This window comes from Ambystoma mexicanum, chromosome 4p (assembly GCF_040938575.1).
Source record: "Ambystoma mexicanum isolate Mex_15411 chromosome 4p, UKY_AmexF1_1, whole genome shotgun sequence".
Classification (NCBI taxonomy): Eukaryota; Metazoa; Chordata; class Amphibia; order Caudata; family Ambystomatidae; genus Ambystoma; species Ambystoma mexicanum.
Genome location: NC_090927.1, coordinates 321,683,534 through 321,827,712, shown reverse-complemented (window position 1 = coordinate 321,827,712; position 144,179 = coordinate 321,683,534).

Below are 144,179 nucleotides of genomic sequence, written 5' to 3'. Positions count from 1 at the left end.
TCCCCCCCACGTGACTTTTCCGTGACCTCAGCAACTCCCTATCACCCTCTAAACTCCCGTCTGTCCCTACTCATTCTGCAGGGCACACTCTTGATGCTCTGATCTCATCTGACCTTCCCCTCTCCATCCCTCTCTGCACTCCTCTCTCCTGGAGTGATCACTTTCTCCTCTCCTCCCACCTCACCCTCACCACCCCACAGGCAAAGCCACCCTCACCACTGTCACACACCTTCTTGGTATTCCAACCCATGAAGTGTGTGTCAGTCGAGGCTTATGCTGCCAAAATCTCCCCCCATCCAGCTCCCCCTTAGGCTCACTCCCATCCTGACAGGGCCCACTCCATGCTCCACTCTATGTCAGGTACACTGGATGTCTTTGCCACGGTCATGACAATCCGCCTGAAGCCCCATGCCAATGCTGACTCCTGGCATGACTCGGATCTTGTGAACCCAAAACACAGGTGCCGGGTGGCAGAGAGGAAATGGCCTGCATCATGCTCATCCTCTGGCAAACTGGCCTGCCGCCTGCTCCAAAGGCAATAGCGTCTCACCCTTCTCACCAAGATGAGAGCCCCAATCCAAGGGCACATATCTGCGGCATCTGACAACTCTGCAGGACACATTGAAATCTGCAAGGACCTTGCCGAGCCAGATGCAGTGTGTACCTCCCCTGTCCCCTCCGAGCCCACAGCACTGCATGACTGTCTCTGTACCCCTATAGGCCACCCCCCCAGCACTTGTCTGCGCCTACCACCATCTGCCCTCGACGTTAAGTCCTACTTACCTTGTACAGCACTTCCAGCCGCAACTTCCCCTTGCACTTCATTGTGCCACCCACCTCTGCACTTGCGTTACATGAATGACACCAGCACCAGTAGGATTGTTGAATGGCATCCCCTTCTGCCCCACCACCCCTCAGTGCTCCGCTGTACCTTCATACATTTCTGTACAGGTGCTTCACGAATGCTATATGAATCCATTACAGGTGATGGGGAGGTGGAATCTCATTGTTTACTGCATTTTGTTAATGTTGACAAGGCACTGTGCATCGTGGCCAATTGGGACTAGCAGATCCATGTCCAACATGTTAACTTCTTGATGTGATGAAGCAATGTCAGGACCAGAGTGGCCAAAATCCAAATTAGTTGCCCTCCTCTCCCTCTTCACTTGGTGGCTATGTCACATGCCATGTGTGTGATGGCATGTGCATTTGACATGGCAATCACCGGCCAATGTGTGATGCCAGTGCTAGGCAGCATGGGGAGCAGGCGTTGCTCTCCATTCTCTGTGTCATCATTGTGTGCCCTGAGCCTCCCCTCCAGACCCAGTGATGGTGAATGCATAGGAGGTTTCCCAGTCATGTGGGACATGTGTCATTGAACTACTGGCTCTGTTGTTCATCAGCCCTTGTTTTATGCCATGGTGCTAATGCCTGTTTCCATTTCTCTCTTTCATGTCTTTGCAGGGGACGACGCACTTGTTGATGCTGGGGATGTGGTGGTGGAGCCGTCCCAGGAGGGCAACCCGGGCCGACCTTCCACAAGTGAGGGACGTGGTGTGTTTGTGGGTGAAAACCCACAAGTGCTGCAGGTCGTGCTGTCGAGGGGTGTCTCTGGGGGTTCTTCCCCCGAGCAGTATTCAGGTGTAGACTCGGAGGATGACACCTATGTGCAGTCGCAGGTGAGTGTTCTTGGGAGAGAATCTCCTCTGTCCGACCCACCTGCAGCCGGGTTATTGCCCTCAATGGGGATGTCAGTGTCGGCAGCTCAGCCTCCGGTGGTTATGGATGCAGGGCCACACCACACAATCTCTGATCCTGTTCCTGGGGCTGCAGATCAGAGAGGGAATGCAGTCCTGCAGCCTGAGGCTTTGCCGGAACAGCAAGGCGCAGTCCGCCTTGCCCCAGGCAGGTGTGGTGCCCGCCAACGTGGTGGCCGTATGCCACCTGGCAATACCGCTTGGGAGCAATCCATCTACGGTATGGCCACCCAACAGGCAGCATCATCCGAGATGATTGCACAGGCCATGGATAGGGTGGCCACTTCCATTGTCCCCCCAGAAAGCCTGATGGAGCCACTGGAGCAGGCTACAGAGTCCATCTGCCAGGCACACAGGGAGGACATGTTGGCGTCCAACATGGACAGGCGGGCAGGACTGGCGACTCTGCGGGAATCACTTTCCATGGAGTCCCAGCGCCACAGGGAAGGCCTGAGGGAAGAATTCTATCACCTCAAGTCGACCCTGTCAGAGCTTGAGGCTTCATCCCATAGAAGGACAGAGGAGCAGCTGGAGCGTCTGACACGGACGCTCTCGGCCGAGATGCAGGCAACTCGTGCGGAGGTCAGGTCATCCCGGAAGTTACTGCATGGGGACCTCCGCATGATTATAATCCAGAACCAGACCTTCCAGACCCGCCTGCTTGCAGCCATGGAGGAGCAAATTCGGGCTTTGCGTGGGCTGCCTCCCATTGTCACACCATCTTCTGAGGCAGCTCCCCCACCTCCTGAGTCAGCTGTAGGGTCTGGCCAGAGCGATAGCGACTCATCTCCCACAACAGAGTAGCCGTGTGGGCCACGAGCCTATGGGGTGTTTTTACTTCCCATGATCCACACAGGTGGATTGTGGCGTGCATCCTGTCCTCGGACCTCATAGGTGCCCCCCCCCCCTCCCCACCGGCCCTTTCATGGCCATTTTTTCTTATCATATTTTTCTTTTTCAAGTGTGTTGCCTTGTGTGGGTACCTGGGCATACACTGTATTGTGCCTGGGCACATGCAGGCTTGTCCTGAGTTTGGTTTCGATGCTTGGGTACCTGGCATCCACACCCCTCCTGCTTCCGTTTCCATGGGCTTGCAAAGGGTGTGCCCAAGTGACAGCAAATTACACGGTGACATTGGACTCCCATGAGCTGTTGGGCAGTCCATAGTCAATACTGTGTAGACATTCATAGTGTACATTGTTGTTGCACCTAACTATGCATGATGGTTTGATATGTGCCTCAACTTACATATGTTACTCATGTTTTGCAGGTATTTCACACAGTTCTTCACACGGGCATACTCTCTGGAGTCAGACTACATGTCGGTAGATGTGCAGTGACACTTTTGCGTGGCGCCATCACTGTACATCTGGACGGTGAGGACATACCAGCACAATCAGGTATTGAGACTACCATTGATTACATGCATTGTGTCTTGTTTTGGTGGGCTTCAGGGTGGGTTGGTGTGTAATTTGATTGAAATGACTCTTACACAGGTGTGTAGTAGTGCCTCCATCACGGTTAGCTGTTCAAGTGCGGCTATGTTCCATTTGGGGCACTGCAATTTGTGACACCGGTGTCATGTTGTGAGGGTCAGTTTGTTTGCTCTCACATACCATGACATGGTGTCCTCTGTGGCGGGACTGTGAAGGGATTGGGTGACATGGCAATGTTGTCATGTAGCAATTCGCCTGTGCCAATGCATATTTGATGAATGGAGTTGTGTCTTTTCATAGTTATGCATTGCTGGTGTATGTGTAGGTAGGGGTGCACACATAGTGACACTTCCATGTTAACAATCTCAGGCTGATGTGTTTCTGACAGTTTATTGTCAAGAAATTTTGTGACATTGTCAGGTAGTGTCATCATTGATCGTCAGATGGTATGTGCCAGAGCAGTGTGCACTAGCCAGCACTGTGATTCCTAGGTGAAGAAGTTGGCCACCAGTTGCGTACGGGCTGCCTCCCCCGTGCCCTTTCCCCTCCCATGCGCAGCGGGCGTGCATGGGGTTGTGGATGTGGGGGCACCACCATGTCCACGGGCAGGCCCCGGCGTGTTGCAACGTTGTGCAGGACACATGCTGCCACTATGATCCTGCACACTAGTGGGGGAGCATATAACAGCTGCCCGCCAGAACGGTCAAGGGAGCGAAAGCGTGACTTCAGCACCCCGAATGTGCGCTCCACTATGCCCCGTGTTGCAATGTGGGCTGTGTTGTACATTACCTCGGGTGGCGTGGTGGGGTTCCGGATTGGGGTCATCATGTGGGGGCTGATAGGGTAGGCACTGTCCCCTGCGGAGGTGGTGATGGGTATCATTAGTGGTGTTGTGACATGACCCTGTATCTGACATGCATGCATGTGCAGTGGCATTCATGCTCACCAAGCAGCCATGTATCTCCATGCCGGCCAGCCTCTAGGTCCCGGCTTAGGGTAGACATTCTGTAGATGAAGCTGTCGTGGGTGGACCCGGGATAGTTGGCATATACTGATGTGATGATTCCCTTGGCATTGCATACAACTTGCACGTTGATGGAATGCCAGTGCTTGCGGTTTCTATAGATGTGCTCTGTTGCCCTGGGGGGACGTAGAGCCACATGGGTGCAGTCAATTGCACCAAGCACTTTGGGGAATTGAGCCACACCATAGAATTCCTGGATGCACGCCCGCCTTTCTGCAGGAGTCCTGGGGAGATATATGTGCCTGCGGACTGATGGCCGTGCAGTGATGATGTTCAAGACCTGGTGTAGACAGCGTGACTGCGTGGCCTGTGACACACCACCCACTATGGCACTTGTCCGCTGAAAAGATCCAGTGCCCAAGAAGTGCAGTACATTCAGGACCTTCTGCAGGGGGCTGAGTGCTTGGGAGCACAGGGTGGGTGATGTGAGGTCATCCTCCCACTCACTGACCAGGTCCAGTATGATGTGTGCTGGAAACCTGTACCTCCCATACACCTGGTCATCAGGCATCCCGAATAGGCTGGTTCTGGGTGAGAAAATTCTGGCCCTGACTCTCCTCCTCCTCCTCCTTTGGTAACCCACAGCCACTGCTGCTAGGAACGGTATGTTCATCTTTGCACTGAGCTTGTAGGATGTTTTCACGTGAATATTTAGACGTGCCGGGTCACGTACGCCTGCTTCCTGCAGGCGTACGTCTTTCCGTATTGCCTGTTGCAATTTTGCACATGTCGTGGCCGAGCGTGTGTGACTACATGCTCGAGGTTTACCAGGTTAAATGTACGTTATTAATATTGTAATTGTATCCAGATGTAAATGGTAACCGGGCGTTTTTCACGCGCGCTGTTGAATATGCGATTACTCGCTGTGTGCCTTTGGACCAATGAAATCGGGTACGCGTGCTGACGCGCTCGCGCGGCACGTGTATTTTTTTCACGTGGGTTGGGAAACACCCGTGCGTCATAGGCGCGCTTACGCGCCTGGCCCTTTGGACCAATGAAATCGGGTACGCGTGCTGACGCGCTCGCGCGGCACGTGTATTTTTTTCACGTGGGTTGGGAAACACCCGTGCGTCATAGGCGCGCTTACTCGCCTGGCCCTTTGGACGAATGAAATCGGGTACGCGTGCTGACACGCTCGCGCGGCACGTGTATTTTTTTCACGTGGGTTGGGAAACACCCGTGCGTCATAGGCGCGCTTACGCGCCTGGCCCTTTGGACCAATGAGATCGCGTACGCGTGCTGACGCGCTCGCGCGGGAGGTTTATTTTTTCACGCGGGTTGGGAAACGGCCGTGCGTTATAGACGCGCTTACGCGCCTGGCCCTTTGGACCAATCACGCGGGTTGGGAAACGTCCGTGCGTTATAGACGCGCTTACGCGCCTGGCCCTTTGGACCAATCACGCGGGTTGGGAAACGGCCGTGCGTTATAGACGCGCTTACGCGCCTGGCCCTTTGGAACAATCACGCGGGTTGGGAAACGGCTGTGCGTTATAGACGCGCTTACGCGCCTGGCCCTTTGGACCAATGAAATCGCGTACGTGTGCTGACGTGCTTACGCGGCCTTTCCTCGGATTCCACGCAGACGTGCATGATTTTCACGTGCCAATTCACTCCGTATCAAGCTGGCCACGCGTTCACACACGGAAGACCACGCTCCTGCCCCGAAGGCCGGAATCCTGCCCCCCAGAGCCCCGAGCACACTCCCACCTGCCATCTGCTGCTGCCTGACTGCCTGCTGCCCACGTGCACTGCTGTTTGCTGCCTGCACATCAGCCAGGGGTGCAGTTGCTGTGACCACCCCTGCTGGAACCAAAGACTCCCGACAGCCGTACCATCGCTCCACAGCCCAGCCCCAGGACCCAGTTGCCCACCCACTCCTGCCTCTGGGGTTGCCATGTCAGGGAGCACAACATCTGGCACGACTGGCAACCCCCGGCCAGGGAGGCAGAGGGGCACCAGCTTCAGTGCCACCGAAGTTGGTGTCCTGGTGGAGCGAGTCCTGGGGCAGTATGATGCCCTCTACGGACGGATGCGCCTCGACAAGGAAGGACGGACCAGGATCTGGACGGACATTGTGACTGCCATCAACGCAGAGGGGGTGGCAGTCCGAGAATTCCATCAAGTCAAGAAGCGCTGGGAGGACTACAGGTCCAGGACCCTGAACAAGGCCCGGCGCCTCGTGAAGGCAGTGGATGCCAAGGGGCGGCGGGGCCACTTGTCGCAAGATGAACTTCGGGTCCTGGAATGCATATCCCCAGCGCTCCATGTCCAGGTCCTTGGGAGGCAGACCCGTCTGGAGTCGAGCGGTGAGTGTACATGCATACTGATTGTAAGCTGTGTGTGTGGTGGTGTGCCAGGAGTGTGCATGTTGCACATGTCTTTGTGTGGCCATGTATAAATGTGTGTGTGCAGGGCTGTGAGACAAGCACATGTGTGCCTGTGATGTGTGAGACAAGGATGGTGCATGTGTGTGTGTGTGTGCTTGCAGTGCAAATGCTTGTGTGTGGGCACATGTGTTTGACTGTGAATGTGAGTTGGCATGCTTGTGGTGTGACACATGGATGTTGATTCCAGGTGCATTAGTCTGCAGCGTGTGCGTGTGTGTAGTTGTGAAGGGTGCAACAGTGTTGCTACATGGATGCAGGTGACACTGTCATGTTGGAGATTGAATTGCAAATGTGAAATGGATGTTCATCTCATGACTGACAGTTTGCGGAGTGGTACACATGCTTGGATGTGTGCTTTGCATGTGTGCATGTGTATTTGAGTCAGTGTGTATCATGTGATGTGTGGCTCACCTTTGTCTGCTCATGCTGCTGTATGTGAATGTATGTAGCGGGCTGTAGCAATATGGCTGTTGAATGACTCATGTGTGTGCGTTGAGGAGACAAGTGTGTTGGGGATTGTGATGCCAGGTCTGGAGTATGACAATGCCACTCTTGTACAACTGTTATGTGTGTGAGTCAATTGTACAGTGTCCTGATGCCTGTCTCCTGTCTCTCCCTGCCTGCAGCGTCATCTGATGTGGAGGGCGGAGAAGGTGCTGTGGAGCACAGCGGCAGGGATGCCACCGCCAGCCGGAGACGCAAGGCCCGGCTCCCCTCCCCTGTTGTCATCTCGTCGGGGAGTGAGGAGTCCGGTGCTGTGTCCCAGGTCGCAGCTGCCGAGGGGAGGTCCAGGAGGCGCAGGAGGAAGTTGGACTCCTCGGCAGCAGAAGGGGCAGCTGAGACCCCACAGGGTTCCGCGGCGGAAGATGGCAGGGAGTCATCCAGGTTGGTGGTGGGTTTGGTGGAGGAGGAGGCCGTGCAAGGGACTGAGATGGGGTCTGGAGGTGGGCATTCCACTGGTGCTAGTGGTGCAGCACAGGGGCAGGGACAGGAGGCAGCACAGGCCGCCGCGGAGGTGCCTGTGTGTAATCCTGTCCCCGGTCCTGTGTCTGCATCATCTTGCACCAGCAGGGTTGCCCACGTCCGGACCCATTCTCAGGGAGACCAGGCTGTGTTCCTCCATACACTGGGCCTTGTTCCGACCCCCTCCTCACCTGAACCCCCTATGCGCCAGTCGTCCTCCGTGCCATCTTCCTACCCACCTGTCACCTGGGTGCCCTGTGGAGCTGCCTCTGACGATGGGGCCAGGCTGGTGGAGGACACATCCCTGCCCCAGTCGGGAGTCGTGAGTCCAGCAGGGGTGGCCACCGCAACAACAGCACCCCAAACAATGGAGGATGTGCAGGCAGCAGGTGTCAGGGCACCGGCACCAGCACGTCAGCAGCAGGAGGAAGAAGGTGGGAGCCTTGATGGCTGGGGGCCATCACCATCAGAGGGGCAGGCATCAGCCGGAGGGCAGGAGGACCCTGGATGTCAAGTGGCTTCCGTGTGGCAGCGGTTGGGCCATGCCATAGATGCGGAGCGGCGGCGGGCGGAAGAGGCGTGGCTCGCTATGGTCAGGGCGGAGAACTCCATGCGGAGGGCCCTGAGGCGGGCCGAGTGCCTCGAGGCCATCCGCAGGGAGTTGGAGGTGGGTACATTGGCGTCCCTGCGGACCCTCGGGGCTGTGGAACGGGGCCGCCTCCGGGACATCGAGCGGGAGTTCGATGATGCCCTGGCCCGGAACAACAATCAGTGAGCCGCAGGACTTGCCCGCCGCCTTTGTATATAGTTCTGTAGTTTAGTTGTAGTTAGGTTTCCTTTGTTTTAATGTTATTATTTGGTTGCCAAAGGACAATGCACCACATTTTTGTATATAGACATTTTCTTACTTAGTGTAAATAGTTAGGTTTCATTTATTAGGGCTCATGGACCCGGATCATCATGTTGATAGTTTGAGGGATGTTAATATTTGTTTTAATTTTTCACATGAGGCAATGTGTTTCTTCTTTCATTTGTACTTGGATTTAATTTTGGACTTTGACTTTGGACCCCTATTTTACTTTATTTTTGTTAATTAGTGTTCCTGATTTTTTTGGTTGTACTTTTTTATTATTTAGTTTGCATTGCATGTTTATTGTTATTTTTTATTTTTACCATCCTTGTTTATTTTTAATACATTTTCATTTGATCCTTCAATGTGTTGTATCATCTCATTGCTTTCATGCATGACATGTGGGGTGTTTGGACATTCACTTGCAACATCTGTGTGTGACAGACATGGATGGTACATGGGTGGGGGCCTTCTGGCAGGTGCCCCTGACTGCGGGGGGGGTGGGGGTGGTGGTAGACATGGGTGGGGGCCTTCTGGCAGGTGCCCCTGACTGCTGGGGGGGTGGGGGTGGTGTTAGACATGGGTGGGGGCCTGCTGGAAGGTGCCCCTGACTGCTGGGGGGGTGGGGGTGGTGGTAGACATGGGTGGGGGCCTGCTGGAAGGTGCCCCTGACTGCTGGGGGGGTGGGGGTGGTGGTAGACATGGGTGGGGGCCTGCTGGAAGGTGCCCCTGACTGCGGGGGGGTGGGGGTGGTGGTAGACATGGGTGGGGGCCTTCTGGCAGGTGCCCCTGACTGCGGGGGGGGTGGGGGTGGTGGGAGGCATGAGCAGGTGTGCAGGGTAGTCCCCTGTGGTGTGGGTTGCATGCAGGGGACGTGGAGGGTGTGAATGGAACACCTGTGAGGACCCACCCAGCAGAGCCGCGTGTGAAACTTCCCGCGCACCCCTGTAAATGACGTACCCTAGTTTTTCGCGTGTAGGATTTCACGCGCACCCCTGGAATTCCCGTAGCCTAGCTTTTCGCGTGTGAAACTTCCCGCGCACCCCTGTAATTGACGTACCCTGGCTTTTCGCGTGTGGAACTTCACACGCACCCCTGATATCGACGTGGCCAGGGCAATCGCGCGTGGGACTTCCCCGCACCCCGGGATACACGTACCCAGGGCAATCGCGCGAGTGACTTCTCACGCAACCCGTTGTACACACACGCGCAAATTTTTGAACAGTGGGTGTCCGTGTTAATGGCATACACCTTTGCACCTCATTTGTCCTTTGGGGTCACGGTATGGCCCATTGCTGTATGTGGGTGGTATTTGTTGGCGCAGGTTTTGGCGCACTTTCGTTAAGTGCGTCGGGACGCTACGGCCTGCTTACTTGTGGCGTACGTTTTTGGGCCTGTGCGCTGGTTTGATCGAGCGCTGTTTTGCCCTGTTCGAATCCATGAATACGTGTTGCCGGAGAGCGTGTGGGCGTTCCGCGCACTTGCCTCCTGTACTTCCCCGTGCCGCCCACATTCTTCCCCATTCCGAGTGTTGTGCCCCATTTTATTCCCCATTCCGAGTGTCCCGCCCTGTGTTCCGCCTACTTTAGAGCTGTGCGCTGCGCTCGGAGTGATAGCGCAGTGGCCGTGGCGCACGCCGTTGGTTGACCTGTGCGCCGGCGTGCGCCGCGCACTTTTTCAGCGCACGTCCTATGCTTTTCTTACGCACGGACTTCCATGAATCGACGTGCGCTGGTTTCCCTGCGCTTTTCGCTATTTTTCGGCGCAGCGCACGTATAGGCCCCTCTGCGCCGGAATTTTCGGCGCACATTTATTCCATGAATCGGCCTGATAGTTACTAGTAGAACCTGCCCAACCAGAAGTAACAGCCCATTGCACAATCACACACCCCTCTGTTTATGCCTACCCTGATATTCAGACACTCATGCACAGTGTACGCAAATACATTGCCCAACCCACACTTTCCTTTTTTCTCCAACAGACAAAAAAGAATGCCTACCAAAAACAAACTCTTCAGAAAAAAATGCAAAAATAATAAAACTAAAAATATGCTAAATAGTAATCTACCGCTAGCAGAGTTTGTACGAAATGTTCATACAAAAGAGCTAATACAGTCACTGAACAAAATTGAACCAGCAATCATGAAAAAAGGGTGGCCCCTCTTCCAAAATGTAGAAATAAAAAGAAATGTATTAGGAAGAATACAATTACCAATAGTGCTAGCACTGCATCTACCAATGTTAACTTAGCCACAGGTAAGCATTACAAAAGATTTTCCACCTTAGAGTCCTTCAGAACCTTATAAAAACAGCAGAGCAGTCATGCTCAACCCGTAAAACCTACAGCAGAAAACTGATGCTGGAAGGTCACATTGACAATGCAATGTTCCCCAAAGTAAACTGTTTATATTAATTTTAAACAGAATGAAACCACTAACAAAACGAATTAGTAAACTACAAAAAGTACTTCGCAAATGCACAATATAGACTTAGATACCTTTGCAAACTTCCTTGCAGGTGTGTCAATTCACACAACCAGCACAGAGCCATATTTCAATGAAGAGGCATACGAACAAGAGCAGGAAAACCCAAGTGCCATACATATCAGTGGCCAAGGGTATGAAATGGCAGACAACACCATTATGGCAGAAGAAATTCTCATTGAAAGAATGTCCCCAACAAACTTACAATCAACTCTCCATTCCACCAAACCAATCCGTCCCATCTACAAATGGCCCTGCACCCCAATGTGTAACGTAAAAAAACAATCCTTGAAATCTTTACGGCAATTCCTCAATCACTTTTTGAAAACGAAAGAGAAAATGAGAATAAAAATGTTGCAAACCATGGACCCCTGTCCAGTGCGCAAATAAACAGGACTGTGAGGACATGCATTAGCCTGCATTTCCAGACCTGCTTGCAGAAGCACCTTCCATCACATCCAAATGTTAGCGACACACCATTCCACTATACAGAATCTTGTCCAGTGACTGTACTATGCAAAAAGTCCTGCTTTAAAGCTGTAGCATTTAAATCACATTCGCCTACATGGCACAGCCAAAGAACTTCTGGAAGAAATATACCACATCCAATGCAAATATTTTGAAAGTGAAGAGTACTTGCAAAATCCAGTAACTTTAGAGAAGAGTAGTGACAACCTCACAGATGCCAACCTTCTAATGCACACGTACAAAAAAGAAATAGCAAAGTTCAAAAGCACATCTGCTGAATGAAACCAAGTATGTGTATGTTGTTGCACAACATTTTATACAAAGAGCACCAAAACTGTAGATATAGTGTACAAAATAGAAGACAATGAGGAATCCCAATGGTATCAATTAGCTTTCTACCTTATAGCAGAAAACAATATAACATTTCTAATCCCTCAATACTTTGCACATACTGTACTACAAAGCTTGATAATAACCAAATGCCTTCACAGGCTATCACTAATAACTTGGAAATAATCCCACTTCCAAAACCACTCCAGCAGCTTAATTTGTATGAGAGCATTATAAACCAAACAGTACACCCTTTTCAAGCCATAATTCACCTTCAACCTAAAACAACCAAGTTGCCTCCTTCTGAATTACTAAAAGGCATTTGAGGCAAAGTAGTTTATTTGCCATTAGATTTTACAGAAAATGTAGACATTCCGGGAGTGCAACGGCCAATAGATCAATCTTTGACTATCCTGGTGAACGGTGTACCTAAAAAAGACAAAAATATTTGGCAACAACTAATAGACTTAAACAAAGTTAAAGAAGCCCTACAATACCTTAAAGAGAACAATGAATACTACAAAGAAATAAAATTTGAAGAAAACCTGCAGAAAAGCACCAACATAATTCAAGATTCCTCATCAACTGACCAATGTGAACCTTTAGATCCTATTACAGCATCCAATATTTTAGACCAGTATACAATTCACCCACTGCACTCCAAAGACAGCATTGACGATGCAGTAGAAACATATCAAATGCAGCAAGCCAAAGGATCTCCAATCAGCATATGGGAAAAAACTGTATAAGCACAAGCATTTCCTCTACTCTTTCGTACTGTAAAAGGTGTAAGGTACAAATAATAGCACCTGAATACTGCTCTTTACAAATGTATTCTGAAGACCCCAGATCCAGACTAAAAATTGAATACATATTCCACCTCCTGTTTGAAAGTGAACTAGCAACTCATTGTTACATAGTTGCACACTCATTGAAAACAGGTTACCATTTTTTAAACATGTCTGCTACGCAACTACTACAAAAGGTACAAGACAAAGAAGAAGTTTTGAAGTCAAATATCACCAATCTCTTGGCAAACATGCATGGTACAAAAGAATACTGGTTCAGACGTCACAATGATGTACAGTGTATGCTACACAACCTTGGACCACCCACATGGTTTGTCACTTTAAGTTTTGCAGAGTATGCATGGAAAGACTTGCACGACTTCCTACGCATAGCAAACGAAAACAAAGCAGTGATAGACATAAAAATACTAGGAGAACTCTGTTCTCTTGACCCTGTAAATGTGTCAAGGTACTTCCACCACTGCTTTATTGTCATGCTGCACTTCTTCTGCAATACAACAAATCCTCCCCTTGGAGAAGTGCAACACTTCTTTTGGAGAAAAGAATATCAATCCAGAGGAGCATCACACATCCGCATGCTATTGTGGATAAAAGATGCTCCAAAATTTGATCAGGACAGTGATGACACTGTTTTGCAGTTCATTCACAAATATGGAACTTGTGACATCACTTCGGAAAGCACACATAGTGAGCTACATGCACAACTTTTGTGGTTTCAAAGAAATAAATGTGGCAAATATTGTCGATGCAGATATAAAAACAAAGACAAATACGATACCAAATGCCGCTTTGGTTTCCCTAGATCCATTTCAGCAAAAGGACAAATAAACAGCTTCATGTCTTCTGTTAGACACAGTGTGAAAGGCAAATCACCTAAGAACACATACTGTGTTAAATGAAGCGAAGCATTCAAGTACATCAATGATTACAATGCAATTATTACCCTCTTCTGGAATGCAAACAAAGATGTGCAGTACATTGCAGAAAATTCCACTGCTGTTGCACGATATGTCACAGCCTACCTAACCAACACTGAGAAAATAGAGCTGGAAGACCTCTTGGATGACATATCATCTGAGAAAACACTGTCCCAAAAATCATACAACTTTGGCATAAAAATGCTCTCCCATAGAGAATGTGGTTGGTACAAAGCTGCAGACCATTTAACAGGCACAGCCTTATATGGGAAATCTGAAAATATAGTCTGGCTAAGCCTTGGTGCTGCTGCATCCAGAAAAAGAGTGTTCAAATTGTACCAGGACATAGAAACAATAGCCAAAAACGATCCCAACAGCCAGGCCATTTTGAGAAACATTTTAAAGGACACATAATACCCAAACAGGAGTACTGCTTTGGAAAACATGTGTATATACCACATAGCCCAACATTTCTCATACAAGAATAATATTAAACCAAATGTAAAAAAAAGGTAAATACATAGTCAAAACTTGTGATGGCAGCCTTGTTAAACTTACCAAACCCAGCCTGATTAATCATATGAAGCTATTAGTTAAAACCATGGAGAAAAGAAGATGATTTATTGGACACCCATGACTCCTATGAAGATGCTTCAATGCAAATGAAAGCAGTATAACAAATATCAATTTCTAGCAGTACAAAACATGTTGGACAATGAACGCCAACACGAGGAAGAAGTTAAAGCACAAACAAATGAAGACACTCCTGAAGGCAGTCAATCTTCTGTTACAGGAACCCAAGAACCACTTGGATAGCCACCCATAGTAAATGAAGCAGAATTAGCCATGATTGAAGTAGAAAACACCATGTGTCAATATCAAGTATCTGAAGAAAACCTTGCTCTACTGAAATCACAACTCAATGATGGACAACGTAGCATTTTCCTGGAAGTAACTAAATAAATTGAACATGGTCTGTAGCATGAAATTAAAACTTGTAGCTGTCAAAATTATAAACCTGTAGTCCTGTATGTAAGTTGTGAAGCTGGTTCAGTAAAAACATTCTTAATAAAAATCATCAGCAAGTTCCTCCAAAAAATTTGCCAACAACAAGCTTTCTGCTGTGGTAAAAGCCCCCACAGGTTTAGATGCCTACAACATAGGTGGTGTTACTTTACACTGACTGCTGCTCCTTCGAGTAGAACACCAAAACAAAGTAGAGTACTACAAACTTTCAACAGAAGCTGCTATGGACCTACGCAGAATTCTGAAACAAATGAAAATGCTCCTAATGCGTGAGGTGAGCATGGTCTCCAAACTAATGTTTGCTTTGATTCACCTCCGATTGAAAGAATTCCTTAAAACGAACTATGAATGACTCTTTGGAGGAAAACACGTTATTGTTTTCAGAGATCTTGTACAATTAAAACCAGTGAAAAGTGTACCTATTTTTAAAAACTTTAGGACACAAATGGTGCTGCAACACACTTGGGAGCATAGGAAATGTAAACCTCTGGCAAAATTTCCAATACAGAGAAATAACGCAAAACATGCATCAGTTTGCAGGCTTCACCTATGCTAACATTTTAAATAGGATTCGGATTGGTCTGCTTTCTAAGGATGCACAGTCTATCTTAAATAGTAGACTCATCCATGAGCTATAAGGGTGTAACACATTGCTGCTGATTTCATGGAACAATTAGCACACAAAAATGTGAAATGTATGTCCTTAATTCCATCTCTAGCAAGCTGTGCACAATTCAATGAAACAATGTTAAAAGAATATTCAACCAATAGTGTAAATTAACTCCACAGTCAAACTGGAAGTGCACGGTATGACACTGCCTATGTGTTAACAAGTCACAGCATGACTAAATAGCTTAGAAAACTGTATCTCCAACACAGCTGGTTTGGAGAAAATGTGTTTAAACTATAGAGTAATGCTAAAACGTGACCGTGACATGGAGCAAGGTTAAGTTAATAGAGCACTGGGTACACTAGTTGGCTTCCAGGCGTATCCACTGACAACAACATTCAGTTTGTCATCATCCACTTGGACAAACTTTCAGAAGTTAAAAGGATAGGACGCTCAGCATCCCTGATTCCTTCTTTTTAAAGATATGTATTTACACAGAGAAGAGTTCTCTCTGTCTCTTGCATATGCAGTCACTATTCATAAATCACCAGGTCGAACCCTAGATCAGGCATTGATTGACATTGGCAGCACAGTCTTTAAAGAAGGTACTAGTTACGTAGCACTGTCATGGCTATGTACACTTGAAGGACTATTTCTAGGCAATTTTGAACCAAACATAATCAAGACTTGCATTCCATGCTTGGTAGAGTACAACAGACTAAGTGCACTCTACACACCCCATCTCGATATGTACTCTGTTCCTCAAAAAGGAAAACATGTTAAAAGGAAAGTAATGCAAACAGAACTTATATGAGATCTCCCAACAGTACCACCAAAGAAAGTGAAAGCAGCTGCTACTCCATCAAGTAGCACAACCACAAAAGGATGTATTGCAAACACAAGTGCACATCCAACAGCACAAAGAAAGATAAGTATGTAAGTGGAGCTCCAGCAAATGACACAGACACAGAACTGTCAGGTCCATTAACATTTTCCAGCACACCTGGTGTGAATTGCTATGCAAATGTAGCAATCAATGTTCTGTTCCAATTGCCACCAATTGTTCAAAACATGTACTTGAACGATGCAGACCAGTTGTGTTTGAAAAATCTCCTCCTTCATAGAACTGCAACAAACAATCCTGACAACACTTAAAGAATAAGGCAGAAATTGGGCTATTGTGTGGTAATGGTGAGATTCACCATAAACACACAATTAGATCCACATGTACTTACTGCAAGTGCTTGAAAGCAAAAATATACCTATAAATGAAACCTTCCAGATTTCATATATGTGGAAGCATACTACACTCTCTGCAACCATGTTGCGCATGATCAAGTCCCTAAGGAGTGCTTTGTGTATGTATCTATACCTAATTGTGAATCCATTCCATTTCAGCAGCTTGTGCAAAATGAAAATCATGGCATATTATGTACTGTTTGCAATTCAGACAATCGTTCCACCTTACACATAAACTCACACAGCCAATACGAAATAGTAATGCTTTTATGATACAATGCAGATGGTACCAAAAACAACTGCAAGCTTACTATCTTCACACATGGGCAAGTATCACTTGGCAAGAAAACCTTCACAACAGTAGGCATAATCTACCACACAGGTGCCAAAAACAGTGCAGGTCACTATACTGCATACCTTAAAAAGGGTGGTTTGAATGCAATGATACTTCCGTTACTCTGAAACAGAGATTAATAGCACATCTAACAAATGCCTGCTTAATATTCCTGAAACCTAAATATACTCACTAACCTGTAAAAGCAGCATAGCCTACTGCCCGATAGACAGCATCAGGTATGTAAGTGCAAAAGAAAAATACCCTTCTGCCCTGTGAAACGGTAAGAACGTACCATACAACAACTGGTCCATGAAAACATCAGTTGCGCTGCAATGCTGTTTCCGAAATGGAAAATAGTTTCAATATGGGTACAGATGTGCATGTTGTGCATTTTTCATAATACTATACCGTTTTTCCTCAATGACCCAATGATTATAGACATAGAAACAACAACTCTGGAAAACACACACTAATATTGTTTCACCCATAGTACTTAAAAAGTCCTAAGTACGAGGGTCTACAAACTGCCCTCACTAACTTGTAAAACTACCAACTATTAAAATATGCCAATTGCTAACTGTGCCCCTACCAGTGCAATGAATACAGCAACTAGCATCTAACTACATCCATAATACTGCAATGTCACTTGCCAATAGTACAAAACTTGAAATCCACCAATGGTAATGAAAGTGCTTCAAAACATACCCTGCAAAGTGTGAAACTATGAACAGTTTGAATACGCCAACTGGTATCTAACTGCACTCATAATACTGCAATATTACTTTCCATTACTATAAAAGTTAAAATCCGCCAGGCAAAAATGAAAGTTCTTCTGAAGAGATCCCTTCAAAACTAGTAAACAATGAACAGTTTGAATATGCAAACTGGCATCTCAGTACACTCACAGTACTACAATATTTCTTCCAGTGGCGAAACTGCTAAAATCCACCTTTAAGAATCACACTGCATCAAAACATACCCTTGAGAACTGTGTAACTAGCAACAGTTAGAATACGCCTACAGGTATTAACTGCCCCCACAATACTGCAATATTAGTTTCAATAGTACAGTACTTGGAATACACCAACAGGAATCAAACTGCGTGAACGGATAGTCTTAAAAAGTGAAAAAGGATACAAAGTTCTAATACGCCAACTGGTATCTAACGGCAACCATACCTGCACCACTTCCAAAAAGCAAAACATATACAACATTTCAATACATCATACTGCAACAGTGCTTGTGACAGCAAAAACCATGTAGTTTGGCACCTTAAGATTCCTGTAAGTACTGCAGACTTCAATAAAACATAGTGTGACACGTAACGTCAAATAAATGTACTATTTTCTTTTTAATCCTGTATGGATTTCTTTTCCCACAGACCCAATGATTATGCAACCGAACACAGGAACTGAGCACATTGCACAGTGAACTTGTTTGAAGCATAGTACTTGTAATGTACTAATTATGAGGGTCTGCAAAGTACATGAATATGTGAAATTGTGTAGAATTAGAAATTACAAAATACCTTACCTAAAATATGCAGTTTTTTTCACAGACAAAGAAACAAATATTTCTCCTGCATTTCCACATGCAAGAAACAGAATGTTAGCCCGCCTTGGCACAATATTCAAAAGTGCTATTTCCACTTCAATGGTATTCTTTCACGGTCTTCCAAAAAGTATGCAGTTCTTGGACAGTATGTCAGTATGTATAATGAGTATACGCATATTAGTGTCATGGTTCTTTCTAATGGGCAAATTGTATTTCTATACACATATTTGGGCAATCCTTATGCCAGTGGGCACATTGTTGGGTGCATGCCCGTATTATGCTGTGGTGGTTGTGGCCAGCCCCTAGACTCTTGGGTGCATGGCCTATGGCCTATTGCCTACAGCCAAGATCCCAAGAGTCTTGGGGCTGGCCACAACCACCACTGCATAATACGGCCATGCACCCAAGAATCTGGCCAGTGGCCAAAACCCACACACAACAATTAACTCTTAACATCCCAATTTGAACACCATCTGCACAGGAAGCCCTATGCAGAAGGGCTAGCAAAAGGGCCCGTCTGTACCATGGAATCATCAGTAGCAGCCGCTTCATCGTGAGGAGAGGGCAGGAGCCCTTCTCCTTTGCCCACACCTGCATCGAGTAGGGTAAGAGGACCATCTTCATAGTGACATGAGCCATCAGTGATTTTGTTTCCAAAACTAGCACCATAATCCTGCTATTGCGCCCCATTAGCTCCCTGAACTCTGTTGGTGCAAATACTGCCCTTGAACCCTAATTCCAGATTATTCCTCCATCGGACACCATTACCAACAACGTGGTGAATGGCTGCCACGTTCCGGACACCTCTTCGACATTATCCTGCCTGATCTTGTGCCCCAGCCGTGGATTGGCTGGGCACCTCCTCTAACATTCTACACAGCGACTGATAGGCGGAATTCACATCCAGCAAGCCCTATGCAGAAGGGCTAGCAAAAGGGCCTGTGTACGTCTGTCCATGGCTGGACGTCAGCCATTCTAGCTGGCAGCCATCTCCTCTTGTCACCACTGTAAGTACATTTGTTGTCCGGAACCCCTCTTTCATTGTCCACTATTATTATGTTCAATCCCGTGCTGATAGCATAGCATCTCATGATCATAATACTCTATACCCTTATGATCACCCCACATGCTACATGCTTTCTGCCTAGTGTGCTGGTTTGCTGAAGCACAGTTGAACTTACTGTAAGATCCCCTTATGCCACAACTACCTTGTACTCGGAACGCTCCCATCACCCTTGACATTCTTGGTGCACAAAGGATGCGTGACTTATTGACATTATTAGGACAAGCTGTGCTCCCATACGGTCCTGATGATCAGCCCACCATGTTGCCCTCAACGTTGTTGCTCACTAGTCTAGGCTTTTGAATTACATCTATAGCCCTGTATGTGCTTAAATAGCTGTGTCCACATCTGAATAGGTCAATGCCTATGTCTGAATAACCTATGCCTGAATTGCCTTTGTCTGAATAGCCCATGTCTGAATAGCCCATGTCTGAATAGCCTATGGCTGAATAGCCTATGCCTGATTTGCCCATGCCTGAATAGACTATTCCTGAATAGCCTTTGTCTGAATAGCCTATGCCTGAATAGCCTATTCCTGATTTGCCCATGTCTGAATAGCCCATGTCAGAATAGCCTATGCCTGATTAGCCTATATCTGAATAGCCTATGGCTGAATAGCGTATGCCTGAACAGCCTATGCCTGAATATCCCTTGCCTATGCTGAATAGCCCATGCCTTTGCCGAAATAGCCATGACTATCCCTGAATAGTTTACATCTACGACCGACCAGCCCACCCTTCTAGTCTACACCACCCCACACCTTTGACATGTCTGACTAGCCTATGATGGAGATTCATACTTGCCAGCCTGGAACTATGTTCCTTAGCATAACTCTGAAACCATTCCTACTGCTGATCCTACCATTCATCTACGAGCTGATCACAGTCACAACAATGCCCCATATTAGGTACCTACCCTGTCCTCTACCGGACAGAAACAACAGGCTCCGATCCAGACTACCTCGTCTCTTCGAGACCAGATCTAGTACCTATCCCCACCCCTGCTACAACAAAAATACCTTGTGCTGCGAATTAGCCTTTAGACTAGACCTTGAGGCTTCGCCTAAAACCCTGAACCTTGCCTCTCACACTCCTCTTAAACCTAAAGCAACCAATCGACCTAAACTTGCCCCCACTAGACCTCATCAGACAAGAAATATGACCACTATTTCCAGAGCATTTATTAATTCTAGATCCCTAGTGGCCCATGCCATGGAAATAGCAGACCTGATATCCATGGATAACTTCGACTTTGTAGCTGTCACTGAATCATGGCTAAAAGCCGCAGCAGGCCCAGCCCCCACGCTTGCAATCCCCGACAATTGCCATATACTCAGAGCAGATAGACCCAACACCAGAAGATGTGGCCTAGCATCATAGCAAAAACTAACCTTGCTATAAGACTCTTACCTCCACCATCACTCAATTCCTGCAAATTGCTTATTGCCAAAATGCCTATCTCTAATTACCGCACCCCATTTATCTGCTTTATAGACCTCCAGGAACCATTGACACATTCGAAGGGGACCTATCTCGCCTTCTTGCCAATAATACTAAAGATACCTTGCGAATATTAATACTAGGAGATTTTAACCTTGGATTTAATGATCTTAAGGACAAACATGCGCAGGCACTAGCCACCATTCTCTCAGAACATGGACAACTCACACCAAAGGTAGGACCCTTGACTGGGTAGCCTACTTGAATTGCGAAAAAAGTACCCCCACAACTATGGACTGATCATCACCTAATTGACTTCTCGCTAGCATTAGACAGACAAACTGCCAAAGAGATAATCATTGCGCCTCCCCTTCCAACTAGGAGAAAAAAAATATCACACCAGACAAGTTACTTCCTCATATCCTCCCCTCTCTTAACTCTCCCTCTAGTAACTCTGACCCCTACTTCCTTGTTGAGTGTACAACAACATCATGTCTACAGCCCTAGATTCCATTGCACCTCTTAAACTGTGCAAAAGTAAACAATGTACACACTTCAATACTTGGTTTACACCTCACGTCAAAGACCTCAGACTACAGAAAAGAAAACTAGAATCTCTTTGGCGCCACACCCCATCAGTTGAAAACAAGTTACTACTGACCCACTTTGCTAACAATTACAAAAAGGAAATAATTCGTACTAAAAAAGACCTCTATAATGTAACAATCTCTAATTCCAGTTCCAACACTTAGGACCTCTCCTCGATTCTCTGCATCCCCAGTCCTCCACTAGACACTGCTGTAACGCTCACCTGACTCCCACGGAGGCGCCGGCCTGGTTTGCGCTGCGGTGGCCTCTTCCAGGGTGGTGCGCAGGACTCGGAAGATGGACTGGACCAGGCCCCCCAACTCTTGCTTGCCTGGCTCGCTGAAGTACCCTTCTGTAGGCGAAAATAGGGGATTAAGGGTGTGCAGGGTAAGTAATCGGTCTCCCTCTTTCCCCTCTCACTCTCCTTGACACCCCTCTGTGATTCAGCGCAACAGCTCACCTTAGGGTCTGGAAGGGCGAGCTCTCCATCCTGCCTCTGATGCAGGGGCGCGTAGATATCCAGTTGCTTCACTGGATTTTCGGATTGGTGAGAAGCAAACTTGCTTGGCTTCCAGGTAAGTTTTTTGATTAATGGTTCCCCTTGTGTCCATGCGTTAATGTTCTAACGCTAATGTCTTTTTCCCCTTAGGGGCCAGGGTACGGAATGCCGGGGAACAGGCACCGACCCGAGATGAAAGGTGAAATCCTTGTGGAAATCAGGTAAGTCTTTAATGAGCGTTTTGATAATGTCTTTTCATTTGCCCATTAACGCTGATGTCTTTTTCCCCTTAGGGGCCGGGGTCTGGAACTGCCTGGATGCGGCGCGGACCCGAAATGAAAAGGGAATGACCCAACAGGTAAGTCTTAACATGGAGTCTTAGCTTCCCTTCTCCCTTCTTTCTCTCACCTTTGTTCTTGTCTTTTTCTCCCTAGGTGCTGGGGAGCGACTGTGGATCCGGATGGTCGCTGCTGATGGAGGCGCCCTGTAAAGGTGAGTAAATGCAGCGCTGCAGCAGTCAATGCGATGAGTTTTTAAAATAAATGTCTTCCTTTTCAGGATCGTTGGCGAAATGTCTCCAGGTTGCAGATTTAACAGGTAAGGTCTTTTCCTTCTTCTGTTCTCTTGTTCTATTCCTCTGCAGGTGATCAGGATGCTGGCAGGCGTGGAAGTAGTCAAGATGCAGGAGCAGACACGGTGAGCGTCCAGCTGCTAGATGCAGAACAACGTGAAGCACGTGTTGCTGATCGGGTGTGGTTTAAATAGCCTTGGAAGAAGTTCCTGGAATGTGTCCTTCCTCCAATCAGGTATGTATCCTTCCCCGACCACACCCGGTGGTAAAAGAGTCCCACAGGAAAAGTAGTTCTGGCCTCAAGATGGCCCGGCTGTTGCAGCATGGTCTGGATCAGGTAAGTTTACACCAAGCACCTTTAAACACAAAGTCATCTTTTATGAGCCTGGCGCCAAAGGCGCCAGGACTGTTGTCCAATATGAGCCTGGCGCCAAAGGCGCCAGGACTGAGTCCACAGGGCCCCTACTTGGGGCTGCTGAGACTCCTCCCGAGGGCATGATGCCTGCTTCCGGGGGTGCTGGGCCGGTCCTGGTGCTCCGGGGGCAGGTATCATGACAGCACTCCCCCCCAAGGCCCCTCCCAAGGTTGTTCTTTCTGGAGGCTTAGGTTTATTTGGGAAATTCCGATGAAACCTTTTCACCAGCCGAGGTGCATGAACGTGGTTGCTGGGTTCCCAAGACCTTTCCTGAGGCCCATACCCTTTCCAGTCTATTAGATAGAAAAGTTTTGACTTAGAGATTTTGGAGTCCAAAATGTTCTTTATCTCGAATTCAGGCTCCCCATCTACCTGAATTGGTTCTGGTGGCTTTATTAATCTGGTTCCTGGTTGCACTGGCTTCAAAAGTGACACATGAAAAACAGGATGAATCCGCATGTTAGCTGGTAACTCGAGCTTGACTGCCACTGGATTAATGATAGCTTTGATCGAATAAGGGCCTAGGTATCTTGGATTAAAAGTTCGAGGTCCCTTTAGCGATAAATGTTTTGTGGCCAACCATACCTGATCTCCAATTTGGTATGAAGGCGCCTCTTTTCGATGCAGATCAGCATTTTTCTTGTATTTCTCTTTTGCGTGTTGCAAATGAGCAGTTGCATTCTTGAAGGCTTGAGTTATAGTAGAATGCAAGTAGTCTACTGCAGGCATTTCAAGACTCGAAGGAGAGTCCAGGTCTGAAGTACGAGGGTGGTGTCCATATAGTGTGTAAAAGGGGCTTTGCCCAGTTCCAGAGTGCACCGAGTTATTGTACGCATATTCAGCCACCCATAACAAATCCTTCCAGTTACCCTCTGATTGGTGCAACATACACTGTAGGTATTGTTCAAGGGTCTGGTTCGTTCTCTCCGTTTGACCATCGGTCTGTGGGTGGTGGCTGGTTGAGAGTCTCACGTCGATTTGTGCTAGTTGACAACACTTTTTCCAAAAATGGGAAATAAACTGGCTTCCCCGGTCGGAGACTAATATGGACGGGAATCCATGCAAACGGATAACATTTTCGAGGAATTCTTTGGCAAGGACCGCAGCTGAAGGTAACCCTCTCAACGGGATAAAATGGGCCATTTTTGAAAATAGGTCCACCACAACCAGAATGGTATTGTATCCGTTACAAGGGGGCAGGTCCGTGATAAAATCTAGTGATAAAGTGTGCCAAGGCGCTGGTGGAATGTCTAAAGGCTGAAGAAGACCGGCGGGTTTTGTCTTTTGGCCTTTGTTTTGGGCACAAACTCCACAGGACATCACAAAAGACTTAATATCCTTGCGCCAGGAAGGCCACCAAAATTGTCGTTTAATTTTTTCCTCCGTCTTGGCAATGCCAGGGTGTCCTTCCATCAGGGCATCATGGTGACGGGAAATAACGAGGTCTTGCAATTCTTTTTCTGGTAGAAATAAACGTCCTTGGAAGTAAGGTAGGCCATTGTTGACCGAAAAGTAAGACCCCTTTTGGATCCAATCCTGTACTGCGGTAGCGTCCATGAGTTCTTTTACACGTGCTTGAATGTCCTCGAAGGTTTGTAGTGAGGTTAATCCCAAAATTCTTTGCTCGGGAATGATTGGTACAGGTTCTGAAGTAGTGTCCAATTCTCCCATTCCAATTCGAGATAGAGCATCCGCTTTGCCATTCTTACTGCCGGGACGGTAAGTGATTACGAAATCAAACTCAGCAAAGAACAACGCCCATCGGAGCTGACGTGATGATTGTGCTTTGGTAGTCTTCAAGTATTGTAAGTTCCGGTGATCAGTGATCACAGTGATGGTGTGCCTGGCGCCAAGAAGATAATGCCGCCAAGCCTTAAAGGCGGACTTAATGGCCAATAATTCCTTATCGGTAATTGCATAATTTACCTCAGGCGGTGAGAACTTTCTGGACCAGAATGCTACAGGATGTAGTTGGTTGGTTTCAGGGTCTCTCTGAGACAGTACAGCTCCCATGGCTAAACTGGATGCATCAGTTTCCACTATGTATGGGAGATCGGGACGCGGGTGCTTCAAAATAGGTGCAGAGGTGAATTTTGCTTTTAATTCCTGGAAGGCCTGTTCCGCTTCCTTGGTCCATTCGAAACGTTTATTTTTCCGTAAGAGTGTTGTGATGGGTTGTACCACACGCGAAAATTCCGGGATAAATCTGCGATAAAAATTGGCAAAACCAAGCATGCTTTGGACCCCTTTCACCGAACTAGGAGATGGCCATTTAAGGATGGCCTTCAACTTTCTTGAGTCCATTTGGACCCCTTTTGGCGTCAGGATGAATCCGAGAAACTCAACCTCGGTGGCATGGAAAACACACTTTTCCAGCTTAGCAAACAGTTTATGCTGGCGTAATTTCTCAAGGACGGCCCGGACATGCTTTTTGTGATCAGATTCCGAAGAGGAGTACACCAGAATGTCATCGATATATACGACAACACAAACATCGATGAGTTCCCGGAGGACATCGTTCATGAAGAACTGGAAAGCTGCAGGCGCGTTGCACAACCCGAAAGGCATCACCTGGTATTCGAATAGTCCGTATTTTGTGCGGAAGGCGGTTTTCCATTCGTCGCCTTCCTTTACTCGTACCAGATGGTAAGCCCCCCGGAGATCTAACTTGGAGTATATGCAGGCGTCCTTCACTTGGTCAAGGAGTTCAGGGATCAGAGGCAAAGGGTAACGGTTTTTGACCGTTATCTGGTTTAATGCGCGGTAGTCGATGCAAGTTCTAAGGTCGCCTTCTTTTTTCGGCACGAAGAACAAAGACGAGGATGCCGGGGACTTTGACGGGCGAATAAAACCATTGGCTATGTATTGATCCAAATATTGTCTCAAATGCAGGTTCTCAGGTTCGGTAAGGGCATAAATCCTGCTACAAGGGGGCTGTGCACCTGGCACCAGATCGATTTGGCAATCGTACGATCGGTGAGGAGGTAAAGTATTTGCCTGTTCCTTTTGGAAGACGTCCTGAAAGTCCTGGTATTCCGGAGGTAATTGCATGGAGGCAGAGGTTATAGATGCTAAATGAATCTTCGGGTTTTCTGGGTAACAGGTTTGTGCACACTGCGGGAAAGTTATTCTCTTAGCTCGCCAATCAATTCGAGGATTATGTGTCTCTAACCAAGGGATTCCAAGAATAACCTGAAACTGTGGAGCCTTGATTACATCAAACACAACTACCTCCCGATGGCCATCAGGACCAATAAGAGTCACCTCAGTAGTGGAGTGAGTTACCGGTCCAGAGGCAATTTCAGTTCCATCGACTGTGGTGATGACATCTTTGCTGGTTTTAGGACAGAGTGGGAGGTTTATCCTAGAGACCAATTCTCGATCCACATAGTTTCCAATAGCCCCACTATCGATGTATGCCTTAATTGCATGCATGCGCTTAGGCTGTTCCGGATCTACGAGGACCATTGGCACGATGAAATGCGAGGTCTGAGAGTTAGTTTTCAAGCTCGGCAAGCAGACCCCTACGCTTGTCGGGCAGAGGCGTTTCCCGAAACAGAGTCTTCGAGGTTTTTATCAGCGGCTCCCACCGCCTTTCTGGGCGGTTTTGCCGGGCAGTCTCGTAGGAAGTGTTCTGAGTTCCCACAATAAAGACATAATTTTAACTGTCGCCTCCTTTCACGTTCCTTTTGAGTTAAAGGTCCTTTAACCCCTCCAATTTGCATAGGCTCAGAGACATCAACACCCTTGGGGTTAGCGTGGGTCTTGACCCACACCCGGTTTTCTAACCTGGACCGATCTGCTTTCCTGTTTTGAAGTCTGTGATCCAATTGGACCACTAAGTCTATATACTCTGTGCACTCTTGAGGCGGATTTACAACTTGGGCCAAGACATCTTTAAGTTCTCCACGTAGACCTCGATAAAATAACGTGACCCTTTTATCCTCAGGCCATCCCGATTCCACAATCAGTCTATTAAAGGTTGCAATATAGGATAGGAGGTCCTGATTGCCCTGTCGCAGGGAGAGAAGTTCGTCATCCAGGGCCTGCCCCTGTAAGTGTCGAGCAAATAACCTTTCCATGCTTGCTTGAAATCCCTGAAAATCACGGAGAATTGGGTCATCTCGAGTAACCAGTGGAACTGACCAGTCGGCAGCACAGCCGCTGAGATATGACAAAACAAAGGCTACCTTGGTCTGATCATTAGGGAAGGCCCCAGGTTTGCACAGGAAGTGCAAACGACACTGATTCATGAATACGGCGAATCGTTTAGGGTCCCCAGCAAAGCGTTCGGGTGGGGCCAGCGGCATGTTTCCAGGTAGACTTATCTGCACAGGGTTACTGGAAACCACAGGAGCGGGGTACCCTCCGGAACCGGGTAGAGGAGTCTGTCCAGCTTGACTCTGCAAAAGCTGTCTGGCCAGGTCATCAGTTCTTTCTTTTGATACTATTAGTTCCCTTCTGAGGGCATTAGTCTCCTGCCGAGAGGCATGTACTTCGGCCCGTAATTCCCCCAGTAATTGGGCCAACTGATCAGTCTCAGACATGTCCATAGCGCCTGGGTGGGATTTTGTAGGAAGTCTTCGCGTTCTGTAACGCTCACCTGACTCCCACGGAGGCGCCGGCCTGGTTTGCGCTGCGGTGGCCTCTTCCAGGGTGGTGCGCAGGACTCGGAAGATGGACTGGACCAGGCCCCCCAACTCTTGCTTGCCTGGCTCGCTGAAGTACCCTTCTGTAGGCGAAAATAGGGGATTAAGGGTGTGCAGGGTAAGTAATCGGTCTCCCTCTTTCCCCTCTCACTCTCCTTGACACCCCTCTGTGATTCAGCGCAACAGCTCACCTTAGGGTCTGGAAGGGCGAGCTCTCCATCCTGCCTCTGATGCAGGGGCGCGTAGATATCCAGTTGCTTCACTGGATTTTCGGATTGGTGAGAAGCAAACTTGCTTGGCTTCCAGGTAAGTTTTTTGATTAATGGTTCCCCTTGTGTCCATGCGTTAATGTTCTAACGCTAATGTCTTTTTCCCCATAGGGGCCAGGGTACGGAATGCCGGGGAACAGGCACCGACCCGAGATGAAAGGTGAAATCCTTGTGGAAATCAGGTAAGTCTTTAATGAGCGTTTTGATAATGTCTTTTCATTTGCCCATTAACGCTGATGTCTTTTTCCCCTTAGGGGCCGGGGTCTGGAACTGCCTGGATGCGGCGCGGACCCGAAATGAAAAGGGAATGACCCAACAGGTAAGTCTTAACATGGAGTCTTAGCTTCCCTTCTCCCTTCTTTCTCTCACCTTTGTTCTTGTCTTTTTCTCCCTAGGTGCTGGGGAGCGACTGTGGATCCGGATGGTCGCTGCTGATGGAGGCGCCCTGTAAAGGTGAGTAAATGCAGCGCTGCAGCAGTCAATGCGATGAGTTTTTAAAATAAATGTCTTCCTTTTCAGGATCGTTGGCGAAATGTCTCCAGGTTGCAGATTTAACAGGTAAGGTCTTTTCCTTCTTTTGTTCTCTTGTTCTATTCCTCTGCAGGTGATCAGGATGCTGGCAGGCGTGGAAGAAGTCAAGATGCAGGAGCAGACACGGTGAGCGTCCAGCTGCTAGATGCAGAACAACGCGAAGCACGTGTGGCTGATCGGGTGTGGTTTAAATAGCCTTGGAAGAAGTTCCTGGAATGTGTCCTTCCTCCAATCAGGTATGTATCCTTCCCCGACCACACCCGGTGGTAAAAGAGTCCCACAGGAAAAGTAGTTCTGGCCTCAAGATGGCCCGGCTGTTGCAGCATGGTCTGGATCAGGTAAGTTTACACCAAGCACCTTTAAACACAAAGTCATCTTTTATGAGCCTGGCGCCTTCGGCGCCAGGACTGTTGTCCAATATGAGCCTGGCGCCAAAGGCGCCAGGACTGAGTCCACAGGGCCCCTACTTGGGGCTGCTGAGACTCCTCCCGAGGGCATGATGCCTGCTTCCGGGGGTGCTGGGCCGGTCCTGGTGCTCCGGGGGCAGGTATCATGACAACTGCTCCCAAGGATAAATTATGTTGCATGAGCATTCAGAATGTCTTAACAAACAAAATAACCTCACTTCAAACTAAGATCGCCAATAAAAAAATGTGCTCTGCATCCTACCGTACCCCAACTCACCAGCCTCACAGAACCCTCTAGCCTGCCTGAACCATTCACTTTACCAAAGTTGTGATCCTAGAAACAGAAAATATTATTCTATGCTTGAAATCCTTTAACTGCTAGGGAGACAATTTCCTCACCCAAATAATCAAAGCTGCAGCAAAAGACCTAGCGCCCTTTATCACAAAACTCATCAATGCCTCATTCACGACCAGCACTGTCCCAAGCAACCCAAAAGAGTCTTGGGTACTACCCTTGTTAAAAAAAAAAACTCTGGACCCTTCCATCCCAACTAATTACAGGCCCATTACCAATGTGCCTTTCCTCCTCAAAATTATCGACAGGGTTGCGTACTTGCAAATTCAGAATTACCTGGAAACCAACTGTCAGGAATACAGTTTGGGGCAAAGGACAGCGCTCAGAAAGAAATGAGGTGGAAAAAGAGTAAAAAACTACACTTCCCAGCATATGGTGGAAATTGTGTAGTTCTGTGGTTTCGTGCGGCTCTACTGCTGGGCAATCAAGAACTGCTTAAGATCCTCAACCGCCAGTGCCTCTGTGCAGATAATTGCAGATTATTGGCACGGGTGGCGGCGTAGGAGGATGTGAGGAACCAGGAAGCATTTCGGACGCCGAAAACAAATTGGACAGGTTGGGTGTCACCTACCGGAATTATGCAGATGACACCCCGACCCTTATCCCCATTTTGGGCAATTTTGACAAAGATACAGCTTTGGTAAATATAATGCTTCTACTCATTCAGGCACGGATGGCAACCCATGGCCTCTGCCTGAATGATGACAAAACACTCTTTGGCCATGCACCCACAGCCACCACAGCATAATACGGCTATGCAACCAAGAATCTGGCCAGTGGCCACAACCCACAAACATAAGCCAGCCACTCGAAGCCCTGTCCACTTCTGTTTACATACTATTACAATACTTGCACTATCGGCGGACTGAACATGGCGGGCATTTTGGAAAAATGTGAAGCACATTATGCCTTTCCCTAGCCAATCAGCAGGCGTGTTGGTTGTCCACGAACATCACGCTACCCTCTGGACCAATCAGAGTCCTGTCTGCAGAGCAAACAGGAGAAATGGGTCGCTGGAGCATAACAGATATCACTAATTTTTTGGGACCTACATTTTGCCTTTTTTAAAGAAAATTACTGGACGGATTTATACCACATTTACAAAAGCACGCTTTAGGGACCAAGCCGCTGCTCCTGCCGCATATTTTTTGAAAATCTGTCCAGCGGTTTGGGATGTAGGCATGAGCAAAAAAAATTTCCATTGCGTCTATGGAAAAAAAACATTTTTGGGAGCCCCCTATAACTGTGCCCCCTCTTGACGAAACCTCACCAAACTGGCCAAAAATATTCAGAGCAGCCCATATTCTTTTTTTTGCAAAGTTTGGTAAGGATACGTCCGGGGGAGTGAAGTTATACGCCATGCCAAAAGTGCTCTTCCTATGAGTTGTGCAACTTATCCATAACTGCACGGCCGCTACTGCAGGCCTTATAATATATCGATATAATTATATTGATATTACACAGCCACAGTAGTGGCTGTGTAGTTATGGTTAAGTTGCTGTTTCCATAGGAAGAGCATTTTTTGGGTGGCTTATAACTTGCCTCCCCCTGGACGAATCCTCACCAAACGGTGCAAAACACGTATTTGGCCCACTCTGCATTTTTGGGCAAAGTTTGGTGAGGTTTGGTCCAGGGGGGGCAAAGTTATAGGGGGGTCCCAAAACTTCTGTTTTTCCCATAGATGTAATGGGAAAAAACTTTGCTCATACCTACAGCCCAAACCGCTGGACGGATTTTCACCAAATGTGCGACAGGAGTGGCGGCTTGGTCCCGAAAGCGTGCTTTTGCTAATTTGGTGTAAATCAGTCCAGTATTTTTTTATTTTTTTAAATGACCAAAATGTAAGGCAAAAAGATTATCGATATCTATGCCCGCTTTGCGGACACACTTCCCTGTTCTCTCCACGGACAGGACACCGACTGGCCAAACAGCTTGCATCATGTCCGCGGAGATGCGACATGTTCTCTGATTGGCTGGAGTGAAGGGTGAAGTGTGTCAGATTTTTAGAGACGCCCGCCATCTTGGATTCGCGTCTGGTGTTCGCGGACATCGCGGTAAAAAGATAAAAAAACACAACATTGCACTTGTCAAACTTAACAAATATTCATCAACTGTTCATGAGGATAGGATGGAATATGGCTGCAAAAAGCAAAAAATGGGTGTTAGTGTTGTAGAAAACACGTAGCTGCAAAGACTACACACACGTGCTGTAGATAACACAAAGCTGCGAAGACCGTGCACACGCGTTGAAGGAAGCACGTAGCTGCGAAGACCGCACACACACACTGTAGATGACACGTAGCTGAGAAGACAGCGCACACGCGTTGAAGGAACCACATAGCGGTGTATCTACATTTTTTTGTATGTAAAGTTTACGGGCTACGTGGTAGAGACATATGGGGCCTCATTCTGAGTTGGGCGGTAAGGGTTAACGGTCACCGGTAAGGAGACCAGTGCTGTTGAACCCTTAACGCTTAATTTCGAGTTCCTTAGCGGGACCCCCAAAGGACATGTAGTCTGACCACACATCCTTTGCGGGTCCCGCTAAGGGACAAGGGCGCTAATAACAGGTCCGCTATTTGAGGGCCCATAATTAGCGCCTTCCACATTCCTATTGAGCCCTTTGGGGGCTCAAATGGGAATGGGGAATGGTCTACAGAATGGGAACTTACCAAGTCCTCCAAGGTCGGAATGACCCGGTAAGTCCCCATTCTGTTAGACTGGACCCAGACCCGGGTTTGGAGGCAGCAATGGCTCCAAACTCGTAATGAGGCCCATGGTTTCCAAAGTGGTACTCCTGTTTGGGTAGTATGTGTGTGTCTAGTAAATTGTTTTTCAAAATGTCTTGGCTGTTGGGATCATTTTTGGCTATTGTTTCTATGTCCTCATATAATTTGAGAACTCTTTTTCTAGATTTAGCAGGACCAAGACTTAGCCATACTATATTGCCAGATTTTCCACACAAGGCAGTACCGGTTAAATGGTCTGCAGCTTAATAGCAGCCACATTTTCTATGAGAGAGCATGTTTATGCCTAAGCTGTACAATTTCTGTGATAGTGTTTATTCAGATGATATGTCATCCCAGAGGTCCTGAAGTACTGTTTTCTCTGCTTTGGTTAAGTAGGCTGTGACATATCATGCAACTTCAGTGGAAATGTCTGCAATGTACTGCACATCTATGTTTGCATTCCATAGGGGGGCAGTGATTTCATTGTAATCATTGATGTATTTTGATTCTTCTTTTCTTTTTATGTAATAAGTGTTCTTAGGTGATTTACCTTTGACACTATGTCTGACTGAAGAGATGAAGTTGTTCACTTGACCTGTTGTTGAAACTGGTCTAGGGAAACCAAAGCGGCATTTGGTGGAGTATTTCTTTTTTTTGTATATATTTGCGACGACAATATTTCCCACATTTGTGTTTTTGAAATTGTAAAATGTGTGCATGAAGGTCACTATGTGTTGTTTGGGAAGGCATTTCACAAGTGACATATTTCTGGATGAACTGCAAAACAGTGGCTTCATTGTCCTGACCAAATTTAGGAGCATCTTTAATCCACAAATACATGTGGATGTGTGGTGCTCCTCTGGCTTGGTATTCTTTTCTCCAAAAGAAGTGTTGAACTTCTCCGAGGGAGGAACAGTCTTATTGCAAATAAAGTGTAGCATAGCAATGAAGCGATGGTGGACATATCTTGATACATTTACAGGATCTAGAGAGCAGAGTTCCCCTGTTGTTTTAATATCTATGTTTGTTTTATTTTTGTTTGCTATGCGTAGGAAATTGTATAAATATTCCCATGCATATTCTGCACAACATAATGTTACAAACCAAGTGGGTGGGCCAAGGTTTCTTATCATACAGCATACATCTCCGTGACATCGGAGCCAGTATTTTGTTGTACCACGCATGTTTGCTAAAATATTTGTAACACTTGACTGTAAAACCTCATCTTTTTCTTGCACTTTTTGTAATAATTGCATAGCTGACATATTTTGAAAATGGGTACCTGATTTTAATGTGTGTGCAACTCCGTAGCATAGAGTTGCTAGTTCACTTTCAAAGAGAAGGTGGAATATATATTCCACGTTTTGTCTGAATCTGGGGTCGTCAGAATATATTCGTAGAGAGCGATATTCTGATGCTGTTATCTGTGTGGGTCTATCATCATACCTTCCTCCTTTTCCAGTAGGAATAAGTAGCAGAAAGGCCTGTGCTTCTATACTTTTTTCCCATAAGGTGATTGGAGATCCTTGGCTTGTCGCATTTGGTACGTTTCAAGTGCATCATCTATAGTGTCTTTAGAGTGTAAAGAATGAATTGTATAATGGTCTAAATTATTGGATTCTGTAGTAGATTTAGAAGTTCAGATTGACCAGTTTCTGGTGACTCTTGAATTATTTCAATGGTTTCTCTCAGGTTTTCTTCAATATTAATGTCTTTGTAGTATTCATTGTTGTTTTCGATATATTGCAGGGCTTGTCTAACTTTATGTAAGTCTACGAGTTGTTGCCAGATTTTTTTTATCTTTTGTAGGTACGCCATTTACTAAGACAATTAAAGATTGATCTATTGGCCGTTGCACTCCTAAAGTGTGTACATTTTCTGTGAGATATAATGGTAAATAAACTACTTTGCCACAAATGCCTTCGACTAATTCAGAGGGAGGTAATATTGCTGTTTTTGGTTGGAAGCGTATTATTGCTTGAAATGGGTGCACTGTTTGAATTATGATGCTCTCATATACATTTAGTTGTTGCAGGGGTTTTGGTAGTGGGAATAATTCCAAGTTATTTGTGATAGCACATGAAGGCGTTTGGTTTTTCCCAAGTTTTGCAGTGCAGTAATTGCAAAGTATTAAGGGGTCAGTAATGTCATATTTGTTTTCTGCTATAAGGTAGAGAGCTAATTGGAACCATTTTCAATCTTCATTGTCTTCTATTTTGTACGTTATGTCTATAGTTTTTGTGGCACTTTTATAAGAATTCCTGCAGCAACACACGCACACATGGTTTGGTACTTCAGCTGAGGTACTTTTAAACTTTAGTATATCTTTTTTATATGTGTTTTTAATAGACGGTTGCTATTTGTACAGTAGTTGCTAGTTTGTTGTAACATCTATTTCATTTTGTAAGTGGCTTTCAATTCCAAAATATTTTCACTGGATATAGTCTATTTTCGAGTAGTTGTTTGGCTGTACCATGTAAAAGATTGTTATTTAAGTTGGCTAGTGCTAAAACAGGACGTTTAGCATAGTAGAGTTTTTGGACTTGATTTCTTATAGTTGAATGATGTGTTGCTACCATTTTGATATGATGGAAGGTGCTTTTGCAAATAGGTCCTGAAATGCAGGCTAATGAATGTCCTTGTAGTCCTGTGTATTTGCGCACTGGACAGGCAGCCATATTTTGTAGCAGTTTCATTTTGAATTTTTCTTTGCTTTTTACATACTGATTGAGGAACTGGCATAAAGATTTTGATGTGCACGGCCATTTGTAGACTGGACATTTTGGTTCAGTAGATTGGGGAGGTGATACTGAGTTTTCTGGGGATATTGTTGTGAGAATAATTTCTTGTTCCATAATGGTGTTATTAAGTTTTCCATACCGTCGTCCACTGCTATATATGGCAATTGGGTTTGTTTGCTTTTATTTATATGCTTCTTCATTAAAATATGGTTCTGTGGTCGTGGTGTGACCCCATTCTCCTCCACAGATGTTGTTGGGTGTCTTGGCCCACGTTCAAGTTATTATGCTGCAACACTTGGTGCTGTGGGCTTAGGAAATCCAAGAGGGCGGAAAAGCCCACATTTGCGCCAGAATCCTGGAGAACCACACAGTTTTGCGCACTGCAAAATGGTCCCCTGACCTGCCACCCACCAGTGCGAGCGTGAGGGGCCAGGAGTGCCGTGAGTGAAATGTGTGCCAAAGGAAAAACAGCAGTGCCGGTGGCTAAAAATCACCTTTGTTTCTCTGGAATGCAAGCTAAAAATGCCTATTTTAAACATCACAAGATATTCAAAAATCTCAATGATCACCAGCAGGCATTTGGCAGAATGTATTCTTGTGTGCATACTAAATCTGGAAAGAGAAAGAGCCCAAAACAATGTTCATAACAAAACTGGCTGAGCTGTGGATGTCAGCAGCTGAAGTGAAATTGGACTGAAAGACACTAAAATCTAAATGTTTACAATAATTGAGTGACCTACTGTTGAGTGTCACATAGTTTGCAACTGTTGAAATGTCATTGTTTTGAACTTAGAATCAGCGTTCTAGCTGCATTGTAAACATTGTCAGTTTGATTTGAATGTAGAAAACTGGGTACTAAAGTGACATTTAGCTGAAGCCTGGTTTGAAGGGAGTGAAATCTGCCCGGCAACTACCCCCGACAGGAGTGAAACTTGCTCAGCCACTCTACCCAGGCCTGGCTGCATTCTGCTGCCCCCACCAAAAGGAGATGACACCTCCCTGATTGAATCAGAGGAAGAGCACCTGGGGACTGCAGGAAACGAACCAAAGCACTGTCCTTGGCCCAGGCAAATGTTAAATTAGGGGAGTCGTAAATGGCTTCCTCTTGGAAGGAAACGGGGAGGGGCACTGCATGTGAGAAAGCTGAGCTTGGGGGAAGTGGATAAACCAGAAATTCCACCATGTGCTTTGGAAAACCACACCCCTTTGGGGCCAGAGCATAATTTTAAAAAGATGGATAATTCATAGTGCAGACTTGTAAAAATTATATAAATAACATCATCATTCTTGTGATTTTTCTGTGCACATTTTAAGAGGTGTTAGGACCCTGTGGTATGTTCCTGGGGATAGTAGTGGAAAAAAGGTTGTTACTTCAAATGTATGCATGTTAAAAATCTGACACTTTATCATCTGAAACCCATATCCCTGGTGCACATTTGTGTAAAATCTGGAAAGGTTTAGAGGTCGTTATCTGGATGAAAAGGGCAGAATTCTGTCATAGGTGGACACGACATCTTACAAAGACAGGGATCGGATGGTTTGGTGCTAGAGAAAATATGTTAACTGGACGTATAATATTAGAAAAATGGTACATAGATAAATAAGTATTTGGATCAGAAATAGATTTGTGTGCAATTTGACAAGGGGAGGATCCTCTGACCATAAACCTACCTCATCACTCTGACTCACAACCCAGTTCCCCCAATCAAGGGAGAGAGGAGGAACTGGCCAATGATAAGTTGAGAGGGTTGGGCATGCAGAATGAGCCGACCCACCCACTTTCTAAACACATAAAAAGAGCCACTGGAAGCCAGACAGGACATTGACTTCCCACTTCAAGCTGATTTCTTGCAGAGCGTTTTGCCAGAAGACACCAGATCCAGCACTTTTACTTCAAATCCAGACAGAGACCAGAACTTTGAATTCAGACTTCAGAATTTGTCAGCAGGCCTCAAAATCTTTTGCAAACTGATTCACCCCAGACTTCCAAGGGGCACATCAGAGTAAAACAGCCGGGCTGAGCTGTTTGATTCTGGCCTAAAACCCTGTGCCAGAAACACCCAGAAAGCAGAGCTGTACCCGGAACCAGAGACCAGACCGCCATGCAGTGCAAAGAACTTTTGCCAGAACCAGGGATCCAGACCGCTGTGCAGTGCTGCTAGCACAGCTGACCCAGATTGCTGTGAGCCGAACCAGGCAGAGATCGTCCGTGGTGAGGGAACCGCAGTCCAATCCTGACCCGATCCGTGGCAAAGTCGCATTCCTGTCCAAAATATAGTGTGAGTACCGCCAGAACTGTGCAAAAAAGTTGAAACAAGTTTTCTTGGATTTCCAAGATCTCTTTGCGGTAGACTCATATGACTGTGGTCGCACCGACATCCACACAACAACAATTCCCACGGACCATGGATTGACTCCAGTGTTTGTGAAGCAATATCGTTTGCCTCTCGCATCCATGGAGTCCCTTACGGAAATAATTAAGAACCTTGAGTCCAGGGGAATAATCCGTCCAGTACACAGCACCTTCAATAATCCGGTGCTGGGAATATTGAAGCCAAACGGCCAGTGGAGACTCTGTGCCGACCTTAGGGAGCTCAACAAACGGGTTCATACTTCCCGATGGCCTCTGCCCTATATTGACCAAGGGCTGGCCCAGATTCAGGGGTCATAGGTATTCACTACAATAGACCTGACCAATGGATACTGGACCGTGCCTGTCAGTAGGGAGGACCAATACATACTGGCGTTTACCTTTGGGGGCCAGCAGTACACATGGACCCGGACGCCCTTCGGATACCTCAACTCCGGCAATGAATTCAACATTTTTCTACACAAGGCCATGCCCGACCTGGGTGCGAGGGGTAACCTGGCTTATGTAGATTATGTCCTCATCAAAAGTTCATCTGTGGAAGAACACATAGCGGAGATCCATTATGTTCTGACACAGTTGAGGGCTGCCGGAGCAAAACTTTCCTTTCAGAAAGCACAGTGGTGTAGAACCCATGTTAATTTCTTGGGGCATGAGATTACTCCTCAGGGTCTCTGTCCCCAAGAAAAGAAAGTGGAAGCACTCCAGAAACTGAAGGATCCCACAACTCTGCAGGAACTAAGGAGCCTCCTTGGACTGACTAATTACAGCAGAAAGTTCATTGAGGGCTACGCAGAGATAACCAGACCCCTGATTCATCTTTTGAAGGGGGGGGTCAAGTGGGAATGGGGTCCAGAACAATCCGAGGCAGTAAGACAACTCAAAAGAAGCTCATAAGCACCTTGCCTAGCTTACCCTGTCAGAAACAAGGAGTTCTTCCTGGAGACAGGGTTTTCTAATACGTGCTTGACGGCAGTATTATACCAGAAGCATGACAAGGTCAATAAAGTAATCTCCTATGCGAGCAAAACTTTATCCTCTGTGGAGGAAAAATTCAACGATTGTGAAAAGGCACTCCTGGCAACGATGTGGGCATTGAAGAATTACCGCCCGTTCATCCAGGGGGAACACATCCTAGTGGAGACTCCACACCAGCCTCTGCAATATCTCCAAAGTGACAGAATCCGGGCCGGAAATGTGAGTAATTCCCTAATTACTTCCTGGATTCTATCAATGCAAGGCTTTCCTGTGGAGGTCAGATATGGCCAAAACAAGAAGAGTCCCCTCGCGCAAGGTCTGGCTGACTTGCATGATTGTGCCAGAGAAAACTGTCTCGAGGACGAAAGTCTAAAAATCAAGGACATGGAGGCATACCTTAATTCCCCACACAAAGTCTTTGAAGAAGACAAGTGTGAGGGAATGCCCACTGTCTATGTGGATGGATGCTCTTACCATGTTGACAACAAAGGGGAGAAAGAACTGGTGGACGGCGTAGGGAATGCATGGGTGAATGAGTCCCCAGAACCCTCCGCTGGGTACAAAATTGGTCCCCGAAGTAGTCAGGTAGCAGAGTTGATGGCTGTGCATCAAGCCATCCTCACTGCTGTCCAACATCAACTCCACAAACTGGTCATAATCACAGATTGGGATTATGTACGGAACAGGTTCGTGGAGCACCTGGTCAATTGGAAAACCAGAGGCATGTTATGTGCTAAATACAAACCCCTGAAACATGGGAAGTTAATCCAAAACATTGATGATCTTGTCACATCAAATGGGATGACCATCTACTGGAAAAAGATCAAGGGTCATTCCAAAGTAGAGGGACCAGACAAAACTGGAAATGACTTAGCTGATCAGCTGGCCAAAACCGGGGCCATCCAAGGGGATCTAATAGAAATAGAGTCCCTGTGGGGGAAATCCAGGTCACTGCTATCACTAGGTCCCAGACGAATGCTCACAATGATGCTGATTTAATTACGGCTCAAAAGGGGGATCTAATAATTGGTAAGTTTTACCAACACATTGAGGACCCTGAGAACTTTCCCCTGACGGATACCGATTACATTGGGAAAGAGGACCTTAGAGTGTTGATGAAATGTCCATAGATGTTCCAGATCCAAGACGGTTTGTTGGTAAGGAAATCCCAAGCTGGCCATGATCAGTGGGTGGTCCCTACCTCATTCCGAAGCCTGATGTTAAGTCACTTCCATGATGCGGCCACCGCCGGTCTTAGGGGGTTTCATACAACACTTGAGATCTTAAGAGAGGTTGCTTACTGGCCACACATGGGGCTGGACCTCGACCAATACTTGAAGGGGTGTCTTGTGTGTGCACAATTTCAGCCATCATCCCTCACACACCGGGCGCCTCTCCGAAAGAGGGGGATGACACTGCCATGGTCAGATTTGCAAATCGACTTCGTAGGCCCTGAAATTCGCTCATCTAGAGGAAACAAGTACATGTTGACCGTCACATGCTTGTTTACCAAGTGGGTGGAATGTCTCCTGGCCCCAAACTGCAAGGCAGAAACAGCAGCTGCCCTGATGATTAACCACATCTTTTCCCGTTTTGGTCTACCTCAAAGGATTGAGTCAGACAGAGGTAGCCATTTCACCAGCGAGGTAATGACAAAGATGTGGGAGATACTGGGGATCAAAAGGAAGTTACATATTGCTTACCGGCCAGCTTCTTCTGAGGCAGTAGAACGCTACAACCGGACCATTGTGAGCATCTTAAAAAAGTTTGTGGCAGATTCTGGGCCAAGTTGGGATAACCGATTACCTCTGGTCCTAATCTACCCAGTCATCTGCAACTAAAATGTCACCGTTTGAGCTGATGACTGGACGCAAGATGGTGCTTCCCCAGCATTTGCTCTACAGGACCCAAGAGCAGACGATGATAAATGCCTCCACAACTCATGAATATGTGGAAAATTTAAGGAAACACATCCAACATGCTTTTGCCTATGCTCAGCGGAATCTAGAAAGATCAGCTGATAGCATGAAGACCCACTACGACCTGAAGACCACCAGGAAGGAATATTATGTGGGAGACCAGGTTTATCTATACAATTTCCAAAGAAACCAGGCCAAACAGCGAAAATGTTTGCCTACATGGAAGGGACCGTTTGAAATTATAGACAAGGTCTCCCCAGTAGCGTATAAGATCCGCATCCCCAAAGGTAGTCTGGCGGAAGGGGAAGACAAGTGGGTACATATAAATCAGCTAAAGTGTTGCCACCCCAGGCACACTCTGCAGCAACTGGAGGAGTCCTCTGCAATACCAGAGGGGACTGCTCCAGATTAATTCAGTTCCACCCTAAAATATTCCACATATAGCCTATAAAATTCTATGATTCTTGAATATGTTCTTGCCTCCTGAGTTAAAAATATGTATATGTTCATGTTTTTGACTATAAAATGTATATGTCGCCCCACTATATCAATAGTGGGGGAGAAATGTCTACGAATAGGTATTGCCGCTTTTGCTTTATCATCCTAGGAGAGATGAAACCATGGAGACTGACCAAGGAGAACGACCCAGGGACCGGGAGCAAAGATCCGAGGGGCCTAGAGTACCGCTCAATATTCCCATCAGGACAGGCGAGGAGAACCGATCGATCCAACCGGATGGAGGAAAAGATGCTGAACTGTGCCATCTGCGGAATTGGAAGAAGAGGATGCGGACATACCAACGCGTGGATCAGAACATCCTTTGCACCCGACTCCCCCTCAACTCGAAATCAAAGCGCCCACATTTGCGCCCAAATCCTGGAGAACCGCGCAGTTTTGCGCACAGGAAAATGGTCCCCTGACCTGCCACCCACCAGTGCGAGCGTGAGGGGCCAGGAGTGCCATGAGTGAAATGTGTGCCAAAGGAAAAACAGCAGTGCCGGTGGCTAAAAAAAAAAAAGCGCTTTGAAATCACCTTTGTTTCTCTAAAATGCAAGCTAAAAATGCCTATTTTAAACATCACAAGATATTCAAAAATCTCAATGATCACCAGCAGGCATTTGGCAGAATGTATTCTTGTGTGCATACTAAATCTGGAAAGAGAAAGAGCCCAAAACAATGTTCATAACAAAACTGGCTGAGCTGTGGATGTCAGCAGCTGAAGTGAAATTGGACTGAAAGACACTAAAATCTAAATGTTTAAAATAATTGAGTGACCTACTGTTGAGTGTCACATAGTTTGCAACTGTTGAAATGTCATCGTTTTGAACTTAGAATCAGCGTTCTAGCTGCATTGTAAACATTGTCAGTTTGATTTGAATGTAGAAAACTGGGTACTAAAGTGACATTTAGCTGAAGCCTGGCTTGAAGGGAGTGAAATCTGCCCGGCAACTACCCCCGACAGGAGTGAAACTTGCTCAGCCACTCTACCCAGGCCTGGCTGCATTCTGCTGCCCCCACCAAAAGGAGATGACACCTCCCTGATTGAATCAGAGGAAGAGCACCTGGGGACTGCAGGAAACTAAACAAAGCACTGTCCTTGGCCCAGGCAAATGTTAAATTAGGGGAGTCGTAAATGGCTTCCTCTTGGAAGGAAACGGGGAGGGGCACTGCATGTGAGAAAGCTGAGCTTGGGGGAAGTGGATAAACCAGAAATTCCACCATGTGCTTTGGAAAACCACACCCCTTTGGGGCCAGAGCATAATTTTAAAAAGATGGATAATTCATAGTGCGGACTTGTAAAAATTATATAAATAACATCATCATTCTTGTGATTTTTCTGTGCACATTTTAAGAGGTGTTAGGACCCTGTGGTATGTTCCTGGGGATAGTAGTGGAAAAAAGGTTGTTACTTCAAATGTATGCATGTTAAAAATCTGACACTTTATCATCTGAAACCCATATCCCTGGTGCACATTTGTGTAAAATCTGGAAAGGTTTAGAGGTCGTTATCTGGATGAAAAGGGCAGAATTCTGTCATAAGTGGACACGACATCTTACAAAGACAGGGATCGGATGGTTTGGTGCTAGAGAAAATATGTTAACTGGACGTATAATATTAGAAAAATGGTACATAGATAAATAAGTATTTGGATCAGAAATAGATTTGTGTGCAATTTGACAAGGGGAGGATCCTCTGACCATAAACCTACCTCATCACTCTGACTCACAACCCAGTTCCCCCAATCAAGGGAGAGAGGAGGAACTGGCCAATGATAAGTTGAGAGGGTTGGGCATGCAGAATGAGCCGACCCACCCACTTTCTAAACACATAAAAAGAGCCACTGGAAGCCAGACAGGACATTGACTTCCCACTTCAAGCTGATTTCTTGCAGAGCGTTTTGCCAGAAGACACCAGATCCAGCACTTTTACTTCAAATCCAGACAAAGACCAGAACTTTGAATTCAGACTTCAGAATTTGTCAGCAGGCCTCAAAATCTTTTGCAAACTGATTCACCCCAGACTTCCAAGGGGCACATCAGAGTAAAACAGCCGGGCTGAGCTGTTTGATTCTGGCCTAAAACCCTGTGCCAGAAACACCCAGAAAGCAGAGCTGTACCCGGAACCAGAGACCAGACCGCCATGCAGTGCAAAGAACTTTTGCCAGAACCAGGGATCCAGACCGCTGTGCAGTGCTGCTAGCACAGCTGACCCAGATTGCTGTGAGCCGAACCAGGCAGAGATCGTCCGTGGTGAGGGAACCGCAGTCCAATCCTGACCCGATCCGTGGCAAAGTCGCATTCCTGTCCAAAATATAGTGTGAGTACCGCCAGAACTGTGCAAAAAAGTTGAAACAAGTTTTCTTGGATTTCCAAGATCTCTTTGCGGTAGACTCATATGACTGTGGTCGCACCGACATCCACAAAACAACAATTCCCACGGACCCTGGATTGACTCCAGTGTTTGTGAAGCAATATCGTTTGCCTCTCGCATCCATGGAGTCCCTTACGGAAATAATTAAGAACCTTGAGTCCAGGGGAATAATCCGTCCAGTACACAGCACCTTCAATAATCCGGTGCTGGGAATATTGAAGCCAAACGGCCAGTGGAGACTCTGTGCCGACCTTAGGGAGCTCAACAAACGGGTTCATACTTCCCGATGGCCTCTGCCCTACATTGACCAAGGGCTGGCCCAGATTCAGTGGTCATAGGTATTCACTACAATAGACCTGACCAATGGATACTGGACCTTGCCTGTCAGTAGGGAGGACCATTACAAACTGGCGTTTACCTTTGGGGGCCAGCAGTACACATGGACCCGGACGCCCTTCGGATACCTCAACTCCGGCAATGAATTCAACATTTTTCTACACAAGGCCATGCTCGACCTGGGTGCGAGGGGTAACCTGGCTTATGTAGATTATGTCCTCATCAAAAGTTCATCTGTGGAAGAACACATAGCGGAGATCCATTATGTTCTGACACAGTTGAGGGCTGCCGGAGCAAAACTTTCCTTTCAAAAAGCACAGTGGTGTAGAACCCATGTTAATTTCTTGGGGCATGAGATTACTCCTCAGGGTCTCTGTCCCCAAGAAAAGAAAGTGGAAGCACTCCAGAAACTGAAGGATCCCACAACTCTGCAGGAACTAAGGAGCCTCCTTGGACTGACTAATTACAGCAGAAAGTTCATTGAGGGCTATGCAGAGATAACCAGACCCCTGATTCATCTTTTGAAGGGGGGGGTCAAGTGGGAATGGGGTCCAGAACAATCCGAGGCAGTAAGACAACTCAAAAGAAGCTCACAAGCACCTTGCCTAGCTTACCCTGTCAGAAACAAGGAGTTCTTCCTGGAGACAGGGTTTTCTAATACGTGCTTGACGGCAGTATTATACCAGAAGCATGACAAGGTCAATAAAGTAATCTCCTATGCGAGCAAAACTTTATCCTCTGTGGAGGAAAAATTCAACGATTGTGAAAAGGCACTCCTGGCAACGATGTGGGCATTGAAGAATTACCGCCCGTTCATCCAGGGGGAACACATCCTAGTGGAGACTCCACACCAGCCTCTGCAATATCTCCAAAGTGACAGAATCCGGGCCGGAAATGTGAGTAATTCCCTAATTACTTCCTGGATTCTATCAATGCAAGGCTTTCCTGTGGAGGTCAGATATGGCCAAAACAAGAAGAGTCCCCTCGCGCAAGGTCTGGCTGACTTGCATGATTGTGCCAGAGAAAACTGTCTCGAGGACGAAAGTCTAAAAATCAAGGACATGGAGGCATACCTTAATTCCCCACACAAAGTCTTTGAAGAAGACAAGTGTGAGGGAATGCCCACTGTCTATGTGGATGGATGCTCTTACCATGTTGACAACAAAGGGGAGAAAGAACTGGTGGCCGGCGTAGGGAATGCATGGGTGAATGAGTCCCCAGAACCCTCCGCTGGGTACAAAATTGGTCCCCGAAGTAGTCAGGTAGCAGAGTTGATGGCTGTGCATCAAGCCATCCTCACTGCTGTCCAACATCAACTCCACAAACTGGTCATAATCACAGATTCGGATTATGTACGGAACAGGTTCGTGGAGCACCTGGTAAATTGGAAAACCAGAGGCATGTTATGTGCTAAATACAAACCCCTGAAACATGGGAAGTTAATCCAAAACATTGATGATCTTGTCACATCGAATGGGATGACCATCTACTGGAAAAAGATCAAGGGTCATTCCAAAGTAGAGGGACCAGACAAAACTGGAAATGACTTAGCTGATCAGCTGGCCAAAACCGAGGCCATCGAAGGGGATCTAATAGAAATAGAGTCCCTGTGGGGGAAATCCAGGTCACTGCTATCACTAGGTCCCAGACAAATGCTCACAATGATGCTGATTTAATTACGGCTCAAAAGGGGGATCTAATAATTGGTAAATTTTACCAACACATTGAGGACCCTGAGAACTTTCCCCTGACGGATACCGATTACATTGGGAAAGAGGACCTTAGAGTGTTGATGAAATGTCCATAGATGTTCCAGATCCAAGACGGTTTGTTGGTAAGGAAATCCCAAGCTGGCCATGATCAGTGGGTGGTCCCTACCTCATTCCGAAGCCTGATGTTAAGTCACTTCCATGATGCGGCCACCGCCGGTCATAGGGGGTTTCATACAACACTTGAGATCTTAAGAGAGGTTGCTTACTGGCCACACATGGGGCTGGACCTCGACCAATACTTGAAGGGGTGTCTTGTGTGTGCACAATTTCAGCCATCATCCCTCACACACCGGGCGCCTCTCCGAAAGAGGGGGATGACACTGCCATGGTCAGATTTGCAAATCGACTTCGTAGGCCCTGAAATTCGCTCATCTAGAGGAAACAAGTACATGTTGACCGTCACATGCTTGTTTACCAAGTGGTTGGAATGTCTCCCGGCCCCAAACTGCAAGGCAGAAACAGCAGCTGCCCTGATGATTAACCACATCTTTTCCCGTTTTGGTCTACCTCAAAGGATTGAGTCAGACAGAGGTAGCCATTTCACCAGCGAGGTAATGACAAAGATGTGGGAGATACTGGGGATCAAAAGGAAGTTACATATTGCTTACCGGCCAGCTTCTTCTGAGGCAGTAGAACGCTACAACCGGACCATTGTGAGCATCTTAAAAAAGTTTGTGGCAGATTCTGGGCCAAGTTGGGATAACCGATTACCTCTGGTCCTAATCTACCCAGTCATCTGCAACTATAATGTCACCGTTTGAGCTGATGACTGGACGCAAGATGGTGCTTCCCCAGCATTTGCTCTACAGGACCCAAGAGCAGACGATGATAAATGCCTCCACAACTCATGAATATGTGGAAAATTTAAGGAAACACATCCAACATGCTTTTGCCTATGCTCAGCGGAATCTAGAAAGATCAGCTGATAGCATGAAGACCCACTACGACCTGAAGACCACCAGGAAGGAATATTATGTGGGAGACCGGGTTTATCTATACAATTTCCAAAGAAACCAGGCCAAACAGCGAAAATGTTTGCCTACATGGAAGGGACCGTTTGAAATTATAGACAAGGTCTCCCCAGTAGCGTATAAGATCCGCATCCCCAAAGGTAGTCTGGCGGAATGGGAAGACAAGTGGGTACATATAAATCAGCTAAAGTGTTGCCACCCCAGGCACACTCTGCAGCAACTGGAGGAGTCCTCTGCAATACCAGAGGGGACTGCTCCAGATTAATTCAGTTCCACCCTAAAATATTCCACATATAGCCTATAAAATTCTATGATTCTTGAATATGTTCTTGCCTCCTGAGTTAAAAATATGTATATGTTCATGTTTTTGACTATAAAATGTATATGTCGCCCCACTATATCAATAGTGGGGGAGAAATGTCTACGAATAGGTATTGCCGCTTTTGCTTTATCATCCTAGGAGAGATGAAACCATGGAGACTGACCAAGGAGAACGACCCAGGGACCGGGAGCAAAGATCTGAGGGGCCCAGAGTACCGCTCAATATTCCCATCAGGACAGGCGAGGAGAACCGATCGATCCAACCGGATGGAGGAAAAGATGCTGAACTGTGCCATCTGCGGAATTGGAAGAAGAGGATGCGGACATACCAACGCGTGGATCAAAACATCCTTTGCACCCGACTCCCCCTCGACTCGAAATCAAAGCGCCCACATTTGCGCCCAAATCCTGGAGAACCGCGCAGTTTTGCGCACAGGAAAATGGTCCCCTGACCTGCCACCCACCAGTGCGAGCGTGAGGGGCCAGGAGTGCCATGAGTGAGATGTGTGCCAAAGGAAAAACAGCAGTGCCGGTGGCTAAAAAAAAAAAAGCGCTTTGAAATCACCTTTGTTTCTCTAAAATGCAAGCTAAAAATGCCTATTTTAAACATCACAAGATATTCAAAAATCTCAATGATCACCAGCAGGCATTTGGCAGAATGTATTCTTGTGTGCATACTAAATCTGGAAAGAGAAAGAGCCCAAAACAATGTTCATAACAAAACTGGCTGAGCTGTGGATGTCAGCAGCTGAAGTGAAATTGGACTGAAAGACACTAAAATCTAAATGTTTAAAATAATTGAGTGACCTACTGTTGAGTGTCACATAGTTTGCAACTGTTGAAATGTCATCGTTTTGAACTTAGAATCAGCGTTCTAGCTGCATTGTAAACATTGTCAGTTTGATTTGAATGTAGAAAACTGGGTACTAAAGTGACATTTAGCTGAAGCCTGGCTTGAAGGGAGTGAAATCTGCCCGGCAACTACCCCCGACAGGAGTGAAACTTGCTCAGCCACTCTACCCAGGCCTGGCTGCATTCTGCTGCCCCCACCAAAAGGAGATGACACCTCCCTGATTGAATCAGAGGAAGAGCACCTGGGGACTGCAGGAAACTAAACAAAGCACTGTCCTTGGCCCAGGCAAATGTTAAATTAGGGGAGTCGTAAATGGCTTCCTCTTGGAAGGAAACGGGGAGGGGCACTGCATGTGAGAAAGCTGAGCTTGGGGGAAGTGGATAAACCAGAAATTCCACCATGTGCTTTGGAAAACCACACCCCTTTGGGGCCAGAGCATAATTTTAAAAAGATGGATAATTCATAGTGCGGACTTGTAAAAATTATATAAATAACATCATCATTCTTGTGATTTTTCTGTGCACATTTTAAGAGGTGTTAGGACCCTGTGGTATGTTCCTGGGGATAGTAGTGGAAAAAAGGTTGTTACTTCAAATGTATGCATGTTAAAAATCTGACACTTTATCATCTGAAACCCATATCCCTGGTGCACATTTGTGTAAAATCTGGAAAGGTTTAGAGGTTGTTATCTGGATGAAAAGGGCAGAATTCTGTCATAAGTGGACACGACATCTTACAAAGACAGGGATCGGATGGTTTGGTGCTAGAGAAAATATGTTAACTGGACGTATAATATTAGAAAAATGGTACATAGATAAATAAGTGTTTGGATCAGAAATAGATTTGTGTGCAATTTGACAAGGGGAGGATCCTCTGACCATAAACCTACCTCATCACTCTGACTCACAACCCAGTTCCCCCAATCAAGGGAGAGAGGAGGAACTGGCCAATGATAAGTTGAGAGGGTTGGGCATGCAGAATGAGCCGACCCACCCACTTTCTAAACACATAAAAAGAGCCACTGGAAGCCAGACAGGACATTGACTTCCCACTTCAAGCTGATTTCTTGCAGAGCGTTTTGCCAGAAGACACCAGATCCAGCACTTTTACTTCAAATCCAGACAGAGACCAGAACTTTGAATTCAGACTTCAGAATTTGTCAGCAGGCCTCAAAATCTTTTGCAAACTGATTCACCCCAGACTTCCAAGGGGCACATCAGAGTAAAACAGCCGGGCTGAGCTGTTTGATTCTGGCCTAAAACCCTGTGCCAGAAACACCCAGAAAGCAGAGCTGTACCCGGAACCAGAGACCAGACCGCCATGCAGTGCAAAGAACTTTTGCCAGAACCAGGGATCCAGACCGCTGTGCAGTGCTGCTAGCACAGCTGACCCAGATTGCTGTGAGCCGAACCAGGCAGAGATCGTCCGTGGTGAGGGAACCGCAGTCCAATCCTGACCCGATCCGTGGCAAAGTCGCATTCCTGTCCAAAATATAGTGTGAGTACCGCCAGAACTGTGCAAAAAAGTTGAAACAAGTTTTCTTGGATTTCCAAGATCTCTTTGCGGTAGACTCATATGAATGTGGTCGCACCGACATCCACACAACAACAATTCCCACGGACCCTGGATTGACTCCAGTGTTTGTGAAGCAATATCGTTTGCCTCTCGCATCCATGGAGTCCCTTACGGAAATAATTAAGAACCTTGAGTCCAGGGGAATAATCCGTCCAGTACACAGCACCTTCAATAATCCGGTGCTGGGAATATTGAAGCCAAACGGCCAGTGGAGACTCTGTGCCGACCTTAGGGAGCTCAACAAACGGGTTCATACTTCCCGATGGCCTCTGCCCTACATTGACCAAGGGCTGGCCCAGATTCAGGGGTCATAGGTATTCACTACAATAGACCTGACCAATGGATACTGGACCGTGCCTGTCAGTAGGGAGGACCAATACAAACTGGCGTTTACCTTTGGGGGCCAGCAGTACACATGGACCCGGACGCCCTTCGGATACCTCAACTCCGGCAATGAATTCAACATTTTTCTACACAAGGCCATGCCCGACCTGGGTGCGAGGGGTAACCTGGCTTATGTAGATTATGTCCTCATCAAAAGTTCATCTGTGGAAGAACACATAGCGGAGATCCATTATGTTCTGACACAGTTGAGGGCTGCCGGAGCAAAACTTTCCTTTCAGAAAGCACAGTGGTGTAGAACCCATGTTAATTTCTTGGGGCATGAGATTACTCCTCAGGGTCTCTGTCCCCAAGAAAAGAAAGTGGAAGCACTCCAGAAACTGAAGGATCCCACAACTCTGCAGGAACTAAGGAGCCTCCTTGGACTGACTAATTACAGCAGAAAGTTCATTGAGGGCTACGCAGAGATAACCAGACCCCTGATTCATCTTTTGAAGGGGGGGGTCAAGTGGGAATGGGGTCCAGAACAATCCGAGGCAGTAAGACAACTCAAAAGAAGCTCACAAGCACCTTGCCTAGCTTACCCTGTCAGAAACAAGGAGTTCTTCCTGGAGACGGGGTTTTCTAATACGTGCTTGACGGCAGTATTATACCAGAAGCATGACAAGGTCAATAAAGTAATCTCCTATGCGAGCAAAACTTTATCCTCTGTGGAGGAAAAATTCAACGATTGTGAAAAGGCACTCCTGGCAACGATGTGGGCATTGAAGAATTACCGCCCGTTCATCCAGGGGGAACACATCCTAGTGGAGACTCCACACCAGCCTCTGCAATATCTCCAAAGTGACAGAATCCGGGCCGGAAATGTGAGTAATTCCCTAATTACTTCCTGGATTCTATCAATGCAAGGCTTTCCTGTGGAGGTCAGATATGGCCAAAACAAGAAGAGTCCCCTCGCGCAAGGTCTGGCTGACTTGCATGATTGTGCCAGAGAAAACTGTCTCGAGGACGAAAGTCTAAAAATCAAGGACATGGAGGCATACCTTAATTCCCCACACAAAGTCTTTGAAGAAGACAAGTGTGAGGGAATGCCCACTGTCTATGTGGATGGATGCTCTTACCATGTTGACAACAAAGGGGAGAAAGAACTGGTGGCCGGCGTAGGGAATGCATGGGTGAATGAGTCCCCAGAACCCTCCGCTGGGTACAAAATTAGTCCCCGAAGTAGTCAGGTAGCAGAGTTGATGGCTGTGCATCAAGCCATCCTCACTGCTGTCCAACATCAACTCCACAAACTGGTCATAATCACAGATTCGGATTATGTACGGAACAGGTTCGTGGAGCACCTGGTCAATTGGAAAACCAGAGGCATGTTATGTGCTAAATACAAACCCCTGAAACATGGGAAGTTAATCCAAAACATTGATGATCTTGTCACATCGAATGGGATGACCATCTACTGGAAAAAGATCAAGGGTCATTCCAAAGTAGAGGGACCAGACAAAACTGGAAATGACTTAGCTGATCAGCTGGCCAAAACCAGGGCCATCCAAGGGGATCTAATAGAAATAGAGTCCCTGTGGGGGAAATCCAGGTCACTGCTATCACTAGGTCCCAGACAAATGCTCACAATGATGCTGATTTAATTACGGCTCAAAAGGGGGATCTAATAATTGGTAAGTTTTACCAACACATTGAGGACCCTGAGAACTTTCCCCTGACGGATACCGATTACATTGGGAAAGAGGACCTTAGAGTGTTGATGAAATGTCCATAGATGTTCCAGATCCAAGACGGTTTGTTGGTAAGGAAATCCCAAGCTGGCCATGATCAGTGGGTGGTCCCTACCTCATTCCGAAGCCTGATGTTAAGTCACTTCCATGATGCGGCCACCGCCGGTCATAGGGGGTTTCATACAACACTTGAGATCTTAAGAGAGGTTGCTTACTGGCCACACATGGGGCTGGACCTCGACCAATACTTGAAGGGGTGTCTTGTGTGTGCACAATTTCAGCCATCATCCCTCACACACCGGGCGCCTCTCCGAAAGAGGGGGATGACACTGCCATGGTCAGATTTGCAAATCGACTTCGTAGGCCCTGAAATTCGCTCATCTAGAGGAAACAAGTACATGTTGACCGTCACATGCTTGTTTACCAAGTGGGTGGAATGTCTCCCGGCCCCAAACTGCAAGGCAGAAACAGCAGCTGCCCTGATGATTAACCACATCTTTTCCCGTTTTGGTCTACCTCAAAGGATTGAGTCAGACAGAGGTAGCCATTTCACCAGCGAGGTAATGACTAAGATGTGGGAGATACTGGGGATCAAAAGGAAGTTACATATTGCTTACCGGCCAGCTTCTTCTGAGGCAGTAGAACGCTACAACCGGACCATTGTGAGCATCTTAAAAAAGTTTGTGGCAGATTCTGGGCCAAGTTGGGATAACCGATTACCTCTGGTCCTAATCTACCCAGTCATCTGCAACTAAAATGTCACCGTTTGAGCTGATGACTGGACGCAAGATGGTGCTTCCCCAGCATTTGCTCTACAGGACCCAAGAGCAGACGATGATAAATGCCTCCACAACTCATGAATATGTGGAAAATTTAAGGAAACACATCCAACATGCTTTTGCCTATGCTCAGCGGAATCTAGAAAGATCAGCTGATAGCATGAAGACCCACTACGACCTGAAGACCACCAGGGAGGAATATTATGTGGGAGACCGGGTTTATCTACACAATTTCCAAAGAAACCAGGCCAAACAGCGAAAATGTTTGCCTACATGGAAGGGACCGTTTGAAATTATAGACTAGGTCTCCCCAGTAGCGTATAAGATCCGCATCCCCAAAGGTAGTCTGGCGGAAGGGGAAGACAAGTGGGTACATATAAATCAGCTAAAGTGTTGCCACCCCAGGCACACTCTGCAGCAACTGGAGGAGTCCTCTGCAATACCAGAGGGGACTGCTCCAGATTAATTCAGTTCCACCCTAAAATATTCCACATATAGCCTATAAAATTCTATGATTCTTGAATATGTTCTTGCCTCCTGAGTTAAAAATATGTATATGTTCATGTTTTTGACTATAAAATGTATATGTCGCCCCACTATATCAATAGTGGGGGAGAAATGTCTACGAATAGGTATTGCCGCTTTTGCTTTATCATCCTAGGAGAGATGAAACCATGGAGACTGACCAAGGAGAACGACCCAGGGACCGGGAGCAAAGATCCGAGGGGCCCAGAGTACCGCTCAATATTCCCATCAGGACAGGCGAGGAGAACCGATCGATCCAACCGGATGGAGGAAAAGATGCTGAACTGTGCCATCTGCGGAATTGGAAGAAGAGGATGCGGACATACCAACGCGTGGATCAAAACATCCTTTGCACCCGACTCCCCCTCGACTCGAATTCAAAGCGCAGTCGGGCGGGAGGGGCTTGTTGGGTGTCTTGTCCATGTTCAAGTTATTATGCTGCAACACTTGGTGCTGTGGGTTTAGGAAATCCAAGAGGGCGGAAAAGCCCACATTTGCGCCCAAATCCTGGAGAACCGCGCAGTTTTGCGCACAGGAAAATGGTCCCCTGACCTTCCACCCACCAGTGCGAGCGTGAGGGGCCAGGAGTGCCATGAGTGAAATGTGTGCCAAAGGAAAAACAGCAGTGCCGGTGGCTAAAAAAAAAAAAGCGCTTTGAAATCACCTTTGTTTCTCTAAAATGCAAGCTAAAAATGCCTATTTTAAACATCACAAGATATTCAAAAATCTCAATGAACACCAGCAGGCTTTTGGCAGAATGTATTCTTGTGGGCATACTAAATCTGGAAAGAGAAAGAGCCCAAAACAATGTTCATAACAAAACTGGCTGAGCTGTGGATGTCATCAGCTGAAGTGAAATTGGACTGAAAGACACTAAAATCTAAATGTTTAAAATACATGAGTGACCTACTGTTGAGTGTCACATAGTTTGCAACTGTTGAAATGTCATAGTTTTGAACTTAGAATCAGCGTTCTAGCTGCATGTGTAAAAATTGTCAGTTTTATTTGAATGTAGAAAATTGGGTACTAAAATGACATTTAGCTGAAGCTTGGCTTGAAGAGAGTGAATTCTGCCCGGCAACTACCCCCGACAGGAATGAAATTTGCTCAACCACTCTGCCCATGCCTGGCTGCATTCTGCTGCCCCTACCAAAAGGAGATGACACCTCCCTGATTGAATCAGAGGAGGAACACCTGGGGACTGCAGGAAACTAAACAAAGCACTGTCCTTGGCCCAGGCAAATGTTAAATTAGGGGGGTCGTAAATGGCTTCCTCTTGGAAGGAAACGGGGAGGGGCACTGCATGTGAGCAAGCTGAGCTTGGGGGAAGTGGATAAACCAGAAATTCCACCATGTGCTTTGGAAAACCACACCCCTTTGGGGCCAGAGCATAATTTTAAAAAGATGGATAATTCATAGTGCAGACTTGTAAAAAATATATAAATAACATCATCATTCTTGTGATTTTTCTGTGCACATTTTAAGAGGTGTTAGGACCCTGTGGTATGTTCTTGGGGATAGTAGCGGAAAAAAGGTTGTTACTCCAAATGTATGCATGTTAAAAATCTGACACTTTATCATCTGAAACCCATATCCCTGGTGCACATTTGTGTAAAATCTGGAAAGGTTTAGAGGTCGTTATCTGGATGAAAAGGGCAGAATTCTGTCATAAGTGGACACAACATCTTACAAAGACAGGGATCGGATGGTTTGGTGCTACAGAAAATATGTTAACTGGACGTATAATATTAGAAAAATGGTACATAGATAAATATGAATTTGGATCAGAAATAGATTTGTGTGCAATTTGACAAGGGGAGGATCCTCTGACCATAAACCTAACTCATCACTCTGACTGACAACCCAGTTCCCACAATCAAGGGAGAGAGGAGGAACTGGCCAATGATAAGTTGAGAGGGTTGGGCATGCAGAATGAGCCGACCCACCCGCCTTCTAAACACATAAAAAGAGCCACTGGAAGCCAGACAGGACATTCACTTCCCACTTCAAGCTGATTTCTTGCAGAGCATTTTGCCAGAAGACACCAGATCCAGCACTTAGACTTCAAATCCAGACAGAGACCAGAACTTTGAATTCAGACTTCAGAATTTGTCAGCAGGCCTCAAAATCTTTTGCAAACTGATTCACCCCAGACTTCCAAGGGGCACATCAGAGTAAAACAGCTGGGCTGAGCTGTTTGATTCTGGCCTAAAACCCTGTGCCAGAAACACCCAGAAAGCAGAGCTGTACCCGGAACCAGAGACCAGACCGCCATGCAGTGCAAAGAACTTTTGCCAGAACCAGGGATCCAGACCGCTGTGCAGTGCTGCTAGCACAGCTGACCCAGATTGCTGTGAGCCGAACCAGGCAGAGATCGTCCGTGGTGAGGGAACCGCAGTCCAATCCTGACCCGATCCGTGGCAAAGTCGCATTCCTGTCCAAAATATAGTGTGAGTACCGCCAGAACTGTGCAAAAAAGTTGAAACAAGTTTTCTTGGATTTCCAAGATCTCTTTGCGGTAGACTCATATGAATGTGGTCGCACCGACATCCACACAACAACAATTCCCACGGACCCTGGATTGACTCCAGTGTTTGTGAAGCAATATCGTTTGCCTCTCGCATCCATGGAGTCCCTTACGGAAATAATTAAGAACCTTGAGTCCAGGGGAATAATCCGTCCAGTACACAGCACCTTCAATAATCCGGTGCTGGGAATATTGAAGCCAAACGGCCAGTGGAGACTCTGTGCCGACCTTAGGGAGCTCAACAAACGGGTTCATACTTCCCGATGGCCCCTGCCCTACATTGACCAAGGGCTGGCCCAGATTCAGGGGTCATAGGTATTCACTACAATAGACCTGACCAATGGATACTGGACCGTGCCTGTCAGTAGGGAGGACCAATACAAACTGGCGTTTACCTTTGGGGGCCAGCAGTACACATGGACCCGGACGCCCTTCGGATACCTCAACTCCGGCAATGAATTCAACATTTTTCTACACAAGGCCATTCCCGACCTGGGTGCGAGGGGTAACCTGGCTTATGTAGATTATGTCCTCATCAAAAGTTCATCTGTGGAAGAACACATAGCGGAGATCCATTATGTTCTGACACAGTTGAGGGCTGCCGGAGCAAAACTTTCCTTTCAGAAAGCACAGTGGTGTAGAACCCATGTTAATTTCTTGGGGCATGAGATTACTCCTCAGGGTCTCTGTCCCCAAGAAAAGAAAGTGGAAGCACTCCAGAAACTGAAGGATCCCACAACTCTGCAGGAACTAAGGAGCCTCCTTGGACTGACTAATTACAGCAGAAAGTTCATTGAGGGCTACGCAGAGATAACCAGACCCCTGATTCATCTTTTGAAGGGGGGGGTCAAGTGGGAATGGGGTCCAGAACAATCTGAGGCAGTAAGAAAACTCAAAAGAAGCTCACAAGCACCTTGCCTAGCTTACCCTGTCAGAAACAAGGAGTTCTTCCTGGAGACAGGGTTTTCTAATACGTGCTTGACGGCAGTATTATACCAGAAGCATGACAAGGTCAATAAAGTAATCTCCTATGCGAGCAAAACTTTATCCTCTGTGGAGAAAAAATTCAACGATTGTGAAAAGGCACTCCTGGCAACGATGTGGGCATTGAAGAATTACCGCCTGTTCATCCAGGGGGAACACATCCTAGTGGAGACTCCACACCAGCCTCTGCAATATCTCCAAAGTGACAGAATCCGGGCCGGAAATGTGAGTAATTCCCTAATTACTTCCTGGATTCTATCAATGCAAGGCTTTCCTGTGGAGGTCAGATATGGCCAAAACAAGAAGAGTCCCCTCGCGCAAGGTCTGGCTGACTTGCATGATTGTGCCAGAGAAAACTGTCTCGAGGACGAAAGTCTAAAAATCAAGGACATGGAGGCATACCTTTATTCCCCACACAAAGTCTTTGAAGAAGACAAGTGTGAGGGAATGCCCACTGTCTATGTGGATGGATGCTCTTACCATGTTGACAACAAAGGGGAGAAAGAACTGGTGGCCGGCGTAGGGAATGCATGGGTGAATGAGTCCCCAGAACCCTCCGCTGGGTACAAAATTGGTCCCCGAAGTAGTCAGGTAGCAGAGTTGATGGCTGTGCATCAAGCCATCCTCACTGCTGTCCAACATCAACTCCACAAACTGGTCATAATCACAGATTCGGATTATGTACGGAACAGGTTCGTGGAGCACCTGGTCAATTGGAAAACCAGAGGCATGTTATGTGCTAAATACAAACCCCTGAAACATGGGAAGTTAATCCAAAACATTGATGATCTTGTCACATCGAATGGGATGACCATCTACTGGAAAAAGATCAAGGGTCATTCCAAAGTAGAGGGACCAGACAAAACTGGAAATGACTTAGCTGATCAGCTGGCCAAAACCGGGGCCATCCAAGGGGATCTAATAGAAATAGAGTCCCTGTTGGGGAAATCCAGGTCACTGCTATCACTAGGTCCCAGACAAATGCTCACAATGATGCTGATTTAATTACGGCTCAAAAGGGGGATCTAATAATTGGTAAGTTTTACCAACACATTGAGGACCCTGAGAACTTTCCCCTGACGGATACCGATTACATTGGGAAAGAGGACCTTAGAGTGTTGATGAAATGTCCATAGATGTTCCAGATCCAAGACGGTTTGTTGGTAAGGAAATCCCAAGCTGGCCATGATCAGTGGGTGGTCCCTACCTCATTCCGAAGCCTGATGTTAAGTCACTTCCATGATGCGGCCACCGCCGGTCATAGGGGGTTTCATACAACACTTGAGATCTTAAGAGAGGTTGCTTACTGGCCACACATGGGGCTGGACCTCGACCAATACTTGAAGGGGTGTCTTGTGTGTGCACAATTTCAGCCATCATCCCTCACACACCGGGCGCCTCTCCGAAAGAGGGGGATGACACTGCCATGGTCAGATTTGCAAATCGACTTCGTAGGCCCTGAAATTCGCTCATCTAGAGGAAACAAGTACATGTTGACCGTCACATGCTTGTTTACCAAGTGGGTGGAATGTCTCCCGGCCCCAAACTGCAAGGCAGAAACAGCAGCTGCCCTGATGATTAACCACATCTTTTCCCGTTTTGGTCTACCTCAAAGGATTGAGTCAGACAGAGGTAGCCATTTCACCAGCGAGGTAATGACTAAGATGTGGGAGATACTGGGGATCAAAAGGAAGTTACATATTGCTTACCGGCCAGCTTCTTCTGAGGCAGTAGAACGCTACAACCGGACCATTGTGAGCATCTTAAAAAAGTTTGTGGCAGATTCTGGGCCAAGTTGGGATAACCGATTACCTCTGGTCGTAATCTACCCAGTCATCTGCAACTAAAATGTCACTGTTTGAGCTGATGACTGGACGCAAGATGGTGCTTCCCCAGCATTTGCTCTACAGGACCCAAGAGCAGACGATGATAAATGCCTCCACAACTCATGAATATGTGGAAAATTTAAGGAAACACATCCAACATGCTTTTGCCTATGCTCAGCGGAATCTAGAAAGATCAGCTGATAGCATGAAGACCCACTACGACCTGAAGACCACCAGGAAGGAATATTATGTGGGAGACCGGGTTTATCTACACAATTTCCAAAGAAACCAGGCCAAACAGCGAAAATGTTTGCCTACATGGAAGGGACCGTTTGAAATTATAGACTAGGTCTCCCCAGTAGCGTATAAGATCCGCATCCCCAAAGGTAGTATGGCGGAAGGGGAAGACAAGTGGGTACATATAAATCAGCTAAAGTGTTGCCACCCCAGGCACACTCTGCAGCAACTGGAGGAGTCCTCTGCAATACCAGAGGGGACTGCTCCAGATTAATTCAGTTCCACCCTAAAATATTCCACATATAGCCTATAAAATTCTATGATTCTTGAATATGTTCTTGCCTCCTGAGTTAAAAATATGTATATGTTCATGTTTTTGACTATAAAATGTATATGTCGCCCCACTATATCAATAGTGGGGGAGAAATGTCTACGAATAGGTATTGCCGCTTTTGCTTTATCATCCTAGGAGAGATGAAACCATGGAGACTGACCAAGGAGAACGACCCAGGGACCGGGAGCAAAGATCCGAGGGGCCCAGAGTACCACTCAATATTCCCATCAGGACAGGCGAGGAGAACCGATCGATCCAACCAGATGGAGGAAAAGATGCTGAACTGTGCCATCTGCGGAATTGGAAGAAGAGGATGCGGACATACCAACGTGTGGATCAAAACATCCTTTGCACCCGACTCCCCCTCGACTCGAATTCAAAGCGCAGTCGGGCGGTAGGGGCTTGTTGGGTGTCTTGTCCATGTTCAAGTTATTATGCTGCAACACTTGGTGCTGTGGGTTTAGGAAATCCAAGAGGGCGGAAAAGCCCACATTTGCGCCCAAATCCTGGAGAACCGCGCAGTTTTGCGCACAGGAAAATGGTCCCCTGACCTGCCACCCACCAGTGTGAGCGTGAGGGGCCAGGAGTGCCATGAGTGAAATGTGTGCCAAAGGAAAAACAGCAGTGCCGGTGGCTAAAAAAAAAAAAGCGCTTTGAAATCACCTTTGTTTCTCTAAAATGCAAGCTAAAAATGCCTATTTTAAACATCACAAGATATTCAAAAATCTCAATGAACACCAGCAGGCATTTGGCAGAATGTATTCTTGTGGGCATACTAAATCTGGAAAGAGAAAGAGCCCAAAACAATGTTCATAACAAAACTGGCTGAGCTGTGGATGTCATCAGCTGAAGTGAAATTGGACTGAAAGACACTAAAATCTAAATGTTTAAAATACATGAGTGACCTACTGTTGAGTGTCACATAGTTTGCAACTGTTGAAATGTCATAGTTTTGAACTTAGAATCAGCGCTCTAGCTGCATGTGTAAAAATTGTCAGTTTTATTTGAATGTAGAAAACTGGGTACTAAAATGACATTTAGCTGAAGCTTGGCTTGAAGAGAGTGAATTCTGCCCGGCAACTACCCCCGACAGGAATGAAATTTGCTCAACCACTCTGCCCATGCCTGGCTGCATTCTGCTGCCCCTACCAAAAGGAGATGACACCTCCCTGATTGAATCAGAGGAGGAACACCTGGGGACTGCAGGAAACTAAACAAAGCACTGTCCTTGGCCCAGGCAAATGTTAAATTAGGGGGGTCGTAAATGGCTTCCTCTTGGAAGGAAACGGGGAGGGGCACTGCATGTGAGCAAGCTGAGCTTGGGGGAAGTGGATAAACCAGAAATTCCACCATGTGCTTTGGAAAACCACACCCCTTTGGGGCCAGAGCATAATTTTAAAAAGATGGATAATTCATAGTGCAGACTTGTAAAAAATATATAAATAACATCATCATTCTTGTGATTTTTCTGTGCACATTTTAAGAGGTGTTAGGACCCTGTGGTATGTTCTTGGGGATAATAGCGGAAAAAAGGTTGTTACTCCAAATGTATGCATGTTAAAAATCTGACACTTTATCATCTGAAACCCATATCCCTGGTGCACATTTGTGTAAAATCTGGAAAGGTTTAGAGGTCGTTATCTGGATGAAAAGGGCAGAATTCTGTCATAAGTGGACACAACATCTTACAAAGACAGGGATCGGATGGTTTGGTGCTACAGAAAATATGTTAACTGGATGTATAATATTAGAAAAATGGTACATAGATAAATATGAATTTGGATCAGAAATAGATTTGTGTGCAATTTGACAAGGGGAGGATCCTCTGACCATAAACCTACCTCATCACTCTGACTGACAACCCAGTTCCCACAATCAAGGGAGAGAGGAGGAACTGGCCAATGATAAGTTGAGAGGGTTGGGCATGCAGAATGAGCCGACCCACCCGCCTTCTAAACACATAAAAAGAGCCACTGGAAGCCAGACAGGACATTCACTTCCCACTTCAAGCTGATTTCTTGCAGAGCGTTTTGCCAGAAGACACCAGATCCAGCACTTAGACTTCAAATCCAGACAGAGACCAGAACTTTGAATTCAGACTTCAGAATTTGTCAGCAGGCCTCAAAATCTTTTGCAAACTGATTCACCCCAGACTTCCAAGGGGCACATCAGAGTAAAACAGCCGGGCTGAGCTGTTTGATTCTGGCCTAAAACCCTGTGCCAGAAACACCCAGAAAGCAGAGCTGTACCCGGAACCAGAGACCAGACCGCCATGCAGTGCAAAGAACTTTTGCCAGAACCAGGGATCCAGACCGCTGTGCAGTGCTGCTAGCACAGCTGACCCAGATTGCTGTGAGCCGAACCAGGCAGAGATCGTCCGTGGTGAGGGAACCGCAGTCCAATCCTGACCCGATCCGTGGCAAAGTCGCATTCCTGTCCAAAATATAGTGTGAGTACCGCCAGAACTGTGCAAAACCCAATCTCTTAGTTTAAAATAATCTAATTCAAACTATTTTTAACCTATTGAGAACTGCATCCTAGAAATCTTGTGTTCCTTCTGTGATCTCACACCTGAAAACTGTCATCTGTCATTCTGAGCTTGACTTTTCTTTTCAGAATCTACCTTCACGAAATCGTCCGTATCTCCGGAACCGTTTGTCCTCGGAACGAAATTTCATCTTAAAGCTAAGATTCTGGGATTTCCAACGAACCCAGAACCGACTTTCTATTCATTATACTTTTTCCGTAATCGCGCTCGACGCACTCGGAATAATTGCCGTGATTTGCGATTTGGCTCAATTTCTTCACTTGGCAAAATAGCAGCTCCTTGCTTTCCTTTGCTGAAATTCGTTTGCCACCTGACAATCATTCATAGAGCATTGCTAAAGTGATCCTGAACTAATTTAAAGTAGCTATCACTCACCCTGAACCTCTAGAGGGAATTAAAATAATTTTTAGCATATTTTTCCCTTCTTTGCATACCACCTTTAATGTACTTTGTCTGCGTTTAAAATCATCCCTGTTGATCTAAGCTTGCTAGGGGGAAACTGAATTGGCATTGTACTGTGATTGTATTCCTGAAGAACTGTGTGTGTCACTTCCACCTCCTTACATTGCATAGAGAGGGGGTGAATTGCCAAAAGGGGAAAAGTGATTATATTATGTTTTGCTGAAATCATATCAAGTTTATCCCTGTGTTGCTTCTTTTCCACCTTGCATTTCCTTGTACCATATAAAGCATTCTCAGCTACCTTATCCTCTATACTACTCCTAAGTAATTACCCTGTGTGCTAGTATCACGTCATCCAGTGTTGATCACTCACTGTCATATGTCTAAGTGTGATATCAATTATTAATTTATTATAAAAGTGTGATATATACATATTGTTTAATTCTCAAATAAACCTTTTAAATTTGCAAAACAACTTACTTCTTGGCTCAGTGGGGTCAGGGGTATTCTAAGAGAGGGGTGTTATATAAGGGTTGTCATCCAGAGTACAGAAACTGGACATACAAATATATAAATAAGGGCTTCCCTTGAGCAATCCCAGACAAGGCGCTGACTTAGTGGGACTGCTTGATTGGAGTCTTTAAATATGTTTAAGAAGCTATTTTTGGTGATATTCCGTTTATTGAGAAGTATTTTTTGTAGTTTAGTAGTTAGTTGTGTTAGTGGTTTTATCCTGTTTAAAACTAAAATAAATAACTTAGGATTGCGCTGTCTACAAGAGCTTCTAGGATTCATTTTCTACGGTAGGTTTTAAGGGTTGTGCATGATTTCTCTCCTGTTTTTAAAAGGTTCTGAAGGACTCTGTGGCAGAACGTTTTTTGTAAAAATTGTTTTTCCTATTTTTACTTGCCACTACATCCAGATTTATAGGTCCAGTGTTAGCAGTAGTGGTAGCTGAAGTCTTGTTACTCACTTTCTGTTTGGTTTTACATTTTGATAGAGGCAGGAAAGTTTATGTACTGGAAGCTTGTTATGATTTGCTTAATGACTGTATTAGCTGTTTTGTTTGAACATTTTGTACAAAAGCTACTAGAGATGGATACTTCTTTTGGACACTTTTATATTGATTTGCTCTACTTCTGCGTTTATTTCTACAGAGTTGCTTTTTGGTAAGCATTCTTTGGAGTCTGTTGGAGAAAAAAAAGAAAGTGTGGGTTGGGCTTTTGTGCAGTGTGTGTGTGCTTTGTGCATGAGTGCCTGAGTATTATGGTGAGGATGTTTGTGGAGGTGTGTGATTGTGCAATGGGCAGCTACATCTAGTTGGGAAGGATATTCTCGTATTTGTGTGTTACTATACTGGGCTTCAGATGACAATATGAAGTATGCAACTGGTAAGGGGAAGCACTAATCCTACATCTAAAGGTAAAGGATTACTACACTTGTTTCTTCTACAATACTAAAATGCTAGTGCGTTTGAGTAACAGTTAGAACATTATGTTAGTTTTGTACTTACTTTACAAAACTTGTTCTTGTTCTTACTTCAGACACTGCTGCTTTTCAGGAGAGTGATGTTCACTGAAAGTGTAAAAGAAAGAAGTGCATATCAATGTTCCCTCTAAACTGTGTGCATGTGCGCTTGCCCAGCTTCCTTCTGGGTGCCGCTCAGAAGATTTTTAGCAGCACACACAGACATTTATCACCTATGCAAGAAGATTTAATAAGGCACAAGCCACAGTAATTACATGGCATTTGCTTTCACTTAAAATAATGACTAGTTATGATATTCTGGTCTAGCTCATCTACATTGCCCCACTATGCAAGTGTGACCTTAAAAACCGAATACAGCCACAAAAGGTAAAATCTAATATGAAAAAGTGGTTCCATGAACAAAAAAATCTAGCTAAGATATGCCTGCACACATTAACCAAATACTGTCCCCTCCCCGCCTATAACTCCTATGCTTTACTCTACCACTCATTTACTCAGACCTCTAAACTCTACCCCAGAACCTATTTAGATATTACCAGACAACCGGGACTCTTCCTCTCCTGGCTCCGAAAAAGTTTACCAGACTTGTACCTACATCCACTTGTTTTATGTTTGTTGTAATTTAAATAACATTCACGCAACAGACCTTCTATTATTGAGGGTGCCTTATCAAAAGTGCCCTTTCGACTAAACTGGCACCCCTGAGATGTGTTCTGCATGATGCAGCACGACTCGTCAAAGGACTCTGGAAATTCGACTCTGACCCTCCTCTAACTGCACTGGCTCCTGCTGCAAGCCTCTACAAGGCTGTCACCCTGAAATCCCCAAGCTACCTCACTGAGAAACTCTGTATCTATAGAGGCCTATGATCCACCAGAAGTCAGGAAATGTGCAGACTTGAACTCTGATGGCGCAGGAAGAAAGGAACGAGTCAGTCATCAGACTCACCCCATTGCTTCTACCCTTAAGCAAAGAGCTCAAGACCTTCCTTTTAAAGGAATGGCTCCTCTCTAACACGTAGGTCCACACACCCTGCACTCCCACCGTACTGCCACTCTGACCTGCTCTTCATTGTCTCCTACCCTGGTTGCTTGTAGATCCCTTTCTGCAAATTGCCCCCCCGTTACCTCCCATTCCCTTTTTCTCTGCTTCCCTTTCTGTGGTTGTAAAGCACTCCATTGCTTCCCGAAGCTAGGTCTGTGCTCAATAAATACTCTAATTATAATAAAAGTGTCACCGACACTACGTAACCCAACTATCATCTTAAATATCGTATACTGACTGCAAGTAAGCAGGCTACTTGGATGTCTTACCTCAAGCGATGCTTTCTATTCTTAGAACATATGTCACTTAACCACTTTGAAGGGGTCCCCTTGCAAGTTGAATCATTATAAAACACAAATATGAATTTTCTCTCTCTGGATTTGGAGTAGAAAAATGTCATGCACAGCATTTCCTACTTTAGCATTACTAACATTACCCTAAAGGTGGAGAGTAAAATTGGAATATCATTTATTTGGCCTGGAAGGGATCATGTGTATGGGCTAACCCTGGTATTACTAATCTATAGTAGTAGGGCAACCTTTCCAAGTGTTCAGAGTTGCATTGGGCATAGACATCAACAAATTATATTGTGACTCGCTTCTATCTTATCAGTTGTATAATCCTACCCAACTATGTACGGGTGGGATAAGTTGCAAACAATCTTGTATGAACTGCAAAATAATAGTGTACATGAAGATTTTGACACTTTCTTAAAATGCATATCATATCATATCATGGTGAGGCACTAAATATGTTCTAATTGTAAAGTATTATGGGTCTGCAAATATCCCAGTTAGTGTTTTCCTGCTGCAATCCCTCCCTTTTTATAGTGCTCTGTCAACTAGTATTGGATGCTACCACGGGAGCCGGAGAAGGGTACAAGTGGAAGGACACAGGAGAACACTCCTTGCGGGTGATGAGCAAATCAGTAACTTTCAAAAACCGAGTCAGTTGTTTCTACAGTACAGTGAAGGTCATGTGTTTGTTTGCTAAAGGACAGGAAACTCTCTAAACAGTCTATAGAACTGCACTTTCTGTGTCTTTCTATGCTCAGCTGACTCTAGCATGCCCCTGCATCTTGTTTAACTGATAAAAATGAATTACAGAAGGGTCCCTAGTTACAGAAGAAGGCACTTCAGCTGTTGTACCTATGGGCATTGATGCTATTAACCTAAAAGGCACATATATGCGATTTTCTTCAACCAGGCTCCATAAGAAACCTCAGTAAGGCTCTTTTTGAATTTTTATCTAGCCTTTGGTGAGGAAGGGTGGGCGAAACTATAGGTAGTTAAATGTGCCCTGTAATTTTACTTCCTATGCCAGGGTAACAAGGCTCCGATAAGAATTTGCTTCCTACTTGGAGTGAAATTATTTTTTAGGGAGTCAAACAATAATTAGCTTTGCCTACCAGGATACTTTATGCTTGTTAAAAATGTTCTTTTCCATTGAAATTCATCTTGAGATTGGGCAAAAATATTATTAGAGTTTCTTCCTATGCCGCTGCTATACTGGTCACTGATTCGTAAGAATATCAGTGGAGCTTTGTCGGCAGAAGCTGGGGGTTGGCTAATATGTGTTCATTGTTTCCCGTTTTCGTTGGGCAAATGTTTGTTTTTAGGGAGTAAAAACTGATAGTGTATAAGTCTCTTGGCTGTATGGCTGGTTTTGAGTAACTGTTGTCACAACTCACATGACAACGTAATGTGGATAGTAGTCAGAAGCCAGGGAATTTTGATCATCATATTAAATTATGCAGTTATTCTGATGCAATTATCATCCTTCCACAAATGATGAGAGGTATGCTCTCCTGGCCCTTGAACTACTTAATTAAGGCTGCCCATGAACTCCTTTTGGCATGTTTTATTGTCACATTCCTTTTGTTTGCCATTATTCTATCTGCAAATATTGTATCCTGTCTGATTATTTTGACAGCCACATCAGTTATGAAAAGCGATATTTGTTTTTTGTAATACACATGAGTGTTTTTCCAGTGGCATAAAGCATACATTTTTCTCTTTATAGGAGTACATTTGCTAGCTACTGTGGCAGATCCGGAGATCGTGTACTGGTTGTTAAATTCACTTTATAATCACATATACAATATTTTTTTTTTAGCCTGTGTGTTTGGAAAAAGAGCTGTAAGATGCACCTTGTACACAGTTTTGTAAAGAATTGCAGCAGGTGAAGGGGGAATTCCTTTCCAAACTCTCTTCGGAGATGGTAACTCACTAACTATGCATGCTCACAAAGTGGCTTACCCCGTCAGTTGCACACATGGAAAATTAAGTGCGCACAAAAGGCAAACCGTTACGCACTTGGAGAAAAATAATTAAAGGGAACATTGGTGCATTTGTGTGTTTATAGCAGTTTTGTTAATGTAGAGATTGTTTTGCACTATTCTTTACCTATGTGCATCCTGTATATTTTATTTAGAATCTGTTAGTTGAATATGTTTTTCGAATGTGTCTAATAGTAAACGTATAGAGCACACTTGTTTTTTAATGTTATGTTAATGGGGGTTAAGAGATAGAAGAAATAATCATATGCATTTTGTGCTATTTTTACAGGGTAAATGGCAGAGATTGCACATAAAGCATTCAATGTATGCCTTTGTGAAGGTGTGGGTAATAAAGCAGAAGGGTTTGATATAAAGGCAGTGGTGTTGTTTGATCTGGGAGCCTTTCTAATGATATTGCCTGTGTGTGTGCTTGAAAGAAGATGTGTTTACTCATCCTGCCCGCGTGTAATTTCATAACACACTGGACAGTCTTTTTCATAATTATACTGTCATTTTTCACATCTTATAATATAAAACAATATTTAGTTAGGTGTGTGTGTAAACAAAAATTTGGAGAGCTGAAAGCTTTGCAAGTGACACTTCATCATAGCAGATGGCAGAAATGACAATAAGTACATTTTACACTGTATACAGGGTCAGTGGCATTTGCTCTGTTCATATTTTTATTTATTTTGTTTTACATGTTTAAAGCGCGTACATAGCCCATGGGCATCGAGGCGCTGATACAGGATTTGTTTGTTTTTCAGTTGCGTAATTTTTTTGTTTTATTTGCGTATTTATAACTCTCTTAAACACTGAGAGGTTTCTAAGCGCCGACCCTGGGATTGAATCTGTGTTGCTTCGTGTTGCCTTGCTTTCAAGGCACGCACGTTGCCGCTGAGCTATGCTCTCGGGATGTATTGTATTTCTAGAAGAGTTGAACATGTACTGTGTAGAAAATATTCATACATGTAGTCTGTGTTCATGCATGTGGATGTGCATGAATCTGCAAGTGGAAATCTTGGGAAGTTTTATAGTAGTTGTTGCTGTAGGTCCTTTGCAGTGACAGCCAAATTGTACTGAGAGTGATCAATAGTACATCTAAAGTGCTGATCTGTGATGACAGAGATAGATGTAGAGTTCTTGGATGTGATTGGTAGGTGATTGTGTCACTGCTTAATAGTAGCCAATTAGGAAATGGTGCAGAGAGTGAAGTGGAAAGGGTAGAAGGGCTGCCTTAGTGTTACTTACGCGCTCCATGGACATTGTGGCTGTTCGGAGAAAGGACATGCTACATCTAGGGTTTCCGAGTATGAAGTGTGAGTGTATTTTGAGGATTAGCCAATCAGGTGTCGAGGTTCTGCTTCATATTGATAGAGGCTCTGTGTAGTGAAGATGGCGGAGGTGCAGAAAGTCAGGGTGTTGGTGGTTGGAGATATGTTTGTGAATTGTTTGGAGCAGTATGCAAAATCTAGGAATTTGGATAACCATTTTGACACAAAAGGAGGGCATGTGGTATGGAACACTGGGCCTGGTTTGAATTTGCAGGCAATTCTAGTAGTTTGTCAGGATGTGGCTAGGTTTCATAGTCCACATGTAGTTGTCCTACACTGTGGTTCTGTGCATTTGGGCTATGTTAGTGGCACTACTTTGTTGGAAGATTTGCAACATTTGGTTCAGGTAATCATGAAAGTCCTTCTGAATGCCAAGGTTATTTTTTCTGGGTTGATACCTAGGGCAAAATGGGACAATAAATCTGCTTTTTGTCTTCAGCAAAATGTTGGTAGGTGCTTACTCAACCAAGACAGGTTTGGTGTTATGACTAGATCGTGCATGTTGTTTTGCGACAATGACAACATTGACTCTGGTAACTATCATTTAAAGGAATATGACATTTATTTATCTACTATGGGAAATGCCATGCTGTTTTGGAACATAAGGGTTGCTTTGGAAAGGCTAATGTGAAGATTTTTGGAGGAAAATAAGAAAAAAACAAAAATAAATAGAAAATAAAAGGTGTTTCTGAAGCATCTGCAAAAAGAGAGCCAACCGTAAAGGGGAAAAGGGGCACACTATTTTATTTTTCATCCCCTACAGTCAGATTTTTTGATTTGTCCACAGAACCGCAGTTGTATGAGCACAGCGCGTATTACATATGGGGATTTTGGGGTTGAGTGGCATGCAAATAAAACTGAGCAGAGCAAGGGATTGGTCAATAAGGTTTAATGGGTGTGTTGTGTAAGGAGACAGTTTGTCAGTAGGTCTTTTTCCTGATAGAAGGGGAGATAGCTATGGCGCTGTGTGTTTCAGAAAGCAGATTGTTTGGATTTTGGGAGATTCGTGGATAAATTGGTTGGAGGTGCATGCAGTTCGCTGTGGAGTGGCTGCGCATCTTGGATTCTCTCATGTGGAAGTGCACTGGCATGGAGTGCGTGGAATGAAGTGGGTGGAATGAAGTGGGTGAATTTGGTACCTCTCTGTGCTTCTTTGGTGACACAGCGTCATCCAGATATTATTATCATTCATTGTGTAGGGAACAGTATAGGACATGTGTCTGGAATTTCTTTGCAATTTGCAATGAAAGAAGGACTTGGGGAAAGTCATGGACATGTATCCAAACTCCAGAGTAATTTTTTCCCGTATTGCGCAGAGACAAATGTGGCTGTGTTCTTTTTCATTTGGTCCACAAAGGGAGAAAGCAAGGCACAATGTTAAAAGGCTCTTTGTGCCTTTTAGATAGATGTTGATATGTCCTCTTTTCAGAATGAAAACATTATGACACAGAAGGAAAGGAGTGGAAAGGAGGGTAACAAAGGGACACCAACCACGGGTATAAGAGAGGGCAAATGGAGAGAGGAAGATGTAGGGTGGGCCTTATTCAGGTAGTGGACAGTCCTTCTCATGCTCCTTGACCGCAGTCTCGAAAGCAATCCAAAGGTTCTAGTCCCTGCAGAGTACTGTGTCGCAGTACATGCACAATATTGTGACCACGAAAGGTAAGGGTCAACAGCATCATGAATGGCCTGTGAGGCAGCTGGAGGGTTGCGCTGTCCCACAGGAGTGTCTCTTGTGGTGGCAGGAGCAGAAACAGTGGATGCTGTAGAGGAATTCAACCTACCACGTTTATTGCAAGGTACAACCTTATGAATAGCCCCATCATGGAATGACTTTAGGTGACACTTCATTGATGTAGTTCCTAAGCTATACGAACCAGGCCTGCCACGGCTCAGTACCATGCGGCACTGAGTGCACATCACCTTGTTCGCATGAGCTTTTGACTTTCCATCAATGGTGGTAAATAACCGCCACACCCAAGACTCAAGATGAGTGCTTGTAGTAGGGACTTCCACTAACTCATCCTCTTCAACCTTTTCCTCTGTGTCCTCTGCATCCACACACCTGTTCCCCTCTGCAGGCCCTTGGGGACGTGGTGGTGGTGGAGGGGGTGGGGGTGCTTATGCGGAGGCAGTAGTAGCAGAAGCAATTTGGGATGCCATTTGGAAGGTTAATAACCAGGAACTAGGAACCAGGAACCAAGAAGAGCAACTTGCACAATTGTCCTGTTGTAAATCTTGGAAATCCAAAAGCAGAATAAGGATCAGCTCTGGGGTGTGGCCTTTTATAGGGGTGCTGGGGCGCGCTTCGCGGACACACGCGCCATCCCAGAACACTTCAAACACCAAGAAAGGGCTCAAAAAGTTCCAAAAAGTATGTAGATCGGCAGGGACATTCTCTGGGACACGTGCAATGGTGAACTTGTACTGTGAAATACCTTGGATTGCTCGAAAAGCACTTTTTAAATGTTCGGAGGCCTGGACAGTGTCCGGAAATAAGGAAAGATGCTCAGCGTGGGTGCGATCACATGATGACGGCGCGGACACGTTCACAAATGGGACGGTTGTCCGCAGGACACCAAATGCGCAGTGCCGGTTGTGTGCGTGCGGGTGTTTTGTGGACAGTGTTCAGGTCCGCAAACTAATTACAAGTGCGACACATGTATGGTGGACAGTTGCGGAGAGGAGCAATGTTCTTTGGACGCAAGTGTGTGTTGCACATGTGCGCGGATGTTCTACGAACAATGTTGAACTCCCCGAATAAAATAAATGTGTCTCAAAACTTTGTGGACAGGCGGACGGGATATGTGTTCTACAGATATTTCATTCTGGTTGCAGACACTACGAACAGCGAGGGTGTTATTAGGACACCCCTATTTTGGGTGATTGCGGACAGGCGGACATCTTGTGTGTTCTAAGGACACTTCCATTCTAATTAAGAACAGTACGAACAGGTATGTTGTCCTTAGGACAACCTTATTTGGGTTAATTGCGGACAAGCAGACATCTTGTGTGTTCTGAGGACATCAGCATTTCAATTACGAACAGTACAAACAGGTATATTGTCCTTAGGACACCCCCATTTTGGTTAATTACAGACAGGAGGACATCTTGTGTGTTCTAAGGACAACTACATTTTAATTACAGACAGTAAGAACGGGTATAGTGTCCTTAGGACACTCCCATTTTGGGTATTTAAGGATATCCCTGACAGCCGCGCTGTATGCAAACACCCTGACTGCCTTTAAAAAAAATAATAATAAGACACGGGTATATACTAAGAACACATTTAAAATGTTATTATTGTTTAACAGTAGAAAAATTAGGAAACAGAGGGGGAAGCAGAAACTGAAACAAATATAGGGGAATCAGGGGTTTCCTCATGATGTATGGGAGCGGAGGAAGGGATGGAAGTTTCATCGTACCATTTTTGTTGGTGGGGAGGGTTTGGGAATAGTTGGATGGGACATGGAGAGGGGGAACAGGTACAAGTGGGACAGTGGTATTTAATGTTTTCTTTAATGTGGTCCACAATACACTTGTTTAGTTGATTGAAATTTTGTAGTAATACATCAATTTTCAGTTCCATTCATTCGAGAGGATCTTCTATTATCTCTAGTGGTATATTAGATTTATTGGTTGTCTGGTCTTTAAAAAAAAATGTGTTAAGTACATATAAAGTAATGGTTATTAATTGGCTTATATAGAGAAATGTTGTGTCTACCATTATTATCACTCTCTTCACTCATGTCATCTCGTGGGAAATTCTCTTCCAGCCATTCCAAGGAACTGGACATTTCTGTGTTAAAAAAAATATATATTAGTTTTAGTGTACATAATACAGAAAATGTATAAGTATATGAAATAAATGTAGTGTACTTACTACTTTTTTAGAAACGTTTGCTGTTACTGGTGAGTAAGTATGCTCTTGCTTCTTGCTGTGCAATTTCTGTGAGGTAATTCAGTTGGAGGCATATTTATTTTGTTTTGGTATATTCCATTATATTGGACATGCGACATCAGTGGATGGTTGGTATCTTTCATATATAGTTTCCACTTCTTCTTTATTATTAAATGTAATGTATTTATGTGGTGCTTTTTGAATATGTTTGTCTGTTTTTATTGTATGATACAATAATGGAAGATACCCTTAAAAATTTTGGATAGTGCTGATGGTGACTGCCTGTGCCTGCGGACATGCGCTTGGTCCGCGGACATCAAAATCACTGGTGGGGCAAGGGGTTTAGTATTTTCTATGTCATATAAATGTAAGGTAAGGGAGTCTTAGTAAACATTTGTCACATTTCCATTATCTACATTTATATTCAGTGAAAAAAACTTTGTTAAAGGGACATAATGGTTAAGTTGCACTACTAAAAAGCTACGAAATTCAGTGAAAGAAACTTTGTTAAAGTTATGGTTCGAAGTAAAACCGAAAAACCCCAGAAATTCACACAAGTTATGGAAAGCTAAGCAACCATAACTCGCGCCACCACCGTGCACTGCTAAGACTAACACCCAGGACATCAATGATGAGATCACAAATGTCGTTGATGACATCACTGATGACATCACATGTGCATTTACTTTTCATAGAAGGGGTTGTGAATGTAATCTTGACAAAAAAGTATCAGGGATTATCAGGAGATGTGTAATAACTTACATTCTTCATCACGCAATGTAGTGTCCTAATGAACATTCCATTGCAGTGTTTTTTCTAGTACAGGAACATACTCACACAGAAATGTAGGTATTGGCTGCAGCATACACCACAGAGGTGCTATATTTGTAATTTTCCAAAGTTATATAATAAAACGGTGAATCCTTCTGTATTAGACTTTTCTGTACTTTGAAACATGTACTAAGTAGCTAATAATGCATCACTTACTACATATGTCTACCAATATGCAAAACATAAAAAGACTACAATGCATACAAATATGGGGCTTGTATATGGAGAGTAAAGTAAGCAAACAAGAGGCAGTATCATTAGCAGCTGTGTATAATGTACATAATTGTATGCATGCACAAAAATGATTGCAGTGTTTCAGGCCTGCTTCTTCCTCTATATATATACACCATAAGATGCGATTAACTTCTAAGGAAACTAGTTTAAGAACATGTGAGAATAGCAATATCTATACATCTAATACCTTTTGAAAGTTAAGTTTCTGACTGTCAGTAAATAAACCCACCTGGCCTAGATATGGCAGTGAACAAAAAGAAGGGGCTAGACATGTGATGTCACCAGTGATGTCATCAATGATATTTGTGATGTCATCATTGATGTCCTGGGTGTTAGTCCTAGCAGGGCACGGTGGTGATGCGAGTTATGGTTGCTTATCTTACCATAACTGGCGAATTTCAGGGTTTTTTAGATTTTACTTGTAACCATAACATCCTTTTAACAACGTTTTTTGACTGAATTTCATGGGTTTTTATTAGTGCAACTTAACCATAACTTCACTTAAACAAAGTTTTTCTTTACTGAATTTCACAGGTTTTTAGTAGGACCACTTAACCATACTGTCCCTTTAAGAACGTTTTTTTGCTAAAGGTCATTGGTTTTTAGTAGTGGCACATCATAACCATAATGTAAAGTAACTTCTGACTTAATTACACACCTTGCAGAGAATGGCACTTGACCATATGCTGGCATACAGCATGGTGACGTGTCCGAGAATCCGTACACACTTAACAATAAGATGTATTCCTTGTGGACAGTGTGGAAATACATTTTATATTGATGTAGGAACGTCCACATTCAACATTTCCCTTGCACAGCTCCACCACGTATTGGTAGTCAGCCATTACCAGTGTAGTACACATTACATACTTTTATCAAAAGGTCTAGTTATTTGAAAACAACATCAGCTAAGGCCATCCCTCATTCCCAAAGAAACAGCACCAATGCTGTAATGAAGGAGCATGATCATGAGAAACACTGCCCCTACCTTACAAATAACAAACGCACAACATTTTTAGCAGTCCACCTACCCCCATATATAACTGTTTGGTGCCTCTTTCCTCATTTCCGTTCGCAAATTTCCTTATTAGCTGTCCTACCAAAAAGAAAACGTCATCCGTAAACAAAGTAAATGTTCTTTTAAGAACCACCTTTCACGTTATAAACATATTAAAAAAAAAAAAAGGCATACACTCCATCTTCTTTATATTTCTCAGTAAAGGACATAGACGTAATAACATTTGCCATTGACAATCTAGATTTGCAAAGCAGTAACGTGTGCTACTAAAAAATAGGATTTCAGGTTATAATCCTGCCTGCTTGCGGTGAGCCGGATTAAAAAACGAAATCCTTTTCCAAGATGCCCACCATAGAAAGGGAAGGCGGTTGTTCCATACATGGGCCCTGTTCGCTTTCCATGGCAGCCTGTAAAAAGCAAAACTACTTGCCTTGACGCAGAACCTGAAAATGAACATATATCGACATGCAATGTAGCACGTTGCATTTTAAAATAACTTGGTTAACACTGGTTTTTAAAAGAAAACATTAACATTTTGGAATTTGTAAAGTAGTTTTATTTAACAAGAAACTGTCCGAGACCATTGGACTATGCCCATTTTCAATGAAATTGTAACATTGTTTCTATGTGCATCATCGAAAATGTTAATGGTGAGACACACGTTGTTCTTTTCCCATACACAAAGTATGCGTTTTCAATAAAGCAACTGATTTGTTCGCACAGTGATTTCCAAGACATAGCCATGACCTTTGGCCTATACCACCATAAAACATGTTATGTACTCCTAATGGCCACTTCAGCGTACGGACAAAAGGGTCCGGCGCGATCATACCACAAAATTGTGACCGACAGGCAGCCGCTCACGATCAGTTGCATCTGGCGTCCAAAGAAGCCATCACTCGGCATCTGGAATCCATGACACGCACAGTGAGGCAGGATGTAGCTGGTCAGAAAATATAAGAGAAAGTACGTATCAATACCCAGCCTTCAGCAAACAATTTCAAAACAGAAAAAAAGAACGTGGAAACTAATACAGAAATCGAAGTGGTCATACATGACATTTTAAGGAAATATTAGTGTTGAACATGGGTAAATCTAGTGACAGGCTACAAACGCCGAGAATCTGCATTCTCCATAAGTTTTAAAAAAAATGACACCTACACAGAAAGATGTTACTTCAGTTACAAAGCCAAAATTAATGTTCAAGTAACAAAAAATTACAACTCGTCATTTAAAAAAAGACCAAAATAACGTGCAAAGTGATACACAAAGCGATGTGGTCAAACATGACATTTTAAAGAAAAAATACTAGCGTTGAACAAGTGTAAGTCTAGTCATAGCCTTCAAAAGCTGAGAATCGGCACTCTTTATAAGTGAAAAAAAATGACAACTGCACAGAGAGATAATACTTCAGTTATATTGTCAAAATTATTGATCTGGTAATAACAAATTTAAACTCGGTCCGGTGTAGTAGAGTCGTCAAAATTACACTTACATGATATTTACCACCTCCATTGGTTTTAGATAAAGTCAGACAGCAATGTACATGCACCAAAGATTCTGCGTGAACTGATATTTCATGTCCCTTACAAACGTTTTTAAAACATAACCTTATCAAATGGCATTTTTTTATCCAAACTTTCACTCCCTGCATTGTGGCTTAATTTTCCCTTTTGCTCAAGGTGAAAAAACAATTGACGCTTATGGGTTTAGTGGAATAAGTGGGCCTACCAAGCTCACAACCAAAAAAGCACATCAAGTGACCTTCACTCAGAATGCAAATACATTCTCACTTTGCAACAACATATGAGAATACATTCATGAGAACCGCTACTCCCATACAGGTAGAACCCCTGTTTGCATAAAACAGTGCAGGTGGCTGCCTCAGATTTCAAACTGTTCGACGCCAGTATGACTACAATAGTATTCTAAATACATTTTAACACAGACGCAGTAATTCTTTGCCGTATATTGAGCATCATGTTCCAATTTACCGTACGGCTTTGGTGACAATAAAACACCATTTTTTGGCTTTGTGCTTCTGCATCCCATCCCAGCCTCATTAACGCTCACCTTCCGAAACAGTATTTCATAAGTGAAAGAAGTGCAATGGTGTCGTGTTTTATATGTTTTACCGCCGATGTCAGTGTACACCAAAACACAAACAAAAAATGATGGGCGCAGCGAAAGAATCTGACGCACTTCACGCTGTTCCACAACCAATCAGTGAACGCATCACATGTCCACGGACATGACGCTACAGATTAGCCAATCGATTTCTTGTCCGCGGAGCGAACAGGGAAGTGTGACCGCAGAGCGGACTACTGGACGGATTGTCACCAAGTTTACAAAAACACGCTTTCGAGACCAAGCTCCTGCCCCTGCCGCAAATTTGGTGAAAATCCGTCCAGCGGTTTGGACTGTAGGCATGCACAAAGTTTTTCGCCCATTCAGTCTATGGGAAAAAAAGGTGTTTTGGGACCCACCCTATAACTTTTCCCCCCCTGGACCAAACATCACCAAACTTTGCAAAACAATTCAAAGTGGCCCATATACTTTTTTTGCAAAGTTTGCGAGGATTCGTCCAGGGAGACCAGAGTTATAAGCCGCCCAAAAAGTGCTCTTCCTATGGAAACAACAACTTAACCATAACTACACAGCCACTACTGTGGCTGTGTAATCTCACGTGATATATTTATTTGTGTGCTACAAACACCACACACCTGCACAATGGTGGGGAAAGAAGCACAGAGCACATTTGTTCAAAGCCGCTAGCTTCGCTGAGTGGTCCCTCAGAGAGGCTGGGGGCGTGTTATACTAACAACTGTGGCACTCCTCCACAACAGCGACTCGAATGGTACCATTTTCGTACCGTGTATGGACGCCACTTTTTTGCTTTTGCCAAAGTGGAGGAGTGCCACGAGAATGGGCTTCGAAAATGAAACATTCCGAAAGTGACGGTTGCTAGGTTGGTTTTCTGCCCTTACTAGCAACCGGCACACATACTCGAAAAGTGGTTGCATTAATTCTGACTTGGGAAGAATGTGCCACCTTCAGAATAGGTGTTAAGTAACAAAACGGTTGCTGACACTTTCTGCAAACTTTTCGATAGTTAAAGGATAGTTCCGGGACTTTTTTTTTATTGTACCTACGGTTCGGCCATGTGTTTTTAAGCATAAATCGGTAGATCGTAGAAAACTTTCCTATGGACCTTACCCGACTTTTCGTCCATTAACGCACTCGAAATCAGCCGCCATTTTGTGATAATCCTATCATTTCCCCCCATCGACCTGGCTCACCTGCGTTTGCGGCACTAAATCAAATCCCCCGCCCCTGAGCCTGACATCAGCAGACGCGTACCGCCCATTTCCCAACGCCTCTTTCCTCAATAAGTATAAACACACCGTTTCACAACACACAGCAGCAGATTTTCGATTCCATTACTCTCTCTGTGTTACTTTGAGTATTCTGTGACTCGTTTCTGTGCTCTGGTCATCTACCTTCGCCGCTTCTAGGCCTTGTGAACACCTGTACCATCTCTGTAAATTATTTTACTTTCTTTACCACACAATGGCTACAATAATGCCGTATATGTACGAGCCCGAGTACACCGAGGAGGAACTACTGGAAAGGCAAGCACGCGAAAACGATGGGGATTCAGACGGCAGTTGGGAGGACCAGTGAACGGATGAAGAGCCTGGACCATGTCACATGGACGGCGTCTCCACCTGGTGCACGTGCAATCGGTGCGAGCTAATGCCAACTGAGGAGGAGAACTGCTGCTGCCGTGAAAATTCCGGGTGCTTGGCCTACATTTCGGAAGGCGAGCCAAGTCCGCAATGCATCACCGAGCTGCCAGAGTTCAGGGAAGCCTGCCTCTCACGGACCGTGTTGAGGATGATGATGGTGCTTATGCACGAACTTCGCGGCACTGTTCGTCCGCGTAATCCGAGTAACGAGTAAGTATACCCTGGTTGTGATGTCAGTGATGCCACTACTATTTCATGGTCGTCTCCCACATATAAAATTACATCTACATATCATTCGAACGCATGTAAATTGGTTCCATATTGTGCATTTTCTAGATAGAATTTTTTTCAAAGCAGAATGACATTTTTTACCTGAATCGACATTGATAAGAAAGTTTTGTCATTTTAATACAGTTTGCATCTTTCTTTTTCACAGGTGGTACAGGCGGGTGGCCTATCGTTGCTTCACTTGGTGGCTTCACGGGAGGCTCGGACACCGCGTTCGGAGAGTAATACCTGCCTGTGCGGTACTTGCCATTAGACAACATTTCCCGAGCAACAGTGGACAATGCCGCGGATTTTCCCTGGATGTGCTGCAACCGGAACTTTACAATGTGTAATGTTTATTATTTATGTTCAATTGAAATTAAGATCTAAAATAAAACCCAACATATATTTTAACAATGGTTGTTTTGATTTTTTAAATGAATCTACTGTGTCTCCATTGAATAGTCTTCCTGTGCCTTGTCTTGTCACACCACATGTCTCCGGCCAGCATCCTCCCTCACGCTGGCCGCCCACCTTCAATCCACATAACCCGTGCCGCCTTGCCACCACAGGCCAGCCTGCTGCTGACTAACTGCCTAGGCATCCAGGGCCTCCAGGGTGAACTGCACCAATATGTTCTCCTGGGAGGGTGAGGTATTTATAAACTCACCCCCCTGCCTTCCATGTACTAGATCCTGCAGTCTGCCTCTTACATGCAGTTAGATGGCCTCTCCTTGGTGAGGCCCTGCGGCAAACGAGTCTTGTCTGCACGACCAGCGCCCCAATCCACCCCCCGCCCTATCAAAGGCAGTTCGCACCGGGGTACTTGCGCTGGCAAGTGGAGCTGTCAGGGAGCGATAAAGGCCAAGAGGTGCCAAAGACCATGTCACTTCAAAGTGGTCTATAGAGCATGGGTTGTTGTTCCCATGTCTACCTCCAGACCCTGTGTCTCCTGCCAAGCATCCCCCCTCACGCTGGACGCCCCCCTGCAAACCGCATAATGCCACGACATATTCACGTCATTCATTCACAAACACACCCCTGTTTCGAATTCTTTATAACCCACTTCATATTTCTAATGAGAACTTCTTTGCGCTTTGCTAGTCAACCCGTGAAGGTGCTGGTTATCTGCTCTTCGTCTCTGTGAACTTCCGTGACCACTTCGAGCAAACTCGTCAGTTTGCAACCTGTGAACTTCTCCCTGTTCTACGACAAGAAACTACTCTGATCCCTGCATCTAACTGTTTGTTCGTCAAGGTAAGGCCATGTACCATAATCATTTTGCGTCCAATTTTTTAATTTATATCTATTTGCTAGTAGTCATCAAATTGCATCCATGTTTTCTTTTAGTTCAAGACAGTACATGCAAGGAACTAGTCACATGTTCTGAGTTTAGTCAAATTATTTTTCTATTTTTTTAAAGTTATTCAAATGCTTATCCGCATGTGAATAACGTGTATAGTTCCAAGAACCAAAACGAACCTTGCATTGAACCTTTTATGTGTCATTTAATTTTTTAACACATTGGTATTCATAGAGAATTGTTGATCTTTACTTTTCAGAACTTTCCACAATGCCTGCCTGTTCCATTGGCGGTTGCCCTTCGAAGACCCATAAAAAATCTGAAGGTACTATAATGCATGTTTTCCCTAAAACATTAGATCAGATAAGAGAATGGGTCCGATATTGCGGATATCCACCGTCTGAGCTTGAAAGTAGAGTCCTAGAAGTCTTTGCGGACAAGAGGGGTGATCGATACTGCATCTGCAGCAGGCACTTTAGCTCAGACATGTACTCCACATCATTGCTAATAAAGAAGAACACACCGCTAGCGAAGCGAAAATTGCTCTCAACCGCTATTCCCACTCTATTCGTCCACATCCCTCCACTGGTGAGTCAAGTTTACGGATTTAGCTCTCGGCCTTGCGGTAGTGTGTAGCATTAGCTAACAATAATTTCCCCATTTATGTATCCACTCAATATGAAGGCGGAAGATTCTCCATCCGTGTCGTTATTGCAGTCATCAGCCACTTCAAGCGCCTATCGGGTAATCTTACTTAGCTATTTTGCCACTGACTTGCTTTAGGCATGTAAATCAATAGTTTTAATTTATCGTGTAATTATTTTACCTAATGGTACACCCTAGTACTCGTCCTCTAGTCTTTGTTTTCAGTTATAAATATTGTTATCCAAAATAATGCAAGTACTGTCTTTCAGGGAGATGCTGAGGAGTCCAACGCATTGACGACAACCGTTGATGTCACTCAGATGCTCGAGGTACGTTTCCGGACAGTTCCATCGATGGAGATCAACAGATCTTGCATTCTTGTAGCGTGATTGTTACACACAATGTTTCTTTCGTTTTTAGCCATTGATATGTCCTTCTGTCGTCGCCCTCCTATGTATCTTCTTTTTTCAATATTGTGTTCATTACTAATGAAAGTCCTATGTTTCAGGGAGTCGATGGAGCATTAGTCCAAGAAGAAGGGGGAGCATGCAGTTACGGGTCGGCGCAATGTTCTACAAGAACATCACCCCTAGTAGTTGATGCAGATCTCTGGGTGGTGACACTTCCAACGATCGAGCAAATCAAATCATATTTAGATATCCATTACTTATTTTAGACAACTGATCATTTGTGCAGGTCTATTTAGATGAGCCGTTGACACCTGCACAAAGTTTATGTTCTTTTCAACAAAATAGAAAACCATACTAATGCAATTACTGTGTTTCAGGGAGTTGCTGAAGCGTCATCTTCAATAATATCATCAATGGAAGTCTACGCGGAGCCCGAGGTATGGATCTTGACAGTGCCATGTAACTAGATCAACAATGCGTGAATAATTGTCGTTTGAATGTTCTACACAATGCGTTCATTCGTGTTTTGCTATTGAGATGTACGTGGGTATTGGTCCCCAAGTACATTTTGTGTTTTCAATATTATTATACATACTAATGAAAGTTCTATGTTTGAGGGAGTCGATGGAGCGTCAGTGCGTGATGGATGTGCTTATCATGAAAATATAGACGTTGCAGCGCAAGAGGAAGTGGAGACATGCACACACGAGTCGGAGCAACAGCGTCCTGATGTTGAAGTTCGAGGCAAGAAAGTTTCAAAGAAAAGAAAGCAAAATAAGGTTAGTGTCCTGGTCACTATATTATGTTGTTTTTCACTGTTAATAGTTCAATACTGTAAGTTGTGTTTAAACTGAACATCCCTTTTCCAATCTGTCCTCTAGTTGCGAGTGGGTGTACGAACTAGATCTACACAGACAGTGAAGCGAACGAGAGATGTTGCTTGTCAAACCTTTTGGCAGGGACTTGAGACTGGAGATGCATCGTGCCAATGGGAAGAATATGAAGTGATTGACAACGGAGCTATACCACCACCAGCCATTGATAGTGAATGTCCTCCTGGTAGTTCGGATGCAGTCGGAGATCAATTCACAGAATCCACACCCGCAAAAACTAAGACCGCGAGAAAGTTGAAGAAATTGTTTTATTCACCCATCGCCGGAGAAGGAACAGATGTTGCAATGGAAGAGAATGAAGTGGACGACAATGAAACACCATCAATATCACTGAACATAGCGGAAGACGATATCAGAGATTCTACCTTTCATGTGAGTGACATGTCCTCAACGCTACAGGCCAAACCAGCTGGGATGCAGAGTGACAGTATAAGGAAAGAGGCCAAATTCATTGTATTCGATAGTTGTTTGATTGATATTATTATTAGGATGAAATGTGGGCATTCGGTTGGTGGGGAAGTATGTGGGGAGCCATTGATTAATGTGACTCGTGCAATTCGAGGCACTAACCTTAAAATACATGCCACCTGTACAAAATATCATCCTTTCTCATGGTCTGCACAACCCATGCTGGGGCAACTGCCAGCAGGCAATCTACTTTGTGCAGCGGCCGCACTTTTTAGTGGTTCAAGTTTTAAAAAGTTAGAGTATTTCTTTCAGTTTGTGGGAATCCATTTCATTGCGAAAACTCAGTTCTACAAATACCAAATCGATTATCTATTTCCAGCCATTAGCGAAGCTTGGAGAATGGAAAAAATGTCTATTGATAGTACATTCGCGGGCAAACGGTTCAGGCTAGCCGGTGATGGACAGTGTGACAGCCCAGGATTTTCAGCCAAGTACTGCACCTACCACTTTCAGGACATGGAAAGTAAGAAAATTGTGAGTTCGATGGTCGTGCAGGTGTCACAAAGTACATCCTCAGTGGCCATGGAGAAAGTTGGCTTTGTAGCATCATTGCAAGAACTACAATCGCGGGGAATGGTGATCGACCTGATAGCCACGGACAGACACGTTTCAATTGCCAAGACAATGAGAGAAGAGTACAAAAATATAAATCACCAATTTGACGTATGGCATCTTGCAAAAACAATCAATAAAAAAATGTCGGCTGCAGGTAAAAAAAAAGATATGCAAGGTATTTCACAGTGGTCCAAGTCAATCAGCAACCATCTTTGGTGGAGCTCAAAAACATGTGGAGGGTCGTTGGAAATTCTACTGGAAAAATGGCGGTCAGTAATGCTACACTGTAGCAACGTTCACCGCTGGACCACAAACCAACATTTCCACAATTGTGAACATGGCCATTTGTCCACAGAGGAGGCACGGAAGAAGAAGTGGTTGATTCCTTCATCACCCACTCACAAAGCCATTGAAAAGATTGTATTTGATAAAACTATAACAAGAGATTTGAGGGGACTCACGGAATTCTGCCACACAGGAGATTTGGAGGTGTTCCACAATATGTGCCTAAAGTACAGGCCAAAACGATTGCATTTTGGCATGGAGGGCATGATAAATCGGACTCTTCTAGCGGTCTTGGCACATAACCATAATGTTGGCCGTCAACAAAGTAGGAAGACCGGAACTTTAGGGACGCTTCGCTACAATAAGGCCTTCACTAAAAGAAGTAAACAATGGGTGATCAAACCAGTGTTTCAGGATATGCAATATGAGTTTATTGAGAGACTTATTGTTGATGTCCTAGATAGGCACATACATGGAGTTGTGAACGAACCTGTGCAGGGGACAACTGCATTGCCACCCAACATTGCCTCTGTTCCATGTCCACCTAAAGCAGAGCTCATTGAGAAATACACATCACGGTTTAAATGATTGTAATTTGATTGTCTGTTCTCTCGAGTCTCCTCATGTTGCAGGCCCATTGAATATGTGTATCTATGTAATGTGTAAATAAAAGTGATTGCTCAGTGTAATTGCAATGTGTCTATCCAACCTTGTTCATTTGCGCATTAAATTAAACCAAACAGTAATATAAATCATTTTTCAAAAAATATAGAATGTCTCCGTATTTATGGTTCTCTGGGGCTGCAAATGCACGCAGACAAAATGCAAAGATGGAGTGTAAATTTCAAGTCCTGTGAGATGGCCTTACACTGAATGTAGCTAACTAGGAATGTGTGCTCGTTCAAAGTGAAGGTCAGCTGCTTTGATTTTTTGCTCGGGTGCCGGAATGGCCCACGACTCAGTATAAGGTTCTATTGTTATTTGACCTTGACAGGCCGGGACCATCCCGAAAGACTTCTTTTTGGGGGTGTGGTGCAATAACGTAAACGATAATGAATATAATTTCAGGAACGAAAGCCATTTAATGTTCGTTCATTAGAAGAAATAACGTCGGCATAGAAGGAGTGGTATTTCGGGGCTGCCCTACGCACAGACACAATGGAAAATGCAAATATAATGTAAGTAACTCTTTAGATGAGTTTATACCGCAATTTAATTACTATACAGTAGCTTTAAAGACGGGTTAAGTTGTACTTGTTTGTTCTATGTGGCATATTGTTTTGTACCGCGCACTATCTTGAGGAGAACCATCTCCTTTTACGGAAGCACCTCAAAACCTTCCTCTTTGCTTCTGCTTTCTCTCTCCCTCTCCCCTGCTACAACTGGTCCACTGTCTGCGACCTCGGTCCTGGGCCCTTCCACTCTCCACCTGCACTGCCTCCCTGTCAACCCCTGCACTGGGGGACTGTCTCAGTATCCTACAGCCCCCCCTTCCCAGCACTTGTTCTGCACTTACCTTGCACTCGCCACCAGCTGGCCCTATGTATTTATTATTTTATGCTACTTACCTTCCTCCTCCCCTTCCCCTTGCACTTTTACCTTCCCCCTACCCCTGCACTTGCGCGATCTGAATGACACCTGGCCTAGTAGGATCGTTGTCTGTCTTCTCCTTGTTCCCCCCCCTCCCTGCCTCTCCTCGCCTTGAAACACTTGTGTATAGGCGCATTGCAAATGCCATATTATATCATATCAGTGACGAAGTGGTCCACTGGCGCTCAGGCGGCTCTGAAAAAGGCGGAGGAGAGGGGGTGGGTTACTGGAAATGACGTATAATACCCAGTTGCACTGTCCTAGCTATGAAATAATTTCCCGACCTAATATATAAAATGAATAATTTTAATAAAGATCTGATGGTGAGACTAATTTCATTTTTTATGTTTTTAAAACAGGTACATCCTTCATTATTGTATGTGTCACGAGTACCAGACACCGGCGGATGGCTTTTATAACCGCCAGTTGCTTCTCTGCTTGAACAACGTTACCACCCTGACCATTTTATGGGACGATCGCCAAGTACAAGTATGCCCTTACGCGGTACTAATGGCTAGATGCAACATACATACCGTTGTGGTGGCCTAGTGCCTCGTTGTTGGAACAGCCATGCGATTATCAGTGCGACCGAAGAGCTTATTTTATCGTAAACCAACACCCTGTGTACTGCACACGAACATCGCTTGCCTCAAGACGAACTATTTTGGATCGAGAGCAAAGAAAAATGCAAATCGCTGAATATTCTCTAAACATTTGATGTCAAATAAATGTACTTTACCAAATTTACAATCTTGCGGTTTGATTTAAAAGTACAGTTTCATATTCCGAATTGTGGCGCGCTGTGTTGTGAGCTGATCTGTGTTGGTTTCCGGGTTCTGTGTGGAGTCGCGTAGAAGACGCCTGGGCGCGTTTGCCTACGCAGCACAGTCACGTCACGGATAGAGGCGGGGAATATGAATGTTTTGATAAAGTCTGTTTCAGGGGCGGGGATATGATTTAGTGCCGCAAACGCAGGTGAGCCAGGTCCATGGGGGGAAATGATAGGATTATCACAAAATGGCGGCTGATTTCGAGTGCGTTAATGGACGAAAAGTCGGGTAAGGTCCATAGGAAAGTTTTCTAGGATCTACCGATTTATGCTTAAAAACACATGGCCGAACTGTAGGGACAAAAAAAAAAAAGTCCCGGAACTTGCCTTTAACACCTTGATGCGAATTAAGCCCTCAGAATCTAATCCCCTCAAACACTCACATTTCACTTGGTGTGTACTAACCACACTGCCACCTCTATCCTAATGACATGTGTAGATATTTTGACATGCAAATGGCTATCTTTGTAATTTTCATTTTTGGATATACTCAGCTTTCATCTCGCATTGAGGAAAAAAAAATGGCGCTCGTATCCTTTTTAAAAGCCTCCGGTTTGTGCAATTTACCCAAGATATAGCTATCGATTTTGGAGAAGGTGGATCCCCCTTATCCATCAAATATTTATAAAACGACTGCATGGAATAATCCCAAACCAGAAAAAGGCATCCAGTAAATGCTTCCTGCCCAAGTTGTTTCAGACCTGGTCCAAATCTATACACCGGTTTGTGCTATGTGGTCTGACAAAAATTGAGTGTCTATGGGAAAATTAATGGGAAGTAGACCGCAGCTTTGTTTATTTTTTTATATTCTTAATAATAGTTTTATTTTGTAACAAATCCTTGCCATACTTTGCAGTCTGGTGGGGCCTACTCACCCTTAATGTACTTCAGAATTTCAACCCCATCCGTCACACACATCAAAAGTTATTAACAATAGAATTTTTAGAGGTTCCCATTGGAGTAGACAAACCTTAACTATAGGGCAGCAACCACCACCATATAATATATGTATACATATATTTATGAATGGGTAGTTACTAGGGAATAAAATGCCTCAAGGATACATAGTGACATCAAATAGACAACAATGAATCTAGGGTTGTCTAAAATGTCACACGTTATTCCATGGTGAGAGAAACCTATCTATAATTGTATGATTTGGTTGCTCACCTTGCATCTCTTTTTTCGGCCCCTCTGATATCTCTTATTAGTCAGCATTGCATGAGGTGTAAAGCAGAGGCATGAGCTGACTGTATACAACTGAAATAATACCTGATACCTTCCTTTCTTATTTCATAGCAATCCAAAAAGACAAAACAAGCCAAGCAGAGAAAGCGCTGTTGCGTATGGCCTCTCTGAAAAGCCATTAGCAACTATTTCCAAATGCAGTGTGATGTGTGCAGTGAGAAGTGGGAACCTGGGAGCCTTGTTGGAAATGTGTCTGTATGTCCTCTGGGCATACTGGCAAAGTCGTTTACCATTTCTGCCAGTCGTAATCACTGCAAATCCACCTGGCTATGGGTAGAGGAGTGGCAGTTTAGTTGGCGATAGGTGATTCTGCCCTTGGTCAGTCCTTTGTGTTTTTTGGAGTTAAAGGGGAGGAGAACCGTCCAGCATGCGCTGGAGATGCTTCCTCCAGTGTACACCCAAAATAACTAAAGTATTTTTAGATATATGATACACACGCAATTTAAGCGTGTTTGTATGGTTGCACAGTATTGAGCAGACCGGATTTGTTGAATAAGAGTAACCTTTAGTGCTCCTCGTGTTTGTTATTGGTGACTTGATAATGAATGCCAGAATCCTCTGCCATGCCTCACAGTAGTAGAATTAAACATTCAGAAAGGGAAATAGTGGCAAATGACGTTCAATCCACGCCTTACACCACATTGGATTTCTACTTTTTGATTTTTGCACAGTGACTCTTTTACAGCTAAGAATGGACTTTTAACATTCTTTTGAAGATGTCTCGCGCGCCTCCAGGAGACAGACAAAGCTTATTACGTTGTTAAATTAGCCACAGTCTATAACTATAGTCTCACATTGTTGGCCCTCTGTAAAAACCATGTCTGAAAAAAATTGCGAATAACCTTTATCTTTCTGAAGAGCCATTGAAATACATTTTCTTACGAAACGTTAATATGAGCCGGTTACCCAAGTACTTTCCTGGGAAATTAAATGTGAATGTTTACCGAATATGATAATGCGAGATTTTTTTTATTTTTTAAATTGGAAGTTCAGTATGCTAGAAGTTGTTTATTTTTGCCGGTTGTACATTCTGCGGATCTGGTTTGAATGTTAATGTCTTTTCTAAACTGAGAGTCCGGTGAGAATTGAGCATCCGATTGTCAGCTAGAATCTCGCGTGCACGTGTCCATGCCTGTGGCGCAGTAAGATGCAGAAAGTCTGCTGTGCTGGCGTAGTTAAATGGCAATGCATGGTTTTATTATTAAGCTTTCAATATTGGCGTTTAGTATATGGATATGCATTCCAGCGTCTTGCAAAGTAGAGAAATTAGCTATATGTGTAAATTGTGTCTCCTGGTGTAATTGCAATAATTTAGCCTACGCCTTACTTTAGACAACACATGTGTTAATGTAATAAACACCTGGGAGCATTTACGGACTTCCATTTATTATGTGTTTGTAGGACATGTATTCAAATTGAGTGACTCATGTATGATATTATATGCCATTTATAGCGCCCCTACAGACAAGTGTTTCAAGGCCCGACTAGGCAAGGGAGGGGGAACAGAGGGAAGACGGAGACAACGATCTTACTACACCAGGTGACATTGAGATCACGCAAGTGCAGGGGCGGGGGAAAAGGAGAAATTGCAGGGGGCAAAGGGGAGGGGGCAGTGCAGTACATAGGATCAACAGTAAATATAAATAGAATAAATAAAAACAATAGGTAAAAAGTGTGTTCAGCTAGTAGCAAGTGCAGGGGTGAGTGCAGACATCAAGTGGTGGGCACTGTAGGGATAAGGAAACATACCGCAAATGCAGGGGTTGCCTGGATGGCAGTCCAGGTGTGCAGTTGGCGGGGAGGGGACCTGGGCCCGCGATCAGAGGGTAGCCAGGTGACCAGTGCAATTTCAGTCAGGAGTTCAACAGGGGAGAGGAGGAGAGAAAGCAGAAGCAAAGAGGAAACTCTTCAGGTGCTTCCAGAACCGCAGATGGTTCTCCTCAAGTTCCAGGAAGGCAGGGAGGTTTTTCCAGAGGGAGGCCCAAGCCGCAGAAGGAGATCCACCACCAACTCGTTGCTTGGAGAAGTGACTAACCCTGAGGGAGTTGGAGGCGGATGAACGAAGAGCTTGAGAAGGAAGATATTTAGGAAGAGAGAGTTGTAGGTATTGAGACCCCATGCCCCAGAAGGCCTTGTGGTTAATGCAAAGGGTTTTGTACATTATCCTCGGAGCCACTGGGAGCCAGTGCAGAGATTTCAGTCCTGGAGAGATATGATCCCTCGGATTGAGGCAAAGGACAAGTCTTGCAGTCCTGTGCTGGATGAGTTCCAGAGGGCGGAGAGTAGAAGCAGGCAGATTTAGAAAGAGGCTGTTGCAGTAGTGCAGCCTAGAGAAAACCAGAGCTCTGAAGACAGTGAGCTTCTGGGGGAAGGAGAGGAAAGGAAGAATACCTCTGAGTAGGTGCAGCTGGTAGTGCGACTTCTTAGAGACGTCAGAGATGTGAGGAGAGAAGGAGAGCATGGAGTCGAAGATGACCACAAGGTTTTTAGCCTCACTGGTGGGAGAAGGAAGATGGCCAAGAGAGGCCGGCCAAAGAGCATTAGGAAAGGAGGGAGCAGGTGTGCCAATGAGGAGAATCTCATTGAGATCATTGGTGGCACACCAGTCCTGGATAGCAGACAGACAGTCAGAAAAGAGAGAAGGGGAAGAGGTGGCGGAAGGGAGAATGATAATGAGCTGAGTGTCGTCTGCATAGCAATGAAAATTTGGTCAGAGAGCTGCAATGCAGTGGGGAAGAAGTGCCAGTTATTGATTGAAAAGCCAAGGAGAGAGGTTGAACCCCTGGGGAACACCACAGGTAGAGATATAGATATAGGAGAGGAAGGACCCAAGTTGGACCTGGGAGGGTCGATCAGGGAGGAAAGAGGTCAGCCAAGCCAGGGCCTCATCGGTGATACCCAGTTTATCATGGAGACGGTTGAGCAGGATGGCATGGTTGATGTGTCAAAGGCAGAAGAGAGATCAAATAAGATGAGGACACAGGGGGTATTGGAATCAAGGTTTGAGAGCAGGTCTTCACGGATGTTCAGTAGAGCAGTTTCCATGCTTCTGGCAGCTCTGAAGCCAAACTGATGGCCATGGAGACAAGCAACTAATTCAGTGTGAAGATTAAGCTGGGAGATGGCCAGCATTTCCAGGAGTTTGAGGAGTGATGGAGATTCGGCGGTAGTTAGCAGGGCAGGAGGGGTCGGCTAATGGTTTCTTAAGAAAAGAGGGCACAAGGGAGTGCTTCAGGGAGGAAGGGAAGACTCCCATGACAAAGGAGTGGTTGCAGAAGTCACCCAATGCAGGAGCCAGGGTGTCAATTTGTTCCTTATTGGTTTTAGAGGAACAGGGGAGAACCTGTTTTGATGAGACTTTCATAGATCGGACTTGTCTAGAAACCTTGTCTGGGGGAACAGGGAAAAGGCAGAGAAGGAGGGAGGAGGGGTGGCCACAGAAGGGCCACAGGAAGAGCGGGAATAGATGGAGGAGGAGGAGCGGCGTTCACGTTGCTTTAGTGCCCTGCTCAGTAGCCTGTCAGCTTCCTTGTCTCTTTAGTGTAGCCACACAAATTTCTGTCCAAGCTATCCTACCGCCAGTGTAACTGATCCATAAGTAACCATTGAAATCCGTTAATGCCATTTTACTCATTTTTAGGGTTTTCATTTTTCGTTTAAAAAACTATTTTTCCCTCTTCTTTCTGACTCCTTGCCACTGTTTTCCATCCACAAAGAATTTAGTTAGAAGGTGTTTGGGGGAAGTGTTGCAGGGGGAGTGCTAACCTAAGTGTGAAGAAAAGTGATTTTTTTTTCTATTTCTATTTAAGGTGTATATAGATGATGTGACAAAGTTGAATTAATTGTATTATATGTATGTCTTCATTTGTTTTTAGTTTTTACAAACTTTTACAAAAATAAAGATTAAAATCTTACAATTTTACAATTCTTATTTAGACAAGAAACAATTCACTTGCAACATCAATTCATATTTTTTTTCTAATAACTTAATGTCTACGAACCACGTTTTATTCTATTTTACACACATGTTCTATAAATGCTAAAACTCAGCTTCATGGACATTAATTCTCCATGTTACATTTTTAAAAAATAAGAGATCTCTTAATTACCAGACATTACAAACAAATTCTTGAAAATACTTTTCTCTTTCAATTAGTAACTCTGGACAATCTGACATTAAATGGCATAGGGTTTCCAACTCTTCCTTGTCTTTACAAAATCTACATGACCCATCATCCCCATCCTGCCTTGTCCTTTTTATTTGATTAGTCGACAAAACATTCATTTGAAATCTAATAAAACCAATTTTCATTTTTTTACTTGGACATTTCTTTAAGTAATGTTCCAGTTCTGCTACCCCTTTTCCTGCTGTCAATACTTGTGCGTATAACTTTGAATTACAAATTAATATTCAGGTTTTTTCCCAATCATTCACCTTAAGTTTTCCTTTACCATAGTTGGATTTTTTTTCCATCCCTTCCATTGTCATGCCTATTTCTTGGAGAACAGCTTCACATTCCAGCCTTAAATTTGTAATATACCCATCTATATCATTCACTCTCAGCTGATGATACAATGTTCCTTCTTTAGAAAATTCAAATTTACTCAAAAGGCATAATTTCTTCCACTGGATCATACTCACTAGTGATTTTAAACCCAAGTCATACCTTATCACCTCAATTGGAATGCATTTAAGCAAAAAGTACAGTATAGATCTCCAAATTCTACTTTCTACACCTCAGTATTCTACCTCCATTGTTTTTGGCCAACATTCACTCCCATACATAATTGTTGGGAGTACCTTACTTTTGTAAAATTCTCTGCATGGTTCTATCGAGAATTTCCCCTACTTATTATCAACTCTCTTGATTTGATTTAGCACACAGTTCACTTTTGAGTTGAGGTAGTTTACCAAGAAAGTTTTGCTGTACTTTGTAACTGCCGAGTACCCCAGGAATTGGACATTTTCTTTAACTGCTAATTCGTTATTATTCTTTCCGGTCGTTTTCCCTCCTTTGGTTAGCTTAATTATCACTGATTTTCTCGGATTAATCTTTAACTCACTTCCCAATATATATTTACCAAAAGTTGTTATAAGTCTTTGTAGACCCACCGGCGTAGTATCTATGAGAAGAAAGTCATCCGCGTAACCTACCCAGCTAATTTTCAGGTTCCCAATCTTAGGAGAGACTAATGCAGATGTTTCCAGTGCTTTACCTACTCCTGCAACATACAGATTGTACAGAGTGGGGCCCAATATACATCCTTGTCTAATTCCATTCTCTATAATACACTCTCTTGAAAGGAGTCCTTCTGAGTCTAATCTTATTTGTATTCTAGATTCATTATGCAAGAATATTATAATGCTCAACAGACCCTTGGGAATTCCATAGCTGTCCAACCTCTGTCACAAGAAATTTCTGTTCACACAGTTGAATGCTTTACTTAAATCCATAGATGCTACATACATTGGTGCATCCCTGAATTTCCAGGTTGAGGTCTGTAGACAAGTTATTAGAAGGCACCCACAGTCAGTCCCCATATTTTTTCATAAACCTATTAATCTGGGATCTAAGATATTATTTTCTTTGTTTCAGTCGTTAATTCTTTCCAGTACAAGTGCAGCAAATATTTTTGAATCTGCATCCATTATATATAAGGTTCTATAATTTGCTGGTTCTGCCCTTGATCCCCTTTTAAAGATTGGTACCATGTATATGGTTTTCCATGAGTATGGAATAATTTGTGTTTCTATTATGTCTTGATATTGAATATAGAAAATCTTTGCCCATAGCTGCGGGGCTTGCTTCAGCACATTATTTGTTAGTTTGTTGGGTCCTGGCGCTCTTGATGGGTTCGATTTCGTTATCTTTGCCTCTATTTGATCCATTGTTACTTCTAGATTCCATTTTACTAGTTCCTGTGTGTATACTTCAGAAGTTTCTGTTGTAAACATTTGCTTAATGTATTTTATCCAAACGTCCTCAGATATTGGATTTGTCATTGTACTCCAATTATTCTCATCTTTTTTTATTTATAAGGTCCTAAAAGGCCCTGGCGTTTTTCCCCTGTAAACTTTTTAACATCTTTTCCCCATCTGCCTGAGCAATTCGGAACCATTCCTGCTTTAGCCAGTTACTGTACTTTTGCTTTAACTTCCTGATTATTTCTGCTCTATTCAATCCTATAGCAGTACTCTTAACAGTTTTCCTTATCTCCCTTCTTAGTTCATTTTTTTCATTCTTATTTCTATGGAATATTCATGCTTGTGTTTTCTATTTGGGTTAATCTGGGTTTTCAGGTTCGGCTCAATCACTGTTTCCAAATATTACAGGAACCCCTTAGCAGAGTATCTCATGATCTCTTCTTCTAATTTACAGGCATTAAATTCAGTTAACATACACATATTAAAGTTGTTCACGTTTTTTCTGACCATCGTACTAGATTGCCTCTAGCACTCACACTTAAATTCCTCAAATGTTTATCACTCCTCTTGAAATTGTTATTATACCAATCTATTTCCAATAATAACTTTGCGTGGTCAATCGCACTTGTTTCTTTCACTTGATAGTTTTTTACTTTTCCAATAATATTAACAGACATGGAAATGAAGTCAATTTCAGATCTTGCCCCTCTTGATGCCCAAGTTGCTCTCTCATATTCAAGCTGTTTTCATCCCCAACCTGCAGCCCAATCCAACTACATTCCTCCTTCTACTTTCTTTCTTTTTCCCTTTTCCACATTTTGGTAGTCTGTCAAAAAGCAATACATACTTTCCACTTCATCCAAGTTGCAACTTGCATTTAAATCCCCTGCAAGTATTACTCCAGCATCTCCATATTTACCAAACCATTCCTGTAGGTTTTGATCTAATTTAACCAGTATTCCATTCAGGTTGGAGTCCATAGACCTATAAACATTTAACAGCAATATTATCTCTTTCTTATTACCTACTGTTCTCATCTATCCCATTCCCAGTATTTCCCCTCTATATTCCACTCCTAGCATTTCTGCATACCCTTTTCTTTTTTTTAACTAAAGTTGTTGTCCCTCCCTTGGGTCTACCCAAATTGCCTTGCTTGGCATGTATACCTGCTGTTTCAAACCCATCCCATATAAGCTTCTCTATTAGCCATGTTTCCTTTATGTACAGTACATCTAGCAATTTGAGTTCAGCACAAATCTCTCTATTACCTAATAAATGTTTATTTCCCCTGGAATTCCAGCTTTACATTTTTAATGTCCCTACAGGAATAAAGTGGTTGACTTAAGGCTCTTAATTGCACAATTGATTCTTCTAGCACCTCTGTTACTCGCCTCAATTTTTCATTTTCATTTGTGTCTGTTTGGTTTCCCTCCTGTTTTACAGTTTTTTCCCACTACCACCTTGATTCCTCTTTCTCTCTCAACACTTCTTTTTCTTTCTCCCAAGGTCCTATCATAACTAAATTTGTGAAGGCTCTCTGACTCCTTCATTATGATATTTCTCACAAGCGGGGAATAGATAACCAAGCATCCCTTCATCTGTTATTTTTTTCCCTGTGTATCATCGCACATCCTGCATGTGACCTCGTATTCACCTCCTCATCTCTGTTAGTTTTGCATGCACACCCCTGATTTCCAAAGCATCACCTAGGTAAATGGCTGAGGGCCACAGTGTTTATTTTACTGACATTCATTTAGATATGGGTACAATTCATAGTCTCTGCATTAGCCAATTATGCCCATTGCTCGTTACACAATAGAGCTTTGTCTCCCCCGTACTACATTTGCATGCCAGCAACATACCATATTCATTCCCTCCCGGCTACAATGTACTTCTAACACTTCAGTTTCTGAATTCTACTTAAGCACTGATCAAGAGTGGTGTTTAGTTTGCCGCCTACCTCGCGAGTGCGTCCCTCTTGACTTTTTTTTATTTTGCTGTCCACGCTTGTGTTTGACAGATCAATGCAGGAAAGGAAACCGAACACGATAGTTCTTCGCTTCTTACAATATCACCACAACAGTAAGCCTTAAGATCCCTGCCCCCAGCTCCCGGCTAACAGGCTAACAGGCACTTCTGGGCACTTCCTTGGTGCGCGCATGCAGGTGCGCGCAGCCCGGCCTTCTTCTAGGATTCTGGGAGCTGGTGGGCAGGGCTTATCTACGAGGCAGAATATAATGATTATAGCTTCTAGTATTTACTTATATATACTTTCAGACTATAAAGCAATAATTCCAGTACATTTTGTCCGTATTTGGGCTAAAAGGAGCTCACGCTTGGCACAGTTAAGACCGTCCAGCCTTCATGTCCACATTACTCCAGCATTCTCTCCAGGCTAACAGGCACTTCTGTGCACTTCCTTGGTGCACGTGCGCAGGTGCGTGCGACCCGGCCTTCTTCTAGGATTCTGGGAGCTGGTGGGCAGGGCTTATCCTTAGCACAGTTAACACAATCCAGCCTTCATGTCCACATTACTCCAGCATTCTCTCCAGGCTAACAGGCACTTCTGGGCACTTCCTATAATTGTGTTATAACATTTTGCATTATGTTCCACCAAACTGGTGATTGCCGCCCTAAAATATGTTTCACTCTGATTTTTCATTTGAATTTTAAAAATAAATAAAAATGTCTTTGATACACACCTGCCTGGTTCATGGTCCACTGCGATACAGGGTATTTGTTAAGGTGGGTGTGAGACGGGTTGGGTCCCTCTTCAAGAAAGAACCCAGGGTTCAAATAATAAAAAAATTATAAAAAGGCATTTTATCGTACGCCACTTCAGTGTCAGTGTAAGAAGTCCCTGGCTGGAGTGTGCCGTGCCACAAAATCTGTTACACTTTGACACGGTCAACCATGCCATCCTGCTCAACCGTCTCTGTGATAACCTGAGTATCACCGATCAGGCTCTGGCTTGGCTGACCTCCTACCTCTCCGATCGACCCTCCCAGGTCCAACTTGGTTCCTTCTCTCTTCTCTATCTCTTTCTCTACCTGTGGTGTTCCCAAGGGGTCTAACCTTTCTCCCTGGCTGTTCAACCAATACCTGGCACTTCTTGCCCACTGCATAGAGGCTCTCTGCCCAAACTTCATTGCTATGCGGATGACACTCAGCTAATTTTCAGGCTCCCTCAGCCACCTCTTCTCCTTCTCTTATCTCTGACTGTCTGTCCGCCATCCAGGATTGGTGTGCTGCCATGATTTCTACCTTAATGCCAGTAAGACCGAGATTCTCCTCATCTGCCCACCTGCTCCCTCCTTTCCTGTCACTCTCTGGCCGGCCTCTCTTGGCCCTCTTCCTACTCCCACCCGTGAGGCTAAAATCCTCGGTGTCATCTTCAACTCCGCACTTTCCTTCTCTCCTCACATCTCTGATGTCTCCAAGAAGTCACACTAGCAGCTGCACCTCCTCAGAAGTATTCTTCCTTTCCTCTCCTTCCCCCAGAAGCTCACTGTCTCCAGAGCTCTGGTTCTCTCTAGGTTGGACAACTGCAACAGCCTCTTTCTTAATCTGCCTGCCTCTACTCTCAGCCCCCTGCAACTCATCCAAAACAGGACTGCAAGACTTGTCCCTGTCCTCAAGCCCAGGGATCGTATCTCTCCAGCACTGAAATTTCTGCACTGGCTCACAGTGGCGGTGAGGATTGAGTTCAAAACCCTCTGCATTGTCCACAAGGCCTTCTGGGGCATGGGACCTCAATACCTTCAACTCTCTCTACCTAAATATCTTCCTTCTCGAGCTCTTCACTCATCCACCTCCAACTCCGTCAGGGGTAGTCGCTTCTGTAATTAGCGATTTGATGGTAGATCACTTTTTTCTGCTGGGTCATTCCTCTGGAACAGCCTCCCTGTCTCTCTGAAACTTGAGGAGTACCATCTCCGATTCCGGAAGCACCTCAAGAACTTCCTCTTTGATGCTGCTTTCTCTCCTCCTCTCCCCTTCTGATCTCCTGGCTGAATCTGAAATTGAACTGGCTTACCTGGTTACCCTCTGATCTCGGGCCCAGGTCCCCCCACCAGTTGCACACCTGCACTGCCCCCCTGGCAACGCTTGCACTCAGGAATTGTTTCTGTAACCCTAGATCCCCTACTAGCACTTGACACCAGCTGGCTGCACTTTTATTTATTGTCTTTATTTATTTTACTTTCATCCTATGTACTGTACTGCTCCCTCCCGTCACTCCCTGCACTTTTCCCCTTCCCCCATCCCCTGCACTTACTCGATTTCAATGTCACCTGGCCTAGTAGGATTGTTGTCTCTGTCTGCCCTCTGTTTCCCCTCCGTTGCCTTGTCGTACCTTGAAACACTTGTGTATAGACGTGTTATGAATGCCATATCATATCATGACAGGAGTAGCTGGGAATACCTTAAGGTAGCTTGTGACTGAGTCACACTAATCAGATTTTTGTGGGGAGAGACAGAGAATCAGGCAATTGTGTGATAATCCAGTCAGAGTCTGTCTCTTTAAGTTACTGGAAGAGACACATGTCTTTGGATGGCTCCAGCGAGAAGTTGGATTATTTGGGAATCACTTGGTGCAGCTTGTGGAAGAGCCATGCTCACATGACTTGGTGGAAGGGATCATCCGAATTGGAGAGGTGTGAGAAACAATAGTCAGTGTCTCCCTCTTGAAGTGGGAGGATGAGATATGCACCATCGGGACACACTTAGTTGGAAGAAGTGGAGGAGCCAGGAACCCCTGTGGGCAGCGGATGGGAGAGTCATGTTGGTGAGTAGGAAATGCAGATATTCAGGATGGTGGGTGAGGCACCAGTCACTTCCCTTCTATTGAAATGAGTGGACAACAGAGAATGTGCATTGGGCAACACCTGAGAGGAAAAGCAAGAGGAACCACAAATACCAGAGGGCAGGTCATGGGGGAGACATGCTCACATGAGTTGGTGATCCTCGTCTTCAGCGAGGGGTAGGGGACATATTTCGTCTGCCGGGCGAGCCTGTACTCTGAACCAAAAGTCCGGAATGGCTGGATTGGTCTGGCTCTGATGCGTTTTCAGAAGGAGGACCGCATTCAATTCTGGCCCCTGTGCGGCAGAGGTCTTCTGTTCCTAAAGACCCTGCAGCCCTGCTTCTTACTGACCACATACCAGGGATTTAGCTCTCAGAACCAGACCATTCCAGCCATTCCAGACTTTTGGTTCAGACTACGGGCTGACCCGGCAGACGAAATATGCCCCCTACCCCTAGCTGAAGATGAGGATCACCAGTAGCTCAGTCACTGCACTCTAGATTACGAGATGCATAGGATTCTCCTACGTGCACTACGTTTCTCGTCCTGATGAAGGCCGTTCCATCTACAGCTTCTCCAAGATAGCTCTTAGCCTGAAACACAGTTGTGTTCACCCATTTAACTTGTGTTGTAAACACTTCACCATTGTACAGTTTCTACAAACTTGTTAAATATGTACCCCAATTACATTCTCAATACTCTGATTCTTCATCCCTTGTAGGGAATACAGGGTTTGTAATTTTCGGTAATCTAAACCCAAAATTTATTTTTGGGCCATGTTACTTATGTATCATGCCATGTTTTGTATTTATGTTCCTTGCTGAGTATCCTATGTTTCCACAAATGTATATGTAACACATGCCACTTTGATATTAAATAAGAAACAAAGTGACATTCATCTTGAACCGTTTGGTTTCTCGAAAATCAGGACTGAATGTTGTGTTTTCCGTATGGGCTCTCCACATGACCATACTCAATTGTGTCTGATAAGCAATAGAATGTGGCCCAAAATATCTCAACTCAAATGACATACAGTGCCTGCTCAATGCTATCCTGGCTATAATGTTGGAAATACATCTCTTGGCCCATTTTCTTATGAAAATTTAAGATTCTGGCAGATTATGGGAAAAGTCAATCACTATTGGGAAGTTCCCAATCTATGTTATTCTCTCACAAAGCAGTGTAAGAATTGTACAATGAGCTTATGGCTACAATCAGACAGTTACTACATCAGCCCATGGAACAAATGACCCCTTCACTATGTACATGCAGAAAGTGGTCAGAGCATTGACTTCATGACTGTCCCAACACACTGGATGGTCTTTCCTTCCTTAAAAGCCGAGAGGGTCCTTAAACTAATTTGAGAGGCCAGCAGATGTGTGCATGTTGGCTCTAAGCAATGCTGTACATGCAAAGGTTTAGGGCAAAAGTCTTGGAAAGTTGACATCTGGGAGATGTTGAAAGAGATGGAGGCACAATGGCTAAGGTTTACAGCTTGCATTTGGCCTTTTTTGTAGCAGACAAAGGATCAAATGTCTGTTCTGTCTTACAAATTGGCAAACATTCCCAAGTCCCCTGCATAGTGTATAACCTTCTATTCCTACCCATATGATTTATCAGTTGCTGTGAATCTGTGATAGAAAAATCCTTTTCAGTTGGGCTTATCATACCAAACGATGCGCTGCAATAATTGCAGGCGTGCCACAAGTCACTAATGCACAACCTCATGTCCTCAGTGACCACCACTTGGTACTTTACCTTGCCCATATTGGGCAGGCTACATATGCAGTGCACTTGCATCAAATATTATGTCAACACTCACATCAGAAATCTAGATGGGGCATTATTAACACAGTCAGTGGCAGCTGTGCTGTCATGTCTGCTCCATGTCATGCTATGACCTTTAGCTGAAGCCGGTATGATGAATCCTGCAGAATCCTCACAAAACCCCTACCTAAGGTCTCCTCCGAGTGGCCAGGTTAAGTCAGCCACCACCTTATCCTAACCCTGGGGGTGGTATTGGCCAGGAAGATAACCCGGGAGGAAAAGGGCCCCAGGGCAGCGAGAGGATTATTTTGGTTGAGAAGCAGTATTTGTCTTCCTCAGAGGAAAATATGTCAGTGATGCCAGAGTATATACTGGCTTGTTGCCAAAGGGAGATATTCTGTTCTAAAGCTATTCATTCTGGGGATTGCAAAACTGGTCTTAATCATTTATCAGGCATAGAGCTCGCTCTCATAAAGTTGCCTACATCTATATTGGTGAAAACTCTTGTAGTCAACAAGAGGAAATTAAATGTGGACATCAGAACAATGCCATCTTTAGTTTTGATAGAGCTAATACTCCTTTGATTCCAAAACAATCATTGACAATTTTCGATTTCCTCCTGAAAACATGATTAATAATGGAAGGGAAGTAAATCCATTTAAACACTTTATTTTATTATGATTTATTTATTGAGCATTTGTAAGGCACCTAAACAGCCAAAGGTATTTCCATGCACCACAAGACAAGGGGGGAGGGGGTGGTATAGGGGAGAAAACAACAATAAAGGTCCTACTAGGCCTTGCAACATTCAGATTGTGCAAGTGCAGCAACAGGAAGTGCAGGGGGAGGAGGCAGGTCGGGGAAGAAGGATGGGACAAGGAAGAGGTAGAGAGGGGGAAGTGCAAGAGGGAGAGGGCCCAGCGACTGGGCAAGGGTTAAAGTGAGCCCAAGAGGGCAAGTGCTCGGGGAAACCAGGGGTGAGGGTCAACTAGTGCGAGGACTGGGGTGGACCAGACTCAGTAGGTTATACAGGGAAGGGTGCCCAAGGGCAAGTGGTGGTTATGAGGGTGCTGGGGGAGACTGATCAAGGAGGGTCTGGCACCTGTAAAACTCATAAGGGACGAGGAAACCAGTAACAGCAGAAGGGGCATTAGCAAGGTAGGAGGATAGGGAAGGAGGAGGGGAACAGAAAAGTCTGGCTCAAGTCTGATAGAGGCAGGGAGGCTGTTACAGAGGGAAGCTCCTGCTGAAGAAAGAGATCTACCCCCCGCCCCCACTCTCTGCATGGAGAAACATCTGGTCTGCAGAGGGTGGGAGCTAGAGGACCAAAGTACTTTAGCAGGGAGGTATTTAGGGAGATAACATTGGATGTAGCATGGCCCCAGGCCCCAGAAAGCCCTGGGGATGATGCAGAGGGTCTTGCATTTGATCCTTTCAGCCCCCGGGAGCCAGTGGAGAGATTTTAGGGGTGGAGCAATGTAGTCCAGGGCCCAAGGCCAAGGATAAGTCTTGCAGTCCTATTCTGGATTAGTTGAAGAGGGCAGAGGGAGGAAAGAGGCAGATTTGGGAAGAGGTTGTTGGCTGTTGCAGTAGTCCAGCCTGGGGGGAACCAGAGCTCTGGAGAAATGATGTTTCTAGGGGAAGTGAAGAAAGGAGTATGCCTCTGAGGGGGTTAAGCTGAAAGTGGGCCTTCTTCCATGCAAGGTAAGTGATGTGAGGTGAGAATGAGAGAGAGGAGTCGAAGACGACACACAGGTATTTTGCCTCACACCAGGGTCAGGGGAGTGGGCTCAAGGAGGGTGGTCAGAAAGTAGGAGGGAAGGAAGGGGAAGGAGTCCCAATAAGAAGGATCTCAGTCTTACTGGCATTAAGGCAGAGAACATTAGCAGCACATCATGCCTTAATAGCAGGCAGATAGTCTAGAATGAGCGAGGAAGAGGAGGGAAGCTTAAAGGAGAGCTGCGTGTCATCAGCATTACACTGGAAATGAGGAGAGAAGGTGGAAATCAAGTGGGTAGGATGGACTAGGTAAATGTTGAAAGGGGGTATGGACATAGGGCGGTATTTAGCTGGGCAGGAAGGGTCCACAGATGGCTGATTTTTTAGGAGCGGGTGCACAAGGGAGTGGTTATGGGGAAGTGGGAAGGAGCCAGTGTCAAAGGAGTGGTTGCAGAACTCAGGGAAGAAGGGAGCAAGGGAGTTCATGTTGTCCTTGATAGTTCTGGGGGAGCAGGGAAGCACCTGTTTGGAGGAGACTTACATAGAGCAGACTGTCTTGGTAACCTCATCCGGTGCTATGGTGAGAAGGAGGATAGTAGGAGGAAAGGAGGGAGGTGGTCAAGGGAGGCCCGAGAGTAAGTGGGGGGAAGGGGAGAAGAGGAGAGTGAGGACAGGATGTCCCGAATTTTAGATGTGAAATGGGAGGCCATAGCCATGCAGAGGTCCTGGGAAGGAAAGGGAGAAATGGAGACTGGGGTAGGATCAGCAAGTTCCTTACAAATTTTGAAAAGTTCAGCTGTGTTGTTGGCGGTGCCAGATATGCAGGCCTGGATATGGGCCTGCTTCTTGAGGCAGATGTTGACTCTGTATTGCCTTTAAAGCAGGCAACAGGCCAGCTTGTCAGAGGGTGTTCAGGAAGCCAACCACTTCCATTCCACACCTCTGCACTTGCTTTTCAGCGAAGCCAGGTCGGAATCATACCAACTGTTGCACATGGAAGCTGGCTTCATGCGAAGGCCTATGGCAGGGGCAAGGGTGTCAAGGGTGTTGGAGATGGAAAGGTGAAGGTTTACAAGGGCTGAGTTGGTGTGAAAATCAATAGCAGGACTGGGAGTCGGGAATGTAAAAGGCAGCAAAGGCAGCTACTGACACTCTCTTCATCAGTCAAATGACAAAGAAGAAGACTAGCAGAGCCCAGTAGCGCCAGATATGAGGGGAGCAGAGCATAGTCCGACAAAGAGAGACGTGCAGTGAGAGGGTTAGAGAAAGGGGTGTCTGCTGAGATGAGCGCATCCAGAGTGTGCCCGGCTGAGTAGGTCGGACCAGAGGGAAGAATGGTGAGGGAAAGAGAGTCACAGAGGTTGCGGAAGAGTAAAGTGGCTGCATCTGGAGAGTCAAGATGAATATTGAAGTCTCTTTGGAAGAGAAGCTTAGAGAAAGAGGTCAGGAGATAAGAGGCGAGTTTGGCCCACTCTGAAAGAAAGAGGGAGACTGGGCCAGGTGTCCTATAGATAGTGGTGAGAGTGAGAGAGGGTAGGAGAGACCCAAAGCTTGCAGACAAGACATTCAAAAGAAGAGTAGGATTGAGTGGGTATTGTAGAAGCAGGGACACATTCAGGGAATATAATGGTCACTCAATCACAAGACCGGTTAGGCCTGAGCTTGGAGAGGATCTTCTAGCCCTCTGGAAGGAGAGTGTCAAAAGCAGTGACAGAGATGCCATTGAACCACGTCTCGGTGGGAGCAAAATTTCAAGGTCAAAGTCTTCAAGGAATTGACAGATGTCAGAGGAGTGTTTGACAGCAAAGTGAGAATTGAGGATAGTTAAGACAAGCTGGTTGTTACATTTAAAGGTCTTCCGAGGAGGGCTAAAGGGATGAGGTAAACCCATCAGTGCAGAGAGAAAAAGCTAATTGTAACATTGGGGACTTCAAGTTCCACAATGCCAAAGGTACTGGGATGAGGAAGAGGGATTTGGAGGCACCAGACTGCAAGGTGCTGTCTAGTGATTGTAATGACCCACATCTGAGAGAGATTATTGAGCATAAAAGACACCCTGAGGTGCAGTCCATGGGAAGTAGCAGCAAAAGAAGCAGAGGGTGGGGTAATGATTGTGACTCCACATTGCAGTGGCAGCAGAAGTTGTGAGGAAGCAGAGATGCCAGAGCCACTTTTAATTGTGTAGCAGATGCCAATTCTGTAAGGGTTTCTACCCTTCAAGACCTTGTATGCAGAGGTTGCACGGTGGGAAACATTGTGCCAGAAAGCTTTTCTCAAGAAGGCCTTCTTTAGTTTTTTATTGGGTATTTATAATACGCTATACAGCAAAATGGTGTTTCTTACATTCAGATGTTGCACGGCTGGAAGAGTTCATTTTAAAAGTTTTCGCCTGAGTAACGTGTGCTTCAGTGGCAGAAGAGCACTGGACTGCTCATGGAGTGAAGAATACTCTTTTCCCTACCGGTGCGGGCCATGGGAGGCAGAAGAAAGCAGCTTAACTGGTAGTGGGAAGTGGAGGAAGCTGAATACACAGCGGTGACGGGGTGCACACCTAAGCAGCACCCAGTGAGTTCACTACTTGTATGTGACCCTGGAAACACTCCGTAATCGCCTGATAGCTTGTGTTAACAATATTGAATATAAAACTCATGTAAAAAAAAAGGGGAATTCACAGACTAACAATAACTTTGCATACCAATCTGATGTTTACCAGCTAAAGTGGCAAAATAGGAACATGGGGGTCAATTGTAATTTCATAGGTAACTAAGACCACAATTGCCAAAGCCAAGAGAGGGAAATATTAAAAGACATTAACAACAACCAATATTGCCAGAACCTAAAGAAGGCAACAAACAAGCAGACCAATTGTAAAACCCTTTTGTCACAGAAAAGTCAATAGTTGATACAGACCCAAACAAACATTATCTAAGCCAAAGAAGAACATGTGTGATGAAAAGCTATTATCAGCATTTGGTTGATGTCGGAGTTGGATAACAAGTGTGGCAGAAGAGCTGCCCTCCTGATAGCCAGCATTCAGTAGGAGAGGAGCATAATTCGCATTGCAGGTGGCAATCCCAAAGGTGGAACAAATTACATAAATGTTTTTATTTATTCCCTGAAGTAGCCCAAAATGAAGTTGCTGATACTAAAATTGTTGAAAACCAAAAGACATTGTTGTGGCATAAGACCTGCCCTCCTGAAAGCCAGTCTTCAGGAGGAGAGGAGAGCATCTGCATTACATGTGGCATAAACGGCACCAATGTGGTTCATGTCGTTTCAGAAGAAGTGTTGAAAGTCAAAGGACTTTACTAAGTTGTTTGAAATTACTTTAACACAGCAGTACTTGCAGTAGCGTTAGATGTTTTTAGTCCTGGCAGGCGAGTATTCCAGGTCAAGGGACTTTGTAGTGGCAGACCTGGCAGGTGACTGGACCAGCTAGAAGATATTAAAGTACTGTGTTGTGTTTAAAGAGTGTGGAGAAGAAGTGGCAAGGCCACTAGATGATATTTGCTATCAAGGAATTTCTGTTGCTATTAAGGAAATATGAAAGTGTTTCTGGTTCTTAAGAAGATGTTGTGTTGAAGATGTTGTGTTGAACTCTTTGTTACAAGTGGAGAAACCAAGATTTATTAATTCCTTTTGGAACTGTTGCAAAGTCCCACTGAGAGACTGTTGGAGCAAGAAGAGCCTTACTACCAGAACTTTGTTATAAAACGGAACGTTCCATTTTTCAACATCAGCTACAAATTCCTGCTTTAAATCTGGGGAAGGGAACATTACCCAGGTCACAAGGAGAAACGGTTATTAAGTATATGTTTGATATAACTGTGATTATGTTATATTTTGAATTGCGATATATTCCCTTCCCTACATATATTTGTTGTACGTAGTTTGTTAGATTGTTTCCTTTAGTTTATTTTGATAGGCAGGGAAACCCTCTTTAGGGTTGGGATAGTGAGGCTTTTATTCAAACTTTTTAATTTTATTAAATGGAATCTTATGAAAAACCTTCACAGAGTTGTCCGCCTCACGTTTCTGAATCCTCACACCACCAAGTGGATTAGCCATGGCAATGGATCCCTGAATGAGGTCCTCCATCTGGTGTACCTTCTTGAGTTAAATCCGACTAGCAGAGTGGAGACTTGTCCATTAACAACTGATGCACATGTGGCACAGTTGATTAGAGATCTGCTTTCCACCTTCTGTGGCAATCTGTTTTTTCGCCAGATTTATAGATATCATTTGTACCCAATGGCTTGCTTTATGGGCTCACATTTCATATTTAAGTGGCTGCTTTTCACATGCATGTGTTGAGGATGGCTCACAGTACCCATCAGAAGTAGTCGACACTGCAGATGTGCAAGGGAACTTTTCAGAAGCCCTTCCAACATCCATTAGAGAACAAGCAAATGCAGCAGGAAGAAAACCAACCTGACAAATGTTGCCAAGTATACCAGGAATATCAGGCTCAGGATTGGTGGCATCAATGGCCAGTACAGCACTGACATCTATTGAACATTTTGTGATTAATTCTGATCTTGAATGCAGACAGGTCAATAATGGGCACGAACAGTAGACCATCAGTCACACAGGTGTGTGATGCGTATCTACTGAACACTTGACCCGCTGGATAGGATGATGACCAATAACAGTCCCTCTTATCAGTAACACCTTTGGAGGTTGCTGTTGAATTCTAAGCTGCACCCTGCCTAAGCGCAGTCTGAGAGTGCTTTTAGTGTGGCCAGGTCTATGTTGTCTACATACGGGAGAAGCCTTGCAGTACTACATTTTGAACAATTAACATTTATGAAAATGAGCAGTCACTTCATTGCAGAATACTGTGGAATGACATCTACCCATATCCAACAATAAAGTTCAGATGATGAAGATGGTTTGTTACATGGTACTTGTCAGACACTGAAACATGGAGCAGGTTATTTCATGGTGTGAGTGGTTTGGAAACAGATAACTGTAGTAGTGTCGGAGAAGTGTTGACCAATTGCTGTCGTATGCATGTCATTGTCATTTGTGTGTGTTATGTTTTTGACAGCTTGTACTGTCTCCAGATCTCACCGCTTATAAAAAGTTGTATTTTCTGACATCTAAGGCCCTGGACCAGTTGGCATTTAAAATCAATTAAATAAATCACATACATTGTGCAATCCTTTTGTTAGAAGATGAAAGGCATGAGATACTGTCAAGGGACTTTCCACCAAATGGTTGGAAACAAGCCCTATAGAAACATTTAGGTGTTTGTGGACATCTGTGTCACTGTTTGTGTGTGTGTATTTATTGACACAAACATGTGAGTGCAGATTGTCATGGGTGCATGTGTGTATGAGTGTGTTTGTGTGTGTGTCTTTGTGGGCGCGGGCATGCGTGCCTGTCTGGTGGTTTTGGCATGGTTGTCAATGGGCCTCATTACACGGTAGGCAGTAGGGGTTTACCGGTACCGGTAAGGGCACCGGTACTGGTAAACCCCTACCGCCTTACTACGAGTTCCCGTTGCGGGACCCGACTTTAACGGCTGGTTTTACCAGCCGTTAAAGTTGGGTGCCGCAAAGGGATCTCGGAGCTAATTATGGTACGCAATTTGCGGTACCGTAATTAGCACCTTCCCCATTCCCATTATGCCCTATGGGGGCAAAAATGGGAGTGGGGAAGAGCCTTGGTGAATGGGGAATTACCGCCCCCGCTCACCTTGGAGTAGGGCGGTAATTCCGCCATCCACCAGGGCAGACACGGTAAGATACCGGTGGCAACCATGGCGCTAATAGCGCCTACCGTGTAATGAGGCCCAATGTTCTTTATGTAATGAACACACGGCTATTTGTTCAATGTTAAAATGACACTGCAATATTTTAAATGGCAACTACATTTTCTGCAATTATTATAGAATGTGGCATGGCAATGTATTAACTTTGGAGTAATAAGAAACCGTCATGACAATATACCAGGTGCAACAACACTGGGAATAAGTAAAAGTGAATTGGCAATGTTAGGTTTTATTATATTAAGTTACTAGATTTTATACCATGCACCAATATTATTTTAATTCTCTGTTGGCACACTGGAGTATTTAAAAGATACATGGGTTTGGTTAGTTGGGAAAGAATGAACATGCAAAATGTTGGTGCAAAATTACAGTGGGACACATGGGAGCAAATATCAGTGGACAGAATTACAGTGGGGGCACATACTACTAGACAATAATGACAAAGGGATCACTATAGGGTAATGCAAAACTGACATGACAGTTTTCAAAATATCATTGACAATTTCCTATGGGCAATACAGAAAGTGACATGACAATATGCTTAACAGTAAGCACAATCAGAACCACAATGGGACACCAGAGAGCAGTATAGTATGAGGGAGAAAGAAGAATGGTGAGCAAATGAATAACGGGTGCAAACAGTCTGGAAGTCACAAATGGCATGGCATAATGTGGCAAAGCAAATCAGAAAAAAGTCATATCATGGCATAGAAGGCTTAAAAACATTTAAAGTCTATCTATTCATGGAAAGGCTTAACCTGGTTGGTAAACCAACATGGTCACTTACCTGCGCTCCTGCCACTGGCATCTGCATACAGCTACCGTTCACCTTCTCACTTATTAACTGTCAAACCCTACCTCTCCACCTCTTCTGTGGTTACTCTCTCTATCTTTCTCTCTCTCTTTCTATCTCTCTCGGTCACTCTCTTCTCCCTCTCTATCTCTCTTTGTATTCCTCTCTATCTCTCCCCATTCCAAGCTGTAAATATATCAGCATAGTTGGAATACATTTGTGAGGATTTTCATCTTCCAAGAATGTTATAGCAATATTTCAATTATGCATCCTTACGCTACCACACACCAACAACACGATTCAATTAAATGTGGGCCATTAAATTGATTCCAGATTTTCTCCTTTAATTTGAATTAACTTCATAACTAATTTGTTTACTTTAACATCGGTTGCATATGCTGTGAAAGAGGATTCTGTAACTGATTTACATTGTAGTCTTCTTTCAAAACTGAAAATCCAACCCAGCAACATTTTGAGAATATTGTGGGCCAATTCATAGAATCGGGTGCAGAAATGGCGCAAGGACCGCGCCCCGAGAAAGGGCCTGTGCGTGCTGTGGTGCAGAAAAAATATTATGCTCCCCGCGTATTCATGGGCCCGCATTACGACCCTGGCGGTAAGTTACCGCCTGGGTCGTACCCTTACCACCATGGCGTAAACTATGTTTACGCCATGGTGGCTGGCGGATTTACCGCCCCATTCCAAGGTGAGTGGGGCGCTAAATCCCCATCCCCAATCCCCATATCCCACAGGGCATAATGGGAATGGGGAAAGGCGATAATTACGGCACCGTAAATTACGGTGCCGTAATTATCGCCAAGGTCCCTTTGCGGCATGGATTTTAACGGCTGCAAAAAAGCAGCCATTAAAAGCCATCCCTAAAGGGAACCTTGTAATCAGGCATTAAGGGTCGGCGCGGTTTACGGCGCCGTAAACCCCTTAACCCCTGAGTCAGAATGAGGGCCATGGATTCAAAAGCGAATTTCTAGCCGTTGCGCAAGTAAAAACAAGCTGCGCAAGGGATGCCCACACCACACGCACACCAAAAAGCAAGCTAAAGTCTGAAACCTCTGCGTCCACCCCTGAACCACCATCGAGTACCCCTGTGAGAAGGTGCGCCCTCCCCTGCAAGCCCAGGCAGCACCCCATCTAAATTGCGTGTTTCACCTCGCAAGCCCAGGCTGCACCCCTGCGAAAACACAGGCCCTCCCTCGCAAAGCCAGACTGCACCCCAGTGAAATCGCGCACCTCACCTATTAAGTCCAGACTGCACCCCAGTGAAATCGCATGCCTTACCTCGTAAGACCAGGCTGCACCCCTCCGAAAAAACGCTGGCCCTCCCTCGCCAAGCCAGACTACACCCCAGTGAAATTGTGCACCTCACCACACAAGCCCAGGCTGCACCCCTGCGAAAGAGTAGGCCCTTTGTCACAAAGCCATACTGCACCCCTGCAAAAACCTGCACCTCACCTCGCAAGCCCAGGCTGCAACCCTGCGAAAATGCTGGCCCTCCCTCGCAAAGCCAGACTGTACCCCAGAAAAATCGCGTGTCTCACCTCGTAAGCCCAGGCTGCACCCTAGTGAAAATGCAGCCCGTCCCTTGCAAGTCGAGGCTGCACCCCAGTGAAAATGGGGGCCCTCCCTCACAAGCCCAGGCTGCACCCCAGCCAAAATGCGGGCCCTGCCTCACAAGCCCAAGCAGCCCTCTCCAGACTGGACACCACCCTCCAGGCCCCTCCAGTCTGGACACCACCCCCAGCTCCCCTCATATGTGACACCACTCCCAGCTCTCCTCACCTGTGACACCCCCCAGGCAGCCCCTCCAGACTGGACACCGCCCCCCAGCCCCTCCCACCTGTGATAACCCCCAGGCAGCTCCCTCCAGACTGGACACCACGCCCAGGCCCACTCACCTGTGACACCCCCAGGCAGCCCCCTCCAGAATAGACACAACTCCCCAGCCCCCCTCACCTGTGACATCTCCCTGGCAGCCCCCTCCAGTCAGGAAACCACTCCCAGCACCCTCTCCTGTGACAACCCTCTCAGGTAGCCCCCTGACAGTCTCCCACATTACCAGTGCAATGCATGTCTGCAGCTCACCTGAACCTCTATTCTCTGCCAGCACCATGAATTGGAATACCAATATGTCCCCCGCAAACACGATCAACAGGAAGCACCGGAGATCCATCCAGGACTGGAGCATCTGCTGACACACTCTTCAAGACCTTAACCAGCCCACCCCATACACATGTGACAAGTGAATGCACTGGCAAGTGGCATGTGCATGTTGGACCAGGCACATTTTCAAGACATCAAAGCACACTAACTTAATGGGTGCCCGTGACAGAAGTAAGCCTACTATTGAAATGAAATACCCACAAACAATAGCCGAGCGCATCTCCACCTGAGCATCAGTGACCTGGGTGTAAGGGGTGGCACATTACCTGTCAGGGAACAATAACATGACAGGGCCATGCATGGGTGTTGGGAGGGAAGTCAGCGAGTGCATGAGTCACAGACACCGGAGAATTGTGCTGCCACTCCGAAATGGCAAACATGGCTCACTACTGCATTGCAGTGGCTGAGGTGGAGCAACAGTGTGTGACTGCACATGCCGGTGGGCGTGTCTGCATGACATGGGTTTAACACAGCAATTACAAACAAATGTGCCATTAACGTGACCATGGAACACCTCCCCATTGAGCCCACCTCCCTCCACCCCAACCACACTGATGGCAAACACACAGTGATGCTGCACAGCTAAATGCAAATAAAACTATACAGTGCATACCCAGTCATCTGATGGACCCACTCCCACATGTCAGGCACATGTGCATCCTTCCTGCCGCAACCATCAAAGCAACAACAACACACATGCATGCACGCCACAAGACACATGACTTTCAACGGTGAGATGCATTTACACAAAAGAGAACTATCAAAGTGGCAGACACACAAATTAACTGCATAAAGCGTGGAATTTAACAAAAAGAAACATGTATTAAAAATAAACATGTACAATTAAAACATGGAATGAAGGTGAAAGCAGTCCAGGGGAAAATATGAAATGAAATAATAACGCTATGCCTAAATAATTATACACATGAAAAACTGGGAAAGAAAGTCTGCAAAGTCTGGAAGAAATAATAATTAAACAAGGGAAACCTAGACCTAAATAACTATGTGCAAAGGCAGTGGGCTACTCTTCCTCTCATATCTCAGTCAGCCTTTCCACCATGGATTGGTTCAACGCCACACCCCCAGGTGGGCCTCTGTTTTTGCCTGGTGGGATTGCAGGTTGTCCAGCATCCATGTCTATATGACTCAGGGTTCCCTGCATTTGGCATCCAAGATGGCAGCCTGCCTCCTTGCACGACACATTGCAATCCCTGCCCTGACCATCACTACTCCTTCCCGTTTGTGGGATGTATTGACCCACTTTTGCTCTACCATGCGGCATCACTGTGTTCTGATGTTGCCAGAAACATCAAAATGGCCGTAAAACCCTTGTGCGCGCCAACATCTCTGAAAACCGTGCTCTGCAAAACACAAAAAGATGGCTGCCCAATCTACCACACATGTTGTCAGTGGTGGAACAGAGATCTCACTCCTGAAATATGTCACTGGGCTCCACAACATGTGAAAATGGAGTACAGAAGGAAAAGCAATGATTTGCTAACTGAAACCCCAAAATGTTGCTTTAAATCTTTTTTCTTTGTTGCTGAAGCTGCAGAATGTTGGTGTAAAAGCAACAGAAAATCTCAAGGTTTAGTATCCCAAAAGGAAATACACCAAACACAGGCTTATAAAGATTCACAGATCTTTATTCTAAAACTATACAGTTACAAAGAAACAAAGCATCAGATAGCTATCTGGTCCTCAGTACATCACAGTGAATACCAGCCCTTTCGGTGTGAGAAGTGAGAGGTAGTGGACGTCTAAACAGTTGTGCATTTTATACATTTGTGATCATAATGTCCCGCCCCTTTGCAAGTTAATAATCTATGGTCTAGAGTTTGTGCCGAGTTCACTTATGGCTCGACTGACAATATGCATATGGATCATCCTCAGTTTACATATCAAGAAGTTACAATGGCAACAGAGTATTCTTGGATTTAACATTAAGCCTAAACACATATCCTTCAGAATGCAGTTTAGCTAGTGTCCACGTTCAGCATTTGTTCAAAATTTCATGGATCAGTCTCGTTGGTGCAGACAATCCGCTGTCTACAAGTCAGGCATGGGACAAGGTCTCTTAACTCAACCCAAACATTCGGCCAATTGACAGTTTATACATTAACTAATGTAAAAAGTGCAGGACGGCTCAGTTACAAACGGGAAACACTGTCCACCATTTTAGAACACATTGGAATGGAAATGAAAATGGTGGATGGACCTAAAATGGCAGCAAAATCGATCTAAGATCGGAACTTTGCAACATGGATTTCTTTGCAGAGCGACTGGGCTTAGGCCAATATATACAATAAAGAAGGCACAATATGATATCCCGTTTAACAAACCCTCCTTTTGGCTTAAGCCAAGTGCTAAACTACTTCTATTCACTTTACGAGTAACTCCACGTCTCAATGTCCATACATCCTGAATCACTATCGGAGATATCGATCACCATGAGATCAGATACTGAGATTTCTTTCAGCACAAATTCATTAGACATTTTCTCTGGGGTGTATACCTTGTTCCCTAATGTACCAATCGCTTGTGCACAACATCCTCCTATCATCGAACATATACCAGGAAGACATTGTACACAACAACAGAAAAACAACAGAATACCTAAAATGATTAGCAAGACGAAAAGTAACTTCCATCCCCAAGATTGCAAGAAGTCCCAGAACCAAGCGCTAAGATCCCAGTTTCCCTCGGGAACATGCACTTCTGAACTGAGGATGTGCAGATTTTGTATTGCCCTAAAAATCGTTGGGGAGGAATCTGGCACGAAAACACAACAAGCGGGCCCCACTAATTTACATACCCCACCACACTCAGCCAGGATGACGTCTAATGCCACCCAGTTCTGAAGTGCTACTTATCTTATCTTTTGTTCTAAAGTCATGTTATAGAGTATGTCAGTGGTCCGGTTGATGGTCCCCTCCAGTACTCTCGCTAGTCTTCTGATATCCTCAGAGTTCAATATTTGCCCCGAAAATGGTACGAAGGATTTAGCTACGTCACCCAGAACTTGTGCTGAAGTATCGCCATTCTCGTCCCGCCTTGGACAAGCCTTTAAGATTTCTACAGTGCTAGCAATAAATACCCCGGCAACAGAATCCCTAAATAACAGGTTCCCTGCGTAACCATGGAAATGCTAAATTACCGCAAAAAAGTAGACAGGTTCGCCTACATACAAAGGTCTGTCCTCACTAGTCAAGTTCGCAACATTGACGCAACCCTTGAAATCACCCATTGACTGAGTACCATTCCTCTGTATGCAGAAAGAAACTGAATCGGGGGTGTGGTTAACAGTATAGGAAGGTGGCGTGGCATCCCTATTGCTTGTAGGAGCCATCATGAAAGAGATCAAAGAATGAAAAGGACGGGACAGTCTATCAGAAGGCCTAACAGAAGCAATATTGCTCCTATTCCAAATAGTGAGCATCCCAGGGGCGTTAGAAAACGTCTTTCAAAGTCATTCAAGTTAGTTCCATCAAAGTTCCCCGAAATGCTATCGTTCCATCGGCCAAAGATTAGTGCCCTTAAAGAAGCATAGCATGCAGTAGTCAAATGTAAAGAGTGAATATACCAACCCAGCCCCTTATCCCCGTGTTGCGGTAAATGCGAGCAGAACCAGCAATTGGATTTGTTAAAAATGGCATGATAAGTAATAGAGTATTGTTGTGGTAACTCTGTCTGTGCTGAGAGTCTCTAGGCGATGGAGTGTGCAGATGCACGAAAGGTGTAGAAACAGTAGGTACATTTTCAGTGGGTAACCGAATTTCAAGCAGATGTACTTCTTCCAAATACCAAAATCCTAAGGCAATGACCATTGTGAAACTAGTTAACATAATCACAAGACAACAATACGTTTTTGGGGCCCAGGCTTTCGATTGTTCATTTTTACGATCGGTCACACAGTCTCTTATCTGTTCCGTATGAGTGGGAGCAGTTGCAGGCATTGTTTCTTCAAACAAATTCACCAAAGTTAATTTGCTGGCGATCTCCACATCGAGCGTTTTCTTAGTCCTTTCCCAAACCCTAGCCAACAGAATCCCCTTACGTACAAAAGAGCGGGCCAAAAAGACAAGCCCTTCGATGATTTTCCTTGATGGCACAGCCGAACCGTGCAGTAAGTCTACTTCCTTGGACGCAGATCATACCTTGTTATCCCTGGTACTGACTGATCTGTAAACAGCGTGTCATTACTTCCTGATGGAAACAGTGAATTCAAAGCAGGATTTAGCACAGGATTTGACGATAGTGCAAAAGGATCTGTTGGAGAGTGTGGAGATGAAGCAGCTGTTTCCCCAGGCCCCACGGGCTCAGGGAGAGTCTTTGACGCACTCTCAATGCTGTTTGATGATTCGTGATCGTTGGTTTCGATGCAGGTAGGGGTTTCTGTATCTTCTGTATTGTGTGGCAAAGGGAAGGGAATCCTCTTGATGTATGACACGTGTATCCAGTGCTTCCGGCCCTCCACTTGCACCGCAGTCTGTGTGACCAGGAGAACATGGTGTGGGCCCCGCCAATGGGGTGCGAGGCAAGATGATCTTTCGAATGATTTAATAAGCACCCACTCCCCAGGTCGGATGCTGTAAGCTGGGCCCTCGCACCTAACTGGTATAGCTTCTCGCACCTGTTGGTAAATCAAATACTGATTTTTAGTTAACTGTCCACAGTAATCAGAAAGAAGTACATGCTCAACATCAAGTAGCAAACGGGGCCTTGGCAGGTTCCAAATGTTAGCTGGCCTACCCATGACCACCTCAAATGGAGAGAGCCCAGTCTTAGTTTGAGGGGTCGTTCTCATAGACAATAACACGATCAGTAAGGCATCCGGCCATTTTAGTTTGGTGCCGGCACACGTCTTAGAGAGCTTGTTCTTGATGATGCCATTGTGTCTTTCTACTAAACCAGCACTCTGAGCATGTCTAGCCGAATGGAACCGTTTATCAATCTGTATCATGCGCATATCTGCAGAATTACAGCAGCGATAAAATGTGGACCATTGTCCGACCAGATGACTCTTGGTAAACCTAATCGAGGAAAATATTCCTTCAGCATGGTCTTCGCCGTTGTCATAGCTGTGGCATCTTTGACAGGAAAGGCTTCAACCCATTTACTATAGGCGCAGACAACCACTAGTACATACTTGTAGTTGTTGCAACGCACCATTTCAATAAAGTCAAAATGTATAACCTCGAAGGGGACAGAAGGTGGACCAAAGCTCCCACTAGGAGTCAATGTGTCCTTTCCCACATTATGCTGCAAGCAAATCATACAGCTTTGGACAAAGCACTCGGCTACCTTGGAGATTTTATCATTCACCCACACATTTTGCAACATTTTGGTAATTTTTCGCGCACAGATATGGGTGGTACCATGAGCCATAGCGATCATCATCGTAATGTATGCATCTGGCAGTAACCATTTCCCTTCTACTTTGTCCACCCAACACCCATCATCATCCAATTTTGCCAAACCCTCAGCCCATTTCTTAGATTCCTCTAAAGTGGCATCAGCTTGAATGTTTTTCACAGATTCGATACCCTCATCCAAAGTACAGGCATTTGTGGCTTCCCTTGAAGTATACATTTCTGAAGAGAGATCAGTGGCAGTCTGTTTGGCTATCTGGTCAGCGAAAGCATTCCCTTTTCCCACGCTGTCTATAATCTTCTGATGCGCTGCGCATTTCATAATTGCTAACCGAGTAGGGAGTGCAAGCGCTGAGAGTAACCGTACTATCAAGGAGCCGTACTGGATTTTACTGCCAGGTCAAGAAGCCTTGTTCTGCCCAAAGTCTGCCAAAGTTGTGAACCACCCCAAAAGCATACTGACTGTCAGTATATATATTTACGGTAAGCCCTTTGGAAAGTTCACAAGCTCGGGTCAATGCTATAATCTCTGCGGCCTGCGCTGATTTATGCGTGATTCTTTTGGTCTCCACAACCGTGCTCAATGCGGTGATTGCATAAGCAGCCATGGATGCACCATCCGGAAGTTTGAAACAGGAGCCATCACAACACAGCTCCCCTTGTGGATTGTTCAAAGGAGTATCTTTTAGATCGATTCTGCCTTTTGTCTCTTGCTCTCTGGTGTAAAGGCAGTCATGTGACTCTTCGTCACTGCAAGCAGTACCTTGTGGGAAAGTTCAGCTGGATTAAGGACACAACACCTCTGTATTTTGATGTGCAGTGCAAACAAGATCAATTTGTATCTCGTTAATCGTGCGGAGGTGAGGTGTTGCGTTTATGTTCTTTTTAATAGAACATCTACAGAGTGAGGTACCATCAGGGTTAAAGCATGGCCTAGGACCATTCCCTCACTCTGTTTCACGGAAGCGCATGCAACAGGATCAAGGGCAGAAGAAAAGTAGCCGCATGGCCTATTCTTCCCTATTCTTCCCTCCATGTTTCCTGCGTTAACACAGCCAAAGCACATCCATCACGTTCATGCAGATACAACACGAAGGCCTTTTTATAATTTGGTGTACCCAAAACTGGTGCTGAACACAGTGCAGTCTTGAGCAGATCAAATGCTTGCTGGTGTTCCAAGTTGCACGGCAACAGCGAAGAAATACTCTTTTTCGTCAAAGCCAACATTGGTTTAATCGTTAACAAGAAGTTCGGGATCCACTGCCTACAGTAAGAAGCCATTCCTATCAAGGCTCTGACTTCCTTCTGTGTATTTGGGACAGACATGCTAGAAATTATTTTTATCCGCTCCGGCATCCACCGTCTTCCCTCCTTTGACAGGAGATAGCCTAAATAAGCAACCTCTTGTCGACAATACTGACATTTTTTTTAAGTGAAGCTTTGTGTCGATGTCATGTTAAATGAATAAGCAACAACACGGTGCCCTCCTTACAGGTGCTCTCTGAGTCAGCAGCTAAGAGTAAATCGTCTACATACTGGAGCAGTGCACAAGTGGTAGGCAACTCGAGTGTATCAAGCTGCTTTTTCAAGGCCCTACTATAGAGTCTAGGACTCTCCGTGTAACCTTGTGGTGCACGGGTGAAGGTAAACAAGCGTCCCCTTAAGGTGAACGCGAACAAGTATCTACTATCTTTGTGTATAGGAATACTAAAGAAGGAGTTCTTAAGATCCACAACACTAAAGTGAGTATCTGAAGCCGGAATCATAGTTAATATTGTTGTCACATCAGGGACAAAGGAAAATTGTGGAGCAACAATCTTATTGATGGTACGTAGCTCAATAATGAAACGAAAAGGAATTGCATATCGCCTTTTTTGTACACAGGTAAAATCAGGCTATTGCACAAACTACCTGCAATTTCCTCAATTACCCCACGATGCACAAAATCGGAGATTACGCATTTCAAAGCTTGCTCACCATCAACCGAAATCTTATGCTCGGGAATACATGGCAACTGTACTCCATGTTTCAAAACAATCTTAACAGGTTCAATTTGTAATACACCGACATCATTATCATCAGTTGCCCACAAACACTCCGTAACATCATTGAATTCTGGTGGCAAAGGTCTGGTCAAGAACTGAGAGACAGAAAGTTGCTGTGGTGAAATCGTCAAACGCACTCCATCAGAAGAACAATGAATTACCGCATTTAATTCCTTCAACAGATTCAACCCCAACAAATTCTCTCCACAATTCGTAGTCAAAAGGAATGGACAGTGGTCCGTAAATGGACCCAAGGTAATTGGTACCGGAGAAGAAACCGGACAAACTACTGGTGTGCCAGAAAACCCTACAGAAACATTGGTTTGCCCTGACAGTGGAATGTTTGGAAACCGCGAATGGTCAATGGAACACTTCTGTGCCCCTGTGTTTATCAAGAATAGATGCTTCCTATCTCCCACTATTATTTCAACGTAGGGACCTGTCTGACTGACGGGAATAGGCGTTGGTTCCAAACCCTGCTTTGGGCAATCCTAACGAAACAGAATGTCATCAATGGGAAGTTCTTCAGCGAGGTAAGCAGCAGAAGGATGATCAAAAATGTTTCTGTTATCCACACTCGGTGCCTGATTATCCTGTGAAAAAGGTTGCTGCAAATCTTTTGAAAACTTACTTCTACCAGGATCCCCTACCCCAGGGCGGCCTCTGGATCGTCGACCCATATTACCAAATGCGTTATTCGACCTCTGCTGGAGGATCAGGCATTGTGCATGCCAATGACCCTCTTGTCTGCAATAAGCACATTGATTTATGTTTACAGGACCCAAAATCACATTTTCCTGTGGAGCATACTGACCCCTAAACTATGAATTACCTCCTCTAGGGCCTCTAACAATCTGCTGTAATAGAACTTTTGTTTTTAAGTCTCCTTTTCTCTTTTCAACTCTTTCCTTTTCATTGTTGACACGATTCTCATAGTATTGAGCCATATGCAATACTTCTGACTGAGACTTCGCTTGGCAAGCGCTCTCTGAACACATCATTTGAGACTGGATGTCAGGCAGCAATTCACGCACAGATTTGTCCACAAATAGTCATTTCCCAGACTCTGTGCTCAAATCTTGTCCACTGAAATCTGAAAATACTTGTTCAAACCGATTAAAGAACTCGGTAGCACCCTCAGACTTCCCATGGACACAGGCAGTAAGTTTGTCCCAAATAATCCTTCTCTCAGGAATCATAGTTTTCAATTTTGTGACTATTCTATCAGGCAGTGTTAGTATTACCTGTGGTGGACTCTCGCCAGCTGGCCTTTCTCGATCTAGTCTAACCATGTTATCCCATGTATCTGGTACATCGTCTGCAGTTCTAATCTGTTTCCACAAATCAACAGGTAGGAGTACGGGAAATAACAAATCAATATCGCTAAAGGTGAATACTGATGATTGCAAGACAGACTCTATGGGCCTCATTACGAATCAGGCGTTAAGGGGTTAACGGCGCCGTAAACGGCGCCGACCCTTAACGCCTGATTACAAGGTCCCTTAGCGCCATGGTGATATTAACGCCTGCTTTTTGCAGGCGTTAAAATCCATGGGGCTAAGGGACCATGGTGCTAATTACGCCACCGTAATTTACGGTGGCGTAATTAGCGCCTTCCGCACTCCCATTATGCCCTATGGGGCAAAAATGGGAATGGGGAAGGGTAAAATGGGAAATGGGGATTTACCACCCCACTCACCTTGGAATGGGGCGAAAAATCCGCCATCCACCATGGTGTAAAAATAGTAACTTACCGCCTGGGTCGTAATGAGGCCCTATCTCTTTGTAGAACCCTGTTGGATTCTTCCTAATATTGGGAATAGATTGTTTAATGATTTTCACTTCCTGTCTCGAGAACGGGACGTGAACAAACTGAGACACATAGTGTGCAGGAATATCCTGATCAGGTGTACCTGCTGCAGCGTTAGCGGGAATCTCAACTTTTGGGATAAATGTCGGAGGAACCTCTCTCATAGTCAACTGAGAAGTAGGCAACTCTGAACGCTTACTGAGCAATAGAGCTAAATCGAGTGCTAAAGCAGCTGAAGAAGTGTCAAATGAAAAAGCTGTCTTATAAATATTCAATAATTCTGCGGGACAACAAATCTTTCTTTTTATACATTCATCCTGCAGGTAATCTACCATTACCTGTATCACTTTCCTCTGCATTTCTGGCGTATACTGACTATTTATTTTAAAATTAGTTTATTGGCTTTTATAATTACAAACAACATTCAGATTGACCGACTTGGTCACTAAAATTCTGTCTTTGCAAATAAACAATAACATTTACATAACAAGAACATCAAACATTAACTATCTCCGGTCTGGGGGCAAGTGATGACTGATTGGGTCGCAAGCCGGGGGGAGTGGCCGGGGGCCACGGTCGTGGGTATGGGCTTTCCGAGAATGTCAATGCTGGAGGGGTCTGATTTCGAGTGTCTTGGTCGACCATTTAGGCCATGTGATAGGGCCGGTGGATTGTTCAGGGGGGCTTATCATCGGAGGAATGAAACAGTCTGGACATGGTGTCTTTCCATGCAGCCAGGGCCATACTCTACTCGTCCGTGGATCTAGCCACGCTGTCCTCCCAAGCTCTTGTTTCCGCGGTTGCCCATCTTTCAAATTCTTTGCTCCATGCTCTGTGATTCGGCTCTGCAGGCCGTTTCCATGCCATGGCGATGGTCCTCTTGGCTGTTATGCATAGCAAGTCCATCAGCTTAACCGCATATTTGAGTTTGGCCAATCTGGGGTAGCAGCCTAGGAGCCATTCGGCTGGGGTGCATTTATACCTAGTGACTTCCGCCTCTTCACAGGTTCTTTTCACCATTGACCAGAGGCTACATGTTTTTGTGCAGTTCCATAGCATGTGGATTAGGTCCGCTCCCTCTGTCCCACACCAGGTGCACTGTGTCTGGGCGGTTTTATTGAACTTTGCAATCCTGCTCGGGGTTAAGTATGTGCGATAAAGTACATTTAATTGGATGAGCCGAAATCTCTGGTTTCTAGAGACCTCTTTCGGAAAGGACAGCGCTATACTCCATTCCACATCGGACAGCTCTTGTCCCATGTCTGATTCCCAGCGGGTCTTTAGTGTACCACTGTGGGGATTGGGGATGTCAGCGAGAAGACTGTAGATTTGAGATATTGCCTTTCCCCCCTCACTCAGGCTGTATAGTAGTGTCAAAAAGGGGTCGTCTCAGGCTCCTCTGGCCAGGTGTCCCATTTTGTGCGTGCTATCTTGCAGATCTTTTGGTACCACAGGAATTGGCCAGCGTGAAAGCCCTCTCCCTCTTGCAACTCAGTGAAGTCCCTGAATATGCCTTCAGTGTACAGATCACCCCAAGTGTATACACCTTTGTCTTCCCAGAGCCTAATGGTGTGGAGGGTGGTGACAGATTTGTCGAGTCCAGAAAGTATTGGTACTTCTTGGAAGTATGGTTGCTTCCAGTGTAGTGTTGTCTCAGTTCGACGCCATATTTCCCTGCCCAGGGTTGCCAGAAAAGGCTGATCGTGTAGCAAAGTTTGAGGGGCCCAAATCAGTTCCTTCAGACGAATTGGGAAGATCATGGCCTGTAGCAGGGGGGTCTGTGAAGTAGTCCCGTCCGCTAACCATTTGGTTACGTGACTTGGGCTGCAAGGTAGTACTTCTCAAGGCTCTGTAATTGGATCCCTCCCTGTCTGTGTGGTAATACTAAGGTAGATAGTGCCACCCGATGTCTGCCTTTCCCCCATAGGAACTCCTTAATTATTGTGTCCAAAATCTGGAAAAAGGGTTTGGTGATATAAAAGTGCACATTCTGGAACCCGTACAGGAATCTGGGTAGAATGATCATCTTGGTTGAGGCACTGCCCAGCATGGATAGTGGAAGCTTAGACCAGAAACTTATGGACTTGCGCAGTTTGGTTATCGCAGCTTTCGTGTTTTGTATGTGCATTTGTTCTGGGGTGTGCATTATCTGGATCCCAAGGTAACGGAAAGATTTGGTCTCCCACTTTATGCCCACTGAGGGGAGCTCTTCTGTGGTTTTATGTTTCAGGGCTGCTAATGGGAACATGCAGGATTTTGTTTTGCTAAATTGCATGCCCGAGACTTTGGCATAGTTATCAAGGATCTCCAATATTGTCGGGACATTCAGATGTGGGTTGTTAACGTATATCAGTACATCGTCCGCATATAGTGAGACAATGTGATCTGTCCCGCCCAGCCTAATTCTTGCATCGAAAAATTGCTGCCTGAGGAAGATTGCAATGGGTTCTAGACCCAGGATGTAGAGCATGGGGGAAAGTGGGCAGCCCTGCCTGGTGCCCCTGCGGATATACCATGCCTCTGACACATACTTCCCAGATTTCAGCCTGGCCCTAGGTTCATTGTACAGGATAGATACCCATCTGATAAATCTTTGGCCAACTCCAAAACCCTCCAAAACCGCCACCAGCCACTCCCAATAAATGGAATCGAATGCTTTAACTGCATCCAGGGATAGTAATGTGAGTTGTTTTTCGCTTGTATTGGTCTCAGCTATAATGTGCTGAAGCTTGCGTAAGTTTAGGGACGTGTTACTCCCAGGTACAAAACCATTCTTGTCTTCATGCACTATATCACCTATCACTCTAGATAGTCGCTTTGCCAGTATCTTCGTCAATATTTTAACATCATAGTTAAGCATGGCAAGCGGGCGATAGGAGTCACATTTATCGGAGGGTTTATTGGGTTTGAGCATCGGGACCACTAAGGTTTCCCTCATACTGTCAGGTAGGATACCAGTTTCAAATGTCTCTGAGAAGACCTGGTGTAGTAAGGGCGTCAGGGCGGGTTCATATGCCTTGTAGAATTCTGGGGGGAGCCTGTCACACCCTGGGGCCTTACAAGTAGAGAGGGACCTGATAGCCTCTGTAATGTCTTGTGGGATGTATTTACCCAGGCATCCGAGCCCTACCTCAAAACTGTGCAGTACTGACATGGAAAACATCATGATGGCCAGAGCTTCCCAGAAAATGCCCAGGGAAGTGCATGAAGAATAGGCTGCCACCCATTTTTGCCGATGTTATGGGCACAGAAGGACACTGCCTAAAACCACCATTGGACTACCCACACAGTAGTCTGAAACCATTGGGAATGGCAATGCTGATTGCCAAAAGCAAACCCATAACTGTTGGGAATTAATTTCTTAAATCCCAAAAAGGGGTGCAGTACCAGTACTCACCACTATCCAAAAGCCGGCGTTTTAAAACCACCAGATTTTGTAGAAAACTGAATAAATGAACCCAAAACATGCCAAAGAAAGACATTTTAAGAGGTGGATCCAATGTAAAGTTATATTCTGAAGTGACTTGAAGGTTTATAACAAGACTGGCTGAGCTGTGGATTTCAGCAGTTTAAGTAAATTTGGACTGAAAGACACTAAAAAATGTAAATGTTTAAAAGAAATGAGTGACCTACTTTGAGTGTCACATAGGTTGCAATTGTTTAAATGTCATAGTTTTAAACTTAGAATCAGCATTCTAGCTGCATATGTAAACATTGTATTGACTTAAACTGGGTAACAAAAAGTGACATTTTATCTGAAACTTGGCTTGAGAAACTGAATTCTGCCTGGCAACTACCCCCATCAGGAGTGAAACTTGAGTCACAGCTGTGTTCCCAGGCCTATCTGCCTTTTGCTGGCCACACTAAGGATATGCCATCTCTCTGATAATTGAATTAAGGGGAGCCCCCACAGAATACAGGAGCTCTGAACAAAGCCCTCTCCTGACTCAGGCAGATGGTTTATTGCAGATGTCGTAAAAGTAGCTTCCTCCTGAAGCAAAGGGGAGGGGCACTGCCTGTGAGAGCAAGCTGGCTTGGCAGAACTGGAAAAACCAGAAATTCAACCTTGTGCTGGAGGAGAACCACACCCCTTTGGGGCCAGAGCATAACTCTAAAAAGATGAATAACTCATAGAGCGGACATGTGAAAATTTTATAAATGATACCATAATTCTTGTGATTTTTCTGCCCACATTTTAAGAGGTTTTTAGAACCGGTGGTATGTTCAGGGGAGTTTTAGCGGAAAAGAGGATATTACTCAAAATGTGTGCATGTGAAAAATCTGACACTTCATCAACTAATGTCCATACTCCTTGCGCACATGTGTGTAAATTTGGGGTAATGTCCGGTATGGCAAACCAGTTAAAAAGTGCAAAATATTGCCATTTCTGAATGCAAGCTCCCAGGAAGAGCAGAGTTTGAACAGGAGATACCTCCTGTAATGCATGATGGGTGCGTGTAATTTTAAAACAATATGTACCTCTGCAAATATGTATTTGGTTCAAATCTAGATTTGTGTGCAAGTTGACAGGAGGAGTGGACTTTCTGCAGGCTGTAAAATGACATCACTCTGACACAACTTAGCTCCCCCAATCAGGGGAGAAATGAAAACTTGGCCAATGATAAGTGGAGAGGGGTAGGGTCTAGTGATGCTGCACACACACCCATTTTGAAAACACATAAAAGCAGAGAGACAGGACAGATAGGGACCTTCAAATCCATTTGCAGCTGGAAGCTCTGCCGGGAAAATCCATACTTTACCTCCATCAATCTCCAGAGAAAGCTGTGCAGAAAGACCCAGAGAAAGCAGAGCAGTATCCAAAACCAGAGAGAGCTGTCCAAAATCTGACCAGATCCGTGGCAAGGCATATTTCTTAATATATTGTGAGTACATAGCAAGACTGTGCAGAACCAATCTCTTAGTTAAAATAATATAATCCAAGCTATTTTAATCTAAGTAGAACTGCCTCCTAACTGTCACCTGTCATTTTCTAGTTGCAAGCTGCACTTGTCTTTTTGAACTTTAAAATTTCAAATCTGAAAAACGACCTTTATTTAATCGCTCATATCTCCGTGACCGTTTGTGCTAGAGACTTGCAGTAACTTTCATCTGGAAGCTGAGATCCTAGTTCCTCTGTAATCGCGCTCGGCGCATTCGCAAATTTAGCCGCGATTTGACATTTTGCCGCGATTTGCAAATTTCTTCACGTGTAAAAATCTGCTGCTGCTTGCCTTCCGTTAAAGAAAAATTCGTTTAACCTGCTAGTTACACCCTAGATCCTTGCTAAAGTGAGCCTGGACTAATATTAACTTGATTTCACTCACCCTGAACCTCCTATAGGGAATTAAAAGCATTTTAGCATATTTTTCACTTTATTGCCAGCACATATAAAAGCATTTTGCCTGTGTTTTAAACTTCTGTAGTCTAGGCTTGCTGGGGTGAACTGAATTACATTTGAATTGCATTTCTGAGAATTGTGTGCCTTCCTTCCATTTCCCTGCATTGCATAAAAGGGGGGGTGAATTGTCCAAGAAAGTGATTACATTGTCTTTTGCTGAAATCCTATCAAGTTATTTTCTGTACTGCATTTCATTCCACATTGCATCCATTTGAAACCATAAAAGTATTGTTGCTATCTTATCCATTTCATGTCAACTCCTTAGTGATTATCAAGAAGTGTGCTAGTGCCAGATTCTCCGTTGTTAATCTTTATCATATCAGATTAAGTGTGATATTCAATTATTAATTTATTATAAAGTGTGATATATATATCTATTGTTTAAATTATCAATTAAACCTTTTAACTTGCAAAACAGAACTACTTCTTGGCTCAGTGGGGTCAGGGGGATTCCAAGGGAGGGGTGTTATATAGGGGTAGTCATCCAGAACGCATGAACTGGACATAAAGATATATCAATAAGGGTTTTCATTCAGTATTCTATACTAGGCGTTGACTTGGCTGTAGTGCTGAATTGAATCCTCTTACAAATTGGGGGCTCGTCCGGGATGTTTGGGTTAGATCTACCATTTGTGCAGATTAATACAGCGTGCCAGCTGACCAGATACACATATCCGGTCGGATCACCACGCTGTGTTACGCTGTAAAGCACTCCTCATAGGAACGCTCTAAGAAAAAGGTCTGTTTTGCAAAAATAAAATACTAATTTCTGTAAGTCAGGACAGAGACCAATCTCTAGAATGACGACCTTAGTAGACATGAAAATAGCCAGAGAGCACCTCTTACATAAACTATTTGTGAGAGGTGAATGGACTGAACAGGGCCAGGATGCCTGGTTGCAGGCCATCACGCGACAGGTCACTGAAACAGGGTCAGACCTATGGAGAGATCAGGGTCCATTACATGTGGCCCTGAGTGAACTATATATGGCTCCTAAAGCCAAAGATGAACACAATAAGATTGCCAGGATAGCAGCATACCTGTACCTATATATGGGAGACATGCAGGATAAATGCACTGAAAGCCAAGATCTGGCAAATAGGCAACAGATGGCAGTAGAGAAGGCCCGATCTGATCTGGCCTCTTCTGAGCAGAGGCTGCAGAGGAGCCAGGAGTCAGAAAATGATAGTAGGCAATATATCATTAAAATAAAAGAGGATATGGGCATCCTACAACAGGAAAATACAGACCAGGATACCAGATTTCTGGCCCTGCAGAAGGAGCACCAAGACAGTTTGGACTCCTTACTGCAGAACCAGAAAAAGTTGGAGCAACAGATCAATTTCAACAGGGCATGCGCGGAGCAGGTAGTCACCCTGCAAAGCCAGCTAGATAGAGAGAAAGAGGAGAGCAATAAACTGATTCTGAAAGACCTGGATACCCAGGCAGAGTTTGATGAGGAGCGCCAAAAAGCTGGTGCCTTTCAACGACAGAGGGACGACCTGGCAGCACAGATGCAGGCTCTCAGTCAGGAAAGAGACACTTTAGGCCAGGAAGTCTGCCACTTAAAAAAGGAAATTGAAGAAAATCACCTGGCCCTCCAGGGGCTGGGTGACCTCCAAAAAGAACACCAGAACTTGGTAGAGCACACCAGAAGGGTGGAAGATGCTCTGGCAAGAAAGGAGCACGCCAGTAGGGATGGGACTCAGGAGGTAAACCTCCTGCAGCAAAGACTGGCCCAGTTCTCCAGGACTAACCAGGAAGCACAGAGGGAAAATGAGGCCCTCTGTCAACACAATGATAGGCTCCAACAACAGGTAGCGATGCAGGAGAGACTGATAGAGTCTAGTAAGGCCTTGACTGAGGAACTGAAAGCACAAATGCAGGCTCTTGCATTGCAACAGGGAGCAGGGGCGGATAGAGATGAGGTTCGCTGGGAAAGGGAAACTCCTGAGCATAACCTCAGGAGCCCTAGTACCAGAGGCCTGTATCTCTCTCAGTCCCTGGACTCTGCCACCCCCATGTCCCCTGGCGCACATGAGCACAGGGCCACAGGGATGGCAGATTACTATCCAGCTAAAAGTATGGGGCTCATAGGCCAGTACCACTCAGGAATGGAGGGGTGGGCATCCGGGTATGGGCACCCAAGTACAGTACAGTTCAGTGGGGAACCCCAGGAGAGTAGGCCCCTTAAGGGCATCCTGAAAACCTCTGCCCAGTTAGGTCAGTGGGGGGGGTACCCAGCAAATCCTGGCAGCAAGGCGGGATCTGAGGACTCCTCTGAGCACCACAGGAAACAGGAGACCAGGTCCCCACATTCTGCCAGCCATTCCCAGGCTCGCAGAATCCGGGAAAACCTGGAAGATCTGACGGGAACCTCTGGGAGCAGTGCCTCTGAGTCAGAGGATGAATGGACCAGGGTTACCCGAACCAAAAGGGCCAGTAAGGCAAAAAGGGCCTTGCTTAAGGACCCCTTAAAGCAGATTAAGGCGATCAGGAGCATCATCACGCCTTACCATAAGAACGCTAAGTATTCTGTTTGGGAGCACTTAGAGTTGTTTGAGCAAATGATGGAGACTTTCCATTTGAAAGACAGCCAAAGCTGTATTCAATATGTAAAGTGGACCTTCTCCCCGGAATACTCCAGTTTCTTTGCGGGGCTGGAGGGCCAAAATCATTTAAGATGGTCCACCTATAAGGCGGCCATCTTGAAACATTTTTCCATTCATAGAAATCCTCAAGAGGCTCGCAAGGCAGCCTACAATTTGCAATGTGGGGAGGATCAGGCCCCACAAGAATTTGTGCAAGAACTGAAACGTGCTTTTGCGCAGACCACCAGAAGGGTGCGCACAGACAGTAGAGAATTCATCAATACATTTTTTCATGCCTTGCCCAAATACATAATGACCCAGCTCGTGAGGGATTTTCACGAGAAAAGATCTTTAGACTGGGTCATTGAACAGGCTACCCGGATCTATGAGGTGCAGAAACCGGTAGATAGCAAAAGTAATGCCCAGGAAAACCCCAAAGCCAACAGCACCCCTGCTGCTGCCAAGGTGGCAGAGGTAAAGGTCACCCCCGTTTTGGATTTGGAGATGGGGGGGCCTAAAAACCTACCTGCACCTAATAATGCTAGGCCCAGGAGGTCCTCGGGTCAGTCACAGACAGGGAGCCAAGGAGGCAGCCCCACAAATGGGGTCCCTCGCTCTCCTGATTATGTAAGTCCCCGTTACAAGGGAAATCGGCCCATCCTGGGTTATGTGTGGACTCCTCCAGCCCAAAGGGGGGGATCCAGCCAAGCACCTAACCCAGGGAACTTCCCTCCTAACTTCCCACGGGAGGGCAGAAATTCTCCAAATCCTGGGCAGAACTTTTTCCCCAGGTATCCACCCAATTTCCAACCCCAACATCATCCACCCTTCTTTCCCCAATTCCCTGAGCCCAGACAACCGAATCCGGGAGAGGGGAGGCCAAGGGTGGAGGGGTACCCAAATCTTCCCAACCCGGGGTATTACCAGAAGAGGGACAGCTACCCTTCCCGGGATCAGCCCAGGTGAGAAAACAGGGCCCCGTATCAGCCTGAGCGGGTTTCCCAGTTAGAGCGCCAGGTTCAAAACATTGCGCGGGATCTGGGTCACATACTGAGGGCTCAGCAGAACCCTCAGATCGGCATGCCGGCGCAGAACGCACCCAACTCTGGACCTGGTGCCCCAGAACAATGACGGGGGCAGCACCCCGATAACTCACCGGTTCCCAGGGAGGAGGCACAAGGGGAAGGGGGGTGTAAAGCCTTGGAGGAAGCTTCCTTCCTCACTTGTAAACACCCCCTGGAAACCCAGGAACCGGAAACAAAATCTCTTGCCCCTGAAAGTCTGCCTCCTAAGGAGCAGAGGGGGGGTAGGAGAAACAAAAGACCCAAACAGACTCAGTTTGAGGAGGAGGTACAGATCTTCCAATTTGAGGGAGAGGGATCCTCAGAGGATCCTGGGAAAAGGATCTTCTCCTTCAGAGAGGGGGGAACTCCTCCCAAAGAAAAATGGGTCCCTAGGGATGCAAATCCAGACTGGGGAGATGTGGAGACTGAGCTACTGCCGCCCACCATCTCATCCCAGAACCAACAGCAAGAAACTCCCCTGGTTCAAACCCATCCTGGTGACTGCCTCCAAAAAGGGGGGGGGCGGCCCAGAACCGGAGCCAGGGGAACCCACAATGGCTCTGATCTCCAGTTGCCAAATTTTTCTTTCAGATTCCCAAGGCTCTCCACTGAATTCTGCCAAATTTCTTCTCCTGCAATGTCCAAAACCAGAAAGTTAGCCCACCAGTTGTCCAAAAATGTGCATTATCTGTGCCCCCTTGAGGAGAAGGAGGGAAGATACTATGCCCCGGTACAAGTACAGGGGCAGGGTACGATTTCAGCGCTTTTGGACACGGGATCTCAAGCCACCCTTCTGTCCAGAAGGGCCTTTGATGAACTGAATGCAGGAAGGGGAGAGAATTACCAAATTCCTCACACCTCTCTTCCTGGACAACTGCAGAACTTTGACGGGAAGGAAATTCCCGTTGAGGGGACTGCAGACTTGGACATTAAGATCGGGCGACACAAGTTGAAACACCCGGTCATAGTAGTGTCTCCAGAGGGCACCCCTTGTTTACTAGGGAATGACCTGCTGAGAAGGTTGTCACCCCTAATAGATTGTGTGAACAAGGTCCTCTGGACCCAGACTAGCCGACCCATAAAATTAAAACAGAGTGTCAACCATGTTAGTTTAAACGGCACCTGCCACATGGTTGAACAAAAACCTGACCAAGTAGAATTTCACTTCCAGAATAGCCAAATTCCAGACGTGACAGTAATAGCAGTAGGACAAGAGACTGGTGGTGGAGGGTCCTCTCTATTTCTGAAAATCAACCTTCCTTCCAGTCTAAAGTGGTACTCCACGCTGGAAGGAAACACTCTGAGATTCTATACTAATCCACAATCAGAAACTCCCACTCCTATAGTCCAGAAAGATGTGAAATCAGCTCAGAGCCTGGCTGATATTCAGCAAATTGGAGAGCAGTTGTTCATCCCTCTCCAATTAAATGATGGGAAGGACTCTGTTCTCGCTCGAGTGTGTGTGAACAACGGTAAGAGCTTCATCAGCGAAGCCATGTTCCGCCAACTCCCAAAAGATCCAGCCATTCCCACATTCAAACTGATGGACAAATGGGAAATGGACCTGGAAGCACCTAATTCCAAACATCTCCTGCCAAGCAGGTGTATACTCAAAATCTCCATTGGCAACAAGAGCATAGTCCATAATTGTTGGGTCGTGCGAGACGTCACTGCCGCCTTTTACTTAGGCAGTGACATTCTCAATCGCTTTGCCATTAGTTTGGACCTAATAAACTTCAAAGCTTGGTCCCGATTAGCGGATAATCCCATGGGCTTTGATGATCCAGAAAAAGCATTTAGGTCAGCTCAATTGCTACCTTATGCAGTTGAAATTCAGATCAAAGAGGAAGTCACCATCCCAGAAAGGACCCGACAATTCTCCCTGGAAGTGAAAGTTAAAAGAGGACAATATTTGCAAAACCCTGATGCTTACATACATCTAAATGCTTCTCTCCAACTGCAAGGGTTAGGGGTAAACCCAACTCCATTAGTCAACATAGAACATGACACCATTCTAATAGAGGTGGATAACAGCGACTTAAAGAGTATTACTCTAGCCGCAGGCACCATTATTGGAATGGCGGTTGATGACCGACATTTTTCTATCGACTTAGTAAATGAACTGTTAGGACCAATCCCCAAGGACTGTTTTGACAGTGACAGTGAGGACAATACAACACCAGACAGGATTTTTACCCGGCATGGGGGGAACTTCCTGGTGTACACTTCTTGCCCTTATGGTAAGGAAGATGTGACTTGTGACTTCAGGAGGGATGAGGTGATTTTCCAGGTCCATGAGGGCTGCCTTTCCCACCTGAAGACTCCAGTCCAAATCAGCACTCTGACCAGGGACTTCTCCACCCAGTTGGAGGAGGCCGCGGAGATAGCCAAACCAGAAGTCTTTCCAGGCTTCAGGCAGATGGTGGAAGAGAGAGTCAACCTAGCTGATGCCTGTGTGACTCTGGAACAAAAGCAAAAGTTGAAACAAGTTTTCTTGGATTTCCAAGATCTCTTTGCGGTAGACTCATATGACTGTGGTCGCACTGACATCCACACAACAACAATCCCCACGGACCCTGGCATGACTCCAGTGTTTGTGAAGCAATATCGCTTGCCTCTCGCATCAATGGAATCCCTTACTGAAATAATTAAGAACCTTGAGTCCCGGGGAATAATCCGTCCAGTCCACAGCACCTTCAATAATCCGGTGCTGGGAATATTGAAGCCAAACAGCCAGTGGAGACTCTGCGCCGACCTCAGGGAGCTCAACAAACGGGTCCATACTTCCCGATGGCCTCTTCCCTACATTGACCAAGGGCTGGCCCAGATCCAGGGGTCACAGGTATTCACAGCAATAGACCTGACCAATGGATACTGGACCGTGCCTGTCAGTAGGGAGGACCAATACAAGCTGGCTTTTACCTTTGGGGGCCAGCAGTATACATGGACCCGGACTCCCTTCGGATACCTCAACTCCGGCAATGAATTCAACATTTTTCTACATAAGGCCATGCCCGACCTGGGTGCGAGGGGTAACCTGGCTTATGTAGATGATGTCCTCATCAAAAGTTCATCTGTGGAGGAACACATAGCGGAGATCTGTTATGTTCTGACGCAGTTGAGGGCCGCCGGAGCAAAACTTTCCTTTCAGAAAGCACAGTGGTGTAGAACCCGTGTTAATTTCTTGGGGCATGAGATTACTCTTCAGGGTCTCTGTCCCCAGGAAAAGAAAGTGGAAGCACTTCAGAAACTGAAAGACCCCACAACTCTGCGAGAACTAAGGAGCCTCCTTGGACTGACTAATTACAGCAGAAAGTTCATTGAGGGCTACGCAGAGATTACCAGACCCCTGATTCATCTCCTGAAGGGGGGGTCAAGTGGGAATGGGGTCCAGAACAAGCCGAGGCAGTAAAACAACTCAAGAGAAGCCTCTCACAAGCGCCTTGCCTAGCTTACCCTGTCAGAAACAAGGAGTTCTTCCTGGAGACAGGGTTCTCTAATACGTGCTTGACGGCAGTATTATACCAAAAGCATGACAAGGTCAATAAAGTAATCTCCTATGCGAGCAAAACTTTATCCTCTGTGGAGGAAAAATTCAATGATTGTGAGAAGGCACTCCTGGCAACGGTGTGGGCATTGAAGAATTACCGCCCGTTTATCCAGGGGGAACACATCATAGTGGAGACTCCACACCAGCCTCTGCAATATCTCCAAAGTGATAGAATCCGGGCCGGAAATGTGAGTAATTCCCGAATTACTTCCTGGATTCTGTCAATGCAAGGCTTTCCTGTGGAGGTCAGATATGGCCAAAACAAGAAGAGTCCCCTCGCGCAAGGTCTGGCTGACTTGCATGATTGTGCCAGAGAAAACTGTCTCGAGGACGAAAGTCTAAAAATCAAGGACAACATGGAGCATACCTTAATTCCCCACACAAAGTCTTTGAAGAGGACAAGTGTGAGGGAATGCCCACTGTCTATGTGGATGGATGCTCGTACCATGTTGACAACAACGGGGAGAAAGAACTGGTGGCTGGCGTAGGGAATGCATGGGTGAATGAGTCCCCAGAACCCTCCGCTGGATACAAAATTGGTCCCCAAAGTAGTCAGGTGGCAGAATTGATGGCTGTGCATCAGGCCATCCTCGCTGCTGTCCAGCATCAACTCCACGAACTGGTCATAATCACAGATTCGGATTATGTACGGAACGGGTTCGTGGAGCACCTGGTTAATTGGAAAACCAGAGGCATGTTATGTGCTAACAACAAACCCTTGAAACATGGGAAGTTGATCCAAAACATTGATGATCTGGTCACCTCGAATGAGATGACCATCTATTGGAAAAAGATCAAGGGTCATTCCAAAGTAGAGGGACCAGACAAAACTGGAAATGACTTAGCTGATCAGCTGGCCAAAACCGGGGCCATCCAAAGGGATCTAATTGAGATTGAGTCCCTGTTGGGGGAAATCCTGGTCACTGCTATCACTAGGTCCCAGACAAATGCTCACAACGACCTTTCAATTGCACAATGGAGCAAGGAGACCCCTGATGCTGATTTGATTACCGCTCAGAAGGGGGATCCAATAATTGGTAAATTTTACCAACACCTTGAGGACCCTGAGAACTTTCCCCTGACGGATACCGATTACATTGGGAAGGAGGACCTAAGAGTGTTGATGAAATGTCCAAAAATGTTCCGAATCCAAGACGGTTTGCTGGTAAGGAAATCCAAAGCTGGCCACGATCAGTGGGTGGTTCCTACCTCATTCCGAAGCCTGATGTTAAGTCACGCCCATGATGCGGCCACCGCCGGTCATAGGGGGTTTCACACAACATTGGAAATCTTAAGAGAGGTTGCATACTGGCCACACATGGGGCAGGACCTCGACCAATATTTGAAGGGGTGTCTTGTGTGTGCACAATTTCAGCCATCATCCCTCACGCACCGTGCGCCTCTCCAAAAGAGGGGGATGACACTGCCATGGTCAGATTTACAAATCGACTTTGTAGGCCCCGTGATTCGCTCTGCTAGGGGGAATAAGTACATGTTGACTGTGACATGCTTGTTTACCAAGTGGGTGGAATGTCTCCCAGCCCCAAATTGCAAGGCAGAAACGGCAGCTGCCCTGATGATTAACCACATCTTTTCCCGTTTTGGTCTACCTCAAAGGATTGAGTCAGACAGGGGTAGCCACTTCACCAGTGAAGTAATGACAAAGATGTGGGAGATACTGGGGGTCAAAAGGAAGTTGCATATTGCTTATAGACCAGCTTCTTCTGGAGCAGTGGAACGCTACAACCGAACCATTGTGAGCATCTTAAAAAAGTTTGTGGCAGATTCTGGGCCAAGTTGGGATATCCGATTACCTCTGGTCCTAATGGCCATCAGATCTACCCCTTCATCTGCAACCAAAATGTCGCCATTTGAGTTGATGACTGGGCGCAAGATGGTGCTTCCTCAGCATTTGCTCTACAGGACCCAAGAGCAGACACTGATAAATGCCTCCACTACTCATGAGTATGTGGAGAATTTAAGGAAACACCTTCAACATGCTTTTGCTTATGCTCAGCGGAATCTAGAAAGATCGGCTGATAGCATGAAGACCCATCATGACCTGAAGACTTCCAGGAAGGAATATCAGGTGGGGGACCGGGTCTATCTATACAACTTCCAAAGAAACCAGGCAAAACAGCGGAAATTCTTGCCTACATGGAAGGGACCCTTTGAGATCATCGACAAGATTTCCCCTGTGGCCTACAAAATCCACATCCCCAAAGGTCATTTGGCAGCGGGGGAAGACAAGTGGGTCCACATAAACCAGTTGAAATGTTGCCATCCCAGGCACACTCTGCAACAACTGGAGGAATCCTCTGGAATCCTAGCGGGTACTGTCTCAGACTAATTCAGTCCAACTAAAAAACATACCACATCTAGTCTCTAAAATATTGTGATTTGCATGAAACTGTCTCTTAGTTATACTTTTTTTTTTCAAAATAAGAATGTAATGTTTCGTTATGATGAAATGCATATGCTGCCCCACTATCTCAACAGTGGTGGAAAAAACGTCTATGAATAGGTATTGCCGCTCTTCCTTTGTCGTCCTAGGAGAAAGAAAACCTGGAGACGGGACAAGGAGGACGATCCGGAGACCGGGAACGAAGACGCAACGGGCCCGGGGTACCGCCCAATCTTCCCATCAGGACCGGCGAGGAGAACCGATCGATCAGTACCGGATGGAGGAAAAGATGCTGAACTGTGCCATCTATTGGAAGAAGATGAGGAAACATCCCAGATCTTGCGAGTCCCATCAGTGAAACCGAATGGCCATCGCAAGAGGGGGGCTTGTGGGATGTATTTACCCAGGCATCCGAGCCCTACCTCAAAACTGTGCAGTACTGACATGGAAAACATCATGATGGCCAGAGCTTCCCAGAAAATGCCCAGGGAAGTGCATGAAGAATAGGCTGCCACCCATTTTTGCCGATGTTATGGGCACAGAAGGACACTGCCTAAAACCACCATTGGACTACCCACACAGTAGTCTGAAACCATTGGGAATGGCAATGCTGATTGCCAAAAGCAAACCCATAATTGTTGGGAATTCATTTCTTATATCCCAAAAAGGGGTGCAGTACCAGTACTCACCACTATCCAAAAGCCGGCGTTTTAAAACCACCAGATTTTGTAGAAAACTGAATAAATGAACCCAAAACATGCCAAAGAAAGACATTTTAAGAGGTGGATCCAATGTAAAGTTATATTTTGAAGTGACTTGAAGGTTTATAACAAGACTGGCTGAGCTGTGGATTTCAGCAGTTTAAGTAAATTTGGACTGAAAGACACTAAAAAATGTAAATGTTTAAAAGAAATGAGTGACCTACTTTGAGTGTCACATAGGTTGCAATTGTTTAAATGTCATAGTTTTAAACTTAGAATCAGCATTCTAGCTGCATATGTAAACATTGTATTGACTTAAACTGGGTAACAAAAAGTGACATTGTATCTGAAACTTGGCTTGAGAAACTGAATTCTGCCTGGCAACTACCCCCATCAGGAGTGAAACTTGAGTCACAGCTGTGTTCCCAGGCCTATCTGCCTTTTGCTGGCCACACTAAGGATATGCCATCTCTCTGATAATTGAATTAAGGGGGCCCCCACAGAATACAGGAGCTCTGAACAAAGCCCTCTCCTGACTCAGGCAGATGGTTTATTGCAGATGTCGTAAAAGTAGCTTCCTCCTGAAGCAAAGGGGAGGGGCACTGCCTGTGAGAGCAAGCTGGCTTGGCAGAACTGGAAAAACCAGAAATTCAACCTTGTGCTGGAGGAAAACCACACCCGTTTGGGGCCAGAACATAACTCTAAAAAGATGAATAACTCATAGAGCGGACATGTGAAAATTTTATAAATGATACCATAATTCTTGTGATTTTTCTGCCCACATTTTAAGAGGTTTTTAGAACCGGTGGTATGTTCAGGGGAGTTTTAGCGGAAAAGAGGATATTACTCAAAATGTGTGCATGTGAAAAATCTGACACTTCATCAACTAATGTCCATACTCCTTGCGCACATGTGTGTAAATTTGGGGTAATGTCCGGTATGGCAAACCAGTTAAAAAGTGCAAAATATTGCCATTTCTGAATGCAAGCTCCCAGGAAGAGCAGAGTTTGAACAGGAGATACCTCCTGTAATGCATGATGGGTGCGTGTAATTTTAAAACAATATGTACCTCTGCAAATATGTATTTGGTTCAAATCTAGATTTGTGTGCAAGTTGACAGGAGGAGTGGACTTTCTGCAGGCTGTAAAATGACATCACTCTGACACAACTTAGCTCCCCCAATCAGGGGAGAAATGAAAGCTTGGCCAATGATAAGTGGAGAGGGGTAGGGTCTAGTGATGCTGCACACACACCCATTTTGAAAACACATAAAAGCAGAGAGACAGGACAGATAGGGACCTTCAAATCCATTTGCAGCTGGAAGCTCTGCCGGGAAAATCCATACTTTACCTCCATCAATCTCCAGAGAAAGCTGTGCAGAAAGACCCAGAGAAAGCAGAGCAGTATCCAAAACCAGAGAGAGCTGAACCGGAGTGCAGTCCAAAATCTGACCAGATCCGTGGCAAGGCATATTTCTAAATATATTGTGAGTACATAGCAAGACTGTGCAGAACCAATCTCTTAGTTAAAATAATATAATCCAAGCTATTTTAATCTAAGTAGAACTGCCTCCTAACGGTCACCTGTCATTTTCTAGTTGCAAGCTGCACTTGTCTTTTTGAACTTTAAAATTTCAAATCTGAAAAACGACCTTTATTTAATCGCTCATATCTCTGTGACCGTTTGTGCTAGAGACTTGCAGTAACTTTCATCTGGAAGCTGAGATCCTAGGCTTTCTTAGGACCCCAAAACGATAGTGATTGTAGTTCCTCTGTAATCACGCTCGGCGCATTCGCAAATTTAGCCGCGATTTGACATTTTGCCGCGATTTGCAAATTTCTTCACGTGTAAAAATCTGCTGCTGCTTGCCTTCCGTTAAAGAAAAATTCGTTTAACCTGCTAGTTACACCCTAGATCCTTGCTAAAGTGAGCCTGGACTAATATTAACTTGATTTCACTCACCCTGAACCTCCTAGAGGGAATTAAAAGCATTTTAGCATATTTTTCACTTTATTGCCAGCACATATAAAAGCATTTTGCCTGTGTTTTAAACTTCTGTAGTCTAAGCTTGCTGGGGTGAACTGAATTACATTTGAATTGAATTTCTGAGAATTGTGTGCCTTCCTTCCATTTCCCTGCATTGCATAAAAGGGGGGGTGAATTGTCCAAGAAAGTGATTACATTGTCTTTTGCTGAAATCCTATCAAGTTATTTTCTGTACTGCATTTCATTCCACATTGCATCCATTTGAAACCATAAAAGTATTGTTGCTATCTTATCCATTTCATGTCAACTCCTTAGTGATTATCAAGAAGTGTGCTAGTGCCAGATTCTCCGTTGTTAATCTTTATCATATCAGATTAAGTGTGATATTCAATTATTAATTTATTATAAAGTGTGATATATATATCTATTGTTTAAATTATCAATTAAACCTTTTAACTTGCAAAACAGAACTACTTCTTGGCTCAGAGGGGTCAGGGGGATTCCAAGGGAGGGGTGTTATATAGGGGTAGTCATCCAGAATGCATGAACTGGACATAAAGATATATCAATAAGGGTTTTCATTCAGTATTCTATACTAGGCGTTGACTTGGCTGTAGTGCTGAATTGAATCCTCTTACAGTCTTCCGGTGTGATGTCAGAGTCTAGGGCTTCGGACTGTGTTGGCGACAATTTGGGCGGGCCGATTTATTCCGGGGTATCTAGTATCTGATCTTGAGGGACCTTGTGTGTGTGGGAGTATAGTTGTGCGTAAAAGCGCTGAAAAGTTTTGTTTATGCTCTGTTGGGTTCTATGTTCCGTGCCTTGTGCGTCCTGCAGTGCTGTAGTTGCATGCCTAGGGTGTTCTTTTTTACAGAGCCATGCTAGTAGCCGACCCAGCCTATCAGCCTCTGCATGTGCTCTGTTAGTTTTAACGCTAAAATCGAACTTAGTCAGTCTGTCCCATGCTTTAGAGCAATCCTCTCTGAGAGAACTTAGTTCCTCCTCCCTCCCCAGTGTGTCAATAGGGGTGGACTCTAGGTGCTGGACTTCCAACTCTTTCTGATTCAATTCCTCCCGAAGTGTTTTCCTAATGCCCCCTGCTTTTGCAATTGCCTCTCCCCATATCACCACCTTTAGGGCATCCCATAGCGTACTTATGTGGTCTACACTGCCTGTGTTTTCTGCTACATAACTCTCTATGTATTCTTGGAGCTCCTCCCTGAAGGTCGGATCTTTCAGGGCCTCGACAGACATTCTCCACATAGGGATGGGCGGTCTAGGACTGTTGTGTTGCCAGTCTAACAGGAGTGGGGAGTGGTCCTCCCCAAGTATTGCGTACTACCTCGTGTGAAGTTTGTGTGGGGAAGAGTAATATGAGTATGTCCTTTCGCCCGGGTGAAGGTCCAGCCAAGCATCAATCAGATATAGTTCATCGATCATGACATTCAGGGATGAGGTGGCGGCGGGAAAGCCGCTTACCGGTGGATAAGACCTGTCTAAATCAGGATTGTGGACACAGTTGAAATCACCTCCCCATAAGAAGAAACTGTCCCGATATTGTGACATCTGGGTGCTGAGTACCCTTAAATGGGCTGGGATATTGTTGTTGGGGAAGTATGAGTTTACTATACATATTTCTCTTTGTTCTAACGTTCCCCATATAATCAAATATCTACCTTCAGGGTCCTTCACCATCTTACGTAGGAGAAACGATACCTGGGGGTTGGACCAGATGAACACTCCTCTGGCGAATTTGGAGTAGGGGGCTCCGTAGCCTTGTCCCCCCCAGTGTTCTCTGAGTCTCTCGTCGGCTTCAACGGTGCAATGAGTCTCTTGTAGGAGAGCAATGTCCACTCTCTTTCTGTGTAGGTAAGATTTGATCCTGTTCCTGCGGAGGTAGGTGCCCATGCCCCTTACATTCCAAGTCAATAGTCTAATGTGTGTAGCCATCTCGGTTTCGTAAAAAGCTTAGGGAACCCCTCCTTCCAACGGAAGTGCGGATGGCAACATCCAGTGCCGCCAATTCGGCACTGTTTTGCAAGGTTCAGCCCATCTTGGCCCTCAGGTCAGCCCCCCGTCCTGCCAGTTGTGGTATTGCATTCGGAGATTTACCAACTTGAACAACTTCCATCCCGTGGAATGGATCAATGAAAAAGAACAACAAAAAACTGCCCCCAGCAGTCGATACAAACTCACGACGCTCGGGGGCTCCCGGGCCTTCCAGTCCTCTCCAGGTCTTCCGGCTCGGGTGGTGTGTAGGTATTTTACCTACACCGTTTCGGTTGGGGTGGGTCATTGGTAGTGTTGCACGTGGGCCTTCGAGCTTCTGCCCATTTGCGTCGCCTTCCTAGTGTGGCGATGTGGTGCATTCCGAGGTTGTAACCATAGTTAATGTCTTCTTGTGTGGTCAATGTCCTTGCCCTGGTGTTTATTGCTTCTCGTCGTTCCTTCCGAAACCTCAGCCAGGTTGTTGTGTTCAAGCCATAGATTTGCAGCCGCCGGGGTTTCCAGAAAGATTGCCTTCCCGTTGTGGAGCACTTTGAGTCTCGCTGGATATAGCAGCATGTATTTAAGGTTCAGTTTCCTTAGGGTGGCCTTTACTGGTATGAAAGAGTTTCTTGCTCGTTGTACCACAGGGGTATAATCAGGATACATGACTATCGACGCCCCGCCTCTTCTGATCTCTCCGCCTTCTCTCGAGATCCTCAATATGGTCTCCCGATCCCTGAAGTTTAGGATTTTTGCTATTATTGGTCTCGGATGTGAACCGGGAGGTGGCCGCTATTGAAGGGATCGGTGCACTTGCTCCACGGAAAACCCCTGGGTGAGTTTGCCTGCCCCAATTTCCTGCAGGAACAGCGATTCAATGTATTCGGTGGGGTCGGGGCCCTCTGAGTCTTCTGGTATCCCTAGTATTCGGACATTATTGCGGCAGGCTCGGCCTTCCGCATCCTGAGCGCGTTTCCAGTCGAGCTACTGTAGATTCCAGCTCTTTGACTTTCGCTTTAAGTTCCAGTGTGGTCTCCGCGGTGTCCTGCAGGGAGGCTTCCGCGGTGACCATCCTGTCGGTTAGGTTTCGAGCATCTTGTCTCATCAGTTGAATGTCCGATTTTATTTCGCCAATCTTGTCTTCCATGGATGTCCTCAGTGCTGCTATCGCCTGTAGGATTTGGGAGTCTCGAGGATCTGCCTGAGTCGGAAATTCTTCGGCAGCGCTTGTCTCCTGTGGCATCTGTTGTTTTGGTCTAACTGAGGTGAAGGAATCCATTGTGACAAGCTTGGGTTTTTGCCTTGGAGGTGACATTCTCTCTATAGAGGGTTTTTTGGTGAGATGCTATGTGATGGCCACTTCAAGCTTGTGATCGGCGTGAAGTAACCGTGGGGCCCTGTGGGTCGCCCGTTCACCAGGGCCTACGGCTGAGTATTCCAAGAGGAGTATGCAGTGCCGTTGTTGCCAGTGGTAGTAGCGAGTTTGTTGGGCCTTTCTCTTGAGTCGTTTGTGCAGCTGTTGCCCCTGTTATTTGTCGCTGTTTGGGCCTGTCTATTGTGAGGGAGCCCTCGATGCGGCCCTCAGTTTGCCTTTGGGAGTTGGCTTCCCCCGCTGCCGGGCTTCCTGTTCCTCGCTCCACCTCGAGACTCACTCTCATGTTCTCATGCCATAGGGCCTGTGGCTGTCTTCGCTGGATCTCGCAATGATGTGGCTCCTTCCAATGGCCTTATTCTCCTGCACCGGTGGTGCTGGAGTATTGGTGGCTACTGTTCTTTGGGGTGGTTAGGCAGTCGTGGTGTTACCCTCCTACTGGTGTGGTCCAAGCTGTGGTGGGTGCGGGGCACTGTAGCCGGTGTGCTTTCCCCACTTCCAGCTGGGGCTAGGCACTCTAGCTCTATGTAGGTGTCGGTCCTCAGACTGCGCTGCGCGGGTAGGCCGTGTGATGGCCCCTGCCACGGGGCTCGTGGGGTTACGTTATGGTTTGGCTAAATCCAGGGGACCCAGGGGGCTCGTGTCCCTCAGGGTCATCTGCACCGGGTCGTGTGTGCAGGCCGTATGGCGGTCGCCGCCTGCAGGGCTGCCGGTGTCTGATAAGGCCCAGTGGTGGTCCGAGGTGCCCGTGTCGGAGCGCCGCAGACTGAGTTGTCCGCCGTGGATGAGTGTAGCCCGGCAGCAAAGTCCTCCCAGCCGCCGAGTCACAAGAAGGGCCTTGGTATCCCAGAAGGCTCAGTGTGCCACTCCGTGCGGTGCTCCCTGTCTGCTTAGGGGCCCGCACCGGCCCGGGCCTCTAGCTCCCGCCTTCTCGTCCTCACCTCTCAGTGGCGGTGTGCCCCGGGCGGCAGGCGCCTCTCGATGGTCTCGGCGCAGGGATTGGGGGTGCCGATGTCTGAGCTCCGGCGATGGCGCAGGTGGTCAGCGGCTCTGCACCCTCCGGAGCCGTGGATGTTGCCTCCCTCAGTTGTCGGGCTCTCCTCAGCTGCGGGCTCAAGACAGAGTCGCGGCCGCCATCTTGGATTTCCGGGGACCGAAGCGCGAAGGTCCCGTTTTAAATGTTGCCGGCTCCATTTTCCTCTAATTTCACCTTCGAATGGTGCAGGATCGGGTGAGGCAGCTGGACATATAAATTATTCTCGTCCTCGGATCCGGATGGAAGTTCTTTTAAGGATCAGTTCCAGGATCGGGGCAAGAGCTCGGGAGAAGTGCGTCCTCAGCCCATGGATCTAGCATATACTAACTATACGTGTCATATACTTCAACGGGAGTTATCGACATGTCTGAAATCCACATAATTGCATCTTTCGTACAAATTTGTGTTTCCTCATTTATCGATTTGCGGCAAGGAAAGAACCGTTTCTGTACTAACATAGCGTCCAAAGTGTCACCATCATCATCTTCGTTTTGTAACCTTTCCAACTCCCTTCTATACTCAAAAACCCTCTCGACGATGTACTTTCTCTGCAGAATCTCTTGAATATGCTAAAACATTCAGATCTCTCAACCCTTGTGGGAGATCTATATCATTTAATCTGTTCCACATTATACGTAAATGAATTCCCAATCCTTCAATAAAAACGTTTTTTCTCAGGAAAATTGTCTAAATTAGAGAGTGTGGCAAAAACATCAGCTCGTTCACCCTTCTCCATTCAGTGACTACCCCATGCAGTCAATTCATGCTTTCTCTCTGGAGACACAGTATTACAAGTTACAACCCTTGATCCCACTCCCCGAACAACTAAAAGCAGTACGGAAACAATTGGAAGAGGAAGAGTAGGCAAATCTTGTACATTCAATAAAAAGGGTGCTATTACTGGTGCAGCAGGCAAACCCACCAAACCCGCAACAGCAGGCAAAGGTGGAGTAGCAGGTGGAGGAGCAACAAAAAGAGGAGGAACAACAGCCGGAGGAAGAGGAACAATAAGAGGAGCAAATGGAAGATCAGGAGGAGCTTCGGGAGGAGGAACAACAGCAGGAAGAGGCAAATACGGAGGTGGCACAGTGGCACCAGGCCTTCGTTCATGTAGAAGTTTGTCAATCAGTTCATCAGATACATGGAAGTCTTTAGAAGGATACATTTTCTGGATAGCAAGTGAAAAAGCCCTATCCATTTTCCTAACTGACTCAGACTGATTATTTTGATCATATAACAATGCTTTTTCGGCGTTCATCATATGACGGCGTGCATGTTTTTCCCTACTCTTAAATTGCTGCATAGCTTCTTTCTTCCAATTCTGTAATACATCAAATGCTGCAGGTCTAGCCTTTTTCTTTAATAATATGGATTCTATGTATTCTATATGAGGAATTTCAAAACTATCATTGATTGGCCACTGAAGTTCAGAAGCATGTCTAGTTTGTCTGTGCCAAATATCATTAAACACTATACTACCAATGAGATGCTTACAGTACATAGTACACGCCGGCGACCCCTCCATTGGCGCCGGTCGGCCAAATTACAAAGATTGTCTGTAACTCCCTGAAGCAGGCAGACTATTTCTCAGGTATATCAGAATACTGGTGTTACCTGGTCTATAATTGTACTCGCGAGTGCAATACGCCAAAACAAATTATCAGGATACTTAAGAATCGGGTCAAGACCACCTGATCAAATTCTAAGGTGGTCAAATCGCATTTCAAAGAACTCAAAGGACCCACGTGGTTGATGATTTCGGCAAATCTGCCCGCCTCGATATATGGACCCTTGTCAAGATGCCGTCTCGGACCGCGGGCTCACCGTCCAGGGATCGGGTCGTGCAGTATACTGCTGAGGTATCGCGTCTCATCCAAGAAAGGGGCCTCCTTTTTCATCGTCTGATCCCGGTCCGATAGCCGTGTCAACCTTCAATGAGGTGCCATTAAGCTTGAGGGTCCCTATTCGGGCCCCATCTGTAAAAGCAAGAGAAAATGTCGAGGCTTAGTACCCCAAAAGGAAATACACCAAACACGGGCTTATAAAGATTCACAGATCTTTATTCTAAAACTGTACAGTTACAAAGAAACAAAGTATCCGATAGCTATCTGGCCCTCAGTACATCACAGCGAATACCAGCCGTTTCGGTGTGAGAAGGCAGAGGTACTGGACGTCTAAACAGTTGTGCATTTTATACATTTTGATCATAATATCCAGCCCCTCTGCAAGTTAATAATCCATGGTCTAGAGTTTGTGCCGAGTTCACTTATGGCTCGACTGACAATATGCATATGGATCATCCTCAGTTTACATATAAACAAGTTACCATGGCAATATTGTATTCTTGGATTTAACAATAAGCCTTAACACATATCATTCATCCACGTTCAGTATTTGTTCAACATTGTTTCAATGCATGCTCGTGGATCAGTCTTGTTGGCACAGACAATCCGCTGTATACAAGACAGGCATGGGACAAGGTCTCTTTACTCAACCCAAACATTCGGCCAACGGACAGTTTATACATTAACTAACGTACAAAGTGCAGGATGGCTCAGTTACAAGCGGGAAGCACTGTCCGCCATTTTAGAACACAGAGTTACATTGGAATGGAAATCAAAATGGCAGTTGGACCTAAAATGACGGCTAAATCGATCTAAGATCGGAACTTTGCAACGCAGATTTCTTCGCAGATCGAATGGGCTTAGGCCAATATATACAATAAAGGAGGCACGATATGATATCACGTTTAACATCTGTACAAAACACCCTCAAATATCCAGAATTCTTGCTAGGTGCTACGATTCACTTAGTTCAAGAAATCATTATGAACATACAATGTACTGAAAAGCTGAAAGTATCAAAGAAACATCCACAGCAAAAGTTGCCTGCCTTTGAAATCTGTCAAATTCTGGGCGCAGTACCCTCGGCCACCTGAATGACAGCTGTCAAAAGCTTGCATGATAAACTTTAAAACCTGTATAAACTGAAGTCAAATGTTTTAAATCTAAGTGGCTTGTTCCTGAGAGTGACCTATGTTGTAATTGTTAATCCCATGGTTTAGAATCTGAAATAAGTGTTCAAGCTGCTAGTTTGAAATCATAAGTTGGTTTTTAAGCTAAGGAAAAATGCAACAGAATTAACATTAAATCTAAGCCTGGCTAAAAGCCACCCAAACGGGAATAACAGTTCTCCTTCCAGCTTCTCTCCACCAGGCAATCACACCTATGTGATGATGATAGGGTGGAGGGAAGAATTTGGTCTGCAGTGGGGACGAAGACAATGGACTTCCTCCAGCTAAAGGAAAGGCTTAGTGTGAAGGGTGGTAAAATGGCCTCTGCCCAGGAGAAACAGGGAGGAGACTGCTTCTGAACTGCAGGAAGACAGAAGAAGGCGGAGACAAACAGCCATCTGTGGCTGAACATTCACAAAGAACATTTTTTTAAAATACATACAACTTACTATGTAAAATTGTGAAAAATGTAGAAATAACAGAATTGTTAATGTAATTTCTGGATGCACGGGTGAAAAGGCGCCAGAACTCTGTGACATGTTCGGGGAAGAAACAGCGGAAAATGTGATATTACACTAAATCTATTTCTGATAGAAGTTTGAAACTTTATACACGTATGCCCATGTTATATGCGCACACTTGTACAAATTTGCTGATAAACTGGACATTGTGTTCATGATAAAAAAGGGCAAAATTCGGTGGAAAGCAGACAGAAGATCCTACAGCGACGGGGTTTTGAAGAGTATCTGATATTCAAAATATGTGATATATATATGTGGTTTATATAGAGGACGCACATGTTCATATATGTGTTGTACCAAAAGTAGATTTTGTGTTCAAGAGGCTAGGGGTGGACTCTAGGCCTCATAAACCCACACAAGCAAGGTGACACCCGGTTTCTCTCCTCCTATCAAGGTTGAGAGGAGACCTTGACCAATCCCTGTCCAAGGGACGAGCTTAGGATAAACCAGTACACGTACCACTTTATCATAAGCATAAATAGAGACAGCTCAGCACTCAAAGAGACAGATTCACCCACTATCCCGTTGCTGGCGAAGCACCCTGCAGCAGAATTATCCATCTTACTTGCTCCAGACTCCAGAAACTTGGCAAAGCTTAAAGGCCCATTATATTATATAGCTGAACCATTTTCAGCTAGGCCTTAAATTTCCAGAACCAGAACCAACCCCATATAACTAAGGGGAGCAACAAAATATATACAGCGGGGCTGTGCTTTACTGCTTGCCTGCTAAAAGAATTATTATCAGAACCAAAATATCCAATCCAGTTGTGCCGTGCTGTGACCAGAGCCATTGCAGATCAGATCCAGTCACGTTGTGCCGTGTGGTGTCCAGATCGCCTTGACGCTGCCAATCCGATGTGCCCTGACCAGAATCCCTGACCAGAATCCCTGACCAGAATTCCTGACCAGAATCCCTGACCAGAATCTCTGACCAGAATCCCTGACCAGAATCCCTGACCAGAATCCTGATGGTTCCGTTTGAAACACATCTAGTGAGTATCTATAGATAGAACTGTGTCACTAGCCTACGTACCTTGCTTAGTTAATCCCTATCTTAGACGCATCCTCTATTTCTTTCCGAGCCAGTATTGTTAGAACTCTCTTTGCGTGGACTCTTCTCTCATATGTGTTCCTAAACCCTAACTCCTATTGATTGATTAAGAAAGTAATTCCCAAACCCAACAGAAAGTAGAGTATCACACCTGAACTGTTATGATCGGCCGTGAATTACCTTCCTGTGTGGCATTATACTTTTTGGTAGTCTTTAACATAGTGTAAGAAATCATTTTTGTCATTTTAAAAGTGCATTCCTGTTTTCCATTCTTGCACCTATCTCGACAAAATG